Genomic DNA, 144,179 nt, shown 5'->3' with positions numbered 1-144,179 from the left:
GCAAATGGTGCAAAAGGAGCTGTTGTACAGGATGGATTAAGCCTCTTGGGCACTGCCTACCTTCTCCCATTATATACAACAGCTGGACTAGTTCAGGGGCCCCCATCTGTCCCACGTACGGATGGATTGAGTCATAGAGGTGCTGTAAGAACTGGGGGACCTGTCTCCCGATACAGCGCCACAAATCAGCAGCTAACAGCAACTGGTGCAAAGTCATCTGGTTGGCCCGGCGGCTCAGCTCGGTCTCGTACAGCCCGAGCACCGTGTGGTCAGAGGGCATATCCAGCCACACAAACGACTGCAGCACTTCCAGCAGCTGCAGGTCAGTGAAGAGACGCAGGTTTTCGACAGAGTATCGCAGGAGCATGACAAAGCGCTGGTTACTCCTCATCAACGACGTCTTCTCCGGGTCCACGCGGCTGAGCTCCACGAGAAACTGAGACACATCGGATGGCTTCATGCTGCCTTTTAAAAAAGCCACTTTTTGGAGCAGCGGGGACAAATCGTCCCATTCTACTGGGTGAGGCCGCTGGGTGAGGTCAAGGGTCATGGAGGCGTACTCAGGCCGGCATTTGTTGAAAACACGTGGATCCACTTTAACGTCCGGAGTTATGGGTTGTCCATGGTACGGTGACACTGTTGGCGGCCTCTCGGGTTCAGAGCTCTTGTTGAAAGCTAAGTCCAGAAGTGTGTTTTTTGCGCTGGAGAGATGCCGCGAGGAACTGACGCTGTAGCGGTTGCTCTGTTGCCAGAAGGAAGGTGCGAGAAAGGAGAGACACCTTTCGTCCTCATCATTATCTGCCTGGCTCCCGGAGGTTGCAGCGTTCCTCTCAGAGCGATGATATGACGACGGGTTGTAATACAGCCTGTAACCTCCATGGAGAGAGGCCTCCTGGTGTTGAAATGCCCCTTTCTTCCCCTCCTGCTCGTCTGCCTCATCCTCTGTTTTGCCATAGAGGGGTTGAGCCTGGGTAAAATTATTTCTCAAGCCTCTGAGGCAGCGCAGCCTGGGCCCACGTTGACACAGCACACAGGCAGCCATCAATATGCAACACTAAAAAGAGAAAACATACACGTTAAGTCAACCAAACATCTGATTTCTAATTTGCAAATAATTTAAGCAAATAATACACAAGATGTTTATTGCCCCTGGCATCCCTAATTTTTTTCAGGGATGCCAGGGGCCAAAATAATGGTGCTCCTAAATCATGAATGGAGGACAAAGAAATGTTGTGACCCAGTTTTAAGCATAGACTGTATAAGATGGATGACATGAGTGTTCCACGAAAGTGAAGCCAAAGTGTCTTGATTGCACACCTCCTCCATGTTAATGGATGGGACATGGACCCAATCTAAAAAGTAGTTTGAGATAGTTTCTGTCATTTGAGGCAGTTCTAGTCACACTGCTGTTTGTTCAAACGCTAATCTTTCCGGTAAATTTGGTTTTAATTTGCTATTTGATGCTATAAAAATGGGGTGAAACGTCACGATTGACAGCTGAGACTGACTCACGATTGGTCAACGTGTGTATCGACGGGACCTCAATAACGTCTCCATCCCCTGATCGCTACTGCGCAGACTCTGGATTCAAATACGCAAGATGGCCGCTTTCATATGAGGGATATTTTACCTTCATGTATGGATAATGGGAGGAAGAAGAGACACGTCATCCATCTTTATAAACAGTCTATGATTATAAGACATTCATATAATGAATATATAATTTTCCACATAGGTGTCCTCCTTATACTTATGTACAGTTTCTTACTTGCTCGTGCAATCAACCTGTAACACAGCACTTTAATCAATAACATTTCTATACAAACCAATTCAACAGTGAAATGTATATTATGTACAAACTCTGCTTTTTCTTTTTCTTCTATTGCCTTTTCATATTTTCATTCTCTTATCTACCTCAGTCTGACTTACCTGCTGCTGTACAAACTGAATTCCCCCTGGTGTGTGGATCAATAAAGTTCTATGAAGTATTTTATTCCTGTAATGAAAACCATGGACACAGGAAACTAAATAATCTGTCTACTTAGATTTCTTGCAATGAACAACTCTGACTATTTTGTACCTGAAACTCACAAACCCAGTTGTGTGTCTAAAAGCATCCATGTGTCAATACACAGTAATAGATGAACTGAATGATGCCACACAGAGCTCAACTAACCTGGCGTCTCTTTGCCTCTTCAGTCTAAACCCTGGTTATAGATTATTCCTGCTGAGACAAATCCCTCTGTGCAGTTAATACATTTACTGTGTCTGTCACTTCCTGGGCTGAAAGTGACATGGTCTGCTCATGCAACTTCACACGTTCCGTCTAAACACTGATTGTTTCCCTGCACGAGAGCGACCGGTAACACTTCCTGCAGATGTAAACTAAACTGCGTGAATGTGATCATGATGATAATACAACGTTGAGCTCACCTATTAACGCGCAATGCATGAATCAGTCCATGATGCAGCAGGAACATATAAATTTAACCTCATGTGGCTGAGAGAGGAGGAAACAGACATTACACCGGAAAACCAGTAAGTCCACCTTCAAAACAAAAGAAGCCAGACATTGTTTGCTAGATGCTGAAACCATCGATGTAGTAAAATCCAGATAAGACTTCGTGTTGTGTTGTAAATAATGTTTATTATATATCTAAAGGTGCAGTAATACCATTGGCTTCTAGGATTAATTGTTATAAAGTGTCGTTTCGGACCTTGCTGTATTTTATTGTGGCAGGCTGATGTAGTTTCCGTGGAGAGCCGCCATGACTGAACAGAATATGACCTACGGTAGCTGGGTGGGATCAAACATCCTGAGGGAGGGAAAAGAAAAACAGAGAAGAAAAGAAGAGAAGAGAAAAGTAAAGAAGAGAAGAGAAGAGAAGAGAAGAGAAGAGAAGAGAAGAGAAGAGAAGAGAAAGGAAGAGAAAACAAAAGATAATTATTCATCCTACAATATATGCAAAACAAATATTTGATAAGATATTACCCAAGACAATCTGATGTTTTATATAATTCAAACTTTAACTATTATTATCTATTATCTTTCTAAAACAAATCTGTATCTGAAAAATATATATATATATATAAATATATATTAAATTTTGTATTACTATATAACACTTATTATTGATTTTGGCCAAGATTTGAGAGAGGTTATTATACTACTTCTTTACAAAGCTGAGTTACTGATAAAGGTAGATTTAGCTTAAAAGCATGTCTTAAAATCATCAACAATTAAGTCAAAAAATGATTTATTAACTTTAACTGGGTCAAATGGGACACAATAAACAGAACCTCTGCTGATGTGATGAGTCAGAATATTTGCTGTTAAAAGGCACACATTTTATAACAACAAGATCCTGTGGTTTAGAAGCCATGGAGGGAGCAAATTATGATTTATACCGAATATAATAATTATCTTTTTATATGCTGAATATATATCAGGAGCTATGCTTCGGGTCATTGTAGTTTTGTTGTGAGGTTATTATTGAGCAAAGAGATATCAATGTTGATTTACAGCTAATCAGAAAAGGTTTAGACTGTTACTGCATATTCGATAACAAAATATTAAAAGTAACTACACTTGTTTTCATTAGTCTTTTCCATAAAAAACATAATCCTGCTTTATTTTGTGTGCGTGGTGTTAACTGTTTCCAACAGAACTTGGAAGCAACAGTGGCCTGTAACACTATATGTTTATTTGTTTTCTGTATGAATCAGAAGTAGAAAGGTTACACATCAAGAGTGGTTTAGTCTATAATTATCTGTTTTTATTTCTTAATTTATTTGCATATGAATCAGAGGAATTTACTCTTTAGAATGGAGCTTTTATTTTTGAAACATGTGGAAGGGAAATTAAGTCTTATGCAAACATGTAAAAATTTTTAAATGTCACATACTTTATGAACCATATTTTTTAGAGTAAACTAAGTTATTTAAAATATATCAAAAGTATGTTTTCAACTGTATTTTCCCTTCCAGTGGACCAATGGATGATCTGTGGCAAACTTGTTTAAAAGAGATGTCTTAAAAGTTTACGTATCAAATCCACATAATTGATGAATTTAGATTTTAGATCCATAACAATGTATGATTCTCAACTGATCCATTTTAAGTTCTGTGCTTAAAGAAGTAGATAAACAAACCTTTGACGGCCTTAGAAAAAACGATTTATTAGCCAACCTCCTCAGTACACCACTGTTTTGTATGGTACAGAAATGCATCAGTTTATTTTGAAAATGTGTTCTCTTTCAACGGGACGAGCATGAAGGGAACATATACTTAATCATCTATTATATTAAAGAATTGTTTTCCTTCTGTACTCATCAACATTTTGATTGAACATAAGTTGAATACTGCATACTTAATGTTTTTATACTACAAAGAGCTGCATTGTTTCCATCAAAAAAGAAATGTGCAGCCTTGAGTTGTAGGGAGTAGTTTGTTTGTTCAAGATAACACAACAGCTGTTCATAATAAACCACCACAGCCTTTTTAATTTTGTTTTACCTCAATATGTTTGTTTTTTTGTGATCCAAAAAAATGATCCAAACTCACACAATGGGATCATATAGTGTTCCGTTGTTATTAATGTTGTATGTGTTATGTCACAATATTCGTATGATAGTTTTGTTATTGAAATGGATGGCTGTCTGTCCCCACAAATATTCATAAGTTAATGGTTTGTATTTTACAGTTAACTGTAACTTAATATACCAAATAAAAGGGGAAACAATTGTTTCAGCAGCGAAAACCCTAATACATCAGTTTAAGGTCTTGCTAAATATTCACAAAATGAACCACAAAAGGTTTGGGGAAGCAGCTGTCTGTTGCTATGCATCAAAGTTTGTGAACAAACTTCCCCCACACATCAGACAGGCTACTTCTGTTGATAGTTTTAAGAAACAACTCAGGACATATTTCTATGATCTTGCTTTTAATTAATTGTCTCGTTTTTAACACCATTGTCTTTTTTATAAATTTGTACTTCTTTTTATACCTTTTGCTAGTTTTATGCTTTCATCCTAAGTCTATGTTTTATTGCTAAAGTGTTCTTATTGATTTATCTTATTTCATGTCTTTGATTTTATTGTAAAGCACTTTGAGGTGCATTTTTTCTGTATGAAAGGTGCTGGATAAATAAAATGTATTATTATTATCATCATTATTTGTTTATAGTTCGATCTATCTAAATATTACAATTATACTGCACTTATTAATTTATGAGGCAAATGTTCTTGTAAAATTATTGCAACTTTTTATGATTAAGGCTTGAATTTAGTTTAGTATCTCAGTCTGACTTTTACAAACAGTACAGCTACTAACTGAAAAACACCAATCATTACTGGGAGTCCTAAAAGTTAAAGTTAAAAGTAACTAAAACATAATGTACATGTTTGATTGAATAAACCAAAAATAATTACAAATATGAAACTTCACTTAACAAACCAAACAGAGAAAATAATTCTTCCTTAGAATAACGGGAGGTTTTCAATATCCAGTGTTTAAATACATTGAAGATATTTCTTTGTAAGCATTATGCAGATTTTTAAACTTTAAGACTAACACTTGTTTTTATGTTTCCTCTGATCGCATCCTCTCTGTTTTCTTCATTTTTATGACAATTATATTTTCCTTTTTTTTATTTATTTTATTTATTGAAGTATAAATGGATTCCCGAACGCATCCCACCACCGTCCCCGCGTGTTTATCAACAGCCTGGTGAAACTTGAGCGCGGCTCTTGGAGAGGAAGTAGTTGATTTATGCTAATGAAGGAGTTGGGGTTTAGCTACGCTGGCTGGGAGCCGCCCTTCATTCACCACATGGTTAAAGCCAGACTCTACTCGCGCCACTTTCGCAATCTTACTACGATTCCCCCAAACTCCTGGCAAACCATAATAGCAGCACATGGATCCCTCGACCTGGCTGCTGTTCAACCAGCCGAGTCCCTTTTTTTTGTGTGCCTCCTTCCACCATCTCTTCTTCTCCCCCCACCAGTTTTCCAGGAATCCACCGAAACAGCGTGAGTGAACGGTAAGTGTGAACAAGTGAGTGAAGATGGTGGATTTCTTTATTATGAAATTTTTTTTTTAAGTGTCTTATTACGCGCACGTTATCGGCGAGAAACCTGTTGTTGGCGATGTCGCGGGTGAAACGTCCGGAAAAGTGGAAGGCTCCAGCACCGCGAGCCGCACCGGAGCCCCGCACTTTGACGCCTCGCGCTCGGTGGAGAACAAACCCCCGTTTTTTAATCGCCAGTTTCCGCATTTTGAAAAGCGGCGTTGTAGAAGAGGGGGAGCGCACGGAAGCCTCCTCTCCTCCACGGTTTGGAGAATGAGGGAGATTTGAAAAAGCTGCTGCTGCTGCTGCTGCTGCACCTCATCCTGCTCCGTCCCTCGCTGCCTCGGGGTTAGCGAGGCGCGTTTAGTTGGGGGAGCGAATTTGTGCCATGCCGCGCTTCGGTGGTGGCCCGCGAGTTTGTCGAGTCGTGGGGCCGCTCGCCGTCGCCCCTCGCGTCGGCCGGATTTTGCGAAGTTTTCCGCGGCGTGTGTGCGCGCTGCTGGAAGTGGCTCCAGAACAAAGCACGGCAGCACATGGGGCTCCAAGCAGGCCGCGCGCCCTCGCTATCCCGCGAGCCACCGAGCTAGCGGCTAATGCTAACACGGCGACGAGGAAGATGGCGTTAAGTTGCTTTATTGACATTAGCTTGACTCGCCATGCTGTGTGCGGATAGGAGGGAACTGTTTGAGTCTACAAGCACCCGGGAACACGCTGATGCTTAATGTTGGCGTGTGTGAGTAAGCTACACTGACGGGGAGCTAACGTGGCTAAGGGAGAGCGTTGCTTTGAAGTGGACGCAGAGTTAACGCTATTCCGCTAACTCCTTATTGCTTTTAAAGCCATTTCCCCCCCGAACCATATCTCCCATCATAACTAATATATGTGTAGTATTACATCGGGATCGGGTAATAAGATTTAGCGGAAGATGACCACGATCGCGGGCTGCACGCGTTAGCCGCTAGCTAACACATGCTTGCATCGTTGTTTTGATGGAGCCCTGGGGTGCTGCTAGCTTGTTGTGTGCTGGATTCTGCCTCAAGTTTTTTTTTTTTGGTTGCAGTAGCTCGTATCGCACGCCTCGTGCGCGAACTCCACACGGGCGCACACTTTCACCTGCACCTGCTTTTAGCGTAAAGCGCGCGGACACGCAGCCGATGCAGCTGCACTGGTGTGCTGTCGCCCAGGACATAGATTAAATGTTCAAAACGCAGACTCCTGGGCGCCATGTTAGTGCGTGGGGGAGGGGTACGGCAATGTGACCGACCGGAGCACAAGTGTTTCTATCCACACTCACGTTTCTCCCCCCCCCCCCATTCAACTTAGTTATATACACACACTTCTACACGTGGTCGTATGCGATAAATCCACGCGCCAGCTTTAACACAACGTTTTCTTTCTGGATTGTGATCTGGATCCATATCTGTGTCGAGTTGCATGGCAATGGCCAATGAGGCGCGTTATTGGGCAATACCGCCATGCTCCCTGTGTCAGGGCTTTATGCAAGGATGAATGTGCAAAACGCAAAGTGAATCAGTCTCTTGCTCACCAAGGTCCAATTGTTATATATTGTTTTTTCCTCAGTCTTTCTGAAGTGCCCCATCCAGATTTTTCTAATGTAACACGAATGACATGTGTTGCAGGAAAATCAAGTTTTATAAAATGGACAGAGAGATGAGTTCAGTATATACGAGCAAAAGGTTATGAGTTCTCAGTTATCATCACCCATGTAAGCTGTTTATATTTTTCTCTTTTAAAAACTAGTGCAAACACAACATCTTGGGTTGAGGTCACAATCACAACATGGATCATTTTAGTTTTTACTCCCATTTTGAAGCAGTATTTAAGTTATCAGATTAACATAAGTATTCTAACACATTTTACTCATTTTAGTCTTTAATAACGTCAAAAACATCCAACACACTGGATTCCGTTTGTCAAATGTAAGGATGTGCTGCGTGCACCTGTTTTGTAACCTCGGAAAACAAACATCTGAGTTTTGGACTGTTGGTCCAAGGGAACGAGCACATGTAAGACAAACTTTGCAAACGTACAACTGGTATTTTTCAAAATGTCATGACTTTACAGACTATATATGTTATTAATGTACTTTAGTTGATGTTAAGGCCTGAATTGAAGTTGCTGACACACTCTTGATGCCATCTTTCATTTTTGCTTGCAGACCCCCTGTGCACATCTCCATCCCCCCCTGGAAAGCCCCCCATTGTGGATCTAAAGGCACCGTAATCCGTTCTGTGAATGAAAACTCCTCAAGTCACTGTAGTGTCAAAGTGCTTACAGTGCAGGTAGTTTTAAAGAGTCTACTGCAGTGAAGGCACTTTCAGCACTATTCTGATCATGTTAACTAAAGGAGGCGGCTTATTCACAAAGACGTGCCTGGTTTATGCCACTTCTGCATAGACTCAATCCAAATACACATCTGGCAGGACTTCATCTCCATCCCGCTGTGAGGTTGGGCGCCCCGCTAGTCCTGAGCGAAGCAACTGTCTGGAGCGAGTCCCCTTTTATAAAACATGCTTTATGTATGAGGCATTATGCATCCTGTCACTGTGCATAGTGACACTTCAGCATTTACCGGTGCATGAAATCTGAGGCTGCTGAGACTTAACTGTTTTCTTTTAATTAACTAACAACCTTTTTAATTGTTTTTTTGTGTGCATACGGTGACAATTTTTTTTTTTTGTATGCGTGTTTGGCGTAGCTCCACCTTTCGCTTCTCCCTCTAGTACCTGTGCTAAGGTGCATCTAGTGCAGATAGTGAAGTAGACTAGCACCTACTGCCCTAAGTGCTCCTTCTGGCATAAGGTGCTGGGACCCTCATCTGCTCTGTCTTTTTGTGTGTGCGTGTGTGACTACACATTTTTAATTGTGGCAGTTCTCTGTTAGTTTTGCATAGTTGCGCTGCAAGAAAAATAAGTTGTGCAAATCTATGCAAAACTGATGGTGACCTGTGTTTCCATCCGAAACCCTTAAGCGAACGTCCCGCCCTCTCTCCTTAATGATGTTTCCAATGCAGCTCTCTTGATAAGGAAAAAGACAGGTTTCAGTAGTATTAAAGTGCTTATAGTGCAGGTAGTTGTATCAAATTCTACTGCAGTGTGAGCACTTAAAGTACTTCTAGACACGTGTCTCTTCTCTGGAAAACTGCAGACGTAGATTGTGCACAATGGGTCTCTGGTTAGTTTTGCTGGTTTGCTTTCAGCTTTTTACTGTACTGCTGTGCAAATCCATGCAAAACTGACCATAGAACTGAAATGAATCAATCAGACGTGATCCCTTTCTGTGCAGGTTGGGAGAGGTAGCAATGCTCTATACTTGTGTGGTATTGCACTTGTCCCGGCCTGTTTAGGACATGGGGAATTGCTCTTCACCAGCGTCTTCTCTGAAATGGCCTTAATCAATCAAGAATGTCTTTTTGAGTATCAGCCTTGTATTACTATCACTATTTTGTCTGTTGTGCTGTTATCTAACACAATCAAACTAACAACTAAATGTATGTCACTTTGTTTGCGTCATAGTTATACTCAGCCACTTATTTCTTTACATATCCTTATATAAACATCTACAGAACTGTTTACTTTCACAAAAATGTGTCCTACTGCAATGATCCTCTGATGTGTTTTGAAAATAAAATTTGTATTAACTCACTAAGGTATCGTTTGCTTTTTCAATAGGTATGTGTGAGGTTTGAAGAGCTGACTTTTAACAAAAGTGATCTGGGTTCCTGACTGCTGTAAATCTCTAATGATCACCTGGTTGAAAAGCTGAGCAGCTTCATTAAAACAATGTTGCTTTAAATTGTTATAAATATACTCACCCTTTTAAATACTATTTCTGTTTCATTTCAAGTCAGTCAAGTGTTGCTAAAATACTGTTGCATAACATTTTTTAAAGGTTTACCCATATTTTTGGTTCATTTTTCCTTTAAAACATCCGATGTAGGCACCCTCAAATTATTTAGAATATTAAAATAGTTTAGATATTTTTTGTAACGTCATGTTCATAACAACACCCCATTGTGGGGTTTCTATTTTAGGAGTTTAATCTAAAATCTTCGTGTCTTATTGTTTTATAGAGACCATGGCTGGTTGAGCAGTGTTGAAATACATGATTAGCAGAAATCAGAAAATACCTGTCTAAGTGTGTGTATATACGTGTGTTGCATAATTTACATGTGCACTGCAGGAGGTATGTTACTCAACAACTTTAGAAGAGAACAGGAGGCAAATGTTATAGGTTTGTATCCATTTTATATAAGGCACATCAGTCAATGTGGGAGTGGTGACAAACTTCAATCCTGTGTTTAGAAATTTAATAGTGAGGTTTTGTTTTCCTGTTTGTGTGGAAGGTTCCTTTTAAACCTGCAGGGAGTGCAGTCAGGCCTTTCCCCAGCAGAGGGAGGCATCTCTTTACTTAAAAGTTTCCGTTTAGTTCAGACTGGCCAATGTGTGTTGAGTGTATTGTTTGAGTACTATGTTGGGAATAAAGTTTTAATACAAACTAAATAAACATTTTAAGTTAACATGAATATTTCAGCATAAGATGGTTTTTTTTGAGTAAAATTGCAGCTTAAGTTTAGTGTTTTGATCAAGTTGATTTAAATTTACTTAGGCTAAATGTCACAAGCAGGTTAGAGATATTAACCTGTTCCACACATTGCATGCACGCACACACATCCAGACCCAGCCAACCTCTGGCCAACGAGCAGAGTTTTCATTATTCTGCATCGGATGGTCGGCCGGCAGAGAGAGAGCTCGCAGGAGTGCTCACCTTTCATTATCGTGTCCTCTTTACTTGACAGGCAAGATAAATGGGAAGCATCCAGAAAGGACATGGACTCAAAGATGCATCTCTGCTTGTCAGCCCATGCTGATTGCTCTGGCAACCTCCATTTACTCTGATGCCTCGGAAATCGTATGCCTTTATTAGACAGAGAATTCTGCATGATTGTGGGTTGTCAGGTAGATGCCAACTGGTGTTTTCGAGTTGGTTTGCTAATGTAGCCCAACGCTGTCAGGAATAAACCAATGGTGCATGCCACTTATTTCAAATTCAGAATATTTTAATGAGACACTGCCCGCCCACAGGCCCATCTTATAAGTACACACGAGATATTACATACGTTTTAGACACGTTAGCTAGCTCTATAGCTTGTCAGGTCGTCCGTGCCTTTAAATTGAACTATACAAAGTTGGATTACCATCAAATTTCCCAGAGACAATAATAGTTCTCAGAAGATGAATCTTAAATGACTTGATCTCCAGACGTTTCCTCTATTTAAACCATGACATTAATATTTGTGGGTTTATCGCATCAGAATTGTTTGTCTCGTACTGCGCTTCATAACCATCAGCCTCAGTTATACTACAGTATATGTATGGTGCTAGTTAGCAAATGTTTTCATGCTAACACGCTAAACTAAGATATGAACATTGTGAAAATTGTATTTGCTCAAAATCAGCATGTTGGTTTTTTCTGAGTTAGCGTGACTCCATGATGATGTTAGGATTTAACTCAAGCACTTCCAAATCCTATCTTCCAAATGGTGTCATGCTAATGACAGAGCTAACATGTTGAAGTACCATCTCTACAATGTTTATCAGCTTAGATTAGCTTGTAAGCATGCTAATATTTGCTTATTAGCACTTAGCACTGAGGCGAATGTACCAGTGCCATTATTTTACAAAGAAAAGCGAAAAAACAATTCATTCATTTGAATAATTGTGTATTAACTGTTGGCATAATCTCATTTTATTAGAAATAGGCTTAACTTGGTTTAGAGTGGAAATCAAGAGGGAGCACTTCACAGAATGTAAATTGTACTGATGAGAACAACACACTCACTGCAGTTATTAAATATTTGAACATGTTTTTTGGTGGGAAATGCCACAGTTTTATATTTGCAGTGAGATGGTAGTGAGAGAATAAATGTCCAGAAGCTATTAGCTGGAGCCGTGGAATATAAGCGGCTGTGTCTTTACGGCTGTGTCTTTACAGATGCCAGTTGTCTCAAGTCGTTGAAAGGACTCTTATGAAGACCCAATCCTCTCAGTACAAAAGAGCTCTTTGCAAGATGCGTTGGGCTTTCTGCCTTCTTATGTTGTTCATCATGGACCCGTTCCTCCCTAATCTGTATTCAGAGTTCATTCTGTCCCTCTCTCTTCTCATCTGTGTATAGAAATAATAGAAACGTTATGAGCATTTTAACCCATGACAGAAATGTTTCAGTTAAACCTCATGGAAAGTGACTTTTTTGTGACCGAGTATTGCCCCCACTGCTGTCCTTTGGCGTTGAGGAGATCATATGGATCATATACACATCTCCAAGCAAAAGGCTGCTAATTCATTATTCGGATGCAATGTGACCTCTATAGCAAACTCAGAACAAACAGGAAACAAACAAAAAATCTGTGTGTCGGGATTCCTTGAGGATGTGCCTGATGGGAATCTTTTTGTCCGTGCTATAATTATTTGGGATCCGCGGTGCAATTATAGTTGTGAATTTGTCAAGGATTAAAGAGAAGGCGGCTGCATGTGTCTGGGTATGAGTCATTCTTCGTGGATGTTTGCTGCTGTTGGTTTCATCAACATTTAATAGCTCCCCCACAATTCTCTGCAGATGGCCCCAATTATTAATCAACATAAGTCCTGAACACAGACTCCTGTCATGATTGTAACTATACCCAACCCCAACTGTGTCCATCGATAACTAGCGAGTAATGTGAGCCACTCATGATGGTCACAGTTCAGCAGATATTGATTTGTTTTTAGCTGTAAAAGACTTAAACCTGGAGAGTACTTTATGTGAGTAGTACTTGCAGCAGGAACCTGGTGAGCTCCTCCCTACTTGTTGGGTTTAATTGAATATTCAGGAGGGACCTTGTGTGTGTTGATGTTATGTCTCAGGGGATTGTTTAATTCTGCTAACAGACACAAAAAGGCTGTGTCAGCCACGCTGCTGAGGCTGCACTTCACCGCTGGCATTCACTCTGATGGGGGGTCTGCTCCTTCAGCTGACCTCTGAGAATTAACCTTGGCTGTATCTCCGGGATCGTGCCCGACCGGAGAATGAACTCTGCATTTGTGTATGCACACGGCACGCCGCAGCTGTCAGTTTATGCTGATGCACTGTTGAATTAGCCATGAAAAACAATTAATTTTCTGAGCAGGTTGATCATGGGTTTTCACAAGGAGCTTAATCACAATGTTTTGTGGAGGAGCACTTGCTGACTGTGTGCCTTGTGAAGTGAGACATGCACAGAATTTAAAGAATGTTCATTCAAGATTAAGAAACAGTCTTTTGCCTGTTTATTATACCGTACACACACTTGATCTGTTGCGATGTCAAGACAACCCCTTGTGATTTATTGCAGTTAGAATTAGCGATACAGTTATTACTAAGTTCCTAATTCTTGCTTACGCATCTTCCAAAATAAAGGGTTTGCCATGCACACCTTACAAGTTGGAGAAGTGACACGAAGAAATTCAAACTGCTTTTACACTTTGAATGAGTTTCTTTAATAAGAATGGCATAATATTCAGGAAACCAGAACAATGTTGTCAGGTGATTCCAACCAGGGGTGGATATAGGGTTGGGACCAGGGGGGCACAGCCTCAGCTGAAATCTGATTGGCCCCTGTCCCGTCAGTAGTCTTAAACAACTTGTCTTGTCACAATACTAACAATAGATATGACAATTTGTTAAGAAATATTTTCACATTTATTTTGAAATACAAAATATATTGAATGATGTGTGGCTGTGCTCAGAGCTATAGTGCTAACAGTAAACACGGAATTATTTATGGAATCAGGAATTGGGCATGAATGTTAGACATATAATTGGCCCCTCTGAGTATGTGGCCACTTTATGGCCCCCGGTTTTAGAAAAATCCTAGATGTGGCACATATTTCAGCAATATTATGTTTTATGAAACACTATTACAATTTAAGTACTCTTACAACATAAACTTGTGATTTGGGCTGTGAAAAATTGTTTTGCGAGTTACATGTGGATGTATGAATCTCTTAAAAAAACGTCCTTGTAAAATATAGGCCAGTTTGGGGATAAGTGTGGGAAGCTGCAGTTTCAAGTATAGGGATCCAAAGGCAGTGTGTGCAAGACAGAACACTGCTGTGGTTATACACAGGGCTGCAAAATCACATGTTTAACCATGCTACTTCACAGCCACCAATCTGTGTCCTATTTTTCACTCAACCTTTCTGTCACCTGTCTCTCATTTCCTGTCCTTAGGGAGTCAAAGTTCCCTTTGGCTTGAAAAACCTCTCCGAGCTGTTTTCATCTGCTCAACTCATTTCCAGTGGGTCAGCCAGTGAGACGCACTGGCAGAGAATCCGGCACTGCAGAAGCTGAAGCACCAACTGTTCCATATTTTTCTGCTCCTGCAGCCTGAGAGATGATTTCAGTTTTTTTTAACTGTGGGGTAAGTGGTATATGTGTTTGTGATTGTGTGCCTCTCAAGCAGCCAGTTGTCGGCCACTTCGATTAATCCTGTTCAAGATATATCTGTCGTAAAGAAGCTTTATCTTCTGAGGGGTTTCTGTCCAAATTGCAGTATGGCCGAATATAATGAGCCAGTTTAATTGGCTGCTATTTCCTGGGTTTAGATTTCAGACAGACCACACAGGGGTAATGGTAATGAAACATATATGAGTATTCCATCAGTATTATATGGAGTGAACAATCCAAAATGAACCATCTGGGCTCATGGTCCCATTCACAGAGAATAAAGCAGTCGAACACTATCTTGTGTTGGTCCCATGTTTGTGTTTTTCCAATGTGATATTATCTTCGGTAGAATATCTCGAGTTCATGTGTGTTATCCTAGCAGAAATAACCCACAAGCATATACTGGCTGTACCTCACTGAAGTGAAGTGGGTTTTATTAGGCTTTTTCCGTGAAAACAGTTGCCGGCTGCTGATGGAAACAGGTTCATGAGAGCAAAGTTGTGATCCTGAAATCCCAAAACACTTAACTGAAAGTCACTCAGAACTGAAAGACTCTGCACTTCCACACAGAGCTGAAGGGAACAGCAGGGTTGGGGGGAAATATCTGAGCCGAAAATCCAACCTCATTGTTTTTTTAAACCAGAAATATGATATTTTCCTGTCAGTATTTGTTGGTAAGAGTATGGCTAAACCACAGATTGTATTTAAAGATGGATGACATGCCAGCGTCTCAAAAAGTGAACCCAAAGTGTCTCGATCACCCCCTGCTGGCTGGCTGCAGTATAGGTCATAAATCCTGAAAAAGTGGACAAGACAAGGACCAAAGTACGTGCAAAATTAAAACTTCTCAAAATATTTTAATATCATTTGAGATATTTCTTATTATACGGTGGGCGATCATAAGAATTTCATATGAATCATTTTAAAGCCCCTACAAGGATTTTTTTAACTTCTCATTAAACGGTCTTATTTTAATATTGCTGCCTCTTTATGACCTACAACAGTGCCTAATGAGACAGTCATTGGCTTTGTGGTCGGGACGGATTAGCTGCGAGGTCAGAGCAACGATTCACACTCAGGCTGGACATTTTTATGTTTAGGTGGAGGGAGAGGAAACAGAAGCGGGGGAAGCGAGCCGGGCTACACGCTAGGCTAAAGGCTAACCAGTACAGACCAGTGGTCCCGGGTCTGTTCATCGCCTCCTCCACGTCTCTTACAAACAAAGATGGATGAGATCAGAATGAGAACTACGATACATTACCTCAGCGCTATGAGTGTAATGGTGTGATTTGATATTCCAGCCAACTTTAAGCCCCTATACATTGAGTGTCTTGGTATTGTCTCAGGTGGGATGTTACATTTGCCCACAAGAGGAGGGGGGAGCATGGATTTCTTTCACCTGCATAAACTTATTTAATACTCAATGGTAATGTTAAATCAGTTCTAATATTGTTAGAAGATTGTCTTTACTGACCAATGGGTTCATATTTCATTGATCTTTATTTTTATATGAATATGTGGACTATTTTGATCTTTGGAAGCCAATTATAATAATATTATAGCCTAGTTTTTCATTTCCAGTAGTATGAAAAATGTTATATAACCTATGTAAATATGTTAGTTGAAGTCACCATATATATTGATCTCTCACATCAAGAGAGCAACAAAGGGCAGCACAGCTGGAGGTTCAACAGTCACATATCACGGCCGACATTGTGAAATCCAGCTACTCAAACAGCTTGTTACCTCACTATAGTGTGGTACACATGCAAAGCATTGAATTTTAACTGCAAGAAAATGGCCATGCACAGCGTTTTTTTTTAATGGTATTTTGCCACCAGACTGGGTTTTGTGGGAGAAATCTGCCGGATTACTGTGTAATACAAAACAGGAAGTGGGCTATTCCCAGAGCAAATACAGCAAATGTTTTCAGAAGGTTTCTGAACAGCAGATGGTGGATGAAGAGGAAGCCAACACAGAAATCATTTCAATGTATTTCCTCCTTAGAAAAGAGAAATAGTACTTTGAAGTGAAGATCCTAATTAAAAAAATGAACGGTTTCTCGCTGTAATAAACGTTCATTTGATTACACATTGCAATGACGAGAAAAGGTAACATGTATCTCAAATGCTGTCTCTTCTTTATACAGCTTTATTAACACAAGATCACTGCAGTATATTACATTCTCTGTTTACTGAATGAGCTGAAAGCATATTCACACTTGGCAACAATAGCGCCTAACAACTCCTCACAAGCGGTGTCACGCAATTGTCACCTCGCTCTTTATCCTCAGACACTAGTCATGGCCGCCGACAACATTATAATGTGAGATGAATGACAGGAGACTGTGCTTCGCCGTGGCGCCGTGTCTGCAACACATTTTTTAGAGGAATGTGCAATTTATTTACAGACACGCAGAAGAAAAGATGGCAGTTAAATCTTTTCCGCTCAATCTCGTGTGTTATAATGGCAACATGAAACATTGGCTTAGCCTTATCTCACTTAAGGCATTTCTCTAAGAGAGTTAGGCAGGGCTTTCTTTTCACTTCTGAGAAAAACTCATATCCCCTCAAAGGACATATTCTCCCTCTGAGTGTCTTCCGCTTGAAGAAAATCTCCCTTTGGTGTCAAATCTTTCACGTTGTGCATCCATTGACGATAGTCTAAATTTCAGGATGTCACGGTGACAGCAGATCAACTCCAGGGATGCTCCATCGATTGTGTTGACTGTTGTGATATAGTTGAATTGGCAGAACTCTACCCGCTCATGGAGGTTACTTTATTCCAGTCTCTCCATGGCTCACCAGCGCTGAGCACCGCCTGACAAGGCTTTGGAGGAGAGCTGTGGAGTCGTCTGTCATCTGAGGTAACACATATTGATGGTTGGTTTTTGTTGCCGCATCGTCAATTAGGGGTAGTGGTGATTGGCCGCCTTAGTAAGCGTTGACAGATTTCACACCATGCACAATGAATCTGGCTTAAAAAAAAAGGAGAGCAGAGAGCAATGACTATGGAAGCTGTGAAGTTTGGAAAAAAAAAAAATGGTGGCCGGCAAACGAAGAGAATTTTTTTTCTAAATACGTCTGTTTGGAAGATGCTGGTTGTAGCTTTGTCTCTGGAACTGTAAAATGTACCTAAAGCAAGTGAGCCGCAGTCAGTCCGCAGATCCCTGAAGCTACTGCTGCACACAGAGCTGCTCACCTGTTCATTCAAAGCTCAGTTAAGTTTGACTCAGAACGCCGTACCTCGAACTAGAGGATCAGTTGTAGGCGCCCTTGTAGGTGCCGGTCGCGTGTTTAATAAAATATCAAGTATCACGTATCCAAATGGCACAAATTCAACACTGCTCTTCCTTGGGCCCTTGACAATACGCAGATACTGAATCCTGTCTTCAGACAATCATTGCAGAATTTCAACTTTGACCCGATTCCGTTTAGCCGTTGCGTGGTAGAACTGTTACTTGTTCCGTTTGGGGCTAAGGTTTGAAAAATGCATTATTATTCTATAAACAAGCATAAGAAGAGCTTGAGAGCCTTTTGAAACAAGCCCTGATCTCAGACAATCTGTGGGGATGTATTATCTCACCGCCTGACATTTCCCTTTGCCTCGCTGCACACTATATATGAAACCTCTCATTCACAAGTCTCTGGGAAAAGAAAACCCGGTGACGGGAGAGTTTTATTAACAGCTCGGATGACACATTGATTTTTCTCTCGAGGAGGCCAACTGAGAAGAGAGGAGGACGCGAGCAGTGTCTCATTAATTAATGAATTGTCTCAAAGGGGGAAGGAAGAGGTCTTGTAACACTTCATCCGATGTTCGGTTGTGGGCAGTGTGGGTGAGAAGCAGAACACATCTATAAAACCGCTGCCTGTTTGTCAGATGCAATCAAGTTACATTTTGATTATGTGCAACACTCAAGCCCTTTGACTCTTTGGATCAAATATGTCAAACTATACATATATCTGGTGGTGGGATGTAACAAAGTACATTTACTTGGTGACTGTATTTAAGCACATTTTTCATGTATCTGTACTTTTTGCTTAAGTAGATTTATTTTTAGGTACATTTCAATGTTACTCCACATATATCATCAAATATCTGTACTTTCTACTCCAATACATTTGTACAATGCATCGCGTTACCCCTGAAATGGATTCAATGAATGACAATGTAAATGTTTTCTGTAGCATCATCTGCAGCATTCTTTACTTGTATGACGGAATCTGTATGAGTCTGAACCACACAACCAAGTTGCTGGAGTTCCTACAACTTGGAATAAGCTGACGGGACAATATCACAAACAGTAACATAGAAGTGCCGAGTGTTTAAAGTGCATGCACATCGTGATTGTTGCAGAGAGGCAAAAGTCTACGGTTGTGGGGGGAAAAGCTGTGTTTGAAACCGAATGATTTGGTGGATAAGGATCTGTAGCGCCCCTTAGAGGATGACAGGTGATGAGCAGTATGGGAGGGGTCAGAGTGTACTATTTTGTGCCCTTGTGATTGTGCGTTTGTAGCATAGTGATTCACAGATGGAGGCGGCTGCCAAGGATCTATGGTAATTTGTTGACTTTGCGTTGTAGTTTTTTTCAGGTGATTGACTGCTGAGGCTGCTGCACCAAACTCGCGAGGAAGAGGTTGTGTCTTACTTTGAATCTTTAAGTTGTTTCGGGAAAAACAGTCTTTGATAGACTTTTTGGATAATGTTGTCTGTGTTGATGTTCCCTTCTTCCTTACTGTTCATTGATGGGTGTGCCTAACGTTATGGTTATGGATATTATTCTTGTATTACACAGAATATACAGTAGACACAGTTAATCGTGTAGTTGACCGTTGCATTTGGAATAGGCTACAATCTGCAGGCACTTTTACTTTTAATTCATATTAATTTAAAGTATATTAAAAAAAAATCCTACTTTTACTCAAGTACAAAAGTAATTGTGGTTCTTTTGGTTTTACCTGAAAAAAGTTTGACCTACATGTATCTCATCCTCTCTGCCTCCAAATGTAAACTGGTTCATCCCATGTTGTAAAATGCAAAAACAATTATTTTCATGTATCAATCCTCGTAAATGAATATTACTGCTGAAGATATTTATACAGGAGCATTTGTGAGAATCCCCCTTCATCATTTGCAGTGGGAAGATGCATTTACAGTCCCTCTGTGGACAATGAATCACATAATTTGTCATCACAGAGTGATTCCCCACTGAGACGAGATTACTACGTCTCCTAATTACTCGGGACGAATTAGCATAATATTCCGGCTCCATCCAAGTTTACAACGTGAGGCTGCGAGCAATTATCTGTCACCAACTTCAGTCGGGGGAATTGATGGTTTGACCTCGCTCGTCTGAAAATCACACTTGACACTCGTACTCCTGCAGGCAATGTCAAATGAGACAGCTGGGGCTAACTCTGGATGACGCACGTCACCGACCGCTGCTAAAGATGTACCATTTGTCAGAAATAAACTAATATTTCCTCCCAGCAGCAGAAGCAGCAGCCCTCTGTTCCGCTACATTTCATAATGACTGCGAGGCACTTCTGAACATATGCTCGACTGGAGAGGTGTCCTGTGGTACGCGCACACACAGCCGTGGCTCTGACGTGCCCTTTGTCCTAGATGTGCAAAAAAAAAAAAACAGTCTGTGTGCTAATGTGATCCAAGCACTTCTCATAAAGTCTCCTCAAGATTTACTTTATGTGGACAGTTTTGACATGAAACTTGGCAGAGCTGCCAGAGTGACTTGCGATAGGACTTATGTGACTTGCCCCCCCGCCGGAGACGCAGCCGTCGTAGTGAACGGGGCCTGTAAAGTTTACCCGCCTCACCGGCTCAATCCTGCCCATTTTGTTTTATAACATAATGGAAAATATATTGCACTCTTTACACAATGGACATCACCGCTTAATTGCACGTCAGTGTTGAGTTGAATTGCTTTATTGCTGTATGCACGAATTCCGTTGTAAGAGAGCAGAGGAAATCAAAGAAGTCCAACTATAGAAATGCGTGGGATTACAGCAGGCTCCAGGACCTTATTGATTAATTAGTGGGTGGTTTGAACTCATGGAATAAACCTGCATTAGTGCATCTATAGCGCTGTGTTCCAGGGTGACTATTCTTCATTAGAAAACAAATAGATTTTATTACATTAAAGGGAGATTTAATAATTTGGTAAAAGCTGCCCGTTCAACAGATATGTATATTTAGCCCTGTGTAAGAACAGTACACAATAATTTAGCCAATCTGAAAGTTATAACATCTCTTAGCAGTCCTGTCTGTTCTTCGGCAAACCAAGACCTTAACCTCCGTCATGCCAGTATGAAAACACACGCTTTGAATTAATGAGCTGTATCCTCAGTGGCAGGGTCATCATGGTGTTGAAGCAAGTTCACATCATCTCCCTGTAACTGAGCAAAAGGCTCCGTCAAGGCTGCTGGAGGCAGCAGCACAGGCAGGCGGGGGGGGGAACTTTATCGGGCAAAAGAGAGAGGAGAATTCTTACAAACACACTGATGGATAAGCAGTGTAAGGGATATGTAACCTTTTGATCATACACAATGTATTCATGGCCATTTCCCCTATGATTGATCATGATTGAATCTTATACAATGTAACCTTGATCATGCACACTGTTATCATGTTCATTTCCCCTTTGTATTGATCATGTTGGACCCTGTAGAATGTCAATGAATCTTGGCCTGATTGCCTAAAGTAAGGCACTGTTGCCCACCTAGATCCTGACATTTGGCTCAAGACACAACCTCAACCAGAGGGGGGGGGGGCGAGCCAAAGGTATAAAGAGAAAGAACAGCTTCCCATCGGTGTGCATATCACAAACCAACCTTTGTCTTGCGCACCATGCTCTGAGCATTAAAGTGTGACAAGAGATTTGTGTCTCGTTCCTCGTTGTCAGAGTTGGATTGCAGAAATTGCCACGACAGCAGACAAACGACACATGCAGGTAGCAGGCACACAGAGACACAATCCGATGATCTGACACTGACAGGAGCAAGTGGATGGTGTAAGAACCAGGAGGCAGATGACGGACACGAGGAACATGTTGTGACAGGCTCTGAGACACCAGGTGGGTCTGAAAATGTGGAGAGAAATGTGATTTTAGCTCAGAACGGCAAATATATTGATAATCCAGGCTATATAACAACGGCCTTATAACAAATAATACAATAACAAGGATGGCAGATTATAGAAAAGCCCCCACTAGGTCCCATCCAGCCAAACAACACATATTCTCCTCTAATCTAGAAACAGTCATCAACACTCTGTAACAGTCATTCAACCACTCAACTTCCCTCAAAGTAAGGATATTATGGGTAAGGTTATTTCTGCCTTGTGGCACAAAATGACCTTAATAGATGCTGATCCCCAAAGCTTCAATCTCACTTTCCATAACGGCCAAGCATGATAATGGTAGAATTTTTCATTACGACGTGGGCCACATGGCTTTCTCATTAGATCTCTGCTCCGCTGCATTGATTCTCTTCTTTAATTAGCTGGTTTACCGGCCCGACTTATTTATTTCAATTACAGGCCACTGTAAACTGCCAGAAGTCTGTCGATTGCTGATGCGATGCCTTGGCTACATACAGAGGTCGATTAATGCACCATTTATTTTTTTAATTCCATTATCTTCTTGCCCTTTTGTCTTTGATTGCAGCAGAATTGATTTTACCTGCAGTATGAAATGATCCAACTCTTTCCCCTGCCGGTTGCGTCCAGGAACAAGTCATTGTTATTTCACAGCTATTCCAATCAGTGTTTTAAGCCATTTTCAGACTCAATTCATATGCACGCAAAATTGGATTTAAACATTTTCTCGAGTTTGTCTTTCACATATGAAGAATGCAGCATGGGATTGCCGGGTTAGACGCATTCTTAACAATAGGAACGTTTCTGTAACATCCATGTGTGAGCCGGGTGCCGTGTAGTGCTGCGGGAGGCAGGACATGATGTGTATCATTATAGTTGTAATTCCAAGTTGACATCTTTGTCGGCGTCTTCTACTTGTGTAGCACTTAGTTTTCATCCTGAGATATTTGTTTTGCATTTGTAAGAAATGTAATCGACACGGCCACTAACTCTGAATTTTTTTTTTTCAAAAAGGTGTCCTGCTGTATTCTCTAATGGAGTCCCACAGACATTTCACTAGGGGGCTGGTAGAAAAAGGTAACGGAAAATGTCTGGAGAAACTGACTCGGACATTTGCGTTCTCACATACAGCCCCTCTGGAAAATTTCATAAGAATGCCCCGAGTTCAGTGCATGTCTGAAAGCAGCTTTGTAGAGAAACAGATGAGCAGGAGGAATAGATGTTGGCGCTCAGACTCCGGACAGGAAGTAGATCATTCTGGTTGGAGGGTTTGATGGGAGATGATCATGCATCTGGAGTTGAGGGGGTGCAGCGGCAGAGAGAGAGAGAGAGAGAGAGAGAGAGAGAGAGAGAGAGAGAGAGAGAGAGAGAGAGAGAGCATTTAAAACTTTGACAGATTACAGGTTAGGGTGGGAAAGCGTCGTGTCAGGTTGTGGTGGGATGGAAATAAGAATGAGCTGGTGAAGCTTAGAGATCATAAGAAATGTGCATGTGATTTGCCTCAGCTTGTGACTACGATGATTTGATCGTAGTCGTGGGCCGGAGTTGCCATTAATATCTCCTTTGCGTTGAAACTGTAACACTGTGGCAATCGCTTTCAAGGACTTTGCTGTTGCCACTTTCCAATCACTGCTGACCTCAGCTCGGTGAATGGATATGGGGAGCGATGAGGTCAGAGTCGATACAATCACTCACTCTGCACATAAATAAACTTGTTGCTTGTAATTTCACTCACTGAAATACTTAAATATATGCTTGCCAGGAGCTCAAGCTGTAGATGCAGATTTAAATATTTTAGCAAGAATTTATCACCATCGAACAAGTTTGTGATTCAAAAGTGAAACATCAGCCGAGTAAATTCATTTTCTGTGAAGACAGATAAATATTCCCTTCATTTTCTACGTAATTAACGTTTCGGACCATGCAGGAGCTCAGAGCGCTGAGGCCGACACTGTTTCAAACTTGTCAAGTGTATCAAGAATTCCTCAAGGTTCCTCCTCCCCCCCCACATCCAACTTTCAGTCATTCAAAGAGGGGTTTTTTTCATTTTTGTTGCGAGCAGTTTGATGTTTGAAATTGAATGTATTCTTGATGAGGGAATCTGGGAATTGGCCGCCTGTCAGATCAGCACTATTATCTGCCTTTTAGGTCTGAAGCAAATTAGACTCGGGGTCCCCAAGGTGCCTGGACCCTTGCATGCTGGCGTTTGGATTCTCAGAGCATGTCATTTCCTTGATGGAAATTCACTTTAATCAGAAGGAGATTCACAGCCCCTTTGGACTCGTTCGCAGCTTTTTGATTTGTTTTCGGGGTGTGTCAGATAACACATTTTGCACCTGTAACCAAGAGATGTTCAAGTGTATCAGTTAAATACTCTACGACGTGTTATTAAATCAGTTATTAATCTGGTGCAGGCACACACAAAATCAGATGATTACTTCGTTGTTGCACTCAACCTTGATACACTTCAAGCCCGGGGGTGATGCAGACACACTTTGATGTTGCAACATGAAGAGATTATGACAGAAACATGAAACTAAGATCAAATATATGTGTAAAATATTAGTTACTTGATAACTGCATTTGAAAAATAGATGTGCACGATTTAACAAGGCAACATTTTCTTCCATGAACTGGGAACACCAGACAAAGTGAATAAAATCCAACTTGGATGCATACTTGGATAAACACAGGTCATTGAAACAGGTTTGTGTTGACAGCGTTTATCTTGAGCAATGTACCAGAACAGTTTGGTGCAGTTCCCAGGTTAGATGCAATGTATGCAAAATTATTTTTGATGGTGCATCTGTGAAATATGAGTAACTACCAATATTAAAATTTTCTGCGGAGGCCGTTGTTGAGCCACAAAAAGGAAGGTAATGATCTTTTTTTTACATTTATAGCAGAGGAATTGGAATAAGTTCTGCTGAGGATTTTCAAATCTTAACAGATTTAAAAAATCCTGGGAAACCACAAACACAATGATTGGTGTAACTCATTTTTTTTGGTTTTAATCGTGAAAACACACGAGAAGCAGGACAGCACACTTGGCATTTAAACGAGAATGGACTCTTGAAGAAATCTGTGTGATCAAACACGACTTCTGAATAAAAACAAACATGGAAGTGAGTTGTGCTTGTTTGTGTAACGTTTTTCACTGAAAAGTGTGATAAAAGAGAAAACCAGTTCTCATACAGTTTCCTAATTCTACAAGTTGTCCATCTGATATGGGAGACAAATGTTTTATATCCGTTGGCAGTTTCGGCTCCAAACACAAGTACACAATATCCGGTTGGTGACACTTTCCAGTCAGCTCGCTCTCACACTGGCTAACCCTCACTCAGCCAATGGTTCATTTCATATCACACGAGCCTCCCTGTTTTCAAATCGAATTGTTAACATCAAACATGTTTGATATATCGATTCAGTCTGTGACATTAAGATTTTGTCTGTGAACTCCTCATGCTACAGGATTATTTGGACAGATAATCTGTTAAAATCAGTTCCAAATTGGCGGCACCCCCATGATTGTTAGTAAAGGTGAATCAGACCCAAAATCAGCCTGATTATTCCCGAGTGGGCAGACGGCATGAATAAGGATACGTCAGATGAGAAAACCTTTTTTTTAATTTGACGTAAACACAAAAAAGAGGGTCTTATCCTACTAGAATGTATAAAATAAAAAACTAGGTTTGATCAAAAGACAAAAAAAAGGTTCTAATTTGTTTGTTTACATCATTTAGTTTAATTATTAGAAGTCGTGGGAGTTTAATCGGTCATCAACAGTATCAAGTGCCCAAAATGTCAAAGTTTAACCTTGATTGTTGGTCTCGGTCGGAAATATGTGATTTTTAAGTGATATTTTTGTTTTGAAAACTATCTCTTGGACCCTAGAGACCAAAATAACCTCAATCCCCTTCACGCACTCACACATGCGCTCGCATAACCACACAACACACTTTGTCCTGTCTCTTTTTTCAAAAACATATCTGTGCACAGACTAGCACCAACGAGACGCTCAGACATTTCCATACAGCACAGTTTGCATCGTGGTGCTCCTCCTCTGTTCCCATCCATCTCGTCTTGTAAGACGTCAGGTGTGTTGTGTCGTGCTGATTCCCACAGGAAATTTGACTTGCAATATATTTTCACAACATCTTGCCGCCGCCTGAATAGTCCAAATCATTATGGTTTCTGGCAGATGTGGAGCTTGGGGGGGGGGGGGGATTTAGCCGTAGAGGAGGCGAGCGGTGTCAGGATTTGGTTTGTTTGTCCCAGCTGTGTTGTTTACAACCCCCTGTGCTGTGGTCCGCTCAGCCCAGCACAGCAGACCTCGGACAGCATGAGAGGCGTCGGACGTCGGGAGCTTTATCTCCTCTCACGCTCATCTGCAGGCTCCGTGTGTCCACCACTGGAGAGTGATTGACCACTAGCCTTAGATTGAAATTGATTGCTATAACAATGAGAGGGCTGTTGGTATTCTGGCAGGGGCGTTGGAACAGTGTCAAAGGAGGGGATGCTGCTGTCACTGGAACAACTGGGTTCTATATGAACGTATTGTCTCGTAGTCAGATTCCTAAGATCGGAGAAGGCCTTTGATCCGAGAGATACTGTGTGTCTAATTGGGTTGTATTGATCCACGCTGCTCCGGCTCATGACAGCTCAGCCATGATGAATATCAGTCCGCTGCACTGAATCAAAAACCCTGGAGCAACCAACTAAATGTTGCTTGGAGTTAAGTTGAGTTGACTGTTCTGAGCCAACGTGGACACATCGAGAAAATTGATGATACTTAAGGGGAAGAAATGAAATGATTAACAGGCTGTTTTGTTTCACAGTTGTTAGAAGATTTTCAACCAGTTCAGTTTGTTATTTCAGCTAAATCCCAAATGAGGGGGAAAAATCAATTCAATATCTTTGAAAAAAATTATTTAAAGAAAAGAAATTGAAACTCCTTGAAATGTCTTTTTCCTATCATTAAAATACTTTTATATAAATAAATACATTTTTGCAATGTCTTTTTTATTTTATGAAAATAATTTAAGAAAGATTAAATTAAAAACAATATTTTTTCATGAAAAGGAATGATGAATGCAACAATGAGTGTATTTTCATGAAAAAGTAACTTTACATTATCTTTGCTCACTAACTCATCAAACTAAATTCATAAACATTAATAATGCTAATGGTAAGTTTATGTACCAACTGTACCCGAACTATATGTTACTGATCTGCATCTTCAAATCAACATTATCAGTGATCAAATTGTGTTATTGCATCAATCAGTTCATTTGGGGTATTTCAAGAAAAAAGGAGGTGGTCTTTTAAAATTTAACAGAGAGGTTTTTTTTCATTTAAAATATAATATGATATTTTGGGGAAATGCCATAATGCATAATAAAATGTTGATTTGTTCTATTGCTGTAAACAATGTCATAACCAAACCTTTAACTTTATGTTTAGTTTTTTAACTATGTTCCCTTTAATTAACATGTATATTCTGTTCATAAGAATTTAAATCACTTGTTGTATAACTCAAGGAAATATTGCAGGTGAAGGAGTATGAATGAAAAAAGATTAACAATCCTGATCCTGCCCTGAATCCTTAGTTTTTAGTTTCCAGCCATCACTTTACTTTATGTGGCTTTAATTGCTGCTGCTCTGAGTCTCTGACATTAACCAGCACAGAGCCCAGTGCACGTCTCGGAATATTCATCTGACATTTAGAACAAAGCGCCCAAGCGGTATACAAATGCATGACATGTTTTGGATCATTTATGAAAGTTTCATGGATCCATAGCATTGACGCTGACACAGGCTTTATCTAAGAGTATCTGCCACTGATTCATTAGATGCCCTGGGAGGAGGGAAGGGGCAGAGCTTGAAGGACTGTGCTGCATATTAAACCGGCCTCGCTGAACATCAGTAGAATGGAGAAATCCCATGAAGATTCAAATGCAGATACAAAATAAAAAAAAAGAAAAGTCACTGGTTGAAAAGGACTGATTTTGAACTCGCTGCAATCACAGGGAATGGAGGGGAGCATGAAAAGCAGGCAGCGATATATATAAGGTACAATAAACTGTATGTATGGGGGATTTCATTCATGGATTTTTGTTGCTTTGTCACCTGTTCATGTCCTTCTGCCATCCCTGCATGATTCAGTTAGTGTCTGACTTAGTATCGTCCATGTAAAAACGATTATGGACTAATTACGGAGAATTAAGTTACAGTATTTACTCAGCGTTGAATTTAATTATTGACGCGTTTTAGTCGTCAGTCGTCTTAAAATCTACAGCAACATACCTGACAGCTCTTGATTACAGCCGGCTAAGTATTTGCACTTGAATTAAACACTATAAAAAAGTCCAGACTAGACTTTGGGCAGCCAAGGCCTTCAGACTACAGATAAATCATTGAAACGGTCCGGTTTAATGACACCACACTTATCTTTATGTGCTAATCTACCCGGGCTTTATTGCTTTACCAGGCCTGTTTGCTGGTGTTTGCAGGTTCCCTCAGGTGGAATCTCTCCCCTCGCCGTGGTCCAGAGTCAGATTAGACTGCAAGTCCAGTGTTACCGTAGTTTTCCTAATTAATTTTCAGTGGGCCCGGGGGAGGCAGGCGCTCGGGGTTTGCTTTTGTGCAAGGTCAGAAATGATAATGATTATAAGCTGTGAATTTTTAACTCGGCCAGCGAGGTTGTGTTTTCGCCCCCGTATGTTTGTTTGTCAGCAGGATTCCGCGAAAACTACCAGATGTATATCAGCAAACTTAGTGGGAGGATGCAATATGGACAGAGAAAGAACACATTCAATTTGGCATGAATACAGACAAAGGGGGGGGGGGATGCAAGATTTTGTCATACTTTTCTTGACATTGCAAGATGGAGCACTTTTGGACATTTTCAAAGATCTCTAAGATGGATCTTGATGAAGAAACTCACATTTAGGAGACTGATATCTACGACTGTGTCCAATGTGGCGCAGCTTGATTGAATTTAAGGGAACTGTTGGCCCTTGATGAAGGCATTCGCTCAACTGACTTAACCTTTGAACTTTTAAGTTTAGTCCAGACTAAAATAACAGGTGTGAAACATGTCACATACCATGGTCCAGACCAACGGACCAAAAGAGGTGGTCCTGGTCTGGATCCAACTGAACCATGGTTTGGATCGGTTGCAGACTTTCGGGCCAATTGCAGGAAGTTGGGACAGCATTAATCGAGAGAAGAAGAAAAACAACTGGAGGTGGCTCGCAGGATTTGTTGCAGTCTTCGCCTCTGACGATGTAATGTTTGAGCGACTAGGATGTTTATTTGTCAAATTCAAACTAGTGTCTTGAGTACCGTGCCTGGAGTTGTTAATGCTTGTAGTGATCACATAAAGATATTACAGCGGGATACAGCAAATGGATCGGTTCATATCATCCATTTAGATTGAAAGACTACTACCTGCCATATTCACAACACTTTGATGTTAGACGCCCACCTGTCTTCAAACCCATCAATGTCAAATACAAATAGATGATGACGAGACATATTTATGTCAAACAAAGTCGTAAATTATAATGTGAAGCCCAAATAATCAATTTCAAATGACATGAACCCTGGTTCAGACTTTCAGGTGTGAAAAGGCCCCCGGGTGCCTTTCTAGTTGTAACTGTGTTCCTTTCAATCGTTTCTGAGAAACCAGCAAACATTTTGGTTCGGCTGACACAGGGCTATACGCACTTCAGTCGACTGTGGCGCAGACAGGATTTATCATGCGGGAAATTTGTTTTGTTGTTTGCTGTATTTGCATACTGTAACTGTTGATCATTCTTCATTATATAATGGATTCATTTCTCATAGTCAGCCCAAGACGTGCCCCAAAGACGTGTTTGTTTCTAATGCAGTGAACAATTGCTGAGATGATGATGAATGAGAAATGAAAATATATTCAGTCTTCCCTTGCCTCGGGCCTTGTGGAGCACGTGTGGGAGCTCAGTGGCCGTACTTTACTGAGTCCTCATTGGTGAAGCACAGCAAGAAAGGAGCGCTACTACTTCACACAGTATTTTTATTCTGTACCTGCAGGTTATTGTTGTTACAAATTTAATGTTTAATTAGTGTCATGAGGAGTTTAAAGTATATAATTAGAAATCTCTTTACACTGCAAAATTATTATACATGTACCAATTTGTTCATGTAGTTATATAAGAAATATGCGATGCACTTAAAGTATTGTGTGTATCAGAATGGTGCCACAGGGGAAGTTCTTTCTAATTCCGGTCATGAAGTCAATGAAAGGTTTTGAGAAATGAATGAATCTGCACGACTGAAATACTTTAAACCTCTTATCGATGAAAACATATACGCTAATACCAATGTCCATATAACCCACACATGAGCTGTGTAGGTTACGGGCCTTTTTAGCAAGATACTTGATTTCCAATGTAGTTTCCTCATAATGATAACAAGATTAAAGGTTCACATTACAACAAAGCCCAGAAGGAATGAAGAATATACATAATCAGGGTTCATGTTACTTCAGATTTCCTCCACGTAATTAGGGTTTTCACATTTTTAATGAATGTATACGATAACAAGCGTTTATAAAATAATCTGAACATTCTGGGCGTGAGCTCATAAACATCTCAGTGTTGATGGATGACGATGGCAGATTATTACTGTGCGCAGTAAAATCTGCAATAAGGAAACCCTCAGTTCATTATGCTGATTTAATTAGAATCTCTTGATCTGATTTCAGGTGACAGCAATAATGTCTGTTGCTTAATGTCATTTGTTTAATGTAACACAATTACAGCGTAAACTAATATAATATAATATAATATACTGTAATATAAAATAATCTAATATATAATTATAATTATATTTAATTTTATAATTGGCAAAGCACAATCATTTAGCATTAAGATTGACAAGATACACATTCATTTGCATCTGCTTTTTGTTTGTGGTCATTTGGTCCTGCAATTAAATCTCCTGTGACAGTAGTAATAAGAACTCAGATCCCAAATACCGCAATGTAGAAATACTACATTTTAACTGTTTATTCTGTATTTAAAATCCTCCAATCAGAAAATATATCAAAAGGTAAAGTAATTCTCAAAATAATAAGAAAAATGTTCCCAGTGACTCCTTAATGATTGTCCATGTTATCACATTGTTAATCCTAATAACCCATACCAGTTACTGTCTAATTATCGTAGACTTTCTAAAATGTCTTGCCCTTTCGTCATTTACACTCTCTCTGAAACTTTCACCTCTTACATGTCAGTTAACACTTGAGTTCATTTTCATTCTTGAGCTGAAATCTCAGCGACTTTTACCAGCGACGCATGAACTGAAACGCAGCCGCTTTCATCTTTCACTCCTCAGATGACAATTCAGCTGCTGTCGTCCACCCCCCCCCCTTCCTCAAACGACACTTCCACTGCTTTCAGCCGTTCCACATCGACTACAGACATTTCCACTGTTTTCATTTCTCGCTCTTCAAGTGTTCAAACGTGTCCACAACTTCTCACAGCGCTTACACATAAATCAACACATTTATACTGAAACGTATTCATTTTTATTTTCATGCTGTTTGAGCTTTAAGCTTTTTTAGCATTTTGATCGAACCCCTCTGATTGTTTCATTATTTGATCATTTTCAAATCTTTACACAGCAAAGTTGCAATATATTTTTGAATTGCATGTGTGAAATAGAATGTCACTTCTTAGAGTACCTGCCTCCACCAAGGCCCAACAGTCCCCTTATGAAACCAGACTTTTCTTCTTATCTGGATTCTTGGATCTGCCCCTTTATCTGGGATGCACCAAAATCTGTTCAGTTGTTTTTGTGTATAATTTATTACAAAGACACAAACCAATCAACAAACAAACAGACACGGATGAATTATTTTCAGAAAAATCTTCCTTTCTAGCTCAAGCTCCTCTTCCACTGGACAAAAAAACACCAATACCCACAATCATCTGGCTTTTGTCTGCAATAGCATTCACTCATGGGTCAAATGACTCTGACCTACAATCAGCAGCAATGGAAATATGACAACCAGGTGAATGTGATAATTTATTATATTTTTAGTCTAGACGCTGACACTGCACCTTTCCAGACGCAATGTTGTGACGCGAGTTGAACTTCCAGGCGTTGGCCGCTATTTATGAACGTTTGTGTTACATCTTTACTGCATAAGACAAATTGTTTTTTTTTATTCGTATAGTGCAAGATGACAGACTCGCAAGACATGAGGTGAAAAAGCTTCTCAGTTTCCAGTGCGATCTTGACATTTAACATGACTCAAAATGGGAAAAAAAGAGAATAGAACAGAAAAACGCATATACCAACTTATTTGGGTTTAAAAGAGTGTTTTTTATCTTCTTAAAATGGGCTTTGTGTTATTGATGTTGACATGCTTCATTTTCTTCTATTTGGGACATGTGGGACGGTGAGAATAAGACGGGGTTGAACAGATTCTTTTGTCATTCTCCTCCCGAAATTGCAGCCTTATTATGGTGAAAGGGTTTGTGAGACTCATGGCTCTGTAACCCAAGTCAAAGTGGTCTCAGGTTGAGGTCCACACAGAAAGCAATTCAAGAAGCCCCTCTCCAGGACTAAAAGACCCTGGTGTCCACTTCCAGTGCAGGCTCGGGCGCGGAGCACACAGTCAAGGGTTTGGTAACCCCTTTAGTTCAAGACCTGTCTAATTATTTTTGATTGATTATTTACCGCTGGAGTGTCTGTCTTTTCCTTTTCTCCCTCGCAGCTCTGCTGAGTCACGGCGGCTCGTTTCACTGAGAGTGGATTAAGAGTCGCTGTCCTCTGAGCAGCTGTTCGGTGCAGCAGGAGCTGTTATGTCTCCCCACAGCTCCAGACTGCTCAGGGAAATTTGAACGAGGGCACATCTGCCGAAGCCACAGACTGATAGAGACTATGTGTCTCTCAGGAAGGATTTCAATTTTTCAACGAACGACATCACCAACAACACAACTATAAATATACACACATCAAATAGGCTGGAGGAATTTTCCAGAGAAAGAAAATGCAAACACAGGAAACGTTTTTTTGTTTTGTGTGTGTGTGTGTGCTTGATTCCCAGTTTACACAGTTCTGATTCCCTCAGTGAGGGTGGGAGTGAGTTTTGAAGTTCACTACAAAAAATAGTTGAAAGAAAATGATTTTCTCACCGACTGTTCTGAAGAACGCGGTTTGAAGTTGGTTTGCGATGAGTTTTTTTCCACTTGTGGTTCAGAGTCAAACGGAAAAAAGTAGATTTTTACTTCTAAAATACTTCGTTGAAATTTGCTCTTTAATATACCGTGGATGTTGATTTAAGAGGTTGGTGCATTTCATTACAATATACTAAAACCTTTTTCTTGGAGATAATTAATGTTTTAACTTGTGATAACGAGTTTAATGTCAAGGTTTATTGCTCAGCTCTCTCCTCTCTCTCATCACTCATGAATCATCTCCGTGACACCAAAATACCTCCTGAAGAACATTTCTATCAAGAGAGACCTGAACTTTGTTTTAAACTTCAACATTTTCATTAATCATTTTTTAAAAGAAGGGCAAGTGTGAATTACAGCAGTTTGAAAAGATGATTCTTTTGTAAATTGACCCAAGGCCAGGGAGCCTTGTTTGCAAATGGTGCTTCACCTGTGATAAGGACTGACTCTCTGGACGCTGCAGTTTATCAATGCAGATGATCCGATAAGAAAATGAGACGAGCAATTTAACAAGATAATGACAGTGAAGGTAAAGGTATATGAGTCATACATTGCTTCCAGTGACTTCATTCCATATAAGATTTTTGAGCTGCAGTAAAACATGATTTAACATTCAAAATATAATCTAGAATGTCAATATAACTGTATACAGGACCATAGCACAATAGTCAGTGTTATTCATACATTTTATCAGCAAAAGCTAAATTGAACTTTTGAAGGAATTTATACAATCCACTTGACAGGAATCCAGGATTACTGATAAGTAACCATGTAAACATCTTAACTGGACTAATGCAGTGATTTCATTACTTTAACTGATAGTTGTATCTGATCATTATCTTGAGGTAAATAACTAAGAGTGGGGGGTTAAGAGTTTGGCTGTTTACTTTGTTTATTAAATGGCTGAACTGTGGCGAGGATTAGAACAAAGATTATAAAGAAAAGGACCTTAGAATTGAATAATACTGAAGGCAATGAGTGACTTATAGAGTAGTAAAAATGTTCAACGGCTCCTTTGGCCATAGATACAGTACACCAAAGCCTCCAGCGCTCAGTTGGACTTTATAGTCAGTGAGCGAAGCGAGCCAGCTTTTGACCGCTGTGCCGAGTCGAGCACACGCAGAGCGAATCTTGTAACTTTTGTGTTCTGAGGAAACACTTTGAATTGAGTCACCCCCTCTGAAGATTCATTTTGTGTCAGGCTTATTGCCAATACACAGACTGTAACAGCGGCGGGGATGGGGATTACTGGACAGAGAGAAGATCGCAGCATCAGGAAGCTTTAATATTGAAGTATCCTATGCATATTATTGGCTTGAACCATCCGGGGACACAAACACTGGGATTGGCAGTCGTTATATTAAGAGTAGAAAACAGAGACAGTATAGATCGTGTCCTTGGTGCACACCATAGACTGTATGTAAGGATAGAGAAAGTGACTGCTTCCCAAAATTGAAGCCAAAGCATTTCGGTCACCCCCTGGTGGCTGGCTGCAGTATAACTCATAATCCCTGCCTCCTCCATGTTTGTGGATGGCAGATGGGCAAAACTAAAAATTCATAGTATAGTTCATAGTTCATCATATACCTTTTTCTCAAAGATGGTTGATAACATCCGTCCCCGCGATCGATACATAGACTCTGGCTACAAAGTCCCAAGATGACAGCGTTTGTATCCAGGATATTTTGGTTTCATTTCTGCATACTGGGAAAAGCGTTATAGTTAGCGTAAAGTTATATAATCAGCAATCACACCCAATGAACATTTCCCTAAATCTTTGTTAATATTACATAAATATAACACAGATATAAGTTTACTTAATGTGGTGCAGAAAACAACAACAAAAGACCCCTGCATTAGAGGCAAAACACACACATGTTTAAACTATCCTCATGGTGAATGCTATAATTACCTGTATTTTGTTTCATTTAATCAGATCTGAGAGCATATCTATATCCTGTAAATGAACTATCAGCTGATCTGATGTTAAGATTGAGGCTGTCTTCAAAGACAAACCTGCAACATTGGACATTTTTCTTCACAAGGCTTTGACCAACTGGTTTATAGCATGACATTCGTATGTGACACACTGATTCAAATAATATATATATATTTAAATTTAGAGTTGAACCTGCCTCCTCTGTGGAGCAACACAGGCCGAGCTGCACAGATACTACACAGCCAATATGAAAAACCCTCTATGCCAGACATGCATGACAGGAGATCCGTGCTGCTGCTTGAACCTTTGAGTGAAGAGTAATATCACACTGCAGAACAACAAACAGTGTTTTCACTCCAGCAAAGACAATAATGGAGTCGCAGGGATTATGTCTGATTATGTCCACACGTATTGAGGATTTGTTGAATTTATACTGCACATGTATATTGTGTCAGGTACCATGAGTAAAGTTGTCCCCATACAATGAGAGAGATAGCCCTGTTCAGATTCTTGGCATTAAGTCAAGCATGCTCTGTGCTTGCCACATATATATATAACATGAGATCCATAAAAGCATGTGCTTTACACTGCTTCACTGTTTATCATATCCATGGACACTGTGGAACAACAACGGGAGTTTTGAGTCACTGTTATTTGCAGATGATTCTGGTTTCATTAGATCATGGCATCAGCTCAGCGTGTCTCCACGCCTCCAATTCTAACACCTTGGTTGCTGCCTAGAATAAACATGGATTTTCTCAGCCATATGAGAAGTGAGCGGGAGCAGCTGCCCCAACTATAGACCCACTGTAGGTATAGTATATAGGAGTGAAATCAAAGCCCATGAGTATGCCAGCCTGGGAGAACACATTTACTCATGTTCAAATATTCAGCAATTGTCTTGTTTCTGTTGTCATGACTCCAGGGAAATTAGGTTTGAAAGTTTGTGAAAAGTTGTGAAAACTTTCTCTGTATCAATTTTTACCACCAATCCTACACTCGATTTAATCTTTTTTCTTTTCCTCCACTTCAAACCTTTTCCCTTCCACTCTTGACTTAGAGATGATCATCCTCTTAACTAATTGATTGTGGTTTGTTTTATTATTCTTCTCCAGCCACCTGGATATGAGTAGTGAATTTAAATAAAATATGTTCAATTCTATAATAATTGCAATTATAGTTCGGTTGACAAAACTGCACAATGCTATTAAGCATGAGGTAAAAGGGCAGCTTTAACTTTATTGACTTGCCCTATCTCCCTTAAATTATAGAAAGTGGGGGGGAAATCCTGGATCAAGTTATTCATCCATTTCGTGGAAATCCCTCCAGTATTTTTGTGTAATGTTGCTAAATAACAGACAAATAATCGGACAAATAAATGCTCCACATGGGGGTAATTCAGCCTTTCATGAAAGTGTGTAGGTCAAATGCCAAAAATCCCTATAAACTCACATAAAACAATGTACATCAACATAACCTATAACCTGGTGCATCTCCAGCCCTCATCAGCCCAAGATTTGGCCGATAACCAATAGAACGAGATTGTACCTGAAGAGGAGGAAGTCTTGCAGGTGGTTGGTCTCATTCTTTGCTGTTGCTGAAAATGTCTGTTGCCTTTAGAGGATCTCGATGCAGCGGTCACATTTTCCATATCAGAAGAAACCAGGTGAGGCGGCTCAGGTGCTCCGCTCAGGACGCGGCGCTCTCCAGGGTGCTGATCACATCGCTGTCAGTTGCCAGTGAGCTGTTCCAGGTGCTCAGTGTGGTTCCTGTGTCACAATGTCTGAGAAGAAGTCACAAGATAATGACTCAGCCCCTGAATTTGCCTGTTAATGTGGTTCTGGTATATGTATGTTCTGTGTTATATCTCCTGGTTGCTGAGGAGCTTGCGTTCCTTCAACTGATAATTTCTTCATTGTAAGTACTGCAAGTGAGGCAGCTCAGATCAGCTCTATCCAAGTTCTGCTGGTTGTATTCAAAATATTTAATTTATTTACCTTGATGGCTGTAGCGTTCAACTGTTATTCCAAGGAGCGTGTCGCTGCATCCTCATTCTCTGACCTTTTATCTGCATTTGTGTTTGTGACTATTTGGTGTAAACAAACACAAATGCAGCAAACCCCGAGCAAAGCTCACAACACATAGGACGGACTACATCTCTGGGAGCGCCTGGGAATCCCAGGAAGAGCTGGAGGAAGCTGCTGAAGGAAAAAAATAACAAAATATATCACAAATGGGATGCACACATAGCACTGAAGGCAACGCATATACATACACACACACACAGACACAGAAACCATTCATGGAGTCCTTCACAGTCTCGTTAGTCAACTTGACAGCGATCTTGGCAGCAGAATTTCCCCATTAAATGAATTTTTCATTGTATTAAAATTGTTCATTGGCTGAAACTGTCCCTTGAGTTTCAGAGTTGGATATGCGTTAATTAACTTTGACATGTCCAGGTCAAGAAGTCTCCCCATAGAAGTGGAGCTGAGGGATCCCTCAGACTAACCACTGCTTCTGTCATCCTTTAATTAGATGTCCTATTTTAGACACTACATTTGTTCTTCAGATTATGTTAACTATAGAGTTTGAGCAGGTTTTTGTAATGTCTGTAAGTGCATCATGGACAAGAGCATATAGCAGCAAGACATGACATCTGAGACATGAAGACACGTGTATATTTAGTGTAAGATTTGTTCTCCATAGACTGCAGGCTATAAGAAGATGGTCGACATGAGAGCGCCCCAAAAGTGAAGCCAAAGTCTCTCATTTGCCCCCTGGTGGCAGACTGCAATATAGGCCACAAACCCTACCTCCTCCATGTTAGTGGGAAGACACTGCCTAAAACATGTCTTATAAATTTTTTTCAAGGATAGTTTCTGTCATTTAAGTTGGTTCTTATCACACACTATGTCCAAATGCAAATTTTTCATTTATATGTACAGACAATAGTTTTCACAGACAAAGTCTAGTTCTGATCTAAAATAATAAAGACCAACAAGTTGTTTTCTAAATTTGTCATTACCACCCAAGGGAGATAAAATCAGGGACATATTGAGCATTAAATCAATGTATTTTATATAATTTATCTCCTGAAATTATACATGTGACCCCATGAACGGGAAGTTGAGACTCTTTCACCACAGAAAATGAGAATCTATCTCTTCTAAACCTGATCCTGAGGATTTACACATCTAATCCAAAATCGTGCAGGGCAGCATCCTGCACTGAAGGAAGCTGTCACTTTAAAGTACCTTTCAAAATGTGGCATCATACCAATAGGAATTCATTGCAGCCCATGTTAATCCACTGTTGATCTACCCGAGGATCAGGCTGTTCCAAAATCAATAAAGCCATGAATGCTTGCCTTCTGGTCCTCGTCGAATCCTTGAGATCCTCAAGTTAATACGGTTTGATTCTGTGCTTCTGGTGTTTTGCTTTGGTGTCGCACGAATGTGAAAGAAAACTGCTAATAGTTACATTTTCTGAAAAATCCACACCAATGGAACATTATCATAGTAAAGGACAAATAATGGTTGAAGAAGTTGATTCACAAATTAGAATGACACTCACTAGAATATATACCTCCACCAAGGCCCAGCAGTCCCCTCATGTAACTACAAATAAATTCACTAGACCTAGATTTTTATTTGTTTCTGCACCAAATTGCACAGACCAATAGATCTGTCCCATAAACATGACTTTTTTCATCAAGATCCATGAATTATGGCACCTGATTCAGAAAAATGTTAGATCCGCCACTGCCATGAAATCAATAAAATAAAATACTAAATACAAAAGAAAATTTAAAACAAAATCCTGGAGCCACGTGATTAATCTACAATTTGTGTAAGCCTGATATAGCAAACAAACAAACGAATGCAGATGGAAACGTAACCTCTTAAGTAGCAATAAAACTGGCACTTTAAAAAAAATATTTTAAAGAAAGTAAAATACACCCATAGCGGTTTATAGTGATGTAGTATTTTTGCTATATAACTGTTATATATCCCCAAACACTCCAGCTGTGTCTCAAAGATTTACCAGGGAGTCTAAAGCAAAACTGTTCTGATGCTGTTTATACCTTAACTGGTAAAACCTCACAAAAATCAGGTACATCTTCTCTCCTCTCTGATATTTTTATTACACCCCATGGTCCACGCTCCCCTGGACCCCTATATGATTTTCTGGTTTACTTCCCAACACATCCCCGGTGGTAGGTGCCGACTGGCAGCCCCCCACCCACTGGAATGGATGAGGCTGGATTCCACTCCATATTTTGTATTCCGCCAGTGCATCTGATCCGAACACACACTGACTCCACACAGCACTTCCACTCCAGCGCAGCAGCGACCAGGAGGCTCCGTGCGCTCCGCGAAGTTGGAGTCAACGCGCCCTGAGGGAGAATTGCGCACCGCCTGGATTCATGTGGCTCCTCGACCCTCTCGGTTCTCACGTCTGCGGCGCCGGGGGGACTTTGACTCACCACTCTCGGCTGCAGCACAGCCCCGTTTAGCTTCTTTTTTTTCTTTCTTGAGGAGAGGTGGGACATGTTTTCACTCGCAGTTTAGTTGGGAAAGGCTTCATCAAGTGTATACCTGCGGATCTGCTGCTGCTGCTGCATTTGGAGTTTCACCAGCAAGCGGGACCCCGCTGCAGAGAACCGGACACATTAAGGGATCTGTTGCCGAAGTGAACCATGCTCAGACTAGAGACCATCCTGTGCACTTTGTCTGTGCTCTATGTTGCGGCGAGGGCAGATTTTAAAGCCCGGAATTGCAGCGAGGTGAGGGAGGCGTGCGTCGGGAAAGGCTTCAGCTTCGCACATGTTCCTCTCCAGGAGATCCCAGGTAAGGCTGCCCGGGTCAACACCTTCCAAATGCAGCATTTCTGCTTTTTTATTTGAAGTGTGCGTGGAGGAGAGCTTCTGTGCGATGCTTTTTGATGTTGAACTAATGATCCCGCTGCAACTCATTGAAGATGCAAAAAAAACAGACACGCTTTTATGGTGCAGGAGCGTCCTGCTGACTGCATCCACCACCTGTCACTCTCTGAAGTAGCTGCGAGTCACCGAGAGAAGTTTTTAAACCGCACACAAGGGATGAGCTCAGATGCCAAATTGTCCTAATTGACCTGACAGGGTGGTGACCAACATCTGGAGCGGGCTCCTGCGTCCTGCACTGACAGGACAGGGCACACAGCACTATGGTTAAAGGGATAGTTCACCTGAAAATTAAAATTCACTCATTATCTACTCAGCACTATGCCGATAGAGGGGTGGGTTGAAGTGTTTGAATCCACAAAGCACTTTTGGAGTTTCAGGGGTAAACAGCGTTGAAGCCAAATCCAATATAAGTGAAATAACTGGTGATCAATTCTTTAAAAAAACAACAGAAAAAAACTGAAAATGTGTCCATATTGCTCCGGTGGTGTCATCAAGTGCCCGTAAGCCCGATATTCAAATCCGACTCATTTACATTTTTTTCCCTTTTGTTTTTTTTTTATGTTTGAAGTGGTCACCATTTACTTCAATTGTATTGGATTTACCTGCAACGCTGTTTACCCCTGTAACACCAAAAGTATTTTGTGGACTCAAACACTTTACCCACCCCTTCATCGGCATAGTGGTGAGTAGATAAGGTGTGTATTTTCATTTTTTGGGTGAACTATTACTTTAATGTGCAGCTTGGTGATTGCAGCCTATAATGATGTCTGAACCGGCCGAGGCACATTGAGTCTGGTTCCTCTAGCGGTTTTGTCCCTTTCTCTCCACAATCAATGTTTGCTCATTGTGGGAACTTTTGGATTTCTCTATATTATTGTAAATTACTGTGTAAAGTGCCTTGTTGTAATGTATGTTGCTATTTGGTGTCATACTAAATAAAATAGAACTGGATTAATATCAGCCGGCATCGACACTCCATGTGAAACCTGCTGTGCTGGGACGAGTGTGTCCAGCAGAGGTCCCTGACAGCACTAACCAAGCAGAGATAATGAAACGGTCAACTCTGCAGATTAACTCTGATTCCTGCGAGAATGAGGTGATAAGGTGAAGTGGAACTGCTGGCTCTGGCAACGCTCCAGTCCATAACCATGAATCACCCGTTGTACTTAATTCCAGCCGCCGCCCCATACTGAGCGGTTATCTAATTTAATTCCTAATTGACTAAATGACACATTCAAGCCTGTATGGACAGTCCAAGGTATGAAACAGACAGAGATCGGAAGAGGTTATAATTCAGATTGAATGATTTTAAATTGGATTCTCTGTTGACTGTAAGAACCTGGGAAATTAAGCAGCAGTCTTTGAAACACTATGTTCAAAAATATACTTGATAATTCATCTTTTATCCCTTGTAACTATATTAATAAAAATGACTCCTGTGCACTGTGTACACCATATATCTATCCCCGAATAAATTCTAAAGGTACATGATATTAATTTGTACATTTCTGTGATTTACAGGATGTCCTTTAGGGCCACTCTTAGCACAGTTGTTATTTATGTGACTATATGTCTTCACCCAAAGGACAGTGAAAGGTGTTTGTTTCCTATTAACCCAGACGGGGTTTCTCTCCAGGTCATCATTGTTATGCTTCAGGGCCAATGACCCTTTGTGTAGAAGCAGCAAATCTGGCACAAGTGGAATAAGGCTGCGTATGTGACAATGGGCACACCTGCTCAGAGATGGGTTGAATAACAACCTGATTAAATCCTTTGGATCCGGGTCCCTGACATCGCAACTAATCTCCCAAACGAGTGAAACACGCAATCTCTCTCATCTCCAGATGATGTCACCCTGAATAAACGTCTTTTGATCAGCTCTTTGAATGGGTCCTATAACCTTATTCACGTCTGCCTGGAGAGACAACACATTATCAGCACCTCAGCAAAATTCAAATGGTGATGGGCATGTCCTTCAGGCCTCCGACAGACTGCCTTTCACTCGTGCAAACAACATCAGGGTTAAGCCAATGCTTGACTGAAGTAAAGGTGGAAATGCTTCATTTTCTAATCAAAAATCTGACAATACGTGTTTCAAGTATCAGCGGGAAGAATGCACGACATGTTCTCTGTGGAGATCTTCATCCTTCACTGTGTTAAACTGTGGAAACTCATAACATGTATCTCACTGGTGGTACTTTGCTCTGGTATATTGACAATTTGGTAGTTTCTTGGTATTAATAGTTAGTTTTAGTGGAAAATCCAGCAAGTGTACTCAGTATTAAAGGTTTTAAAGTATTATTTTAATATTATTCTATGTAATCAATGTGTTGTTAAAGGCTCTATGAACTACATTGAAGATTTGGGGGTTTTACTGACAGATTACCCAATATCATAACAAAACTGCACGCGTTTTCGTGATCTTCATTGTAATTTCATTTCATATCACTGGTGTGTAATATGAACTACTAGGAGGTGGCACTGAATGGGTTAAGAGCCCCCCCTGTGGCAGATGGGGAGCATGTTCATTCTTGACATTAGTTTGGAGATAATATTCCAGTACTTGTAGATTAGTGGGTCCTCGTGGGACTCGGTGGAGAGCGGCTCTTAAAGCTTCCCGTATACCCTATTGTTCCTGTCAGCCTTACAGCTGCCATCACACTCTATTAACTCACTAATGATTTGAGAAAAATGTCAGCCTTGATGTAAGTGCTACACCTGCTGTATATAAATGATGCCTTCACTGCCCCAGCATGACGTACTGTACATTCATGTTAAATGACAGCTCTTTGCTGTTTGGTTTCGTGAAATCAGCATTAGCTGATATAGGCAGAGCCTTCAACGTGACAGATGTGTGAGCTCTGGCTTCTTTTGATGTGAGATTCAACATAGAGACCATGCTTTATGTATGAAGTTTGAATCTTTATCACATTTATGTTAATAAATACTTTCATTCAGCCTTTTTTCAATATGAGAACCTCATCTTGCCAAAAATCAATTGTGTTTGTGACGGTTCAATTATAGCGAATATAATGGTAGAGTAACAGCAGGATATAGTTTTCACAGCACCAGTTAAAATGCTCAGCCACAGCTACCGTGTGTATTTTGTGTGCGGATACGAGCAAAAAGCTTCAAATTGCCAGTTTTTTGCTGCCGTTGGTGTTTGGTCAAACAGAAGGAACCAGGTCAGGTGGAATGACAGCAGTGGAGTCAGTGATATTGACTGAAATGTTGCTATTATCTGAAGTCTAAAGGCTCAGATGATACAGTGATTCCACCAGACTCGGCCGATGCCTCTGCCTGCTGACCGGGGCAGACTGGAGGCTGTCAGCAGCAACACGGTAAAGGCATTTCTGAAACATGGGAGCATGAGCATCAGATTTCTCTAAAAGTCTTTGGAGTGATCACACATCTTAAAATGTCCAGAGTCTCTCCCTCTCCACAGCACACTGTACTTTATGTTGATCTAGTTTGATCACTACCAAAGTCACACATTTTTAGCATTTTAAATCCTTAACATTTAGCCTTTAAAAACCAATTTAAAAACCAGTACTTCTTCGCTCTGGTTAAAAACGAGACCTGCTCCTAGTCTTGCCCTCACCGTCTCAATATCCAGTGGAATACCCAACGTCTGAGACAAGATGGGAAGATGTGGAAAGTGAGTCACCCGGCTGACTGCAGGTTTCAGTGGAACTTCTTAACATGTCGTATTCTGTCGACTACTCATCTGACGTCCGGCGCTGGTTACTCCCAGCCTGGAGATGGAGAGACGGGGGGGAAAGAAATAACGTTGCTGATATTTTATGTGATCCTTGGCTGCCTGAACAATGAGGCAAAACGATCTCCGCCGAAGCGTGTAATGTGCACGGGTTCTCCGCTGTCGTGTAATGGGATGTAGGGGATTAAAAAGGGCTAAATGGGAGTGCCTGTGTGAGGGAACGGCCAGGTGACTTTGTTAGCCCCTGCAGCATACGTCAGGATTGCTTGTGATGTATTGTCAGATTATTGTGACCTTCCTGTCAGTCACACATGGAGCTACAGCAGATCTGCACAGGACTAGAGTCCTGCAGGATCACAGCTGTTGCTTGTGGGTTTATGCTTTTACATTTCCCCCTGCGAACTTCATACTATTCGTGATAAAACAGCAGATAATTGATTTTTTGGGATTGGCAGTGGTTGATTGAGTTTGTGTGAAGCGCCAGTGTTTGAGGCCGCATTCTGCCACATACGGTCACACAATGGGAATGTGTCCTACGGAGAAGCAGAGGGGGATACCATCAGCAAAGAAAGAAGCCAAACAATCATGTCTTGTCCCGCAGCAGAGGGGGATTTCTCAAACGCTGCCTCCATCGCCGTGTCATCAATCATGCTCATGAATGCCAAAATGGCCACATGATGGGCCGTCTCTGCGGGTGTTCCCTCTGAGAGCTGTAGGAAACATTTTGTCCTGCTTGTGTTTCCGCGTCGCAGCGTTGGAAGCAGAGCGACACGGCTCTCACAGCATATCAAGAAGCTCATGTAGAGGAACGTTTGATTAATCTCATTTCGTTCGTTCACTGTTGTCTTTCGGCGTAAGTTGATGAGATTCAAATTTCCCCGTTGTGGGACTTCTAAGGATTATGTCATCTTACAATTTGCTTTAGCACTGATTGAATTTGTGATATTGTGGGGAAGGCAGAGATGCATTAATCACAGTGCACCTGTACAATTTAATAGTACATCCAACACATTAGTCTAACATTAAAGAACTTTTTTTCTCAGTTAGTTGAATTATATATTAAGGTTTTGCTTTACTTTTCTTTCTTATTGGAATTAGACAGATCGTAGCTGGATAAAGGCATGAACTTGTAATTAGAGCAACATTGGAATCCAAATCTTAAAGAGGGTTTATTCAGTTTCTAGCCAATGGTCCATGAACTCAAACTACTGACAAAGACTGGATGAAGCAGAATTTGTTGAGTGTAAAATTAAGAATACTTCTTTCATTTTTTTACTGGCGACCAGTCCAGGGTGCACCTTTTTGCCAAATGTCAACTGTGACACTCCAACTTCTCCACAACTAGGATAAGAGTTAGAGATGGACAGATGTTTTTCTCTGTTACCTCCATCGAGGTGGTTATGTTTTCATCATTTGTTTCTTTATTAGTTAGCAAGCTTACGTAAAACCTACAAAGCAGATTTCCATGAAGTTTAGCGGAGGGGTGGGACATGGCCGAGGGAAGAACCCATTATATTTCCGAACTGGTCCGAATAAAAGGGGCGGATCCATGAGTTTTCAGAACAGAAAAGGTTCTAGTGTGTGAGAGAGAACTGCATTGCATTGCGGCTATGCGCACAGCTGGAGCTGAAACAATGAGGTCTGACTGTCTGCGTGGATGGTAAAAACTTTATGGGCAATAGCGCTGTACACTGCTAGACAATGCATCAACAAAGCAAAACACCAAGTTTGATATCTGTAATTTTATTATGAAAAGTGTTAATATTTAGTTCTGTTCATTATGAAACAGTGGCACAACAAATTAGAACATGGTGGGCCGGCAGTCTTTATAATTGAAGGACTGCTTTGACATGGCCAGATACGGCATTAGCCTTGGTGGAGGTCTGTGCTCTCAGAGCGTCCTTCCAGTTGCTTATTTACTCAGAAATATTTCATGTAATTGACAAATTTGAAACCAGGTTGTCAGGGGGCGTTTAATTAAAACTAAAACCATTGCTTGATTAATCAATTAGCCAACTATTCTGCCACATATCGTGTTGTTCCAGCTTCTCAAAAGGCTTCTCTCCTCGTGCAAGACATTGAAGAAGTCACCTTGGAGTGTTGAGGAAGTTGTAATTGCGTATTTTCCGCTATATTTTGACATTTAATTGATAAATGTTTATCTAAAATTAATCTGCTTATTAATCCGTAATAAAGAAACATAATCAATTGCATCCCTAATAAACTAAATCCATTCATCGTAAAACTTTGGATGTGCACACTTTGTTACACATATTTCATTTTAAGGCTGAATTTTATTAAAGGATTTTTTAATACACAGTGGGGAAAGATGTCCCAAATATACTGATTCAAAGTGTTCTTATGTTTGATGTACATGCAGTGTCTGTTCCTTACTCAGATGTTGCATCATTAGCTGATAATCACAGTATCTTCATCACTGTCAGGGACGCCACGATACATTTCCTAATATAAGCATTTTAATTTGAATACAATACTGACATGCACCGCCCATGCAAAGTTTTTCACACTAAATTATTTTACTCTAGAACTCTGGAACCTCCAGTAAATGGAATGTTGCTCTTTTTTTGCGGCTCCCAAGAGGAAGATATCCTCAGGTCTGTGAATTTTGAGTTTAGGAAGGAGGAAAAAGACTTAAAGGTTACTGTCTTTTTCCAAAGACCTAAATAACTTTCTGGATAATATTTCTAAATCCTAATCCTGTCTGTGACCTAAGTCTTCTGTTTATTTTGGTTGTGGCCTTCAGCGGGGTCCGTGTCCAGCTTTCTGTTGCTCATAACCCTGGTCGCTGAAATTTTAATGCAGCCCACACATTTTAAAGCTTGAAGGGATTTTAGTTGTTAGCTGGGCAGTTGTTAACACTGCCACTAAAAAGTGTGTGTGATCTAAAATCATTATTCAGATATCTTCACATGAATTTCACCTGTATAATAAGAAAGCTTACTTCTTCACTTGCAACATGTATTGTTTGAATATATTAAAATGTAAAAACATGAAAGAGACTCTGGGCTATTAAATATACTATAAGCCTAATGTGCCATGTTTATACTGTTGATAATCAGCAGTTGTCATATAGATTACTGATGGAAAGATGGTGCGAACACAGCCACGGAGAATTAATATGTGTCAAACCCATTTGAGATAAATCTACTGTGAAACACAAGGAAATAGATTGAAGGTGTTCTCCCGAGACGCTGTGGCGGGAGCTGTTTAATGGTTTAGGAATCATTTGAAATGTGAAGGAATGAGCGCTCGTGCTGTCAACAAGAGCTTGAATGGATGTTATTCTGATCTTGTCAACAACTGCCCAATTAAACTTTCACCTGGAGCCACTGAGAATTTATAAACACATTTCCACTATTCATTCATCCTATTGTTATGCCTCCGCGCCGGAGACAGCCGTGGCCGGAGGCATCGTGTTTTCAGGTTTTTCCGTCCGCACGTCCTGTTCTCGTTAACACAATATCTCAGGGAACGCCTTGAGAGAATTTCCTCATTTATGGCGAACGTGTTCAACGGAACTGAAGAATAAACTGATAGGATTTTATCGGTTAAAGGTCAATGTCGAGGCAATCTCCAATTTTTTTCGTTGCAATAACATAACAATGTGCTTAATATGTTACACGCAATTGTTTAATGGGTTAAAATTATGAAGTGATATCATTTTGTATCCAAAAAGGTCAAAGGTCAACTTCACTATGACGTCGTGACAACACTTTTCTTGTTTGACGTTATAACTCAGGAACAGAAGGAGAGATTTTGACCCTATTCTTATCATTTGGACAGATACTTAAATCGAGACACTAATCTTTGGTGCTTACCATGTAAATTTTGTATATAATAATAATAATGATGATAATAATAATAATAATAATAATAATAATAATAATAAACTCTATATATATAGCACCTTCAAGAAATGCAGCTCAAAGTGCTTTACATACAATGTAGATGCAAATAAAGACATATTAATAAAATATATATATATATATATAATGTGCAACCCAGTAGAAATTGTTGAGAATCATCCATGATTTCAATACCTTCAATACAATTCGGATACAGCCACAGTTTTGCTTCCTATTCCCTATCAGTGTAGACTAAAGACTGATTTAGCTTCAGCTCCCCCTCATAGGTTACCTCTTACAGTAAAATAATCTATTCTAATCAAATGCCACTGATACAGTCGACATCAATATGCTCCCATACTCTCAGGCTCAAAATGTAATTTTCTCATATTGAAGTGGAAGATAGTTGAGACGTGTTACCTCAGAATCCCAGGTCATAAAATGCCACCAGGTATGTGAGTGTGTGACTGTCAGACGACTGCAGTCATTGTTCAGCCATTTGTGGCACATGTCTCTAACTTGTTATCTGCCTACAAATAATTATTCTATCTATTATGTATTTGTTAGAATTGTCTACACTGCTTCCAGTAGTTGACAACATCTTTTCCATCCATGAATCATCACTGACATTTCAGAAAACAATCCCCAGGTTCCTATGTGTGTTCCGTCATTGACGTGAGAATCACATTTTAGGCTTCTGGCTGTGACATATAGCTGGTACTTTTCCCCAACACCTCATCTGCCTGTCAAAAACCTAGCCATCATGAAATAAAGCCCCCTCGAATGCCTTGTTGCCATCGTTGGATCTATCTTTAGCCACACGTCTGCCACTCCCTGTCTTGTTGACAACGTCTGACTAGACCTGATGTGCAACTGGAGAGGATGTCTGCCTTCACACTGCTCCTGAGGATGATTCAGTGCGCTGCGTTGCAGCAAGCCGCCGTGGGGAGCTCTGCGTCGTGCAGTGGAGTCGAGTCCTCCTCCTCGCGCTGAAACCGAGTAGAGGGCACTTGCGCGGTAACAAGGTATCAGAACTAATAAAGGCCGGTGTTGGTAAACTAAGCTGTAAATGCTGAGTGAAAAGTAACGATCAGTGGGGGTTTGAGGCTGCTCCCTCCAGGTCTCCAAACAGCCGCCAGCTGCTACCTGTAGCGTGGACCTCTGCCATGCTCTACTTAGCAAGGTGACGCAGGAGAGAGTGGCTTGCCTGCTCGGGTCCAATTCTCCGGGGGGGTCTAGGCATGCTGCCCGCACGGATCGAATATCCACACTGATCTTCTCATGCGTTCACAAGGCTTTTTATTACATACTTCTGAATAAATATCAAAGCCACATAATGCTGATTATGCTGTGCCTGTCATTTGTAAATGTGCTGCACATGGTGTTAAGGAAATCCATACATTAATCTTTGCTGTAATGATTTTAGTGCGGGAGGGTATGACACATGAATATTCCATAGTTATTAGCTCCATACTCACCACAAGGTCAAACATATTGTACATTTCGGTTGTTTATTTGTGGTCTCTGTAAATAATTATGCAAGGTTAAATCTTTAAAATGAGTGTATTGTTTTAAGAGAAGTTCCAAATCATTACTAAATCATGTCATGCGAGAGAGCCAATAAAACCCAAGGGAATAGCCAACGTTGTCCTATTGACATTATTGACATAATGACAAGTATATTAACGTCAACTCATGCGTCAAGAGACACACGCTGAAAAACATTCCACCTTAACAGTCCAAACTTTCAAAATAATCCGTTTATGATGATATATAACAAAGAAAATGAGCAAATCCTCGTATTCCACAAACTGGAGGCAGAAAATCTTTTTTCGCTCTTGCTATTTGATTGAAATTGGCTGAAACTGTTAATCAGTCATCAGAGTTGTTGATTTTTTTGTAGATCGAGGGGAATGATTAATTTAAGCTCCAGTGAATTGCCAACACCTTTAACTTGTACGGTCACCTCCTCTGTACTCCATTACCCAGCGTTTCCGTCTTCGACCCCGGAGGAGTCAGTATCAGTTGCAGGAACGTTTTTTTTATGTGAAGCTGAGTTTTGTGAACGACAACAATTTCTTCAAAAGCCGCTTTAAAATTCTTCCTCCGTATAGTGACAGAGGGCAGTTATGCATTTATATTCCTTCCTTCAAACAGTTTTTTTTTTTTATGGTACTCTTAGAAATATTCCACTATGAAGCTCCATACCGTTGAGTCAACACTCGGCTGTTTTATCATGCACACAGCCCTGCATATGGCATGTTGCAGCGGAATATCTTGACATATCTACAAAAAAATACTGACACATTTGCAGGGAGTATGAAACTGTTCCAACATCTTTATTCCTGTCCTTTTTTCCTTCACGCCGACTCTCCTGAGGATGAAACCATCATACCATTGTACTGTGCTGCTTTTATTGTCGACTGTTTTATGTCGGTGAGATTTCATTTCCTCTTGAACCTGTCCTCGTTCACCCAAGGACATACACTCCTCTGTATGTGCATCCTCCAGTTATTTAAAAACAGGAGCACGGCTTTCATTAGGACTTCTGACATGACCCAAAATGTGATAGGAATACTGTCATTCATTCGTGATTGATGCAGGTTCCAACCTGAGAGAGAAACCTGGCTATTCTGTACACAAAGGCCTCCAGAGACATTATTAAAAAGTGGAGGGGCTGTGCAGACTATGCAGATTTATAGAATCATGCTAATGCTCACATGCAATGCATTGTGTTCTTGTGTGGTTCCTGAGGATATGATCAGCCTTTTGCAGGGAGCTTTCACGTGAAAGTCTGATCATCCATCAGTCAGGGGGCGGAGTGTCACACACACTGAGCGGTGAAACAGAAATAGTGAATGTTCCCTATATAATCTCTGTACATTAGCTGTGTTGCATGTCTGAAAGCATATGGCATTAACTGAATGGAATAAGTGTGCGTGAGCGGCACATGACGGCTGCGCCGATGATCTGCTGCGTGCCGTGGGCGTCTGTTGTTCACACAGGAAGTGTGTCTGCACCTGAGCTGCTTCCTGGGGCTTCTGGTGTGACTACTGTATTTCCTCAAATATAAGTATTTGGCTATATACGCAACTAAATTCCAGGACCCTACAGTATGAAGCCGTGCATCTTCCAACCCTGTAATAATAATAAACACCTTGTCAAAACAGATGAATGGATTCAGTCCTTTAGGTCCTTTTACCTTGAAGCGGGTACTGGTGTTGCAAATATTAATGATGTTACATATTGGACAGATAAACATTGAGAATGGTTAAAATTGTGTAGAAGATGTGTCACAGTTTTACATGCATATGGGTGAATAAATAAGGACATTTCCAAACTTGGCATAAATAAATAATGATAAATGAAATTGATAATAGAAACGAGAGCATTTGGTGGGAAAGAAGTGGGCAGATACTTGAACCCACAAAGAGGGCTGTGATGTAACACACGTTGATTAACCCAAGACAAACACTTTCTTCTGACTTTGTTATTGATGACTACGATACTATGTCCAGAGTTTTGGATCATTAAAATTGTCCCAAAATACAAAGGAATTGATACATTCTTACTAAAAACACGTTCCCATCGAGACTGTCCTGTAAATACAAACCAGCAGGGTGCAGGAGCTATAATAAAATGTTACCATCAAACGATCTCTTGTGGTCATAGTAACAGTAGCAAAGGAGGAAGTCAGGTGATGTGGTATAAAGAGTGACATAGACTACATTATAGGATGATGTTCACACAGGAGAATGCTGTTTGTTTCCAGTGTGAAACCAATAGCTTCTTTTATCCACCCAACCATAATCCTGTTTTTATTATTGGGACCGTGACAATGAAAGTCCCCTAATCATAAGGAAGTATTTATTTTGATCCATACCACGGTCTTTTCCTAAACCATGACCGTTCCATCATTCCATACGCTTGACTGCATGTGTATCATTGTAACCGTGATGACCAGGGTTCAGTACGGCTGCCGCCTTGTATAAGAGGGTTTAGGTCGTTCAGACTGGAGGACTTGTTGGGCCGTAAGATCAGAACTGAGAGCTGCTATCAAGCCCCTGATATTCAGAGCACTTTGCAGCTGTCTCATGCTGATGAAGTGACGAGACAAGGAAGATGAAACTCCACTGACATTAGCAATGCTGATCTCATTAGGACCGAATATGGCTTCAGGTCTGAATGCATAAAAAGTTCGTCAGGGGGAAGCACGGGGACACGGCAGATGGCAGAGCACATATGCTGCAGGTCTCTTCGACCAGGTACACTGATGAATACTTCTGAGAGTTGGTCTACCTTCGCTGGTAACCACAGGTACTCGGACACTTTCTTCTCAAAACTGACGTGTATGTCACAATGATTGCATAAATACTGTATCTTCATATGAGAACATATTAAAGATACATTGAACATTTCATTAGTTGTGTTATAATTTATTTAAAGGGATATGAAAGGGAAAATTGCTTTACCCGTGCACCGCTGCAAGAATGAACCGAACGACATTGATGCTCCGACATTTTGACTCTTAGGCAAGGAGAAGGCTGTGCAAATGGAACTTCGCTAAAAATGTAAATATTTTTACACTGGTAATTTGCTATGAGACCTATTATGGATGGGTCGGCAGGGTGGTGCAGTTGTTAGCACTGTCGCCTCGCAGCAGTTAGATTCTGGGTTATGGGTCCTGTGGGTCATTTCACGCCGTGTAACTCCTCTAATGATTAACATTAGCCCCTGACTCAAAGTAAAACTGCATTAAATCACACGTGGGAGCAAATGACAAATGAAAGCTTATAATGCATAGTCATGTCCAATAAAACGCCCTGTAAAGTTGCATGCTATACACATGCCCTATACTGTATATCATGTAGGAACATCAAGAAACCTCACTTTGGAAACGATTTTTTTCATTTTCTCATTGCAGACCATGATAAATAATACGAAATATTAAGCATTAAAAACCACTGAAAAATCTCATCTCAGCAGGTAGGAAGAAGAATAGAGCTTCTAATAAGAGCGCTTCATTTGCAAGGATAATGATTTGACTGACACTCCATTTGATTACAGACATGGGACTGACGTGAAGTGATTGCAATCTATAGTTATTATATATATTTATAGGCATTATGCAGCGCGTTTGGATACATCTCTTTCATTAAAACTCATCTTTACAGTGTTACATTTGTATGTTCTGCTTGCAAGTGTTGCTTGTTCCGTTGTTTGTGTATTAATATGAGTAGCATCTGCTGTTGTGAATCCATGCTTAACACGATCTGAGGCCATGGCTTGACGTGAAGCGAAGTTACGCATCATCATGTTAGTGCTGCACCAATGGAGGGACTGGGATTGTTCGGCGGGGTGAGACTGGGACGAGTCTCCTTGTGTCACCTTCAGTGTGCTGTGGTTACTGAATAACTCACCGTTTTTTTTATTAGTGGGGGGAAAAATTCCCTCTCAGCCCCTTGAAGTGCAGCTTGCTCGGGATCACAGACAGCTCGAGGTGGAAATTATATTTGGTAACCAAAAAGCAAACAAAAACTCCATCTGCACAAGACTTGGCTTGGTGCAGACCAAACAAGTTAGGAAAGATCCCAAAGCTGCGCTGAGACATTTACTTGAAGGATACTTTTGTTTTCACAAGTGCTTCCCCAAAAAAAAGAGAAAACATCGCAACTCTCAGGGGTCTCCACTCACATCGACCTATTTTTCTGTTTGAAAGATGGGACATGTGGTGATAGACAAGCTGATAAAAGCTTCAAGCTATGGGAAACTTCATCGTAGGGTACATATCTAAATCTGAAGTGCTGTCATGTTGCAATAAAATAAGTGTATAATGATTTCATGATAAAGAAGAGAGAAGCACTATTTAGAAATGTCAACAAGGCTGTTTAATGGTTCACCTTTACAGCTATGACGTAGAAAACTGTATTTGTAACAAAGTACGGTGGGCTGCTGTATCTGTGCCAGTTCGCAGCTTGTTTGTAGAAAGAGGCTGAGTTCCACAGAAATTATAATAATGGAATTGTATTCAGCCAATAATGTCTGGCAGCGGACTTGAGTTCACCACCATCTCCTGCTCCTCATAGCACAGCAGACATTTTTTTTTTTCCTATCTTTTCCCCAGGGCTGTGAAACCAGCAATACAAATGCTCATTGTCTCCATTCTAGAAGTGTGACTTATGACTTAAAGCTATGTTTTTATTGCTGGAAACATTCTGTATGAACCAATGGCAGAGAACTGGATTGTGCTGCAGGACTGCTCTGAGAACTTCCCTGATCTATATTCTCTATAAATAACTGCAGTGGGAAAGAAATCAAATCTCTAACTCCAGGAATGTTGCACCAAAATATCATGTTAATAGATTAATTAAAAGTCGACCAGATCCATCTTATTTATTTTGTTGACTTGTGTCAAACCCAGAGAAATCCTCTGTTTAATTCAAGGGAGCAGGAAGTTTAATTTAGTTTTTTTTTTTTCGTGACTTTGTCCGCCTCTGCTGTAACTTCCAGGGCAAACGACGTAAGACGACGGAAAACACACTGCTAGTTAGTTAGGTGTGTTTTCCTTCCTTGTTTGTATTTCTCCCTAATAAAGGGATCGCTATTATTCTTTGCCGTTTGCTGCGTAGCATGAATACAGCTTTAATATGTTACTTCCTCTGTGGAGGTGAATTGCACCTTGGTCGCGTCAGGTCAACTTTCATCTGCAACTCCCATGATCCCACGTTGCTTCACGATGACATCATACTTTTTCCTGAGTTATTGTTTTGATTGAGACAAATTCTTAAGTCCTATATGTTGCTTCACCCCCAATCTCCTCCAAGCAGGGATTTTTGTTGCTCTATATATTGCATCACCCACTTCCCTGCTAGCACATCGCATGTTAGAGGTTGCATAACAACAAAATGTAACAATGGGTTGTAAAAGCTGGGCTTGTAACATGGCATGTATACGTATTATAGGAAGATAAGAGAAGACTCAGTGGAAGTGTGTGTACTCAGAGGAACTGACGTGTAGGTGGAAGTATAATTAGTGAAAAGAGTTGACAGGTAAATTGTGTGTTGTGTTTCGTGATCCGCAGTCTAATGAGAGGAGTCTGCATCCATCGCATCGTATTAACCAAGAAGAGGTGAGGTCACATGGGAAGCGTATATTTGGTATAGTGGCTGAAGCAGGTTACTACAACATCTGTGTTCATCCCACTGGCCCCGAAAGCGTTTTTGTTTAGAAAAGGAGCAGCGGTAAAATGCTGCCAAGTTTGATCCAATCTCTCCAATCACATTTGGAAAGTCTAGAAAAGTGGTTAGACTGTTCCATCAATGTGTGTGGGCAGGCAGCAGTGTGCCACAACACAGGCTTTGCTCTGCAGGCAGTACTTACCGGTTGAATGAAGTCATTGTTGGTTTCAGTTTTGATGTTGTTGACAATGGATTTATCTGAAATATCACCAAAATGATTTTTATTAGGTAAAAAAATAACAATGTAAAAATGAAGAAAGACCTTGATGTCACAGTAACATGAGTGTTTCTGTTGAAAAAACAGAGTCTGTTCCTGTCTGCTGCTAATGGTCTGTAGTTCTCTGTGCTGGTTTGACCTTGGCTCGGAAGGTCGTGGCTCTTTGCTTGGTGAAGTCCCTTGATATCCATTTCCTCAATGTTGATGTACGACATTCTTATTTGTGAGTGATTTTTTTTGCTCTGTTGAGACGACTGGAGCCAGAGTAGGCTTGTTGTGTCAAGATGGATTATTTGTCTGTTCTTGATATATCTGATGAAAAGGCTGCACTCAACGTTTGGAGCCCCAGGGACTTCCCAGTAACATCTGCCTCTGAAGACAGCTTGTGATGTTACGAAGTGCCCACATCCATATTTTTTACAATTTTGTAACTTTTTGTGCCTCCGTGCCAGCGACCGCAACTGGACAGGAGCATTTTGTTCCTGGGATGTCCGTCAGTCCCTATGTACGTACATTGGTACGCATGTCTGTCACATTCTTGTGAACGTGATACCTGAAGAACACCTTCAGAGAATTTCTTCAAATTTGCTCCAAACATTCAGTTGCACTCCAAACAGGATGAACTCTGTTTTTTCTCTGAGCTCACAAAACACATGTTTACCTTGTGAACGTGATAGCTCAGGAACACCTCTGGGGAATCCTTTCAAATTTGATACAATTGTTTATTCAGACTTACAGATGAACGATTACAATTTGGCAAAAGGTCAAGGTCACTGTGACCTTTCCAAAAATGTTTTTGGTTTTGTGAATGTAACCTCTCAGGAACACCGAGAGAGAATCTCTTCAAATATGGTCCAAACCTTCGACTCAAAAATATCATCTTATAAGATTTTGGTGGTCGAAGGTCAAAGGTCATGGTCATAGGGACCTTAACACCCTGAGAGAATTCTTTCAAATGTTTCCTTGGACTCACAAATAAACTGAATGATCAAAGATATAGATCGTGGGGACCTCATATTGGTCTGGAAAACAATGGATTTAGACTGAAACTGCACTGGTTGGAGGAGGCTCCCATCTGCAGGGCTGTATTTGTTTAAATATGTGGTAAATGTATCAAATATATCACCTGCTTTTCAGATTGTGCAGGCCTGATGAGTTGTGCTGGAATTGTGAGTCTCATATGTCTTATTCAACAAAACATCTGCAATGGGAGGGATCCACCTGAACGCTCCAGTGACATATTAACACAGAATTCCCTCCTCCCTCCTCAAAGATCAGAGCCTTTTTATTGGTGCGTACCCCAGATTATACTTTGTGTTAATGTTTCTATATTTTGACAGCAGCTGTTCTGTTTTCTCTCTGTCTTCACACAATGTTCCTGTTCACCAGAACCATGAAAATGCACATTTTCACAGAAATTAACCATAAACCCTAATAAATTAATTGAATTTACTTATAACATGGTAATAGAACCTTGTCTAAGGATTTGCAATCCGTTTGCTGTTTATTTGATTGATTAATAGGTTTTTAATGGAAATAAAGACCCATGGTAAAAATACTGATACATTTCAAAAGTCAAATTTCATACTTTAAAGATGGGTGTTTGAAATAGATGCGTTCTCTTTACCACCCTCACACACAAAGATGTTCCCTCGCAAAACGCTATTTTTACAGAGTTAATCTGCTGCTGAAAAATAAGATTAATGTTCAGTTCATGGAGGGAAAGAAAACATTCGCTGCAGTGCTTTTTATTTTACAGCCCCTGTTGTTCTATAGCCACCAAAAGCATTTATAATATCAATTACTATACTTTGTGAACATAATTTAAATGAAATTATCATCACTACACACTGGGTTTCTGTTCTGTTTCAATAATCAATATTAAGCATGATAAAGGGCAAACATAAATCACCTGATTCTCTTTTATATTAAGATCATTTCCTGCTAAACAAAATATGTTACTATAGTACTATACCTCTAATTTAATTAAATTCATTTTTACTGGGATTAATATGCGTAACAAAATAATCTCATCTCAAGGCTTTCAACCACATCTCCCAGTCTTCATCAGGGAATGGAACACATTTTATCTATAGGTCATGTGATGATGTAACGAGGCCTTTTCATTCACTGACGATGACTCTGGGATGCACTGGAGAGTTGACATTTAGTTGATAATACTTTGTCGCACGCTGTCGTCGCCATCCTGTGTGTGTTTCTTGATCTGCTTTGATCTGCAGACTCCAGGCGGCACATGATCCTTCGTTCACTAAAGTCACCAGAAGTGCAACAGACTGCGACTGTTAATCATGAATTTGTAAAGAGTTGGCAGCTTAGTCATACCCAAAGAAGTAGGCTAATAATTCATGTTTGCCTTTTTGAGTATGCGTACTTATCTCGAACTCCTTTCACATGTTCGTCTGTGATTGAATTGACCCTTTAACATGTCACCAAGGCAACAATAGCAGCATTCGACTTTGACTACAGTCAAATTTCTGTCTTTTTATAACCCAAACCCAATCTGCATGTCTTTGGACTGTGGGCGGAAACCTTAGTACCTGGAGAAAACCCACACAGACACGTGGAGAACATGCAACTCCACACACAGAGACAAAGGAAGTGGTTGTGACGTGCTTGTTCCCCGGAAAGCTGTTGAATCCTGTTTATTGAAAATTCCCTCTGCAGGCTACATCCAATTCTAAAATTGTTTGAAAATGGCTTATTCAAACTAAAATTATTCTGTCCACACGAGCGTTTTTTGGCTTTGTTTCCATTGTAATCCTGATCCATACACACGTGCACATGCCGGTGGAAACAGGAAGCGTTTAGTTGTTAGTTGCAAAATTGGCGCAGATTGCTTGAATAATAGCTCATCTCCCATGTAGGCAGCTGAATCATTGTAAAATGCAGAATTGAACTGCACAGCAGCTGTTAACTGTCAACAGGGTCAACTAGGCTTGTAATTGATTGTCCATGTTCTTCACTGGTTGCTGAGGCTGATGCCGGTTGTTTTCTTACGGAAGGGTGTGTGACAGGAGCCTGATGAATCTGCGGAAGCTTCATTATGACTGAAAGGACTCAATAAGCAAGCGGTTGTCAGTGTCTACGTCCAGATTAAAACACTGCAGAGTTGTACTGGCTCTAACACTCAGGAGTAGCGTGGACGTCAGACAAATCCAAAGCAGAGTTGATGTATTTTTAAATGAAAAGGTCGTATGGATGTAACCTCAGACTTTTTAGTATTTTTTTAGTAGAGAGGTTAATATTCATTTATATTTATACTTATATTTATACTTATTTGTGTGTTGGTCTAATTTCTTCAACATTTCCTTATTTTTTTCAAATTAATCTGCAAACCTGATCCTGTGCTATTGTTCCCTCCCTCAGGGAACTAGGTTGTTCTTGTTTACTGCTGGTGTCTGTCTGCTGCTGCATGTGGTGAGGATTTTACAGCTGCCACCTGCATGCAGCTGTTTTCCTGATTGGAAACTCATGCTCATCGCTGATGATGTACATCAAATTTGCATTTGGGAAACTGAAATCTGATTTGAGAGTACAATGGGCGTGTGGGGGACACAACTGAAAAATCTACGAAATGCACTGACACAGTTTAAATTCATGTTATGTGCTAAAGACAGTTGCAAAGGTGATTTTGGAAAAATCCGTCAATTCATGCTGAATACCGTTTGATGTCTCCACTGGCATTACGACGTGATAATCATTACTACGCCGCGATTGTATTTCCATTTCATTTCTTGTTGCGCTCACCCTCCCACAGTGATGCTGGGTTTAAGACATAAATCCTGCCGCAGAATGAGTCTGCATCATCCGACTCTTTTAAAAAAAAAGACTGCTCGGCAAAATGGAACGATGTAGATCATTAAGTTTTGATTCACTGAAATATTTCCCCAGTGTCATCAATTATGTAATGTGCAAGAGAATTTGTTAGAAGAATATGCTGTCTGTTTTCTTTATCGATTTGAAAACACCCATAAAAAATGAGGCTGATTGTTGTCAGGCCAAATAAGAAACACAACCATTGTTCCTCTTCTTATAATGTTAAAGGCAGAAGCTGCTTCTGGAATTAGAAACTCTTTTTCTGTATTTTTCAGTTAATTACATACACTATAAATCTCATTTCATGTGAGGATAACTGTCGCTGCAGTTCTGACAAACTAAGTGTTACTATATTTCATTGGCATGTTGTTTATTCACACTGACTCACCCTCGTCACCTTAGTGTTGAAATCGTTTAAAGGAGACTCTTCTTAACCAAAGTGGCTCAAAGTCACATTTTTGTTTACCAAGTAGTTCATCACCATCTTCACACAGTCAGCAGCTCTCTTTTTTTTTTTTGGTGGCATATCTCAAAAAAATTTCCAGCAGCTTTTGAATGTAACACATGTTTTGGATGTTGCCGTTTTTAAGGAGTCTGTTGTCTATGATAAGACAATGAAAAAGCACAAACACATGAAGGGTGTTTATCTGTCTTGAAGAAGAGTTTGAATTCTAGCTTTCCTAACCCACTATCTCGAGCGAGACACATCTCATGAAAAATACCTAGTTACATACACACGTACACTGTCCTGCAGCGCACACATTCAATACACAGAGTTGGCCCATGTGCTCACTCATGTCTACCATTCAAACACACACACTATACTACCCCAGCTACTACTATGTCAAAATGTCAAAAAGTTAAACATAAAATACATCTTAACAGGATATATGTCACTGCAACAAACCTCCGTCTCCCCTCTTTGAGTTTATCGAATAGTTTGATGCATGATCTGATGAAAACTGTGTCAGATGTGATACCCTCATCAAGTCCCCTCGATATTATCCCTCAAAACACAGAGATACAGATACACCGTCTGTTTTCTCATCATTAATAGTTATTTGTCTTCAAATATGATCTTTTTTAAGGCTGCACCTGTTCCACTACTGCAGAAGAGACCTGATCTAGAGCTCGCGGACTTAAAACAGTCAATTTCTAAATTAAAAAAAATCCTTTAAAAAAAAGGTAGTGCTAGACCAACTTCTACAAAAGCAGCAATATTTATTTGGGGTTTGTAAACTTCATGGCATTGATGCACCTCAGTGGAGCCTTCAAGGCGATCGACTGCCTCATTGAACGATTTTGGCTAAAAGATGCATTTTTTCGCACATCACACCACTGTTAGCTTCCTGACTCCGACTGCAAGTCTCCTCAGAGTTCAATTAAAAACACTAAGGCTTTGTTTGAACCAAGCATCTGCTTGTTTGAGTCTAACTGTTCCACACTGGAGGTTAAAATACAGGAACTTTTGTTGTGTTATATTTGTTTTGTTTCTGAGGAGCCTTCCACTTAGCTCAGGTCTGCTGACAACTTTAAATCGTACTTTCATACTCATCTTTACAGCAGTTTTGTCATCTATACTTTTAAAATTTATGTATTTTAACATGGATCATGGGAAAACAGATACATAATGATCAATCAACTTAGATGATCATGTTCTCATTGAATCAGTAGTTTTAAGCATCTAACCTGCTGTAAGTGAGAGGTTTTTGATTTGAGTGCAACTTTGAATTTTTGAACATTTAATATTGATGGAAGTAACTTAATTCAACTTTAACTATTGATTTAGTGAAGTGGTGTACTAATTTGGGAAATGTTCTGAATTTATATAAATAGGTAAATATGTTAATATGTTAGAAAGAGTACGTTTAAACAGTCATAAACTCTTTTTTTCCCCTTTGCAGGTGAACATCTTCGTGTATGTCCCCAAGGAAACACGTGTTGCACCCAGGAAATGGAGGACACATTCGGCCAACAGAGTAAACAGGACTTTGAAAATCTGGTCGATGAAATGAGTCATGAATTGAGGAGCACCTTTGTTTCCAGACACAAGAGATTTGACGGTAAGTCTCAAGTCTATTTATTTTACTTCGTTCTTTATGCTTATAAATGTTCCCATTTGTATGTAATTTATGCTATAGTGGTCATTCACGGTAGAATACATATCCACAAAACAGGTAAATGAAGGGATTGAGACTGTATGTGTTAATTTGAAAGGCTTCTCCGTTTGGGCGTTCGTAGCTGTCCTCCCTCCAGAGGAGATGAGATGGGAAAATCTCATTAACATGCCTTGGAGTGGAGAGCCCTCTTGTTGGATTAGACAAACATGGTTTCTTGCACAGCAGACTGACAGCCTGAACAGCGGCACACTGTCAAACTCTGCATTATTAAGGTTGTTTGGGGTTTTTTTGTGCAGTGTGTGATCTTGTCTCAGCCCCACGGTGACTGCCTTGACCACCGCACATCCACTGAGCCTCAGCCATGGGAGCGGCCGAGTGTGCCCATTACTGAACCAAGCTCATTCTACCTCTGCACCTCTCCCGGTTCGGTATCCCTCCCCATAGAGTGCAGCTCCTTGTAGATACAGTTTAATGAGAAATAATAATCCCTCCTGCCCAAGCCCTCAACATTAGACCGTGTGGAGGAGAGGCAGCTTATCACTGTGGACGACGGTGAAGGGTGGTGGAGGTGAAAATTGTCAACCACGGCCACTTGCCGGCATTGTCAAAAAATGTATTAGGGATCTAGCGTGAAACCTTTTAATGAGATACCACTGAAAAAGCTTTTTTAAGATTACTGAGTATGAAATGTATTTTTCTCCAAATGAGTGGCAGAACAGAACTCATCTATTCTTCAAAATACCACCTAATGTTCGGATAGTAATGTGATTATATTCAGGTCACACACAGACTACAAGTAAAATGCAATGGATTATTATTATTATTATTATTTAATCCATGGCCTGTATATAAGACAAACCATTTTATTTAAAACTACGGCTTGAAATTTTCCACCTGTAGGTGATAAATGTTTATTTTAGTGTAATTTCTCACTGTAATTGTGAAGAATCAGGAAAGCTGCCTGTAACCGTGAAACTTTGGCAACCTTTACCAAACTAATGGTCAAAACATCAGTTTCAGAGTGAGCAAAACTTTATTTATTAATGCGCTCGCCAACCCAAAGTTTCTCGCAGGAGAAAGAACCGAGAAATTCTGAAACAACACAATATAAAGTTATAAAATCTGGAATAGCCAAAGGGCAGAGGGAGTAGAAAGTTTAAAGAGCTTTGCACAAGTGAGCTGAGACAAGTCCACAGTTTATGAGCAGCAACAGAAAAAACGCAGAATCACCTTAATAAAAGGATATTGTATAAGATAAGATAAAATAAACCTTTATAAGTCCCACTACAGGGGAATGTGCACAGCAACAAGAGGGACAGTAAAGTGTATGAACACAAAGAAACATAAAGGTACTAAAAAATACATTTGCAAACAGAATATTTACAATGTACACGGCACGTATAAGATATTGAAGTTGCATTGACATAAAATGAGTATTGCACAGTTAATTTAATGCCAACGTGTTGCCATCTGCACGTATAACCTATAAAGAAGAGGCTAATTCACTCCTCATTCCTGTATACAGGTCTCATCTATATACAGGAGTTATACATAGTGTTGTCTGTTGTCTGTTGCCTGAGACATGCATGTGTTGCATATACAGCAGCAGAAAAACAAGCTTTCTCCTGTCATCTAGTAACACATGCACATAAACAACGGGGCTCCGAGTGAATTTTTTGAGCGTTATTAGCAAATCTATCATCTGGAAGCTGAACTTTCGCTGACATTTTTCCTGCTCTTTTGTCACAGATCTATTTTCCCGCTCGTCATCCATAGGATTTAAATTGCAAAACAGCAATCTCTTAAAAAATGGAGAAGTCTATGGGCGATGAATCTTGAACCGTCTCTGAATTCAAAACTGGTACCGAGTCGTGTAGTCGCACGTAGATGAGACGAGATGACTGAGCTGATGGTGCTTTACAGCTGCTTCTATTCAGGGTTTTCACAGGTGCACAAGCAACAGGAGCCAGTCAGACTAAGAGACACACAAGTGACAATATGGTCTTTATACAACACAACTAACACATTATAATACATGTCTAGCTAAAATAAAAGATCACACAGTTTTTGGATATTCTTAGTATCAGTGAACATCGGCATCTTTGATTTTAGGGATTAAGCCCGTTAATCATATCCTGACAGATGTTATCTTAGATCCACATAATGATACATGTGTTTACTCCTGACTCCAACTTTGTCTCGACTGTGTAAATTGGGGCCGTGTCTCTGCAGATGTTAAGTTGCAGTGGCAGCTGTTCTCTCCTTCCACCTTTGTGATTCTTTACCGTATGTTGTGCTGCAGGCGAAAGCCTCTTGTAACGTCTGTGGTTTGTTTTGAGCACTTGACTGTACTTTTGAAGCTCTCATCCGTGGACTCTCTCCGTAACCGTTTGATATGGTCGTGGCGTGGGTGATTAAAAAGGTTAGTGTGTTTGCAGTGGTCCTTTTCAGACTTCTGATGCCAAAACTACGTCCACGCAACAAAAGTTGTCGGGAGTCCTTCCCCTGTTTGGAATTACCCCGTGAAGTCTCAGGTTCACGCTCCTCTTTGTTTGTTTGTGTTTCGTTATTGCTGATTTCATCCCTGTATCCACTTGGATGAACGCAAAGCATTGACCAAATGAAGGAAAACAGTGTTGCTAGAGCAGCACATCAAGATAAATGAATAACAATAAACGATATAGATATTGTCATATTGCATAGGCCTGATTTTAATTCAGGTTTATATGGACATATTGTGACATCTTTTTTGAGTCTAGCCCATTTTAATATATTATTTATATAAATAGTAAATGGTCTGTATTTATAAAGCGCTTTTCTAGTCTTGAGGACCACTCAAAGCGCTTTACAGTACAGTTTTTTTGCCCTTCACCCATTCACACACACATTCATACACTGCATCTATGTGCAGCACTTTTTTTTTTTTTGTCTATGAGGGGCCATTCGGTGTTCAGTATCTTGCCCAAGGACACTTCGGCATTCAGATGGGGAACTGCCGACCTTCTGGTTGGAGGACGACCGCTCTACCATGGTGTTCTGTTATAAATAACAGAACACCTCTCCCCTAGATCTACATCTTAGGGTTGAACAGCAACACCCCCAAAGATTCAGCTGATCCAAAAGTAACTCTAATCTTTGCCCTAAACCAGAGAGCATAGATTTGCATGTTGGGCGATCTAAATATATCCAGTGCCACTATGAAATAATGTTTGAGTGATTAATAGAGCAATTTAATACTCAACAGTCAATGTCTAGTCTTTCTATGGCCATTCCTTTCAAACTGTGTAAACATATTGTATGAAACAAATACTATTGAGTTACAGTATGCGACTCTCAGATGATTGCACTTTGCCCAGAAGCTCAATGTCACAACGACTGGGAGATGTCTGTCTGGTTTTTTTTATTTGTTTTTTTTTCCAGGAACATAGACTTCTATAGCCAGCATGTGATTCCTGGAAGCATGCATAAATAAACAAGTGATATTTTGATCAGCTGCTGTCAGGATGGTGAATGTCATGAGGAGGACTCCAGTGAGGGAGGAAATGGGGTTTGTCCAGCAGCACTTAGACGCATGACTCCAGGCACCCTTCCTCCTCTCGGGGCTTGCTGCCACTCTCCATAATTTCATCCGCGTCAGAGCAGATGCCGCGTGCAGGTTTCAGCTCCGCGGCTCCTCTGCTGTCTGGAGACTCTGTGTCTGCTCAGGGGTCCTGACTGACCACCCGCTATATGGAAATATGCTTTTGATTTGAAATTAGATTTTCACCTTAGTATTTATTCGTCATGAATTGAATCTGAGTGTTCGTTGTGAATAGTTTTGAGCAGGAGACATTACCTAAGATTCGATGCACCGCTGCTGTTAGAAAAATGAAATACACAGCTTTGTATTTCAGGTATTATTTCAAATGCAAAATAATGGTTTGGGCCTTGAGAGTGAGCCAGAAAAGTGAAGATTCAAACAATACAGCGTTGTTGATTCAGTGAGACGCTCTTTACTATCTATTTAGCACCTGGCTGTGTAGTTCCGCCCACACAGAGTCAGTGTATGTGTATATTTCCTTCTCTTTATGCAGAGTTTGTGATGAGTGTTACTGTAGCTGACAGAAGCTGGCCAGCCCACGCATACCTGACACCGCAGCCTATGTGTCACAGTGGTCTTTGCACAGTCTCGACTATGCCGAGACCATTTGAGCAGCGATACAGGAATATCCACAACAACCCCGACACACAGCTGTATGAGTCTTGCAGAGAAACGGCATCGTCGGAAAAATCAATGTCAAACACGCCGCAATCTATCATTTAATGTGCTAATTTATGTATCGAGCAGCACGTCTGAATATTGTTATCGTGGTTATACACAGCCTAAAACCACAGGAAACTCCAGAGTTATTTTTCTGCTTTGCTTATTAAAGACTAAATCATTCGTCTTAATTGCAAATCAATTGTTGGCCCTCACCACGAACACCATGGTGCTGGGCGGCCAAACTGAATATTAATGCGGTCCACCCTCCACGATTGATCTTTTGTGAAGTTACCAACTCACACACAAGGATGTTGGAGTTTGTATACTTATACAAGAATATACAAAAGTGAATTCCCCTCTCCCCTCAGCAGCCGCATATAGTCCATGTGCCCTTGAGCAAAGAACCTAACTCAGAGTGACTCCAAAGAGGCTGCCGAGCAGAGAGGAGCAGACACAGCGCTGGCCGCTGCCGCGTGTGGATGTGTGTGTGACTAGATGAATGTGGAGCCGGACGATTCTGAAAAGGGCATGCTTGCTCAGCGAAGCCATTCTTTATCTAAGAAATCCTATTGGACCATCCAGTAAGAGTGTGTAGGATCCAGGTAGGAATTCCACAGTGCACGTCTCTCCACAGGGTTTTTAGGAGGATTTTTACACGGACATGTCTGCGACTGAATCAACCCTCAGTGGGGTCTCTGACTGACAGGCCTATCTGTTGTAGGAGTTTTCACAGGATTCCGTGTGGTAGAGGGCAGAATGTCAAATTCCAAACAAAACCCTTTTCTCTATTTCTGAATAGGGTAACTTTCAAATTCGATGAGACGACATTAGATTAGTTGACTTTACAATGCATTAGACCTTTTTGTTGAATATCTTTGACATGCCAGCATATCATGTACTTCTTTTTTTGTCAGCAACTGGGATTTTATTGGAAGCCTTTGCTTTTAACTGTCACAGTGCGGCGGTGTGCCGGCTCTCAAAGCAGCCCTCCGTAGACCAGTTATTCCTGACAGACCAATCAATGACCCAGCTCCTGACTGACATGTGACGTTCAAAGTGCTCCTTTTGGCAGCCAAATTGCCAGCTCAACCTCCAGCTCCAAGGGGCTGGAAACCTATAGCTGCATACTTTCTATAATGCGGATTTAAAAATCAGAAAGTCGGCTCCCTTTTTGATGAGCTGTGGTCCTGTAGGAAAAGAGACTGAGAGGCTCCGGTTGAGATAACAAGCTGTTTACTCGGGTGCATGAGGGCCAACAAACCTTTTCAGATTAGCAGTTTGCTCCGGGTAGACTTATAAATTACACATAGTTCTGACAATGTGTTTACAAGAATTTGTTTTGCAAAGCAGACCTCTGACAAATTACCAGAAGAGAATTGTGTATTTGTCTCTTTTGGTACCTTTCATTGGTGTTTGGCCTTGAAATTAAAAAATTGTGTTGACGTTTTACAACAAACTCCATCCTGGACCTCAACAGACCAAAAAATTGACCCCGCAAATCTGTTAAGACCTTGCCCCCAAAATGTTTTATTGAATCACCATTATCCTACAACCTCACGAATTTTTAACATCCTCCATTTAACAAATTTGATACATCACTGAGGCCCTAGTTTTGTCAAATGAAGATGAACAAATGATCTTGTGACTCAGTGTATCGATTCTTAATTTGCACTTTGCTCTAAGGCGCGGTTCACATCTATGGAAGCTCGCATCCTTGCATGCATTCTATTTATCTGCAATTTGTCTGGGTTAAGTTGACACAGACCTGGATTTACTGCATGTTTTTGATTACTCTGTTTGTGCACAAATATAAATCCAAACCCAACCAAGCCTTTGAGATAATCAGCTGAGCCAGACCCGAAGTAGTGAGACCCAAGTCTAGTTTTCCCTGATTACAAGCTCGTGCGGAAAAATAATATCAAGTAGATAAACCAGCCAACTTGACCAAACTTAATTTCAATATTTTTGTTGGAAATTCAGCCCGACGGCTCCAGGCGGGTCCCGAGGGTTCCAGACGGGTCCCGAGGGGTCCCGGGGGGTCCTGGTGGATCCCGAGGGGCTCGGATCAGGTGTCCACTCTCTATCAGAATATAGTCCAGAAGGCAAATGCCACAGTTTCCTGACCCCCTGAGTGCATTTTGCTGTTTAACCAACCATTTGCATCCTCCTCTATGGTCATGGCTGGTCACAGTGCAGGAGACTTGGCTATTATTACTGCTGGCAACTTTCCCTTGAGTGTCTTTTCAGCTGTATTCCGTCCACAGAGGCCTCCACTGGTTTTGTTCCTCAAACCAAATCATGTTTCACGCCAAAGCATCTATTGTGTCCAAAAGTTGTGGTTTATTTCTGAGGGAAAAGAACGCAGCTTGTCTTTTTTCATCAGCTCCCTCTGAGATTGGTCTGTCTGAAGACACATGTCTGCCATGAAGCTGATCATCCGTCAGCAGACACACAGATTCCCTCTTCACCACAGAGAAAGGCTGTGTGAAACCTCCTGCACAGCTCTGAGTGCACATTGAGGAACTGGAGCCAAACTGGACTAAATCAGCAAAATGTTTCTGCAAGTTGGGTGCATTAGAATCACCTCTGTTACAGCATTTCAGCATTGTTATCCCATTGTTGCAGCTTTTCCAGCTTTTCATTTAAACAGACGTCTTAATTACTACATCGTTTTAATGATTTATGTCAACTCTCCTGCTCATTTCTAGTCTCATAGATTTCCCTAAATTTGCAATTATAGAATATGATCCCTCTCATGAATTTCCACTAATTAGATTCAAATGTCTATTTTAACTTAACAGCGTTGTCACTGACTCATACCGAGTTCATCCATAATGTTATTATTAATAGTAATCACTCCAAAACAAAGCGTAGAATTATATCAAATATACTTTCTGCATTACCCAGACATTTCGTCTTAATCACATTAGATGTTTATCTCAGCTGACACTTTTGACTGATGTATCTAAAATAAAGTTTTTTTTAAAATTTAAATGAAATTAGTTTTGAAAGTGCCATTAATCAGTGTACACATCGCTCAGCGCCACTGACAGTTTTCATTACCAAAAACCAGTCACTGAGGCACAAATCATGTTTGGAGATTTGCATATTTAACAAACTGCTCACTGTCGTCTGTCAATCCCAATGGAGTCCAGAGAATACTCACAGTAACCGTATTGGCCAACACCACAAGTCCTGGATACTGTGGAGGTCAGATCCCGTCAGAAGAATGAAGAAACACACGTGTGAATGTAGCATATCCACTGAATGTGTTAATCACGTTGCTGGTGTGTCGCAGCATTTTCTCTCCCCGATTGTGTGATCTGTCATTTCACCTGAATCGCTGCGCACTGATGACCACTTGAGAACCATTACAGCTTTGTCAGGTCCATTCTGATAAGTGACTGTAATGTGCGCAGGGAGGGAGGAGGCACATGGATCTGTTCTGAGTATTACATGTGACCTAGCTACCATCCACTGCTCCACAGATGTGTTACAGCTGCTAATACAGGAAACGACTGACCTGTAACAGCTGGAGACATGGCGGTGGCAAAAGGTGGAAGTTGGGTAACGTAGTGGATGGATGGATGGATGAACTTTCACACATGATAGCGCCATTCGTGTACCATATGTAACCATTAGTCATTAGTGTTACCTTTATCCTCAGTCGTTATTGTTACCATGACGACAAAGGTCTGGTATCGGAAATCTGAGGGTTGGAATAAATTACCTCTATCGTCATTGAGGTTGAAGGACTAGTTTGTTGAGATGGACAAAGCTACTGTTAAATGCTCCAACCATACTAAAACATCAGTATCGTCCACATCTCTGATGATGACAGTAGTAGGAACAGGGTTAACGGTATTAATAACCGACGTGCTTTTACAGGGACAACCCACGCAGCTCATTATTTTTAATTGTCCCAGCATTTGAATGTTTTACAGCTGGCTGCGTCCACACATTTACTGCTCTTACCACATCCCCATACCAGTGAGAAGCTGGAGGCTTTAAAGCTTCACCAATCAATATGTTTTATTAATGAATAATTAATGATTATGAGTAAGCAAGGCCGTATTGAAGTACCATGGGTAACTTTTTTTTTTTACGAATGTGCCCATGTAACTTCCACAGGCCAGAAATGGGAACACATCAAGTTATTCATTGGGCAATGTATGATTGATATATAACAAGTAGTATGTCGCTTATAGTGACTAATCCACAAAGAGCTGTCGAGAGAGCCAGGATGAATAATAAGAAATAATAGAGATTATATATTGCACTTAAATTTATATTGTGTCCAGAAGTATGGCTCCAATTAACGGCTAATCCGTCTGCTGGCTGGGTGAATTATATGGATGAGATATTAACACGTGAATATTGTGTTTACAGCTCTTTCCACCACCATCAAGTGGCCCAAAAAATCAATTAATGCCGCCATAATGCTTTGGGTTCAGCATATTGCCCTATAAAGAACAGAAATTTAGGAATATAAAAGCTTTTTTGTAATCACCACTCTCCTTTATAGGATTGGAGTCTCTCATACTAGACTTGAACTCATTTTGCAGTTAAATGTTTAGAGTTTCAGAGACTATTTAAATATTAATCTTGGTCCTTGAAAGGCAGCACTTTCATTACAGAAATGTAATCATCTCATCTCGATCTGTTTCTGGTGAATCACATGAAATCATAAGAAAAACAACAAGGCTGCAAACCCTATAGACAGACTATCATATAGGAGGATCAATTATTTCACATCATCTGAACGCCTTATGCTTCCAGTATATTATGATATACTCCAGTCAGAATCTGTATTTAGGATTTATCCACCCGAACGTGTGCTGTCTATCAGGGTACATTAATATATTGGGGGTTTAAAGGTGCAATATGGACAAGTCGGACTTCATGCACTGCAAACACAGAACTTATTGCTTTGCAGAAATATATGAGGAAGTCTCCTATTGCAAAGTCAAAAGGAGTTTACTGGAGATAAAAAATCAACAAAGCTGTGAGGTCTCTTCAAAATATAATCAACATCATAACGCCCTCACTGATATGATGGTTTTTGAATTTTTTGGGTTGTCTCTACATTTGCTGTTGGAATTGCAATTGAGCAAGTTTCCTCTTTAGGCAACATTCTATCTTAAATGAAAAGAGGCATGTATATACTGTGATTTAGCTGGAATTCCAATAACTAACCAACTAAGCAGTAGTTGGGCTTTACTTGCTAAATTACTGCAGGTCACTTTTACAGTTTCAGAAAGAAAGGTGCAACCAGCATCACCACAGGCCAAGCAAACAGGCACTGCACTAGTAATCACATGGTAGGGAGGTACCCGAGGCATATCTACTTTATTTGTGCCAGGTACAGAATCATTTACACCAACACATCCACTTTTGAAAGAAGATCAGACAATAACTTAACACTTTTTTTTCCTTTCTTCCCAACTCAGAATTCTTCCTGGAGCTCCTGGAGAACACGGAGAGGTCCCTGAACGAGATGTTCGTGAGGACTTACGGCAAACCGTACATGCAGAACTCGGAGGTCTTTGAGAACCTGTTTGCTGAGCTGAAGCGCTATTACACCGGGGGGAACGTTAACCTGGAGGAAATGCTTAATGACTTTTGGTCGCGGCTACTGGAGCGTATGTTCACGCTGCTCAACTCCCAGTATGTCATCACAGAGGACTATCTGGAGTGTATCAGTAAGTACACCGACCAGCTCAAGCCCTTTGGAGACGTGCCCAGGAAGCTCAAGGCTCAGGTTACGCGGGCATTCATCGCCGCTCGCACATTCGTCCAGGGGCTCTCTGTCGGCCGGGAGGTGGCACAGAGAGTGTCAAAGGTAAATGGTGTCACTCTTTTAGGTAACGGATGGTAAAACACCCTATCACCTGCTAAATAATCAGCATTTGACCTCAGATGGAATTAAGACTTAAAATAAATTTGAACAGGCTCAAGGTTTTGTTTTGTGTTTATGCGCCGTGCACACATTTCCCCTCGGTTTAACGCATGAACACAGCTCCTGCCAGATACTTCTCTGACTAATGTGGGCTCTCCTGGTGCATGTCCTCAGGAAGTTTGGGGCTCACGGCGGCTTGTTCAGGTGCAGTCTAGAAAACAATGCCGAGGAGAAATACCCCTAGACGCTGAAAACAGAGAAACAAAGAAAAACCTTGCCCATCACTGTTTATCGCTGTCTTGCCTAATATTTGTTTCGCCCACTACGCAGCAGCCATTAATCGTGCTGTAGGCTCAGTATTCTGTTTGATGCGATGTATTCTTAATGTTGCTTCTGCAGTATATCCTGCTACCCTGGGAGTGTGTGTGGTTTTGATCGTGTACAAAGAAAGATTAAAAGGGAGAGCAGGAAGGCTAAGGCTTGGATTTATTCACCCTCGACAACAACAGGACTGCGAGCCTCATTCTGGGCAAAGGGAAGCGCTGATAAGCACTACACTGTAACTCCCCTGCCACCCTGCTTTCTCTTCGCTACTGTATTAATATGAGTCGGATTGGATAATCAACACGATGATAAATATTTATAGGTTCTGCTGTAAAGTACAGACACGGACACCAATGAAACCAACCCTCAATCATCGGAGAGGGAGAGAAAGACACCGATCCTCTTCCAGCGTTCTTTTCCTGCCGGTCCCACCACAGTGCACTTGTTGAACTTTGAACGCGTTCCCCTCGCCGTCTGTAGCACAAGCCCCCCCCCCCCCCCCCCCCCCCCCTCTTACCAGTAGTAGTGAGAGAGGCTCATTTAGACACGTCCACAAAGGATGTGTTCTTAGTATGCGTTTACTGAGTTACACCCCGCGTTTCGTACATTCCAGCATGTCCCAGCGTCACCTTTTGACATTTCAGTGGGACCTGAGATCCAGGTCATGTGTCTGGGACCACAACCCTTTGATCCCCAGGGTATAAACTCATCATGAGGGATTGGGTGTAAGCCTAATGGAATAAGACACCCTGCTAGAGGGGGTCTGTTGCTCGCTGTCACTAAGATGTGGCATCCATACTTATTGCTGCTGGGATATACGAGTGTATATTGAATACAAGCAGATGATGTATTATTTAATTTCTCTTTGCAGCTTAAGAGACAAAACACAAAAACCCGGGCAGAGTTTTGTGTGAGCAGATTTTAGTTTCAGGAGTTTGTGTCTCACAAACAAAGCTCAAAGTTATTCTGGATCATTTCCCAAACAGTGCATCTGCCTCTGTTTATCCAAAGTGATTAAAATCTTATCATTATTTGTCTAGTTTTTGAATTGTAGAATTGTAATCTCTTATTGGTTACTAAATAGACTACATTTATTATCTGAATACACTCACTGTGGGAAGATAGCAAGGTATCCAACGGATGCATAGACGGTCGCAGTGTTTTATAGAAAAAAAAAAAATGAAATTGTTAATTAGTTCCTTCCCCTCTTTGCTGCTGTTGTTAATCATTATTTATAGTACATGATAATTTAATTCTTATAATGGCTTATGCTTTATTGTTTAAAGTGTCATTGCATTCTTATTTCATTTTAACCTTTGGTTATTTATACTTTGTGTTTTATAAATAAGTATAATCTTACTTAGCCAATTTACTTTCCATAATTTTGTGTTGAACAAATGGCTTTACAGTAATGTTACTATTTTCTTCAACGACTAGAAATATGACAAGAGAGATGAAGCCATATGATTATGCTTTGATTAGCTTTTTCTATTAGTTCACAGGAGTTACCTGACTGTTGGGACTGTACTTACATTACAATACAGACCAATCATAATTATTAAACCAATATCCAATAATGGTGTTTTTAAATCACTTGTTTGTATGTAAGACCAGCAAATTGTTGTAAAACACACTAAAGCCTTTGAGATATAAACCCAGGTCGGCCAAGCTGCATAAATATATACAGCTACGACAAGAAATTATTCATTTAGTCCAAAAAGTCACATGTTGCAGGATGATTTCCAAGAAACATGTTTGGCAGCAGGATACGCAAGTTTAAAAAGTATGTTACAGCTGGAAAACCATCCTCAGCTCGTAAGAAAGAGCAAAACTTCTCCGGGGAGAATCAGACTTTTGAAAGCAGCATCTGATAAAAACCTCCAATTACTGCCAAAGAAGGCAGTAGAGACTATCATTTCAACAAGAACTTACTTTGTGTTATATAAAAACTTAGCTGGAATATGCAAGGAAAAGTTGCATCGTTCTTGGAGTGGCAACCGTTTGGATCAGCAGTTTGTTTGGATAAAGACCATTCGGCAAAACAAGACCTGAAGAACATCCCAACAGTCCAGCATGAACACACAAGGTCCATCCTGTTATGGGGGTGTTTTCTGTTTCGCTCCAGGAAGTGGTTAAACTTTGACCGTGTCACTGGCATCATGGATTCTTCGAAATAGAAAGACATTTTGAAGAAGATTATGGTGCTCTTAGTTTGAAATAGAAGCTTTGTAATCACTGGACATGTAAGACAGTAAGTTCCTAGAATTGTTTCTGGAATGTCCTTGATTTGCCGCCTCAGTCCCTGAATTTATACCCACGGAAAAAAACCTTGGTCGTAAAGGTCGATGGATGCATAACAAAATATTATGAGAAGAATCATTTTGCATTTGGGTCTTTTTGGAGAATATTGAAACTGCCTTCTAAAAAAACAACCTCACAGGTCGTCTGCAGCTTGTTACAACCATACGTTTTATTGTTAGTCAACCTCTAGGTATAGTATAGTGTATGTAGCACATAGAGCAATAAAGTTCTAATTTAATAAAACTATGACAGCAACCTTAACTGCCTGTGAATGTGACCATGATGACAAAGGTCTGGAACCCCTGCTGCTCAGACTGTATGTGGCAATGCAAATGTCTGAGTCAGTTCCTCTGGACTTTCTCTGGAGTTTTTCCTGCCAGTTCCCTAGTAAAATGTCTGGAAAAAGTCAGAGTGAGCCAGTGTGAAAATGTCCAGATCCGATTTTCCGGACTTTTACCAAAGTTCTTCTACATATCTGTGGTTATAGGGCCAAACTACCTATGATCATTAAGGTGGAAGGACTTGTACTTCTTCTTTTCCAAACTGACCCATGCAAACGCTCCTCCCAAGACCGACTGACTCAAACCTGGAAAACCAGTCTTGTTAAAGAGGATAAGAGGAAAAAGCTTCTCCATCCTTGATGCAACACGTTTTTTTTAATGACATTCACAAATTGCTATAATTCTCTTAAGTAAGATGTCACCAAAAATTTATGCAGCATTTTTTTTCCTCAACACCACAGTGTTATTGCACCGGATTTAGATTTTATTTTCTTAAGGAAATGAGACATTAATAAGTGTCAGGGAGACGCTTTTAAAGGCAGATTCGCAGCCTGTAAGATGTTTAATAAAATACCTGTTGGTGCTTCATGGAACACAGAAAAGAAAAAAAAGTCCATTAGCTGTGACCCAGGAGCTTTGATTCCGAACCTCTTGACAGGTCTTCAAGAGTGCAAGTATTCAAGTGTTTACAATGGGACTGTTGAGTGCTGCTCTTTAGAAATCATGTAATAAAGTCTGTTTTAGTGGGTCACGCAGTCAAGTTTGTGTTCGCTGTCTAAAAATACCACTGTACTGGCTCACACAACACTAATACGATTTTGCACCTTGCACAGCTAATCCAGCCAATGGCCGTCGTAGTCCTCTGGTCTAGTCTGTGGGCATTTCTTCGATCTCACGGTGTTTCCTGAATGAAGCTTCAATCAAACATTGATCTAACAGGATTTTAACAATATCTACAACATTCTTCAACCCTCGATCCTTCCACTCTCGTAGCAAGTAGAGAACCTGAATCAGGGGACAAGTCATTCCTCTGCACGTTTATGGCTTCCCCTGTGTCGTTTCACGCTATTTAGTCTCTACTGACTGACTCTTCAGTCTCCAGCAGTCACACAATAGCGTCATGTAGTTTGTTGTTTGTGAAATTAGGGTGAATGAAAAATTAAATATAGAAAGATGAATATTTGAAGAGCAAAATGTTTGACAGCTAATTCTGGCAGAAAAGGGAGCGAATAAATATTTAATTTTAATTCAGGGCAAATTCTCTGACAATCATCTCACAGGCTGTGATTGACAGTGACTGCATGCAACGTGTTTTGGACGGAGGGAACTCACTCTTTTTTTTCTGAATATGTAGAAAAATCTTTGTCAAAACATTTATTTCAAAATAATAAACCAACAGCAGTTTTCTGACAAAATAAGAGATGTTCCAATTCCATTTTCCACTTCCTGTTACCGATTCCGTTTCCTGGACTTTACGTATAAAGGCCGATACTGAGTACCGATCTGATACCACTATATTTTCAAAAGTAACAAGATTCATGACTTACTTTAGCAGCTCTTCAGAAGCTGTACGAGTATACATAGGCAATTGGACTTGCTTGTGTTTCTTGAAGACGTTTCTTCCCTCATCCGAGAGGCTTCTTCAGTTCTGGAGGTTTCAGGTATTGCGCCTCTGTGGGTCTGTACCTGAAACCTCCCACAGGTCAGTTAGAACTGATGACTCACGCCTGATGCCAATTTCCAGTGCTGGTGTTGGAACATCTCCAGATAAAACTTTAAAAAAGTTTACATACTGTATTTGACTTCTCTGAACAATTCTGGCAATGTGAAATGGCAAACATTCAAATTCCGTGTAACGAAAAATATGGTTAAAATGATGATGTGTTTCGTTGGAGCTGCCCAGATGCTAATGACCGCTGTCCCACTCTGTGTCCTTGCAGGTCAGCAGCACTCCAGCTTGTATGCGAGCGCTGACAAAGATGCTTTACTGCCCTTTTTGTCAGGGCATGCCAGCAGTTAAACCCTGTAAGAACTACTGCCTGAATGTCATGAAGGGCTGCCTGGCCAATCAGGCGGACCTGGATCCAGAGTGGAACCAGTACATTGGTAAGTCTTATAGATGTTTCTTGTTCTGTGTGTTTATCTCGGGTTGTGTGGCTTAATAATGCATGTGTTTGACAGGGGGAAGAAGCGCAGAGTATCACATTGTATTAGCGCTCACAATAATGAGGCATATTCATAGATTAAGTTATTTCACCTTCACTGTCCGAGCATTTGCTGCTTTACAGTGTTGCATTTTAATTGCTGGGCCGAGTCCAGAAAATAACATGAATTACTTTAAAAACTGTACCAATAAAAGCATGAGTTGAATAAGCTGCATGTTTTGAACCGACACAGTACAACAGTGAAGGCAGTTCAAAGCACGAGCTGGAAGCTGAAGACCGGGTGGTCGATTTTGGGAGATTGGCAATAGCTGCAAGTCTTTTACAACACATGGAGTAACTGGATTCAATTTAAATCTTTCATAAAGACTGTAATAATTTGAAATGGAATTCAACATTTGTATTTTAATACCATAGATTATATAGCATTTAAGTACTTTTTACTTCATAAATAATGTTTTTATGTGGTTTCAGTTTAACTCACTGAATTTTCGAATAATTCACGTTTCCCAATTTGGTATGAACGTTACAAATTATTGTCTTTGATAAGCCCCACTGATTTATCAGTTGGTCAGTAGCAATCTTATTTTGAAGAATAAACGATGCAGAAATACTTAATTTAAGTTTATATATATTTGGGTCAATTTGTGTTTTCTTTTTATTTATGTCGATCTTTTGTAAATAATTATTGATATGATAAATAAAATGTAAAAAGTGGTTTAAATCCATTCTTAAACCTTATAAGTCGTCAGGACTATAATATTCTATATTATGTTAGAGTGTGACTATCTATGTTTAGTTTAATATTCGTCGTTATAATATTTTAACAGTTTCATTGACACACGGGCCCTCGGCGAAGCTTCTTTATTTTTGTTCTTGTATCAACATTTTCCTGCATGAAATGATTCCATTCATGTGATCTTCTCTCCTGCTGGGCCAAACGGGGACATGTAATAGGGCAGAAGAGCACCACAGGGAGTGTCTAGTTCTGTAAAGAGACGTTCATCGGGAACTTGTTCGGCTCAGAGACAAAGACTACAAACATGAATGGAATATTTATATATTTGTTTAATATTTAATAAAAGTGTGTCACACAGATGTTTTCGGCTGTCAGCTGAATAAGCTCATCCTCCAGGATTGAACGGGAGCAGTGACAGAGAGAAAGTGATTATAGGCTGATGTGGGGAATGGAAGAGTGAGCTGTGGCTGCTGCTTAAAAAATCGGTGGGAAAGAATACACTGAAATTTCGTATGGACTGTTGATGAGGAAATTATGATTTAATTCAGTTCATCAATCATAATATACATTATCTCAAGGCACTTTAGAAAACTCCCTCATTAACTGGAAGAAACCTCCAGTAGAACCAGACTCAGTGTGGGCGGCCATCCTCGACCGGTGGGGGTGAGCAGAGAATAATGGGCCGGAGAGGAGAGATTTAGTGGTTTTAGTATTGGCGTTTTAAAGTACAATTAAAGAAACAAAGTCAAATTAAAAAAAAGCTGCAAAGAGCCTCGGGTTGGATTTGCAGCACCAACTTTTTTTATGTTGTAAGGAGTCATTTGATTTGTTGTTATTATAAGAAATGTATCTTAATGACACTTAAAAGATAAAAAAGTATTTAATTAATGTAGACATGTAGACTTTGAAGAAGACAGTAAGAGTAGAATCAGCAACGGCCTCTACAGGGAAGCTCTAAAAATGAGCAATTACAAGAAGGAGAATATAAGGGAAGTTCTTCAGTATAAGAAAGGCCCTTTATTGATTGATTGTGCATTGAATCTCAGTATAAGAAATTCCTTCATACTTCTTTCTTTTATATATTTTGTTCATGTTTATAAGAGCAGATCACTTTATATCACACTATGTATTTGTAGTAATTTATTAGGTCAGTGGTAGGTTTGCAAAACAAACGAAAACGCCCAGCCTTAACAGATTACTATGATTATATAATACAATACTGTTTATACTATGCATTATATCTGACAGTTCATTTCTGGGATCGGTCAGGCAGCAAAGAAAACAACATTAGCAGGCCTGTCCACGCTGTGCAGATCTGTTTTACGTATTTTCCACGGTGGCCTGAACGGTTCGGCGTGATCAGCGAGCGCAGGGCAGAGCAGAGCAGCTGCAGTGCGGCAGGAGAAACGTCAAGACTGACAGATGCCGGCTTGGGTTGTGTTGGGGAAGCCACATTAATCAACTTAACTGACCCGTCAATACCTGAAGGGGCCTCACAGCGTATGTAAATCCCACCGTGCTCTCTCAGACTTTTTCTTTTTCGCACTCAGTCTTCCAGTGGCTCATTGTATTCTCACAAGTGGAAACAAAAGTGAACACTTATCGGAGGTAAGCGCAGCAGAATTGGCCGGTGCAGATTGTCAGGGCTGGACATATGTTATTTGAAAGATGCAGAGGTAGTTTGTTCAATAAAAATAAAATCCCAAAGAGGCTTCCAGTATTTTTGTTCCCCAAAAGTGATGTTGTCAAACATTTTAAACCAAACTGACGAATGTGAAAGAACAGCTTGATGCATGTTTGTCTTTAAAACCGACACTTTATCCCACGATGTTTTGTGAAATGATCATTTTGATTTGTGAGGATTTGTTGTTTTTGTTCATCCAGGCAAACACATGACAAGCTGCCTCAACAGAGCTTTCCAGATTTGAGTTTTTCCTGAATTTATTGTGTTATTTGTGGCATCGTATCACAACACAGATTCGCTTTATCTATATTATCTAACAGTCACAACACATCCGTCGGAAAATGATCAAACTGTATGTTAACCATCCAACCCTTCCATTTTTTTTCTACATTATTCCATATATTATACTCATAAATAGAAAATATTTAAGAGATTTTAGATTAAGTTCAAACTATTAAAATTACTTGAATTTAAGTTTATTGTAATCCGAAGCTCATTACAACCATGAGAATAAGACTGTACCTATATAAAACGCTGCATGTTGACAATTGCCTCTTAAAGACCCACTAATGTACAACATTGGTTGCTAAGAAACACCTGTCAGAGCTTACAGTACATTCAACAATCCACAAAGTAAACATGGCTCCATCACAAGCCGCAACAGCACGTCCGTTAACTACAGTTTCAACAGGCAAAGCAGCGTCCGTCTGTTTTCGTGTTTGTATAAATATTACAAAAATAATCTCTTTCCAATTTCAAAGCCAGTTATCGTGTGACAGTCATTTCACCTTGAATACATTTCTTTGGACTGCATGAGACAACTGTGTCTCTACTACAATATCTTTCAGTTCATTTTACAATCCCTCTTTCTGGCTGAATAAATCTAAATTGTTGGACAAATGAATTAAGGTGGTTCAAATCAAAGTTACCAAGTTATAAAAACACACTTTAATTTGACATTTTTTTATATATGTGGTACAAATTGAAGTATTTGTTTTAAGTTGGTCCAACTATATGTCTAAATTGACCAATTCAATAATTTAAATGTGGACACAGCTCCTCTTCAGTGTGACATCTTCTCATGTCTGCCATCCATCCCTGGGCAACGTTCGTTCTGTCTTTATCAGAGCTCTTGTCAATTGGATTATTGTTCCTCTGTGATAAATGCCAGCTCTATATCTTTTGGCGCTGACATTTCATGCTCATTATGGGATGAAAGATTTTCCAACTAGCTTAAGGTCTAACCACAAAAGCGGTATTGACTCGGCCATGGGAGTTAAATTGTCAGGAACGCTCCTTCCCGTTCCGCACAGACAGTCAGATCAGTGTAATGTGTAATATGCCATGTACATGAGGAGTATGAAGTAGTATGTTAGTATGAATCCTGATTTACAAATTAAATGTTATATCTCAGACGTGGCTTTTATTCATCTTGACCTCGTTTATGTGTAGCGGTCAAATAAAGCGGGTTATATTACATTATTAGCCCACCTCCACCAAGGAGGTTATGTTTTCACCCCTGTCCATTGGTTCGTTGATTTGTTTGTTTGCTGGTAAGCAAGATTACGTAAAAACTATTGGACAGATTACTACGGAACCTGGTGGAAGGATGTGGTATATGTCAGGGAAGAACCCATTAAATGTAGGGTCAGATCTGCAGCAGGGGTCAGAATAATTACATTACATTTCATTAAGCTGGCGCTTTTATCCAAAGCGACTTACAATATGTCAATCAATCATCAATCAAATTGTATCTGTATAGCCCATATTCACAAATCACAATTTGTCTCATAGGTGTGACATTCTCTGCCCTTAACCCTCAACAAGAGTAAGGAAAATATTTTACAGGGGGAAAATAACGTAGAAAGCTCAGAGAGCCACATGTGAGGGCTCCCTCTCCCAGGAGGGACAGAAGTGGAATAGAGCTCCTTCACAATAAGTGCATTCAATCATGAGGGAACAAACCCAGAACAGCAAGAATCAAATAAGTACATTACCTTCAAAAAAGCCAAACTACAAGTTCTACATATAAGTGCAATATAAGTGCAACTAAACAGAATTTTTATTTATTTGTATCTCTTAAATATAAACACCAGAGTTGACGATGGTTATTAGACATTATCTTTATAAATTTTATAAATTTTTACTGATTTCCCAAACAAGGATTCATGGATCTTGATGAAATAAACTAGGCATATTTAGGGGACTGATTTCTTAGGGTCTGTGCAATTTGATGTTTGAATTTAAGGGGACTATGGGGCCATAGTGTAGGTAAGTACCATAGTTACTGAAAGAGAGTAAGTATTTGGCTTGAGGAAGATCCGGGGAAACTGCTGAGGGTCCCGCATTGCTGAAACAGACTTGTAGCGAAGATATTCCTCTTAAATTCTGTGGCATCCATTAACACCGACATCATATACTTGCTCCACTGACCAGAGATGACCAGATATTGGGGAGGTGGAGATTTATCCAGCCAAAGACGAAGAAATCCTTTAAATCTGGAGGCTGTGCCCCTGATAGCAATGATTTTTTCCCCCCATTACTTCTCACTGCATGACTTCCACTCGAAACAACACCCTATGATTAAATAGAGTCAAACCTGCGACTGAACTTGAACAAAAAGTGACTGACACCACTTCACAATAACTAAGTTCTCACACTCGTGTGTCCGTTATATGAGTGTGAAATGAACCCGGACTGTTGTGGCACTGCCAGAGAAACTTAACTAGACGTGTGTATTAAGAACAGCTGCACGGCTAACAGATGTGGGGAAGTGAAATGTCTCAAAAATGTATTCTTCTGAATTAATTTTTTTCTTTCTTTTTGTTTTGCCTGTAGAAGAAAAGCAGTAATGGTTCAAGAGTCTGCTGTAATGTTCCAGTTTTCTCAGAAATTAATTATTTGTTGTTGAGACCAGTCAAGCATAAATGATGGAGAAATTGCCACCCTAAATCACATCATCCCTACTGCATTTGTATGCATGTGATACATACAGTGCATCTTTTTGTTCCTGCAGCAGCTAAAACGGGAATAATATAACGTAAACATAAGCTAAATGGAGCCATAGAGTAGATTAAATGTGCTCTGCTGAGTAGCCACTCTCTAATCCATTCGTTCCCACTGGAGAACAAATCCTCGCTGACCTCTCTCCCCATTCTGCTCCTAATCACGAGACTGGCTCGGCGCATTCATTATGAAAACAGATGTTCATAAAAAAATCATTTTTAAGCTGTGTATTTTATTAATTATTGCAATAAAATGATTGCAAATACCATAATTTGATTTAGAAGTGAATTTGTATTATTCTTCTGATGCACTCCGTACCCTTTCCGAAACGTTGCATTTCAAAATGTGCAATTTGATGAGATGAAGAGTGTGCTTCGATTTTAACTACGAGAATTATCTTTAGCACGGAGCTGCTGATGAACAGCTGTCAGTCTGTTCCCGGCACCTGAGAAATCGGCACTAAACATAATTAGGCCCCGCACAGCAAACCCTGGGAGATAAACGGAGCATCACTCTCTCTGCATAAATCACTGCGTGTCTGCTTGGAGATGATCGCTTTGACGGTTTGTTTGATTTGTGTCGTTGCTGAAAAGAAAGCAGCTCCTGGTCGTGTGTTCTTTTCGTCGACTAATGTTCTGACGCAGACTGTTTTCTAATCGTTTTCGATGTTATTTATCAAGCTGTCGGCACAAATCGATTTCCTCTTCCTCTCTGGTCATTTGAATATCAGTCACACGTCGCGGTGATAAATATTGTCCTCTGCAGTTTACACCCCACATGTATTTTCTTATTTTCTTTGTTCTGAAACATACTTGACATCAGTGGATTTTTTCCATCACAATTCTCAGACCTGCTGTTGGCTTAAAGTCATTTTTTAAGTAAACTGGTCTGAGTGTGGCGCAGCGTTATTTGCACTCTTGTCGGATTGGTGTTTACAGGCTGTTACCGCTCTCTCCGGAGAGACGTGTCACCACATCGCAAGTGATCTGCATCGATTCTATCCGCTCATTCCTTTTTAATTAGGTGATTTGTTTCACTCGGTAACCGGAGCCAGCAACAACCTCACTGTTTATGAAAATTGAAGCCAGCGAAACATATTCTTCCCTGTGTGAAAAATTCCTCATGAATAAAATATTGACTGGAAAATAACCTTCCCTAACACACAGGGAGTGGACAGTCGGACCGCACACAGACCAAAGTATTTGCCTGCTCGCGAGGGTGAGGAAGAGTTTAGAATTTTGTGCTTATACCAGCATCAATCACACACTAATATTCTGTGTCTCACACATTTGAACTTCACTATGATTAAGGGAATCTAGTGACTTGATATTTGAAACATTCGCTTAATGTTGAATGTTGTTCTGACAACACATAGCCTTTGTCAACAGGCATTTCTGCAACCAGAATAGAATAGAGCAGGAATTGAATTGAGTTTTATTAATGATTAAAATATATTTAATCCACTCTGCAACTGATCTGACAAAGAGAGAGAGAGAGCAAGTCCATTGAATCAATTGGTACTTAAGTGATGTAACTGTGAAAGGAGACTTGAGTCACTGTGAATGGTGAGAGCCACGATTAACCTGCGAAATGAAATAATCACTGATTAATTAATTAAGTATTCAGATCCTTTACTTAACCCTCGAGATGTTCCGTTATCATTTCTCACTTCTTGATACCGACTTTGCATATTTTCTATTATTAGTAACACTATTGCCACCCCTTGAAACCCTTGACTTCCCACTGAGAAATATTACTAAATTGAATTGCAGCTAGCACTTGGTTTTCAAGTGATTATCGGGGAAAAGAAAATCACAGTTTGATGTGGGTGAAACTTATATACTTTAAAGACGTGGTAGCTGATTGGTGCATATAGATTTGTGAACTTGCCAAAGCCATTTCCGGCACAATCATAGTTATTTCTAATGCTGGTATTGGAACCTCGGTTGAGTAAAAAGTTGTTTTCCTTTCAAATATTGTTGAATATAGTAAAACTATGAAGAAGCATAAAAAGAAAACATTCAAGTACTTTCATCTCAACTTTGTCATTAAGTACAGCACATTGTGTTACTTAACAACAGTAGCTAGGTAAAAGTAGATGTCCTAAACTACATTCCAGCACAGGAAATAAAATAATACATTTTAGTGATAATACAACGGGCAAAGACAGAGAAGCAAGTGATGAGAGTTTTCTCTCCTTAAGATCATGAATCAGCTCTGAGCTTCTTTAAAATCATGACCCTGAAGCCACTTTTAATCAGCATTATATTCCAGTGCAGTTTTTAACCCCTAACACATTGTCATGACATTTCTATGATTGTCGACAGATCTCTTGATGAGCCTCCAAGCTTTGCTTCTTCTGTATAATTGTCTCTAAGGAAAGAATAAACAGATCTGATATTTGTGTAATAAATCATCATATGGCCATCAGAGCTACAGTGGATTTAAAACTTTAGAGCTTCAACTCTCGTACGAAGCCATGGGCGATTATATTTAGTTTGCATGTCAGGCTGCTAAACTTGAAACACCCACATGTAAAATCATTTTACTGAATATCTCAGATCACCGTCTTCACCTTCCATCCGATATAAATCGAAATTAGCATCAAGTATGTCTGCAAAATAGTTTGTGGATTTCTGAATTTCCATCTGTCCAGAGGATATATGTTTTTGAACATGAATGATTTAGAACAGCGGTGCCTAAAAGCCATTTCACCCACACCTCAAGTTAAATGGATTTTTAATAGTTGTTTGCACTGTCTAATCTTTGCAGCTTGTTTCACCACCCATGGGCAATAGGTTAAGTAAATACAAAGCACCACAGTAAAAGAAAATATCCCTTCTGCCAGCACTCAAAATATCCTGTAAGATACAAAGAGGTGCTTGTTTAAGACATACAATCTGATAACAGAGCAACTACAAATGACCTGATAACTTATTGGAATTAGCAGAAAAACTTTACATTTAGTTTTTAAAAAACAGACTTCAATATACTGAGACTGAAGCTGCTAAAATTTTGATGATTTTTCTTTCACTGAGAATCCAGGCGCTCTTAAAATGAGGCTCACTCGTTTAACAGTATTCCATGAGTACGTTGACGTTTTTTTAATACGAGTGCAGCAGTCTGCCTATGATTTTTATGAGAAGGCAGTTTTTATATGCTCCTGATGTACTGACCATGAAACGATACCGTATACACTGTAAAAGATTGGGTCAAAGTTTCCTGGCAACCCGCACTCCAGCTTATAGATACCTGCAAAACATGTATTGCCATTTATACACTTTCTTTTTATATGGATTAAAGTAATAATATATGATGTGTGGGTTAGTGAACTTGTTGAACAGGGCTGTTCTTTCAGGTCCCAGTCTTTATGCTAAGCTAACTATCTGTGAATAAGGGTATTTCTCAAAATCATTAATTATTCCTTAAAGTTCAGTTAAAGCAAACGTCAGGCTTCAGCCGTCTGAATTATTCAGATCAATATAGGAACTTTATTCTGGCAGTCGCATTTAAGTTTTTTATTGTCAGTCTTATTCTAAAACTGGACCTTTGGGAGCTTTTAACGTAATGAAGTAATTTAAGTCTGATGAATAATTAAGATGACTTGAAAAAACTGATCTCTTCATTTATATTTTTTAAAGTACCCTGCTCATTTTGTAATAAATTTCAGCCAGTGAAGAAAGCAGTTTGAAACATTTTTGTCCAATAGACGTTCTGACTCTTGAAATAAGTGGAGCCGTCCACTTTTCTAAATGGGGTTCCATCCATCCATCCATCAAATATCCGTCCACCCATTATCTATACTGCTCATCCTCTGAGGGTCATGTGGGAGGGGGCTACAATCCCTCCTGGCATTGGGCGAGAGGCGGGCTACACCCTGGACAGGCCGAGCTTCAGGATGTATGTGAAAATCATGCAAAACACACTTTTCTGCTCATGCTGAAAAATAGTAAATGAAAAAAGTTTGAGAAAGTGCCTGACAAGCTAAACGCTCTTGAATAGGAATATGATTATATCTAATAAATCTAATACATAAAATAATATACATTGTATTTTTCATTGGTCTTTTTGCGATGAATTTAAATTGTAGATTAATGGTCCCAGCTGCAGGTAAACCGTAAACTTGAAAACTGAGAGCTGAGGAAATGGCATTAGATTATAAACTGTACAGTATATTCCCTTCACAGTGAAGTTATCCCTGGCACATTATAGACCCAGTCGATATCGCCCAATTACAGACAGACAAATATAGAACAGTCTGTGCTCCTTGACACGACCGCACCAGGTGAGCGTTGTTCCCTCGCTCTGTTTCACACGCAAACGCACCTGTATCTACAACGCTCAATTCCATTTTGTCTCGTAGTTCTTCGCTCCGTCTAATCGCTCTCAGTTAGTTGAGCGGATCTAATTACAGATTCTCTTCCCACCTGTGCAGTTATGAATCTGCAGAAAGAGGGAAACTTGGCGAAGGGAGAGGAACGATTCTCTCTCCGGTGTCTTTACGAGCAGCGAGGCCCCTCGTTGGTTTTGCCCCGAGCTGCAGCTGGTACGGATCACGGTGAAGTGCTCCGCTAACACTTGGGTTTTCGCAAAGTGCAAGCGAGGAAGGCGACTGGAGGGGTGGGGGTCGATTTCTTTAAATTACATGACACCTCAAACTCCATTAATAATACCCTGTGATGACGGTGTGCTTGTGAACGGCTCATTATTGGATTTTGCTGCTGGGTTTCATTAGCAGTGCAGTGCAGCATCAGTGTTGCTCTAGCATGGGTTTAGCATTAATTGCCACGCTTACTGTGCAGCTGTCTGTCAGCGTGTGTGTTATCATCACGTCTCTGTTCAGGAGTAATGGAAAAAGAACGGTGATGCATGAGTCATGTTTTATTTTTAAACAAGACAGAGAGTCTCCGGCCATGTGTCCAGTTAAATGCCAACATGGGCATAAATTACCTGCAAAAGAGGCTGATGTTTAGCAGGTAATATTTCCTATTTTCTTTATTTTAGCTTCCACAGTTAGCATTCTAATCCAATCAGGGATCACCAAAGTTACTTAAGTTAAACGTAAAATATGGCACTTCGGATGCTAGGGGTCTCTTACGCAAAACAATGGCAAATAAACAAGTTTGATGAAGAAGCGAGGGATCATGGGAGTTGTTGTTTTCACCTCTATTGTTAATGAAAATACTCGACTCATGTGCAAATCATGTTCACTTTACATGGCAAACGGGATTGAATGATCGTGACAGGCAAAGTATATATGACGCAATTAAAAAGCCATCAAAATGAAACTGAGGATACATTGTTTGGAAAGCAGAGAAGCTGTAAGAAAACAGTAGTAAACCTTTTAAAGTCAATGGTGTAGATGTGGAGATATTTAATTTGATAAGTAAAGGAGATAAAATGCCTCTAAAAGGTTTGAGAAATGAATAAATAGAGTCCTCCTCTGAGACTAAAAACTAAAAACACTCAAAATGTTCACATCCATTTATTTAACATTTGTCAAGAAATTGCTTCTGAAACAAACATCTCTAACTCATAGAAGAGTCAATGGATGATTAAAAACATTGAGATTCATCTTCTGGGGATAATGAATCCAATCGATTTTGAGATATTTCACTTTGGTCACAAAGTAATTCACAGACCTGTTTACAATCCAAAGATCTGTACCGCCAATGTGGCTACAATCCTTTTAAAAGCAGTTTGTTGCAAGAGCCAAATACATCTTCTAAAAAATGTTATTGTGTATGTATTTTATTTATTTATATTTATGTGTAGTCACAACATTCCCTTTGTAATACATGTGTCTTTGTATCAGTGGCGGAAACTCTTGATATAAAATATTTATAGAAAATAGTTTTTCTATGACTGGCCTTACAATTCGCTGAAGGTCGACAAAGATAATCAACATGATCACCAGCTCTTCTCTAGCAGCCTTGCAGGAATTTAACTTCTATTATATGAGGTGGTTTCTTTTCATGAGAAAACTATTTTCAAAATGCTTTTAAAGTCTGACGAGAAAATGTTGTTCTTTGTCGTCTAAGTGTCTCGTCTGTTTTATTGTCGTTAATACTTTAAAGGTTCAATCTTTTTCAACGCGTGTGTGTGTGTGTCTCTTTGTGTGCCTGTGCACATATACAGCACATACGTATTATGTACAAAGTGCGGCCAAATGACAACATGCCTTTTTTCCCCGTTCCATTTTCACACCATTTCACGCGGCACCATTAGCTGGTTGACTGAGCCACAGATGAGCTGTGCTTTACAGAATCCAAATTACACCAGAGCCATTTTTCATCCTGCGCAGCTCTTCACAGGCAAAGAGTCATAGATGGGCTTTTTCACTTTCCTTATTTGTCCTTGTCTGCTGGAGGCCTGCCGCTGGCCGACATAGCCTGAATTTAAGTGGACATCAATCTCGATAAAGAGGCAGAGCCCAGAGTAATATTACCTCTGCAGATTTCTTTTTTTCCTTTTTTTTTTTGTTCGCCGTTTAGCAAGACAGCACAAATAAGCATGTTTCACATCACAAAGTGAGACATTGACCTCCAGTATGAAACACAATATGTGAATAACACACATAGTATGGGGGGGGGGGGGGGGGGGGGGGGGTTAGCCTCTACATGTCTGTATCCACTGAGACGCAATCTCAGTTGTGTTTAATTTTTTAAAACCTCGGCTCAGAACGGGACGAGATGCGTCTATTTGCATGGCTGTGACATGGTGATAACAAGATTTCCTCCGGCTGGCCAGTGGCCTATCTCCGTGCTGCAAAAGTGACGCGGGGAACATTTGGCTCCGAGTAGCAGCGAGGCCACTGCGGACTGGACTTCATGCACTTTTGGTAAATGAGAGTCATTAATTCTGCATGTAGGTAGAATTTCTTCACACGTGGTGCAGGAGCCCCTCTTCCTCTTGGGGGGGGGGGGAGTCCGTACCCTGGCCCTACTCAACCCAGTCAGGACCACTTCTCTCTCTCTCGTCTGTCTTCATTCTCTCTCCTCCTGTCTCTCCCTTGTCTGTCTCTGTTAGGTATAAAGCTCCCTCTGTTTGTCGAGCCCATCTGATAAGTTGCAGATAAGTCACCATTGTTTGGGAAAGATTTCCATCGCCTCTGATGCTGCAGGCGCTCTCTTCTTTTCTCTTATTATGAAATATGAGCTGTTCCCACTTGGCTCCCTTGACCTAAATTTTCAGTATTTGCACTTGACAGTTTTTTGAGCTTTTTTTTCTCATGTGTTTGTGTTTGTTATAAAGTAAGCAGACGTACCTGAGGCAGCTGAATGCATTTACATCATAATGAGATTGAAGAGCAGCCTGCGTGGCTATAGCACATTCAAATTTATGTTTTTCAGGAGCTACAAAAGGCAAAAGGGAAAGGTTCAGCCTTAATTGCAGTTCAGAGTCAAGAGGAACATTATGACAACTGATATGCATCAATGATAATAGACAAGAAGCAACTGTTTCCTCTGCTGGGGCATCTACACTTCACCGCACGGTCGCACAGTGCTGCGATGGAACGGCGACAGTAGAAAACCATTTGGCACTGACATACTGTAGTCCGTCACCTATATTCAAATCTAAGTGAGCATCACAGGCCATTTGCAATCCACAGTGTAAACAAACAGAAGAGCTCTTCAAAGGCTCAGACTTCAACATAATTGGAAAGGAAATGGAGCCAGAGCTGAGCTAATGTTTTTCGGCTCTTTTCCTCTGCCATTAGTGAGCGCAGGTCCCAGAAGAATAAAAATCCGGACAGGTCTGCTGTCAAAGAACAGCAGAGTAATTAGGATTTTCTTTTCTTCTAGAGTATTTATCTCCCATTTCTTCTTTAACTCTTTCACTGCCTTACACGCCATATACAAGTATATGTTTTAGATTAGGGTCCCTTGTCTTTTTATATAGTTATGTAACTGGTCTTTGGTCTGTTCTCTGAAATATCACCATGTGTCATTCTCTCTTGTGATGAAAGCAGCAAGCAACATTATATAAACTAGTGGGGTGCCTGTTCTAAACCTGCCTGTGTGGAATGGGCTGTTTGCTTGTTCTGTGGTGATGCTGGTTGCAGCTGTCTTTCTGAAAGTGTAAAAGTGACCTGCTGTAATTGAGCTGCAGCGAGTGAAGACTGAGTCCGCAGACCCTTGAAGCTGCACCACCGCTGCTGCACAAAGATCTGTTCAGCTGGTTTTTCAAATTTCAGTGAAACTCGACTCAGTACGTAAAACCCTGAACTGGAGATTCAGTTGTTGTCGCCGCTGTCGTGAACTTGCCTGTTGTCGTGAACGTGCTGTCGTCTTGATCGACAATGTCACTTTCGTTGATGAGTTCCAACCAGAGACCGTTTATTGATTTTGTATGTATCGCGTGTCCAAATCGCACCAAAGTCCACCCTGCACTTCCTTGGACACCTAACAATACACGTGGCAAGTTTAAGGCCGATGCGATGAAAGGTTCTCGATATTTGCGAGCGACAAGCAGACTGAGATTTCTGGAATTAGATGATATTAGATGTTGCTCAAAAGACAACAAGCTGTTTATTGTGTTTTAGTGCCGATCAAACGAGCAGTCACTCGTGGGCACGCCATTGTTTCTGTGTAGTCTCCCAACGACAGGATGACCTAATTTACTGAGGAGGCAATTGTAGAGTCATTATGACAGCCTGCTGGTGAGGTCTGATGCTGGGAGGTCTGTGGATGGAGAGACCTCTCCTGACAGACTGTCTACAGGCTGTCTCCAGGTCTGAAACTCACACAGTTATCAGCTGGTGGTTTGGTGATGTCCAACTCCCCGTGGCATCCCCATTAAAATGCAGAACTGCCATTACAAAGACTTTGGCATATTAACAAAGAACCTGTGGGGTTTAGAGCACAGGAGCACTGTTGCGTGGCGATATCAATCAACACACACGACCGGTAAATGTTTGCCTAGCCGGTTTTAGCTGCTGTGCCAGTCCATCACAGTTATAAATATTAGATATTTAGAAGATTTCTGAAGCGATCACAGGTGCTAATTGAGAGTGTTCAAAACAAATGGACTCAGTGGAGATGATAATGGAATGTGCATTATGTTCAACAAGGCCTTCTGGCTTGTGTTCACACACAGGGATAATAATGAGCCGTTGACCTTTTAGTTTCCGTTGCCCACAGCAGATTTAAGTAAGCGCTCGGCTTTCGGAAGTTCTATTAAATCTGTGACTCATCAGCACCACTCGCTACATGCAGCCTCACAACATTCTGTTGACTTTGTTAAATTGATCTACATAAAAATTGAATTTGCCCCAAGAAGGACTGGAGCCTCGTAAGTGTGTGCTGGTGGACTGTGATGTGAAGGCAGAGGTAATTGAATTTACTGTGTAGTCATCAGAAGCCAAGACACAACGGTTGAGTGTTAGAAAACGTGACGTCCAGTGAAAGGTTGCATTGAATTATTCTTACTATTTACATTATTGTTTGCATTAACTGATCATTTGTTTCGCTCAGAACCCAAAATTAGGTTGTTCAGATTTCGTTTTTTTACCCAATGAAAAGGTCCGGAACACTTTCATATTTAATTGCAATTATGTAAAACAGATAAAACCAGAAAAAAACATACTTAAACATTTATGGGCATTTTAGCAGCTGGGAAATCTCTTTTCAATCAATGTATTTTTGTAGATAAAGCATTTAAACATTAAACCACAGTCAAATAGATGGAGGGCTAGCGTTAAGGTTAGGGTTATGTCAATCCAGTGCAGAAATTAAGAAAAAAAAGGGAATAGAATCAAAGAATCACAATAGAAACCTATTATCTGTGGGCATGAGTGGAACAATTCTTGTTTTTCTTGAATCATTTTCCACATTTTCAGTTGATTTCTAAACGTAAAATCCTAAACGAGTGAATGTGGTTTTACCTTTTAATCGTATGTTCATAAGTTGCAGTGCACTGTGTTCTCTCCAGTGGAACAAATTTTGGACTCTGCCACATCAGGAATGCATCGCTTTTGAATGGGATCAGACATCTTACCACAAATATTGACAGAATTGTATTGATAAAAATCCAGTCGTTTCGCAAGTAGATTAAAATCAATGCACCGGCTGTTAGAAAACAAGAAACGACATATTACAGGTTATTTTGTATGTAAGTGCCTGTTTCCTAACTGAATACATGTCCTCCTCCACTTTTCAACACCCCACCTCTTTTTTACCACTGTTATGACAGATGCCATGCTGCTGGTGGCGCAGAGGCTGGAGGGACCTTTCAACATTGAATCCGTCATGGAGCCCATTGATGTCAAGATTTCCGAGGCCATCATGAATATGCAAGAAAACAGTGCCCAGGTCTCCTACAGGGTATGTCACTTAGGTTTATTCCCCCCGGAGAACAAAAGTAACACCTCCGACAGATTGTGGAAGTCCAACTCCTGACATGCTGAAGAGTGAGGAAGTGGGCCGTAAGCCACGCTGAGCTGTGTCTTAGGTGTGCAGTCCAACACGTTCTAATTATGTCCAAGTTTAGGTCTTGTATTTGAATTATACGTTTCAGTTTGGTCAGAAAATCCGAGTTCAACTAACAGTACTTAATGTGTTTCCTGTGTTTTACTGCATTTTTCTGTGCCCACAAAATGGGAGTCAGGAAGAAAAAAAAAATGTAGGTGGTCGTGAAGACATTTTTTTTCTTCTGCCCACACACTTTTGGATGCCAGTTTTCATTCAAAGTTAAATGCTCTGTTGGCTTTCCCATGCAACAGATGCAGTTTATGTTTATGGTTTAAGTATATGTGGTGTTTTCCCCAAAGGCCTGTAAAAACTAAACTCTGTCATCTTAAATAGCACTGGTCACAGCTCCTAGTCGAGTCACCTATCAACGTGGTTACCTCAACTTGACGTAGAGCCCTGTCAGGCTGGTAACGCGGGGGCGAGTGCTTCACAGGACCTCAACAAAACAGCATGTTTCCCCCCCTATTTTTCCGCATCCAAAGCACTTTAGGCCTCTGACAATTGGGTGCCCGTGTTTTTGTAATTGCAGGTTTTTCAAGGTTGTGGCCAGCCGAAGCCCGCAGGAATGACTAGGTCTACCCGTGGTGTTTCGGATGTGTTCAACGCCCGCTTCAGGCCGTACAGCCCAGAGGAGCGGCCTACCACTGCAGCTGGCACAAGCCTAGACAGACTGGTAAGGAGACAGAGCCCATGCTGCTATTTTCAGGCAAGACACCGCTTCAGTGTAAACATCATTTGTCTTTCTGACTTGACACTGTTGATTAAAGCTGGTGATTTTCCGTCGTAAGCCCCTGGAGCCGGAAATTAATTCTTTGTACCTGTCCTCCATTCAGGCCCCTCTATTGATTTGTGTTTGTTAACGAATCAACAGCCTTACCCCAAGAGGGCAGTGGAAGGGTGCGGTGCGCTGCATTCAGTGCCCGTCTCATCTCTGTGTACTCGGACAACAGAAGAGAAGGGGATGAAAGCGGATAGATGGATAGATGGATAGATTTTGCGTGGCTGACCATATCAATTGTTTGCTGTAAAGCGCGCCTTTATTTTCTATCAGATTAGTTGTATGTTTGCTGGATTGGATCTTGATACATGGATTTTCATCTCAAACAACCTTGAAGCCTGAAATGCTGCCTCAGGGGTAAAGGTTAACGTGGAGCTGACAGCCCAATTCAGGTGAGAGACAGTTCTCATCATGGATTACCTCTGCAGCCACGGTGCCCTTCCTTTCTCCCCCATAGCCCCTTTCAAAAGGAATCCCTTCAAGCCACGTCTCAGTTATGTTGGTAGTTAGAGCTACTTTTATCAGGAACCCTCGTAAAATATTTTCCATTATTGACCCTTGAAAAGTACCAGATGTATTAAATCAGTGTAGCGGAATGGCCCTCTCTCCCACAGTGCTTCAAACACGCTTAATCAAATGACGCCGCACCATCTTGCAGGTTAATAACATGTTATCTATTTAATGAATACATAATTAGCAAACCAGCCGCTTTGTTTCCATCTGGCTCCTGGAGTTATTTGTGTTTTTTTTTTCAATACTAATTATGTTTTTACACAACCTAATTCATTCTCCACATATTTTTGATGTTTTATATAGAGCCCTTGCCTTTGTAGCTCTGTATGTCCATCAACGATTTCTTCCACCTACACTGAATTAATTAAGGCTTTCTGTTTCCCTGCCTCTATGCTGCAAACCAGAGGATTGTTTGGAATGCGATGCAACACAGTGTAAGGTTCATAATTTTATACTCATTTCAGTGGGTTTTTTTGTCTCGTGCTGTTTTATGTATCATGACTGGAAGTTAAAAAATGGAAAAAAAACAAGCCTCATGACCTGTTACTCCCAGCGGTAAGTGTCAGTTATAGTCAAATTATCATCTCTCACGGGATTCAGTGTCACACACTGTCTTTGGATTTGCCATGAAGGAGCATTTTCCATTAATTTATCCGGGGCTCTCAAGCGGGAACTGTCCAGAGGTTGATAATGGCCACTGTGGTGTATTATGGCATCAGAGTATCAGCTGTTAAACACCGTAAGTCAAGCTGCAAACTCCGGGAGGGATAATTGAACAGGTGCCACGGTGTCCTTGGCTAGTGAGAATTTCTCTCTGGAGATCGAGCGTGAACCTTGGTCGACCACTATATCTATTCCATTCGCATTCCAGTCTCAGACCCTCATTGCCATATAGCTAATAGAGTCAGCTCCTCGAGGAAGCCAACCAATCGACATGTGACCTGCGCCGTCAGAGCAGGCAGAGGGGAGAGCCGTGAAGAGCCGGTGTGGGAGTGATGCAAACAGCATCTGCGCTAATACAGCGATGTGGGGGCTCCAGACTACTCAGGAATAACTGGGCAATTAGCCTGCTCGGAGAGTCCTGCAAAATGGAGGTCGGTGACAGGGGCTTATTTTCGACTTTCCATAACTGCACTACTCTGTGTACCGGAGTAGGATATACCATTATAAACATGTCCCAGAGGAATCCAAGCTGGTGTTGCCACAGGAAGCTGCAAATTGTGACATGTCTGTTTATGTGTTTAGAATTATTTTTTTTTAAATGAAGAGGAATAACTTTTAAATTTTCAGAGTTTAAATGTTTCAAGATAGTAGCAAGAAAATGCATATTAAGCTTCACTAACATTAAAGCATCAAACACTAACTTTTTTTGGTCACTTGAAACCATCCGTAAATCTTCACTGACATTTAAAGTAGTATAACCTATAATACTTTACTTAACCTCGTTTCACTTTTTTGTTAGCAACAAAATGCTTCACAGTGTCCACCAGCTCTTTGTCTTCCATATCAGGAAGTGTTCGCTGGCGTTATCAGAGCTTTTTACTGAGAAGAGCTGTCTACTGCAGCCAAGAAAAAAATGACACTATGAAGTTGGTGAGAGTGAACAGAAAAGAGTTAGATGAAAGATGCTCTGAGGGGAACTGCAGAGGCAGGTGATTAATCCCTTGTGGTTCATCACTCTGAGAACACCTTGCGCATTGTTAACACTTCATATTGTTAATATGAAAGTGTTGATTACAGTTGTAATAGATATACTGATATATTAAATTAATGTGTGTGTGTATATATAAACGACAGCGATGTTTCCTTGTTTGCTGTACCTCTGGATGTTATTTCTGATAATGAGCTGTCAAAAGATGTGTTGGATACTGAAAATATTACAGCTAAAGCAGCACAACACCTGTAAATCTGAGACAGTTAACATTACAGAGTTTGGACTTCATGATGAAATAATAAGCACAGGAGTGTACTGGTGGTTGTGCGGTTAACTGCGTTATTAATGACAATGTTAGTTAGATTTCAGCTGTGAACTTTTTTACAATATCATCGTCTCCTCTTCTTACGTCTCTGTTCCAACCAAAGAAGGTAATAATACAGTCATATAACACAAAGTAATTTTTTTTATCAATTCACTTAAAGACTTGCTGAGAGGTCATGATAACTGGAGAAGCTCATCATTCACAGTAGAAGATAAAGTGTGGGGCAATATATTCTTAATTTTTCAAGATAACATGAGAAAACAGGCTTTCGCCCTTTTTCATTATCTCCTAAGGCCTTTAGGGTCCCATCTAGGTTTTATTTTAACAATTATCCTGCATTCTTCACTTTAACTTGTACCTTGGCTTCTGGTAAGTCTCAGGAAAGGAAGGAGAGGAAAGCAGGGCTTGGTGCAGACTGTGTTCAGTCCGGGAAAAGAGCTGCTGACCGAGATTGCAGGGATTCTCGGTTGTCTGGGTTATTGAAGGGCCCTTTGAGCAGCTCCTGAACACGTCTTCTGTGGCAGAGGTCACATGTCAAGTCAAGAAGCTCTTTTGTGGCAAGGTGCCTGGTGTGGATGAGCTTCCCCCTTGAGATGCTGAAAAATCTGGACATTGTTGGGCATTAATGGCTGATATGCCTCTTCATTGGTTGGAGACAGTAGCTGTAGAATAACAGACAGGTTTTTTCTTTTTAGATCCAATGTGAAATCACACAACCCATCCCTTATGGAACGTCTACTCTAGGCTACTGAAAAGGATCAATTGTTGAACCCCAGATTCAAAGGGAGCAATATACGGATTCTCTCCTGATTGTGTAACAGTTCTTTTCCCTCAATGGGGTGTTAGAGGATCATGGGAGTCTCATCATCCAGTCTACAAGTGTTTTGTAGAGTTGGAGAAGGTGTAAACCATGTCCCCCTGGGGGCCCTGTGGTGGGTAGTGTAGGAGTACAGGGTCCCAGGTGGTAGTGGAGAGGGAAGAAGGCACTGATCCATTCAGTTTACTAGTCAATCCACATTCAGACCCTCACCTTTGGTCATGAGCTCTGGGCGACCAAGAGAATGAGATCGTTGGCTGTCAAAGTGAGCTTTCTCTCCAGGCTGGATAGGGTGAGCAGTTCGGACATTCTTTTGCGTCAAATGTTGATGTGGTTGGGCCATCTGGTGAGAATGTGCCCTGGACTACTTTCATTGGAGATTTCCCGGGCACTGGAGTAGACCCAGGATTCCCCGGAGGGACCCGGTCTGGCCTGTGAATTCTTCATCATCCTCCAGGAGGAGCGATAAAGTGTAGCTGGGGAGAGCGATATCTGAAACACCTCATTTAACCTGCTGTTACCATGACCCAACTTTGGACAAGTGGAATAAATCAATGGTGTGATACGATTATGTGTTTAATAAGTCTTTCCTCTCATAATTAAAAAACTGATTGAGTGCTTATGTAGTTTGTGATTATACACTAAATTAAACAGTGGCACAGTTATTAGTCAGCATGTATTATTTTCGAATTATAACATTGAACTATGTTGGTTGAGGTCATGCGTTTTAGATGTCACACGTGTTTGCTTTGTCCTGCTGCAGCCTACCTCAAGCTGTCAAACCTCTAACAGTATAACGTTGGCAGTTAACACACATAAGCATGCAAAGGCGTGGTAAGGACATACATCAAACTGCCATGAAAATGCATAGCTGCCCTAGTTATAACCTTCAATTTCAAACTTGTGAAAAATTAAATGAATTTCCATTGAGGGGTTGCAGCAGCCGCCACACTGGCAGGGAGTGCAATTCTCGATCTTGCAGAATATAGATGTGTCAGAACCCACTGCTGAGGCTGCTCGATCACATGAGATGAACTAGTCAAAGGAAATTTCCACAATGTCACGCATGTGGAGAAAAACATTGCAAAAAGACGGAGTACCTATAAAGTAATCATCTAAAAAAAGAATCATTTATTTTAGGTCTTTACTTTTGCTGGACCCAGTGAAGGAGGGACAAGCAGTAAATGGTCCGGCCCGCCAGGAGTCTAATGCATTCATTGTCTCTGTAAGTTATGTCGAACTCAGAGGTCATTCAGACTGCAGGCCCACCCACTTGTGTTTCTGAAGCAGTTTTACTTTGGGGCACCTCGGGTGTTTAATCGATAAGAGCAATTTAAAGTGTTTCAGCAAATGCACTTAAATAGCCTAAGGTGATAATGCATAAAATATAAGCGTATTTGATCTAACATTCCGTATGCATTTAAAGTGGCGGAAAATACATGAAGTTTAATATGATTCAAAGAGTAGCAATGTGGTTCTGACAATATCTTACCAAAGTTTAGTGTCTCGTAATAATATTATTATACAAAATGTGAAACTACTGAGCACTGGTGTTGGTGCAGCTCTGTGGTATTAGCCCGGTTCTCCCTGTGCCGATGTGGGTTTTCTCTGGGTACTCCGGCTTCCTCCCACAGTCCAAAGACATGCAGCTTATATTCATTACAGACTCTCAACTGCTCGAGGTGTGAATATGAGCGTGAATGGTAATTTGTCAGCCTGGTGATGGACTGGAGACCTGCCCATGATGCACCCCGCCTCTCGCCTAATGTCTGCTGCGATTGGCTCCAGCCTCCCCATGACCCCTACAGTATGATAGCATAGTTAATGAATGGATAGATGGATGCACACTCGGCCTGTCTTCTTGTAGCCATCACTGATGTGTGGCACTCAGCTGCTTTTAGGTATTCAAGTATATTCAATAAGAAAGCACAACTAATAACGTCAAGATTAATACAACAGGCAGGAACATGCTTATCTTATGTCCCAATATGTTTGAGTCCTGCACAGAAGTATCTCTTTAAGCTGCTCAATGAAAACATCGACATATACTGTATACTGTATACTGTACTATATGTTATTCTGAGTATAAGGGATATTCAAAATTCAATACTAGTTAGACATTTTTTTCACCACTCAAAATTAAATTACATATCTTAGAATAAAAGAAATCAGGAAACCAAGATGAAGAAGGCCTTTGAGAAGAAGATGGTAAAAATATGAGGGGGCTGGCAAGCAAATGTCGAAGCAGCGGGTGGAGGATCCGATGCAGAGGCTTTGCAGGCCATTTGCTCCACAGGGCACAGAGGACCCTGGCAATCAAGGGACTGCACAACAGGAGAGCCTTTAAGAAAATCACTGGTGCTGCAGAGAAGGCATCAAGATGGCTGTGTATCAAGCAGGGCGATCCCTGAGCGACACGAGTGACACAAGCGGCGGGCTGATCGCCACCGGCTGGGTCGCCTGGGCGAGGGCGTCTCACCCAGAACACCTGAAGACCCGGGGTTACATCATCCATATTTCACCAGGCCCTTTCACCTTTCAGGATCCACCATTAGGGCCGAGTTTAGATAAGGATACTTGCTGTTATTTGTTTGACACATGAGCAGCTGAGTCGTGGCAGTAGCCATCGCGTATATTTCCGCAAACTTCCCCTTGCTGTGGTTCCTCAGAGCGGAGATGAGACAGGTGTTCTGGGGGAGGAAACCACTCGATTGTGGTAACTGATTTATGAACAGCAATTAATTAGCCACCGTTATTCATGAATCTGCCTCTCCCCTTCAATATGGCAACACTGCAGCGCCTCAATAGTTTGCTGGTAATGTTTTTTCCGAAAAAGGTTCTCGGATGTCGAACAGATACTTTGTTCAATATTTTGCAGATAGAGATGCGTGTCTGCAGCCGTTGTGACCGGGAAGGATTAATCAGAGGTTTTCATTTTTCCTTTCTTTGTCCAGCACGAACAAAAACGCAGGTTCTGACCAGTCACAGCTCACTGGAGGCTTAGGGAGAAATATATAAAAAATATAGTAACAGAGTGAGTTTAGTTTGACCTGAAACTCAGTTTGTCTTAATTGAAACGGCTCCTTGTTATTTAGGTTTCATACCTGTGTTCTGTACATTAGGAGTATTTGTAAAGGTGCCTGTCGTATCTTGCCGCTGCCTCATTTTCACCACTAATGTGACATTATTTATGCGTTAATCCTTTAGTAGGGACATGACTGGGTCCCCCCCCCCGTGAGAGCACATCTTTGTTGTCCCACACACTGTCCTCGTTTCCATTCTGACACGGCATAATTACCCATGACAGTGACACTGCTCCGCCTTGTGAAAGTTGACAATAGTTAAAAGTGTCCTTTGATAAGAACTCCTTGCCTGTGCGAAAGGGAAAGGTAAGGGAGTGCATTCATTTCTTCTGTTGCCTATAGAGGAGCCTGGAGGAGCGGGCCCACCTCCAGCTCAATGAGCCATGACTGTTTAATTGCCTGACATTCTGTCAGAGCGCACACACCCTCAAAGCTCCGAGAGAAATGGAGATTTCAAAGTCCAAAGCGGGGATAAAGGCACAACAGACTGTCAGGCTTAGAGGCACATTAAAGATAAGAGGTGCTGCTTTTAATTTGACACTTGTAACAAGTTTTCTGTGGTTCAATTTAGAGCAGTTTTATTGGTCCTCTTTGTCGCCCCTGTGTAATACACGGTTCATATTTTATCGGTATGGCACTAGAAACAATGAGAGCCAAACACAAACAAGATCAGACTGTAGAAGGCGACTGTAGGGAGCAATATTTGACAGATTGCAATCCTCTGATCCGTGGCTTTGTGTTTTCGTAAATAGTATTGGACCTTCCTCCGTAGCTTTTAGAAGATACAGAATTGAAATTCAATGAGATGTGTCCGATCAGGTATTTGTAGTTAAATCTTTAAGACATCATTATAGACTTCAAACATGCACACAAACCGAATAGATGAGACTAGAGGCAGAATTTGTCCGTTCATATTTGATCGATATGGAAAGCTCTCTTATATGTTTATGCTTACTTATTTCTATTTAATTATTTTGCTGAGAAATATCTTTATTTTCTTTATTTTTCAATAATGATTCTCACTGGTTTTGACCACTTTCAAATTTCACTAAGTCTTCTCGCAACAAGTTCCAAAGAAATGCCCCCACTAATTGAAGCGAAATGATAATACAGTTGAGGTTGTAATTATAAATTGATGGATTGTATTTTGTCGAATTAAATTCTCAGCTCTTTTGTAATATTGATATTTTTGTTTGTCTGTGCACGCAAAACTGATAGAAGATTTAATATTGTGACAAAGAGCATCAAATGGAAAAGCTATAATTATGAAGAAATTACAGCCGCTGTTAATCTGTGCAGACATAATTTACTCCTGACCTTCTCCGTCTCTCCCGCTCTGCCTCGCTCTGCCCGTCTCACCCTGTCAAACTTTACTTTTCTACAGTTGGATAACATTTTTTTTCTAAAACCCAATGTCAATCAATAGTGGCTATACCCAGCAGGCATTTAGGCATACATCCCAAGGTTATAGTCATAAACTTGCCACATTAATTCCTGACTTGTGCTCAGAACAGAAAAAAACACTTGTGCAAAACATTGTGGAAAATGTTAATAAAGCAAACTGCTGGACAAACACTCACAGTGGTTTCTAACCTCGGGTCACAAGATAAATATGAGGGATTTACAGGAGGATTAACGAGGTAAACAAAATAGATGTGTTTATTTTGGTGCCTCTTCGGGGCCTCTCATATGTATTTATTCAAATGAAATCATCTGAAAATTTGTTTTAGGACAGCTTGGAATAATGTTTTGTTTTCTACAAAAAATTCAATTAAATTGGCTCAAATCTTAAAATTGCATCAACTCGTCCCTCAGTAGAATTCTATACATAAAGTACTCTATATCTGTCTATGTGTCTGTCTGTGTGTCTGTGTCTGTGTGTCTGTCTGTCTGTCTGTCTGTCTGTCTGTCTGTCTGTCTGTGTGTCTGTCTGTCTGTGTGTATGTAGCTCGCATCTTGTATCTCAAGAACCGTTCATCTTTTTGGCTTCACACGTGGCATGTGAGTTGTTAAGGTCCCAATGAAGTGCAGCGTCCAATTTGTTGTGATGTGGACGTGTGATACGTAAATGACATTGACGATGCCGAGAACACGTTCACGACAACAATGGCCACGACAACTGATTCCCCAGTTACTGAGTCGAGTTTCACTGACTTTTGAATTATCAGGTGAACAGCTCTTTGTGCAGCAGCAGTGGTTAAGCTTCAGGGTTCTGTGGACTGCGATCGGTCTTAACTTTCGGCAGCTCAATTACTGCAGGTCTCTTTTACAGTTTTCAGAAAGAAAGCAGCAACCAGCATCACCCCAGTAAACAAACAGCCTATTAGATTCGGTTAGTGACCGGCACTGCACCAGTTTCTTTAACTCCGATTAAAGGTGAGCACAGACAAACTTCCATCCATCAGCAGATGGAGGTAAAAACAACCTTCTAGTGTCAAACTCTGAAGGTTCCATACATGTACATCATTCTGCACAGTGAAGGTCAAACTTCCAAGATCAGGAACACTAAGCAAAATACATTATTTTTAGTCGAAGTGGACTTTATAAAGAAAAACCAAACACCCTCACTCTCACCGTGACATTAGATCAAGTACAATTCATTGTGCGCTGTGTCCTCAGGTCTGATTCATTCTTCATCTTGCTCGTGTCCATCTCAGCAGCTGGAACAGAGTCAAGTTAAAAACAGGCAGTCGCTGTTTTTCTCTTGACTTGCCCTCTTGATAAGAAAAGGTGGCAGCCCAGTGGATCAATGCTTAGAATTGCTGCCTCGCAGCAAGAAAGTTTTTTGCGCGAGAGTGTTGGTTTTCCTTGTGTTTGTGATTTCTCTTTTTCTCTAGTTCCTCCAGTCTCCAACCACCGTGGCACGCCAGGTCAATACATTTCTATTAGGTGCGACTGTGTGATTGTCTGTGTTTGTTAACTTTGTAACAGACCAGTGATCCGTCAGGCGGGTTTTCTTTGTTTTCAGGAAATACTTGAGCTTCAGGCTTTCATGAGATAGGAGTGAATGTGTGAGGAGAACATACTGTATGTTTGGTATGTGGTGTAAACTGGGATATCACTCGAATTCTCTGCTCACCTTCATGTTAGGGGGAATTATTTATCCAAACTGTTAGAACACGGACGGCGTGTAACATTAAGTAAAAATAAATACGCCTGCACACAATCTTTTTTGCTCTCATTCTTTGCCGCGCTCGGTCGGAAACACTGGGTAAAACATCCGCGTGTGGTTTGTAAAGTCGGTTGTCAGAGGAGGGAAAAAAAAAGGCACAACCACTCCTTTCCCCAAATTCTGACCCTGGCATTATGTCTGTGCAGTCCAGGAACATGTCAAGCCACTGAAACATTCTTGTTTTGGATACAGCTTAATGGAAGTAAAGTGGGCCTATCCACAGCACCGTCCTCTGGGCTGTTGCAATGTATGCGCCGACTCTTACCCGAGGTATGCAATTATGGAGATTCCACGGATTCTAACATAACTCATACTTCTTCTAAGACCACACAAAAATAAATAGTGTAGAAGTGCACATGTGGCATGAGGCTTCAGGGCATCGTTTGAGGGTAAGTTTAACAATACCCCGGGCTTGAGGTGGATTCATGTTTGACCATTCAAATTAAAGCCTGACAAACTCTAAATATACCTTTTAAATCACACTTTTTCTGCTGCACTTAATGGGTTTAAAGATTTAATATGTAACCCTTCTTCATTTTATATGTCTGAAATGACCATGTTGTGTATTTTTGCTGACTTGCGCTTTTAGACGATAAAAAACGATTCCAAAATCCTAGATTTTCTTCAAGCTAACAGGACATTGTATTTCGGGTTGTCTTTTAATTGCCTCATATCTGCCTTACCTGTGGTTTAGTCCATCTTTGCTGTAACTTCTGGGGGAAAATGACATGTTTTTCCCTGTTTGTATTGGTCATTTGAAATGGATCATGATTATTTTCTGCGTTTACCTGAATAGAAATTTGATAAATCACCTCATCTATGAAAATGTTTCGTGCCTGAGTCACATCAGGTAGATTTTCTTTTGATTCAGAGACCCCTATCGGCATCGCATACGTTTAACTGAGTAGTTTTGTGTGCAACCCAAAAACGTTATGGATTTACTTGGAAAACAAAAAACGCAGAATCAGAGACGTCTTTTAAAGGTTGAAATCACGATCACTTCCCTTTTCAAATGAACCACCTTTCTAAAAAAAAGGAAGTAACATCCATTTTAAGTATGATATTCTGGTGTGCTAACAAAGCCGTGGCAGGACAACACATGCAGATGTCCTCCATTTAACAAAGGACTGAAGACACTCGTATATGTGCAGCTGCACTGTTCCTTCCCTCACAGCAGTGGTAGCACTGTATGTTCTGCTTTTTTTTCCCCCAAGCATTGAACATTGTGTCTCAAAAAAACAACATGCTGAGGGTTTGTTGCCTGTGGGAGAAATGAGGGAGCTTGGGTGGAGCTGATACGGGACAGAGACGGATGCCAGGAATTGAGATCCTGTGACTTCCTGTGATTTCTCTCTCTCAAATCTGCGACAGCTTTCTGGAAAAAGAAACCTGCAGTAACAAGGGATTTTATTAGTTTTAACGCACGTGGCACAGGGATTAATGTTCTATGATTTCCCGTTAAATTTGTTTTTAGCATTGCATCAATTCTCAGAAAGAGTCCTGAGCTCAATCAACGTTTTATTTCCCAGCGGAAGATCAGTGTTCAGGTCCAGTGAAAAGCAGTTAGGCTCTTTCAAGCTTTCCATCACACTTGGTCTCTGTCACGATTCGGTGCGTCTACACTAGATAAAGCATTTTCTTGGTAGAACTCTGAAGCCCTCGCTTGCTACTACAATAGATGGCGTCAGGTTAGTTTCATGTTGCCAAAAGGAGCAGGAATAGGATATAAACTACTTTCTGCAGTGTCGTTTGGTCACGTTGCAGTTTTTCCAATGTGGCCTTTTCCTTTGTCGTGTCATGGTAGCGGTGGGGATGACTTCTTGTTCATGTTGGTTGTGTTTTCTGTTGTGTCAGGCATTGTTGTCTACCACAACCTTACAGATAGTCTTTGTCTTCTCAGCAACTCTTTCATTGAAATGCTGCCACACCCATGAGTCCAGGTTTTTTCTATCTCTGTAGCGTCGCCTCCCGCTGGTACCATTTTTAACAAGTGTATGTCTCAGGAGACTATTTTGTATAATGAAGTGGTGGCTGCACATTCTGAAGTACAAATTATTAAATAGGTGAAAAAGAGAGACAATGGAAGGTTGTTTTATTTTTTTACTGTTATCATAACGGCAAAAATATAAGTTATCTGATATAACGACACCACATACTGATGATTTTATGATAATTTTACAATGTAATATATTAAATTCCAATACAGTTATCATCCTTACTTAAGAGGAGCTGCTGCATACAGCACTTCTACACTTGTTTATCTAAACAGAACAGTTACAGAGAGATTATACTCTCTGAATACTAATTATAACACGAGACGGCAGCGATCAGTAGTATACCTTCAAGTCCCCAGCCAGAGGAAGCTCCTGCATTATTTATGCTGTTAATAAATGATCAGAATTTAGATTAGTGTTTGGTCTGTCTTCCTCACGTCAGTGCAATTAGTGTATCTTTAAAAGAAATGTATAAATAGTATTTATATCAAATCAAAACGTATCATAGCAGACCTGCACAATAGCATTAATCTGTAGCTTTTTATATTATATTATGACTGTTAATGGAGTAGTTAGTGTAACTGACATGCAGACATGTGTTGTGTTTGTGCTGCACAGGAATGTTGAGGGAATGATGAAAGCATGCACTATGTCATGTGCACATCTGCATTTATGATTCAGATGTGGATAAATGCAGGATTTGATTTGCCTGCAGTTGGCTTGTTGAGGCAAAAAAACCAAGTAGCGGTATTAGATTTTGAAAATGACAATAAGCTTCAGGGTCTTTCAAGTGTCTTTTCACGTTTGTTTTAAACTGAAACAACTCGCTCTCTCTCATTCATCTGTTAGATTCCCGGACAGATGTGTGTTGCTGTGGATGGTGAAGGGCGAGAGGTGACATACTCCTGCGGTTAAATCAGGAGACTGTCATCTGTATAAGCACGTTACTACGATCCATAGTTTTATTGTGAGATGACTTTGAAAGGTTTGAGGACTTATGATGAGAGCAAAGTAGGAAGTCATGTGACGTGGTGTATCCGTGCTGGGAGGAGATAGGAGGGTGGATGCACTGGTCAACAAAAAGGAGACCGCCGCTTGTTTCCCATGTGAAACTGATAAGTCATCATTGTCCCTCTTTCTCCACGACCATCCCGCAAACCTTGACCACATGTTTATTATTGTAACCATGACGACAGATGTCCTCTCAACTTAAGGAGGCGCTTTTTTCGACCCCGAACCGCAAACGTTTCCTAGACCTTACCAAGTAGTTTTGGTGCCTAATCATTACGAAACCGTAAACTTTCCACAACCTCAACCACATGTTTATTATTGTTACCGTGGTCAGGAACTCCCTGGATACACCTGATGTTGGTACTCTCCCAGAGATCATATTATTTGCACCATAACAACAAAGGTCTGATATGCCTGCTGCTATAGTACAGAGACAAGCACCCTACGGTTAGAAGATGGAGGAGTCAAGGCTAGTTTCCTTGAACATGGCAGATACTAATGGTACACAGTTAATTCCCCATTGTAAAATATGCAGTGTCAAAGTTTTTGGACTCTTACAGAGATAATACAACAACAGCAAGAGTAAGATGCCCCCTTAGCCCCCAAGAAAATATAACATTATATATTTTTTAAATCGTCTACAAAATTACTCTCTTGGTGTAAACTATGTAGTGAAAAAGACAGAGGTATTTGGGCTTTTTCCTAATTGGGATGGGACATAATTATTAAGCACCAGTGACTATCTCTGGTGTAACTGGTTCTTAAAATCAGCACTTTATTGTGTTTCACTATCTGGTGTTGAAGAATTGATAGAGTTTCTTAATGTGCATTTGTAATTTGTGATCACACACTGACACACACAGGCTACAACCACCAAGGCAAAGCGGCTCTCAGTCACTCGCTGTCCACATCTTACAAAGCCTCGCTGCATCACAGGACAGGGACAAGTCCAACGTGCGCTGTAAAGCAATGTGATGCTGGAGAGCGGGGGAGATGAAACCTGTATTTTACCTCACCTGAGATGGGACACACAGTGATAGAGCATGAATACTGAACACGATGTGAACGGCACCGGGGCAATAATGTCTGTACGGCGTCTGGCACAGAATTGACAGGTTACATTTATGTCAGACAGGCAGTTTATGAAGAGTATCAGGGATTTTTTTAATATTTCAACAAAAATCTGTTGGGTGTAAACCTTCTTTGTTGTTCAATAGGAATGGTTTTAGGGTAACGGAGAGTTTTCAGCTGTCAGAGTCTCTGGTTATAAGAGTGAAAAGTCTCATCTATTGAGAGACAGAAACAAACTGTGCGTGTAAAATAATGGGTGAGAGAGCCCCCTCTTCATCACACACCCATCAGGGGGTGTGTCAGGAGGCATAATTCAATAATGCATCTGACGAACGTGAAGAGAGACGTAGCTCAGAGAGACACATCTCAATCTAGTATGTTGGCTAAGATAACTCGATATAAATAATATATTTTGTATTACAGCTATAAAGTGCAGCAAAGCTCCATCACCTCCATCACCTTGATCCTATAGTGAAATGAAGACGTCAAGCTAAAAGGTGCAAAACACAGAATACTCCGAATACTTTATCCGCTGTTCACTGTTGTCATTCTCAAGTCAACACTATAATAATGTTATCAAGAAGACGGCCAGAGCAGGAACACTTCTGCTGAAGGCTAATTTATGCTGTCTTTACACACAAAAAGAGATTTATCCCTTTCAAATGATGTAGCCTTCCCTGACATCATGTAATTCTGTGCGTCCTTTACGTTTCTGTGCATGTACACGTATCTAACATTGAGCTGAACTTGAGCCTTAACACGGTCAAAGGAAGAGAAGTAAATGTAATGCAATTCACTAGTATTAAAAATGTATCAGAGTCATTGATTCTCTGAGACAAATATTTAATGCACGTGTGTGTAAAACACTTTCAAAACCATTCGCACATTCGGCATCTTTCAACATTGCCAGAGTCTGCACTCCAACATGGTTCAAAGTAAAGTGGAGTCCACTTCACAAAGTGAGTTCTGGGTCATATTTGTCCAATGGGTCTAATAAGTACATTTAAGAAAGCTCTCAGGGGTCGGGTTAGGAAAAAACTGTTCTAAAGCAAAAACAAGACGAAGCTATAAATCTACTCAAGTTTCGCTTAAAGCAAAGAGTCATCTCTAAAAGTCGCTCTTTTGACGGTCAGGCGCAAGGATTTACCACAAACTGTCCATTATTTAAAAAATCATTACATGTAATCAGTATATTTTATTCTTTGATGCCGCCAACTGTGGATGAAGTTAAATCAAAAGCAATGAAATTATACACAACTGTGGAATATAGACGCGTAAATCTGTGCTGCAGCATCAGAGAAAGCGTATGGTGAGTACAGTAACACATTGATAATTACAAAGAAAAAGATGTAAGGAATATATAGACAAAATTAGTGCCTGATGATAAATCGTTTTTAAATAATATTTTTTTCCGTGAGTATCTCAAAGCTGCATTCAAGCCTCTTTCATTGTTCTACTGTTTGATAAATATAGGACCTGGGTCTCTGTGGGTTTTGCTCAGTTGTCAGTTCATAAAGTCATAACATGTTTCATCTCCAGTGAAAATAATGTTAAAGCTGCAAATGCTATTCATACTCGACATATGATTTACTATGTACGCTCAACTATGATCCTGCTGTTTGTTGGATGTCCTTTGTTTTGATGATGAATGATGAGAAACAATGATTTTTTACATCCTGTTTCATAAAGTTTTCAACATCAACTTCAACCTTCAACATCAACTCAACATCTTTTATTCAAACCCATGCTTCTTTATTGGGTCATATGTTTTTATTGAATATATGCAAGTAGAACGCAGTAAGCTTTAATTTGTGTTCTGTTATTTTTGTTATTCTTAAAATCTCTTTTGAATTAACATTAATATGGATACAGACACTCTAGGTAATCAATATTAGATACAGCAGTTTCTCAAAACCTTTTAAATTATTTCCGTGAGATTTTTTTAGGCTCACCCACACAGGCTGCTGAATTTATTCTAACACATTGATCAATATTACAGCAGAAAATTGGAAAAGTCAGCAATGCACTATTAAAGGATTACGTTTTATTTGAAGCTAAGTTTGTTGAATTTACACAACAATATTGAAGCTGCTTCTAATAGCCATTACAGTTGTGAGAAAATGACTCTACTTAATTTGCAACGTCAGTAAACCTCTTCATTCAGAGTTTATGGTACATTCTATAAGTGATGGTCCCATTTAAAGTCGAATAGACGATAAAGCATGGTGTGCATTGGGGCCTTGATAAAGTCTGATTGACAGTTAGTACCGTCCAATGGGTGCAGGTCACAGGTGTAGGTGGGCATGCAGTGTCCTCGAGCTCAGTCTGCCCCCCCCCCCCCGCTCCTCTAAATATGGTTACTTCATTAAAAACCAAGATGGCGCTGACTGGTCCAAAGGCTAAACTCAAGACTTCAAAACGTCTGTTCACAAACCAGTGGGTTGACTGGAAGCACACATACAGGCCTCCAAGGTATAAAAAGCTGCTGATTGGGATTAATCAGGCTCATATTGTGGTCAGATCTCGTTAAAAGGTTAACGCACTGTCTAAAGAAAACCTGGCAAAAAGCCACAGACAACCCACTCTCTGGAATGTAGTAAAGCTTACCTTCATTTACGTCTACTCCAAGAAATGCACAAATACAGCTTTCTCATCTACCCTACAAGTATGTATATGTTATACAGTATGTGGCCAAGATAAAATGACAAGTGTTAACAGGGTTTCAGGAGTTGTAGAAAAAACGAATGATGTGGTTGTATTGTAGCTGCTCTGTGTGTTTTTACGGTGGCCCTGAAGTGCAAAACACAACGACATATCGGAAAACCCAACAACAAATCACAACCACAACTTATTTGCAGTTGTGTTTCGAATTTTTTGATTAATTATAATTTTATGTCATTTATTGTTAGGCTTTGTGCTTCTGGGCCACCGTAGTTTTTGTAGTGATACACGTTAATGAAATATAAAGGTTTGTTAAAACTGAGGCAAATAAAGATGGAGGAGAGAGAATTTGAACGTGGTGTATTTAAAAATGTATTTTGTAATAGCTCAGGTAAAATGTTTCAGGTTTTCATCCACGATCATCGTGACAATAACCTCAACTAGTTCATTTCATTTCTCGAAGGCGAACAGCAGCCACATCGCTAACACCTCGGCCCTTCCACACGTCGTCCCTTCTTCCTCAGCGACTCACGCCGGTGCCATAAAGGCACTGCTACTTTTCATATCTGTCAATGCATTAATGAGGCACATTGGCCCCATTACACTCTAGGCTGCCTGCCTCTCGGGGGAACGAGGGCAGCAGGGAGAGCCTGGGCCTGCCAATGATTGCTCTGTTCTCCACAGAGCATAGCTTCCCTTTAATCATCTCCCCTTTTCAAACTTCTGCTGTTGTAGCCTCGGGCAAATCACAAGCGCACACTCACCACTGTTTCATCAATATTCTGTCACTTTTTCCTCACAGTGGGATCATTGTGTGATAAATTTTACTCACCATTATAAACCACAGCACCTAAACTTGTAGTTACCATGGGACTGAGGGAAATGGTTTGTGGCCCACTAGGGTCCACTGGATATGACCTACAGTGCTGTACACCGATGGTCTATGTAAATTCAACATCAGCTACACAACATACAGGGATTTATTAAAAGACCTGATCATGTTGCGTGAAATATAGATAGAAACTTTAGTTGTTAGAGGTGTATGAAGAATAATTTTTTTATAGTTAAGATATGTATTTTTTGAGTTTTTCAGTTAGATTTTTCTATTTATTCATTCTTAACAACACCATATCTTTTGGGTTTGTAATCTCTTCTATCGACGCCATTTCTGCTATTTTTGGAATCAGTGTTTTCTTTTCTTTCTTTTTTTTTATTTTTTCAAGATACATAGAGATTCACCGTCACAGTAAATTAACGATTATGAAGACTGTTGAGAAGTTGACAGTAAAGTTACGTCTCCAGGGTGTCACAGAAGTGAACGATTCAACTCAGTATTCAACTTTCTCTCACTGAAGTACGGAATCAAAGATGAATTTGACAACATAGTCCGACAGTTTGGCAGCAAATCAAATATAATGTGCTGTGCAATTACATCAACGCACTGTACAGTGTTTTTTACAGGAGCAGTTGAATCTTAAAGTATGTGTAGCATTAATAAGTGATAAATATGTATTCGTTTTTTTTTTTTTATTGTTTCTCAGTTTCTGTTCTGCTTTTGAACCCCAAGCTGCAAAATCTAAATCAAAAAAGTAAAATAACCGCAATAAAACTTAACTCGATGTCAAGTATCTATTCCCAGAAAGCAGCGTAATAACAATCTCACAGTGTTGTCACTGACTGCGCTGTCACCGGGAGATGTTAGAAAGATTTATGCGCCGCTCCGGCTGAGGTCTTTGTCGAGATGTCCACAGTAAATCACGCTGTAATATTCTGCAGTGGCAGATTTATGCTGCGACATAATCAGTCGTAATCAAGGGAAACAAGGAGGGTGGCTTCAGCCGAGAGTGTACGAGAGTTCAATGGCCCACAAAGCGATGCCAAAAATGGCTTTATAATGAACGCATGGCGTGTGGCCCGGCAGCGGAGGACAAAAAAACAGCACTGCAACTGTCCCATCAAACCATGTGCAGTTTGCAAGTGGTTTGTGTGCTGTTTTCTGACCATGATTTGCTTTGGTGTGTCCCCTTCCCGTCTGTGTGTGAGAGCTGCAGCACAAACAGCTGACTGTCTTCCCAGTCTCGTCTATTGTGAAGGCGCAGAGGGGAAACATTTGCTCTCGCCCTTTGTTGATGGATATTGATTGGATGAGAACAGCCCACATCTATATGCACTCTGCTAGTCACCTGGTCTGAGCAACAACTGACAGTCACCTTTTCAGACAAGGTCAGAGGAGACGTGACAAATTGGAGACAAGTGTCATTCAAAACATTAGCACTGAGGTGATTCACTGGGTTTGCTTAGGGCTGGCCAATATAATTTCTAATTTCTTTTATATGCCAGACGGCAGGTCTTGGCTGAGAGAATCTGCTGTTTATGAACAGACCTGAACCAATGAGGAGTGCTTTATGACGTGTTAGACACCGGATTAAGTAGCTGTGTCCGAGGGATCTACACCCACGGGGCCTCTGCCCCCTGATACTCGACACTGCGGCAGTCGAGCTTTTGGCTACGTTACCGCTCCCACACTTGGACAGGGGAGCGCATTAGTTTTTTAGGACTGGCTCGCTCAACAATATAACTCGGAACGAGAATGTGATGAAGAGGCAGAGTTATTCTTACTGCGGCCTTCCTGCTTGTGAGAAAGTATTTGGTCTGTCCCCAAAGTGGTCACTGGTCAGGGGAGAGACTCACGGCACGGCCAAGGCCTCGGTATGAGCAGGGCTGACTCCCTGACCTCTGTAATTGAGATGCAGGAAGAATACTGCATTCGTATCAAATGAAAAACTATTTTAACGCAGACTGGGGCAGCAGTTGCCAGGGAAAATAAGTTGATCGAGGAGTTGTCTGCTCCTTGTGGTTTGGTGGTAAGACCTGCTGCCGAGTCTATGATTAGCCCCAACATGCACTAATTTAGCAGAGACTTCCACCAGAGGGATAAGAGCAGCGATTACAGGCCCCAGATAGGAGCTTGAAATATGATAATTGTTGTTTTACAGGATCGAGGTGTTTTAACTATCAGAGACAGAATCCCCAATATTTTCTTTTCTGGTTTTTGAGAGAGAAAGGGAGATTCAGCAGCTGACAGAGGAGCCAGGGGGGGGGGAGAGACTGAGCGCTGTAGCTCAGCTCTGGCAGCGCTGCAAGCATGATTTGTGTGTTTTTCTCACAGTAAAACTTAGATAGAAAGTCTGGCCACACACACACACGATTTCAGTTTGGGGGTTTTTTACTGAAAAGGCAGATAGAACGCGGGGGCATCATCCCACAGGGGGATAAGAGCTCAGGCCCCTCACATCACGCTGTTGCCAGGAGAGCGACTGCAGCTTCAAAGCCAGCGACACGTCAGCTTTTGATCTGAGGAATAGGCGTGGGCATCTGCGAACCACTGGTCAAAGTACAGCTTGCTCGCAAAATATTCAGAGCGGAAAGGTGGCACGAACGCAGCTGCCACCCCTGTTAACATGCATGAAGAAGAAAAGAAAAAAATGTCATGACCTGGAGCCGCCTGTGTTTGCCCTCTGCTACGCACGCACACAGAGACATGACGGAGGGTAAACATTGTAAGAAATACTTTGAGTGTCTGCAAACACGCAGGTTTTAAGCCTGCGAGCACCGTCGTAGTCTGGTTAGTTTTTTTGGAGGCATAATTATTCCATGTAAACATACATGTTTGTTCATTCAAATAAGCCTTTTAACAGTGGGTAAACACTGTATTTTTATAGGTGGATTTCATTTGCGGTGAAAACGAGAACAAAGACAAGATTATAACTAAGCCATGTGAGCTGTAATACATCAGAGGCTACTTCACCGTGCTGAATTAATCTTCTGTATTGTGTTTTACCGCCTGCTTCCCCCGTTCCCGACGAGAGATGTGTGGAGGAATTAGGAGCAACTGTCCCCTACAATTCATTTAGATCATGATTCTCAGGATGTTTAAAGTGAAGACGTGGCGAAAGGGTGGAGGAGTCCGGAGATGACTAAGCGTATATATATCACAGAGCACCGAGAGAGACCAGAGGCTTTATTCACAGAGCTCATCCGAGTCCAGTCTGAGATCGCGGGGGTCGGCTGTGGCCATGAAACCTTCACTTTCACTTAGGACTGAGGTAAGGGAGGGAAAGGACAAAGAGGGAGGAGAGGAGAGGAGAGGAAGGGAGAGAAAGAAACACAATGAAGTAAAATACGGCTCGTGAGGAGAAGCAGGGAGACGAAGGGCAAAAGAGAAGAGAACATGGCTCAAGGGGAAAAGAGAGAGAAGGCCCAACTTCACCTCATGCTGCAGGTTTCTCTCGCCAAGGCTTCGATTAATAATCTATCTGCCTAAACCCGAGCATCTTTAAAGCCTGTCTGGTGAAACTTCCTGATCGATATTGTCATGCAATCCCATGTAAAATCCAGCAATGTATTGATTCTATACTAACAACTGTTGATCATGCAGCTAAAGCCTGACACAGCTCATTACCTCCGCCATGCAAGGAGGATACGTTTTCCTCTGCGTTTGTTTGTTTGCCGGATTACGCAAAAAACCACCGAGCGGATCAGCACAAGACTTGGTAGACGGGTGTGGTGGGATCAGGAGAGAAGCCATACATTTTGATGCAGCACCTTTTTTTTTTTTTTTTTACTTTGACAGGGCATTTTTCAACATTTTCCTTGATTTCGCAGAGAATAATTCATGGATCTTGAATGAAAAGAAATCAGACTTGTTTAGGGGACCGATATCTTCGACTTGTGTGCAATTCAAAAACAAAGATCCAAATGAAATATGGATCTATGGTGAATTAAAATGTGCTTTGATATGGGGACTGTTGTGTCTTGGCAGATGTATGCTGGTGCCCTTCTAGTTTTCAAATGCAGCTCCACAAACCCACTGTACATTTCCTGCCCAGCACCAGACATAGTTAGCAGCTAGGTGGAAAACATAGTGGGAAATACAGACAGATACTTTTCTCAAGAGTTGGTGGTGACACAAAATGGAGCTAAAAGTATAGTGTCTAAATTAAGTAGATACATATATATTAGTGTTGACGTACAAGGTGCTTGCTACTGAGTTCAGTTTTAGTTCTTATATGCCGCCGATCAGTATTGAACCTCACTGTTGCCATGTTCTCCTTCACTACTATAAACCTGGCCAACTCATAATAGATTTTTTTGAATGAAGCCCACATACACCACCCTGCTGCTTCAAATACCCATTAGAGCGTTAAATGTGGAATAATTCCCTCGTGAAAAATAGTACCCGACAATTACACAGTTTACTTCTGTTTGTGTCCAGCTGATTCAGGAAACTGTTGAGAACATTTTTACTATATACTTTGAAGCCATTTGTTAAGATCAACATGTGTTCAGTGTATTTCGGCAACGTTTGAGACAAATATATGAAAACAGACCCCAGTAGGATGAGCCCCCATCATCACACATGATAGCCTACACAACAATAAACCCTGATGTGACAGAAAATTTATAATACAATTACAATATAATACATATCATCAATTACAGAGTAATTTCAGTGCAATTAGATGGAAAGAAAGAAAAAGGGAAATCATGTTTTATAAAAGACACATTAAGAAGTGTGAAAAGTTGCATTGAGGGTAATGATCTAATTATATCCAGTGTGAAAACTGTGTGTGTGTGTGTGTGTGTGTGTGTGTGTGTGTGTGTGTGTGTGTGTGTGTGTGTGTGTGTGTGTGTGTGTGTGTGTGTGTGTGTGTGTGCATGAGAGGGAGAAAGGCTAAGAAAGTGAACAAAGTCTTAATTTATCTGTCAAATTTAAAACATCAGTCCTCGTCAGTGACAGTGTGCAGTGAGAACAAATGCATGTCTGTCTTTTTGAAACCTTGTTTTGTATTGTTTTATATTTTGTTTGTTGGAGTTATTGAATTCCTTTGAATGAAAAAATAATCAGATATTAATGATCATGGTTTCAACATCCAGTGAGTAAATGCTTCTGTCAGCGGCCGTGCATCACAAACTAATAACTCATATGTCATTGGGAATCAGACCGACGACAGAATGACATCATGATGTGAGGTGACGGGGGGGGGCTGGGGGTGCCTCTGATCTTCCTCTTGATTTCTAATGAGAATATCTACATTGTTGTTGATGAAGATCTTTGCTCCGCTCACGTGCCTCTCTGCTTTATTGCTCTTATTCTTGCGTCTTTCATTCGTCTGTTTCCATGGCAAGTCCTCCCTCTCTGTGAGACCACATGAAGACGCCATGATGTGAAAGAAGCATTAATAGCAAAACATAATTGCTTTATATTTGACAAGTTGGTTCTCTCTTTTATTTGCTTTGTGCATTTTCTCTCCAGTTGCTGTCAGCGGCTCTATTTCTCAAAGACGTAGTGCCATCTAGTGTGCGTTGTGGCAGGTTGCATGCTGGGGTGGCTTGTTGCGGTCCTATTATTTATTCATGGGCAATGCAACGAAGTGAGAGGCCGAGTGTGAAAGGGTTTATCCTTTTTCTTTTTTTTTACTCTTGTAAGCATCGGACATTTGAGGTATTAGATTCACAATGTACTTTTATTGTGTTTATTGAGTTTTATGCATCTGACAATACTTGTTTGTTGAGGCTTTTTGGGGTCAATACTGCACATTGAGAAAATAATCTGAGAATGTGATGAAACTGTTTACATATTTTCAACTACATGAAACTGCGCGGTGGCAGCATGTTTAATATAGGTTACAGTATGAAAATGTGAGTTTGTCATTCCAGGTGTAATTCACTCATTCTCACAGGCCCCGTTTTTTTTTTTTTTGCTGGCAGACCCCACGAAAAACTGAATCCCTCACTTGATAAACTAAACTTAATGTGTGAGCTTTAGTCAAACATTGCCAGTCAATCTCTCGCATTGAGCGCAGCCCTGACCCTCTGGGCAGTATCAGAGCTGCTGAAGTGCTTTGGCATCAGTGTGACAGGATTAACACATCAAAAGCACTGTCGGGGCCTACAGCAGCGTCACACACTCAGTACAGCACCTTTCATGTTCTGCTCAGGTTCACCACAATTTCACGTAAGCCAACAGCAAGTCAGACGGAAAAAGATAATGGGTCAACCCCGCCGCTATCAGGCTTCCCCCTCAGCTCCAGTGAAATATGTCAAATTCTGTGTGTTTGATGAAAGATTGGAGTTCAACAGGCTCAAGTCGGGAAGCGATATCTGCCTGTGTCACATGGCCGGGATGCAAAGGATCGTTTAGGTCTGACATTCAGGCTGAGAAATCGCTGCTGCTGTACTTTGGTCCCGTACTTTTCTCAATGCAAAGCTTCACAGTCATCACGGAGGGGGGGAATTAAATCCAGTGAAAGTCAGGGGTTAAGATTTCTCAGGGTTAGCGCCCATGATTTAAAAACCTCTTTGATAATATTAGGTAATAAGTGAGAGTGGGGAAATGTTGTAATGAATTTACACATAATTAATTTTACGAGTAAAGAAAATGAAATCTGGTCAATTCAAACCTTTCATATACTTTCTTTCATTGCCTGTAATTTCTTTCATATGCTTTTACAAGGATAAATGGTAATGAGGAACAGTTGTAAGGGCATCGAGGTTTCAAGCGTAAATAAAGTAAAGTGCGTGTGGGAGGTTTTTATCTAATTTTAAAAGAAAATGCATTGATCGAAAATGTGTGTTATATGTTTTGTAATTTATTGTATCACTCAATAGGAATAACATCTAATTAAATGTGCATCCAATTCATATTTCACTTTTAGACAATATTACAAATATGATTTTAAATCTTAAAATAGTTTCTCTCTGTGCCTGTAGACTTCTTTATACAGTTAGTTTTCTCTTCCTTTTCCCATGTAATGACCCCTGTCTTTGCCTAGGTGGTCGACATAAAAGAGAAGCTGAAGCTGTCCAAGAAATTTTGGTCCAACCTTCCCGAGGCGATGTGCGTGGAGGACAGAGTGACCGCCGGAAATGCCAGCGACGAGGAGTGCTGGAATGGACACGCCAAGGGCAGGTGAGGGCACCGGGGCTCCGGGGCTGACGCAGGCTTGAACAAAAGGTTTTTTAAGAAGCCCAAAGTCTGTTCAGCCCGCCCGTTGTTAATCAGTCTAATCCTAGAATTAGGGAAACCAGATTATTTACTTTCTCTGTCTTAAACTCAGCCCAGCAAGTGCTTTGCATAACTGTGACTCCTGAACTAAAGAAATGTGATTTGTTCTCTTAAAAAATAGAGCGTTGATCATTTCAGTCCTATTTTGCTTTTAACGCTATTTTGATTTTTTTTGCTGGTGTCATTCTATCGAACTGTTTTTTTCATTCTTCCTTAAAATGTGCTACCAGCGTGGTGTTTCTTCAATTAATCTGATTAAATTTTCAAGGCAAATATTTGCCCAAGCAAACGCCTAAAGCCATTAAGTGATGTGAGCTACTTGTATGTGTTTTGTCAACCGTGTGATTCCAAGCCGTTCAGCATTCAAATTCTTAAAATAACCCCTATTACTAATACTTTACCGCTGTTTATTGGTGTTCTATCTGTCAGCTGCTTTAATTTGCTGCGATCAAAAAGACAAATCCCTCGTGGAAATGAAACAGGACCTCTTCAAAGATTTCAGAGGTCTATATTATCCGGAGTGGCTTGGGCTTAGGGAAAACAAATGTTGTTGTGTCAGACGGTTTGTGGAATGCCCTCACGTGACGACGTGCTGCTTATATATCAAACAAGAATGCAGGCAGCTGACATGTTTTCCCTGGAGAAACAGCTCCCAACCATGTCGGAACGTTACCCAAGATGATTAGGTCAAATGTTCATCAGGCCCGAACTGCTTCTCCTCAAAGAGCACTTGTCAAGCAAATGTTTGTGTGTTATCCTCTCTGTCATTGTTCTTCGTAGACGTGAGACTGTCCGATTCAGAGGACTCGTATGATGAGGTTGTGTGGCGTCAGACATTTTTACTCACAAACAACTTCTCTCTTTTCCCTTTCCCAAGCACCTTGTCAAAAAAAAAGTGATGTCACTCTATTTATTGAATTCACTGTCTTTACAAACTATCAGGTATTTCCCTGAAGTCCAAAAGGACGGACTGACCAACCAGGTGAATAACCCCGAGGTGGCCGTGGACATCACCCGCCCAGACACCTTCATCCGCCAGCAGATCATGGCTCTGAGGGTGATGACCAACAAACTGAAAAACGCCTACAACGGCAATGATATCTACTTTCAAGACTCGAGTAAGTTATTGCCATGCAGACACATGTGACAACGTGCACATTTTTTCTTTCTCTCTTTAGGCAGGAAATGTATTTTTAGTCTCGCCATCCCTGCCCTGCTTGGTCAAGTTAATGCAACAGCTTGTCACTCATGTTGATAAGCTGTCCCTCTGAAACAACACCTAACCTTGACACAGCGGTAATTAGCACAAAAGTCACGAGAAAAACAAGGCCATCTGCAAGTCAAAAAAAAAACACAATGGAAATAGCCCCACTCATGCTTTAATATGCTGTATTCTCTTTAAATACACTTTAAAAGAACCAACCACATTAACCCACGTTAAAAAAGATTCGGTTCAAATGTCAAATTGGGATTCACAGAAATTAGTGTCACATGGAGACGGGGGCTGGTATTGTGAGTTGTACATTTTTTATTAAACACTGGTTGTTGGCATAACACTGATTTGATATCACCACATACAGCCCCATTATGAAACCACATTTAAATTCACCATGTGTGTTAGGTCTAGATCTACACCAAATTGCACACAGTCATTAATATCTGTCCCGTAAACATGTCAGATTCTTTTCAACTCTAGATCCATGAATTATTCTCTGAGAAATCCAGGAAAATGTTACAAAACACCCAATTTCGCAATGTTAGAGATGGTGAATCTTGGATCTGCCCCCTGATCTGGATTCACACAACCTTTAAATGGGTTCTTCCCTGATCCATATCACATCATTTAAATTCGTAGTAATTCGTATAGTAGTAGACAATAAAAACGCAGACAAAAACATAAGGGTGGAGGGAACAATGCTGATGACAGAAGTGAGAATGTGCCAAAGAGATTGATACTAAATAACTAACTCAATAGATTTATTGACATAAAAGATATAATCATTTGAGCCACTGTTAATATTAATATGAAACACATAATTGTAGCTTTGCTCCTACTCTGAGATACATGAGTGCTGTAGCTTTGAAGTGACCGTTTAGTATTGTTGAGATCTGGTTGAATTATTGACTAATGTTACTTTGCTGTTTCATTGAGGCGTGTCTGGCCTGTGTTTTGTCATGGTGCTGCAGGTGATGAGGGCAGTGGCTCAGGCAGTGGCAGCGGCTGCACAGACGTCTGCCCCACAGACATGGACGGCGCTGCCACCGAAGCCCCAGTGGTGAAAGCCGACCGGAGCGGGCCCGTGGGTGACTCTGCCCCGCCTCACGCACCCTCTGTAGCCCTGCCAACCATGCTGGCCTTGTCAGCCCTGGCACTCCACCGACAATGGAGATAATGCTGGAGGAATGGGCCAAACATGAACAGCAGGGTCTTCTTTCCTTTTTTTTTTTTTTTTTGCATTTTTTTTTTGTATTCAGGCAGATTGGAGCTACGGTCAAGCAGACAGTATTCAGGCTGCCAGCCTCGAGGCTAGAGGAGTCACGCATCATGATTTCCCTCTTTCCCAAAGATCATGCAGTGCCATCCTTGGACTTGATTTCATGGCATCACTTCACCATCTAACACCGATGCTGCCCCCCCCCGCCAACTCAACAAACTCTGCTACAGAGATTGTAAAAAAAAAAAAGGTGTTTCTTGCACATATGGCAGGTTTTTAGTAGGTAATGTGGAAAAATGTAACACGCACTTTTGATTGTTTTGATTCTTTTAAATGCAAAACCTGTTTGTGTGTTGAAATGTGTTGAGAATGTGGTTGTTTGCTGCACCTAAAAGAGGCACAATAGGTTTCATACATGTTTAATAAACAACAAAAACAAAGGGTTTATCCAAATGACGTCAAATTCAGGAACATTTGGTTTTCCACCTAAATTTTGAACTGATTATTTGTTCCACTGTCATTAACTCACGTGCCAATTATGTTTTGTTTGAGAGGAGTCGTGTTTTCATGTTGCTTCCTCCTGTGTTTTGCATTAACCTTGTGACATTTGGCAAGATGTGTAGGTTCAGTTAGTCATGGGTTGATCATGTGCCTGCTCTGATCCATGACACTGTTCAACAGCCGCCTTGTGCTACATCTCACGTTATGTTAAAAGGGAAACAACTACTCATTAGCCTTGTAACAGATTTATCATCTGCAAAATATTCTCATGTTATGCTGGTTTGTCAGGCTCGGCTTCAGGGGTAAGTTATTGTCGCACAGAGAAGGTGCCACCAGTGTGATAGTGATGCATGACACAAGTGGGCAAAACCAATTCTGACCCTTACTAATGTACTTCTTATGATTTGAATGTATTTTTTTTATTAGTAGGGGTTTATGTCGTCTTTAAGTCACTGTTTACACAGTGTGCGTCCACCTAACCACTGTAAAGAATGAGTGACCTGCATGCACAGCCACTTACACATATCGTTTGTTTTTAAAAGATCTTTAAATAGTGCTTAAAATAATATCATAATGCCTTATAAAGGAAGTCCCACAAAGTAAAAGGAAAGCCATGAAAATCTGATAAATTCAATACAATCTCTGTAATCATTCACAGTAATTTAGGCCTGAACGTTTTGATTTTTGAAATATTTGATAAATACTAGAATTACAAGTATTTGATAAATACTATTGCCAAACCTTATTCTGTTACTGTTGTAACAGTTTGGATAAAGTTATCATTAAACTGTGCATCGTGGCAACAAAACCTTGTCATACAGTTTTAAAAGTCAAGTTGTGAAATCAAACTATTTTCAAAAAAATAGATTATTTTCCACAGTTATGCAAAGGAAGAGGGAATTATTAGGAGAGGAAGTAGCAAACAGCACACAGTGGGCACTAGAAATGCAAAGAAAGGGTCCCTAAATTTATCTGCAAAGCTTGAATGGTTATGTCTGCAGCACAGACAGGCTTGAAGCCGACCACAGTCACCTGTGAAATGAGAATATGTGGAGACCGGACAGGGCTGAATGCTCCGCTGATGCTCCTCAGTAGAGCGTACTTACAGAGAATGTGAGAGGCCTGGCACTGCTGAGGGGGGCGGACAAAACCAGCCTGTATGTACGTCCACTGTTCTCTGAGAGCCCGTCAGCTCCATCACCGGCGGGCCAGCTAAGCTTACATATCCTGCCTACATAGCCCTTGTTATAGCCTCCGCAGTATAGCCATGAATATTTGTCAAGCTTTTATTTTTGTTGCATTTACGTCAGCATTTGCATCCACATTGCAGGAAACAAAAAATACGGAGAAAATGTGTGAAATATGTCATTTGAAGGGACTCTTTGGTATGAACTTTGACCGTACAGGAGGCCCTTTTTATGTTTTGTATCATTGAACTTTTAATGGTAATATTTTTGCAATAAAAACGTTGAAAATGGTTGTCTGGTCAGACAAATTATCTGAAAAATAGAATTAGCAGGAAAACGCTACGAGTCAGCATTTTTTTTACCAATGATGCGTTGCAGGATGAATTCAAGTCATGACGACGTTAAAGTTTGTTTGGAGTTTGAACATAATTTCAAACTGAGGGGACGAGGAGCTAGATGAACAAATATGCCTTACTGTTTTTCAGTGCAATTAAGATGAATGCATTTGTGTTTTGTTACTGTTCTTGAGAATAAATATTTATTAAAAACATTCCAATAGATTTTTATTCGTGGCGAGGGTTTAAAAAAAGCACATATACAAATTCTTTACATTTTGCTACGTCGGCTGAAAAGATTGTACTCAATTACCAGTTCAGGTACATGTTTATTTTTGATTGGTTTCATTTGAAATGTGCAGTAAGTCAATACTAATTTTTCAGTGGATCGTACAATTCACATTATTATTGTTTGAAATTAGCCTTAATATCTACAAAGTACAAGAAGCACTCATTTAAAAATGATTAATATTTATGTCTTGCTTCAGTGCTGGGGTTGAGCAGAACATTGTAGAGTGGCTGCTCCATCTCTCCGGCAGCAGGTGAAATCTAGGCTTCGTCTGTGTACTTCCTATTCGTGAAGTCTGCTTTTATTAAAGGTTCAAAGCCTCTGTTTCTCCGCTGACGCAGGTAGAGCACGAAGATAAGGAGAAGCGCCAGGAGACCGATGAAGACTCCCCCAAGAGTGGAGCCCAGCACGAACGCAGTCGCTCCGCTGTCTGCGTCTGTGAACATGAAGCACGTGGAGATTAACATGGAAACCTCGTTTTTTTACTGCAGGAAATAAAACATCTAAATATCATTTGCGTTATTAAAGCTGGATGTTTAAAAGTGTAGCGCCACATAACAGAGAGAGATGGGATTGATTTAATGTCTATGAACCAGTATCTATGATTTAAAAACTAAATTGAAGCAGAATTCTGTGGTTTGCAACAAAAATATCCAATTAGTCCATTTAAAGACTGAACTGCACAACAACAGAGGGGTAGTGACATAAGCATGTGTTTGCTCTTAAGGAAAACCAGGATGATTACAGTATTTATCAGTGCTCTACTCTGTTGGACAACTACAGGCTGGCAGCAATACGTCTGAATATTAGGGGGGGGGGGGGGATTTGAGAGTTAGGTCATAATATTACAAAAATGTAGTCGTAATATAAGAAGAATAAAGTCTTAATATTATGAGAATGAAGTCACGTAGTAATTTTAGGCTGCCGCTCGTGATAGAGGAGTTTCAGAGTTTTTAATTATCTCAAAGCATTTTGACTCTTTTCTGCTTAAATTACGACTTAATTATTGTAATGTTATGACTTTATCCTCATTAAATTATGACTTAATTCTAGTAACATTGTGTCAAAAATGTTGTTTCTCTTCATAATGGCCCAAAAACTTGAATAGAAAGAGAGATGCTTTAATCTGAGGTCAGAAGGAAGTTAAATAGTGGACAGAGCCAGATTAGCTGATACCTCCTCTTTCCTGTCTTTATGCTAAGCTAAGATAACTGACAAGCTGTAGCATGAGAGTGGTATCAATTTTCTCATCTAACTCTCAACAATAATATAAAAATGTTCAGAATTCCCCAAAATGTCAAGCTGTTCCTTCAAACCCGTCCTTTTAACTCTTGCTCACCAAGGGCGATGGCGTAGGAATATCCCAGCTGTTCAGATGTGACGTAGATCTCCTCGTTGGTGATCGGAGGGAAGAAGGGAACCATGTTGTAGTCTCGGTTGTGACCGATGGGCGCCATCTCGTCCGGGTAGGTGGAGTTAGTTGGCGCAATACTTCGCATCCACTCGTCGAAAATGGCATCGGTGAAAGTGTGGAGCACCTGCGAGGTCAAACAAACATCACAGGGTTATTTTTAATAGTAACAACAACTCCACTGTGGCATGTCACCATAAAACCATTAAATGTCCAGTGTGTAAGATTTAGGTGAAAGGGATCTATTGGCAAAAATTGAATATAAAATATTCCTAGTGATATTTTCACTCGTTTGTGATCATTTAAATTGTATGAATTTTGCTTTATTTACCCTAGAATGAGCTCTTTATATTTAAATACTCTATATTTACATCAGGAGCGGGTCCTCTCTACAGAGGCCGCCATGTTTTTTACAGTAGCCCAGACTGGACGGAAGGGGAGGGGTTTTCAGCTGCAACATGTAACTTCATCACTAAATTCTACACACTGAACCTTTAAGGCAGAGTCTGACCAGAAAGATGGGGTCGTTGGCTGCGGAGTGGGACAGAGAGCTGGTTCCATTGAGCAGGGAGTGGACGAGGTTGTGAAGGTTGTTGACCGAGTCGTCCAGTTCTCCGTCGGGTTTTTCGTACCCTTCAAGTGCATTTCTGTGGGTTGCAAGGCGCAGTGTGTCGTCAGGGCGAAGTAGCAGGTATGAATTTTAAAACGATCATTGATGCCCAACAGCGGAATTATACCTGAAACTAAAGGAGGAGTTGGTGAAATACGGAGGGCTGTCGAAGTCTCTGATTCCAAGGCAGCTTCTGACGTCATTCATCGTGGGCAGAGACATGTTGCTTTGCTCCATGATGCCTCTCTGAATGAAGCCCTCGCTGGTGCCGTTACACAGAGTCACCAGGCGATTGTAGTCATCCAGACTTCAACGGGAAAACAATTGAAACATTAAAATGCTTGACGATATAAAAACATACTTATTAACATTTATTTCACTATAATCTTATCAACAGTTCTGGTGTTCTTTCTTTTGTGACTGTGGTATTTTGTGCTGACCTGTCGCACACCACCCCCCATTTAGAGAATCTGGACTGGTTGCTGATGAGAGAGGGGTTGTCTGGGTGTCGGCCGCCGAGCAGCGAGTCGGTGCACACGTCACAGTCATTCTGCCCTGTGGCAAAGTTCCAGTAAGGGATCGCAAAGTTCTCATTGCCCGTCAGCCCCTGCAAGGAACAGACACATGATCATTTACATTATCAGATGATCCTTGTGCGAACTCTCCTGTTTTTTCTATTTCCTGTGTATGCGGTCTGTCATCTATCATTCTCTCTTTTTCAAAGATTTTTAGATATAGATAAATAATCATCAAATAGTAAGCATTTAAAAAACGTTTCATCCTCATTTCTTTTTTCTTGAAAAGGAAATAGAATTTCTTTAGGCAGGCATCTGTTGCTTAAGGCAGTAATTCACTTAATAAGTTAAGTGAGGGAGTCTCTGTGATGTATTTGTGTCTTTGACACATTAATAATAATAGATATGCTGCACAGTAAAGTCATTTTTTTAGAGCTTTAACGTATTTTTACATGCTTTTTATGTAACTACCAGCATCATACCTCTTATACATCAGACACTGATTAAACAATACAAAATACAGTGTTTAACAAAAGCCCAATTTAGGATTTAAACTGAAGTGCAAAGTCAAATATTATAATGCAAATAAATAACACAATAAAAATGGGATAAACCCAAAGTGGGGGATTTTATATAAATCTTAAATATACATTTTATACAAAGATCAAAGATGTACTTTACATTCCAAACCAACTGTTTCAATAATCTTTGTCAACCCAAACATATTTGAGTAAAATAAAACAAATAAAACCGTGTAATAGCCTGTTTTTCTCTGAAGATTTGTCGTACCTGCAGCTCTCTCTCCAAGCTCAGAAGGTGATACCTGTGCCAGGTGATAAACGCTGGACCTTTGTGGGAGAAGTCAATGGCTTTGAATGGGCGACCAGGACCTGCAGGAAGATGAAGTGTTTGATGAGCTCGTCTTTGTGGGATTCAGAGGAAACGAATGACTTATTTAGCCTCGTGTTAAAAAGATAATATTAGAGAAACAGTTCTTTCTTAAATAAATGATGAGACAACAACAAATTTTCTCTTTTTTCAGTTGTTTGTTAACCACACAACAACGTTCATAAATACAAAGTAATAGAATCCATATTTCATTTAGAAGAAGAAATGGGACAATATGTAAAGATTCAACTGTTCAATAAAACATTTCAATGAAATGGTTTTAAATTGTAAGAAAAAATATCAGTTTCCCTACTCGCATCTTTACCTAATTTATATTGCTAATATTCCTGATATTATCATGTTGTTATTTAAAAAATCGAAACGTTTTTTAATCAAGAAATGTGAGCGCGATCATTTACCAAGAAGAGTGTCTCGCACTGAGTAGTAGTGTTGCCACACAAAGAAGTCGTAGATGGAGATGTTGGCAATCTGTGGCTCGGTTCCGTTTGGTCCCAGGAGTCCCAGCCAGTGTTGGGTGGCAATAACATAGTCTGGCTGGATGGTGGTCTTGGCCAGTTCCAGGGCGTTGAGGAACTCCTCCACCTCCTCGGGGGTCAGGTCATGGAGGTTCTTGCGCACCACTGGAGCTTTCCTCTGGTCACAGTTTGGACCAGTCCAGCCAAACTTACACTGGCCACAGTCATGACCTGCAAAGTTACCTGCAAAACAGAAAGGAGTTTCATGTTTTAGATGATCTAGTTCAATCTACTTTTACTCACTGTTTTAGAATCTGGATGAAACTGAAGAGCAACCCACCGGTACATCTGCAGGTCTGGTTGAAGAATTTGGTGGGCCACCTCTCTCTGTCGTCCACATTTCTCAGTCGGTACGGTCCTCCCCAGGGTTTGCTGTCGACTCGGACCGCAGAGCAGCCCCCTCTCCCCGACAGAGAGCCGCACACGTTGGCAGGATCAGAGCCCAGAGCAGGGCAGCACTGCTTGGACTGGATCCCCTCCACCGTGCAGCATACTCGTGGAAACTGGGCCTCTGCCGGCTCAGGCCAGAGGAGTAAACAAAGAAAACCAAGACCCAGGACGTTCTTCATATTGCACCTGCTTGTTTCCTCCAGTCGACGGTGACGGATCGGTTTGTAGATCAACTTTGCAGAGAATTCGTTTCCCCAGATGAGCATAGAATCGCACTCGGCTACGGAGTGTGTCTTCGAATTAGACTCAGTGGTACATCGGTGGAAAAACAGCACTTAGACCCAGATCATGTTGTGTTCCAGTTGGTTACATGCACATTAAGAAAGCCTGTAATTTTTGCTCTTGCTTTTGTAGGGCTGGGGGGGATTAAGTCATTAGTCTTGTGATGATCACCTGACAGCCGAGCTGTGAGCTGGACTAAAGAGCTGGCTGCCTGCCTGCGCGCCCTGGAGGGACCACTGGCTTGTTGCATGGCTACTTTGTAGCAAAAGACTAAATTGTGTCACGTCGTAAATTAGAAGCTCCGCAAGCTTCCATTGACCCAAACGTTTCATCCGCTCCTCAGCTGACACCCTCTGCTGCAGAGCGTGTCAGGTGAGGAAAGGACAAAGTAGGACTTGTGGGACTTGACGTCCTAGTTTAAAACATCAACAACTTATCTCTCACACACCGTGATATATTTCAGTGTAAAAAACTAAATGTACATTAAATAACCTCATATACAAAGTGTTCAAACATTAGTTTTAAGAAACTAATTAAAAGATGCTGCTTTGTCTGATATATGAAACACATATGACATAGTGTAGAAATACTCTGCAACACGTTACAATTCTTCATACAAGAGTTTCCATGTACTTAAAAGTAGTAGTAGTAAAGTATTTGCATCAATTTTAATTAATTTAATGCCGTGTGGTGTGTAGCTGTTCCCTATACCCTAGTAATATTAACTTCTTAACCTATAATACTACATCATAATTAATACTGTGATGATATTTTGTAATGTTAATCTCATTTTGAAATATAACTATAGTAATTCAAATTGTCAAATACATACAGCAAAGTACAATGTTTATCTCTATCTATCATTTAAGTGGAGTAAAGGAGTAGTAAACTGAAATACCACTAGAATTACAAGTATCTCTGTATTTAACTACACAGTGGTACTTTGTTCAATTCTGTCACTACTCTTGATCCAAACTCCTTGATCCAAACTAAAAAGAAACTAAAAATATGAAACTTCCCTTTAAAAGCAGTGAGTTTGAAGAGTCAGAATTCTAGTAACTCCCCGAAGGCAGAAGAACTGATTAACTGATAGTGATGTTACATAACTGATCATATTGTGGCAGAATGACTCTTTCATCACAGACAGTAATAGAGGTTTTCAGGGATTTAGACATGAAGGACACACACGGATTTCGTAGATGGCCTCTGTTGTGTGACTATCTGTGTGCATTTCCTATCAATAATACATGAAGTTCTGTTGATAAAAATGTTTTTAAATTGGAATAAACCCAGAGGAGGCATTGTGTATAAAGGAGAAGTGGGACATGGAAAGTAATAGGGTTCAAATGCACAGATTTTGTAGTGTATGGTCGAGGTGGATTGACTTCATCCGGCCTATTGGACAAGATTTTACATATGAGATGTGCATAACTCAAATTCTACTATTCCTCCTGTTTTATTTTGTTTTGTTCATAGTTAAGGTTGGTACCAGAAACTGACGCCTATGAAATATGCAAATATGAATGTGTCAGCGTCGCGATCCACAGGCGAACTTAGATAACTACTAAAACTACCAATATATAAATGCAACGTTTTTTTTTGTTGTGAATAATTATATAAAGTAAAACATTTGTAATTGTCTTTGTAAAAACCATTGGGTGCCAATAAAAAGCAAATGAATAAACCAGCTGATTTCTTTCTGTGTCCCTGTCTTTCTGTGTCCCTGTTTTATTTTTTGACACTCACACCATATAGAGAAATAAAGGACTGCCCACGCATTCACACTCGAGCATCCATGAGGTTTGCACTTGTGACGTAAAAACCCAGATGATCACTTGCTCTTTTGTTTTCCCTCCTCACTTCCCTGTAGAAAGGATACAGTCAGATGCAGACTTTTTCTCAGAAGCAGAAAACTTCAAACCCCATTTTATATCATGATGATGCCTGGGCTGGTCTGTTCAACCCGCACTCCTGATACATTCCAGAGGCTCGGCATGTGACCACTGACGGTTTAACTATATGAAGTTTTTAAGATTAAAGGGGGTGGGGGGGGTGCACTCTTTACTCTTTACTTTACCTTTTAATGCTTTACAAGTACAGCATTAGATTACTGAGACAAAATCCAGAGTAAATGAAGAGGAATGTTTTCTGTATGGTTCAAAACATCACCTATCAAATGCTACAACACATTTCTGCTTGGTTAATATTGTCTATAAGGGCCAAACTAAACATCATGTTCAATATCAAGAAATACTTATTTCTGAGGTGATTACGTTTGGAGAAAATTCACAGATTCAAGTCCAATGTATCTTTAAAGAGGTAAAGTACCAGACAAACCTAAGTATGTATCTGGAGCAGACGTAAACACGGCCCTGTGAGAAAATTCACGTGTGACCACCGAGTCTTTTACACAACGGGTCCTGTGTGGTTCACTGCACTCAACAGGATTAGTGAGCAGAATTCCTGGAAGTCAACTGGAATGTCTCTGTAAAAACAATTTCACATTTTATTTCATAAAATGAGTCTGCGGGCGTGTCAAGAGATAAAAGCGAACCTTCTAATTTCATTGTTGCTCATCGCGGTCATGGCTCGTCATCCGGAAGGAAAATGCGATGTTCTGCGTTGGAAAAGTAACGTAATCCATTTCGAGGCAGTACGGGAACTTAAAACAAATCCGAGACGAGATAAAAATCAAAAAGCACCAAGAGAAAAAAACAAACTCACTTAAAGACAGATTTAGATGAAAAAGCACACCTTCAAACAGAGTACATGTCTTATTGCGTTACACATATCACTGACTTTTGTCCTTTAACAGTCATGTCTTTGGAGATGTGCTCGATAAGTTCAGTTTTAACTTATTTGCAGCAAATAGTCTTTATTCCAAAGTTTTCTTATTCCAAACAAAACAGAATTAGTAGATAAGTAGATTACTTAACTGTGGATTATGGTGGCAGTTTTAGATTTCGTAATGTACTGAAAATGATGACAGAAGAAAAATCTCAATATCACAGAGCTTGCAGCAAACATAGGTGACTCATCCAACCTAGTTCAGCATCTTTTCACACCGCTGCCAAGTGAACTGAACCAAGTGCAATACCATTCTAACTGTGGACTATCATCATGTGCAATACCTGACAATTCAGTCTATTCATTTGTTTTTTATATGTATTTATTAGACTGAAATGTGTCCACTTTGTCTGTATGTTATTATCTGCACCACTGAGACACTTCATTTGATTTTACACTGTGTATTGCCAATGAAGGCATTGATATTTTTGATTTCTGTTATTTGAACGACCCAGAACTGACGTCTACAACATGTGCAGATGAACAGAATCCATCTTTCCTAAAGAAACACAGGATGGTGCCAGAGAGCCATGCAGAAATAAGCTATTCTGTTTAATGGTATGCAAGACGCTGTCTGTGTGAGCGAAAAATATGTCTTATAATAAGATATTAGAGGTGTTAATAAAAAAAACGAACTGGAAGCTTCTTGTGACCTGTTTCAGAAAATCTGACTCAGAACCAGCTTACTGCCGATATCATTTATTTTATATTTCTACTGTCATTACAAAGACGATCATGGAAAGAGACCATGGGAAACTCATATATTGCAGGAGTGAATTTGATTTGCATATCACTTACTCATTATAGAGCTTTCACTATTATTTATTTTCACAATGAGTTTCTGTTCTCAGCTTCAACCTAAGGATGAGCATAATGGTCCCTAATGCATCTTTGAAGTGGGACCGATAGAAATGCTCTTTCAACGCAGATGGAGGCGTAATCTACTTGTTACCATGTACCTGGAGAAATGAATCAATTTCCTTGACAACTTTGCAAATATTGCACTCAACCCCTTTCCCACTTTGCATAAGTTTTATAGGAGTATGTGTTGGCTAAATAATAGGAGGCCTTTTAAAATTTTCAATTCAGACCACTTCAGCTGCATCTGCAGAGAGCACAGCTCTGTGTCCTAGAAACTGGTGAAAACCGACCACTTTAAATGTTTTTCCTTGTTTTGTATTTTACGTTTTTATCAATGGCATGTAATGTGAGGAGCCACTTAACAAATCCTCCAGGGCTTCGGGGCTTTTCTCTTCATATTCATCTATCAGCCCATATACCAATTCTTAAGTATGCACATATTCTTCAAGACTGAAAGAAAAATGGAGAACAGGTAATGTATTCCTGGTTGTAGATCAGTCAAATACAAATTAAATCATAATTATAATAATGTTTTATGATTATCATTGTTTTAGATACAAATTAAAAGATCCTATAGTCTAAAAATGTAGCACAGGTCAAATGACCACCTGTACATCATATGTGTGTGACGATTTCATGACATATATTTAACAAATTCATTTACAAAATACACAATAATTGTAATCATTCCAACATTGAGAAATTTTTTGAAATATTTTAAGATGTCCTTTCTTACAGTTGTCAAGAACATGTCCAAATCCACAGCCTTCTCACCACTGAGTATTATTCTATTAGCCAAATGTATTCGCTTATTTATTTTTGTTTATTTGCATTATATCTATTTAAAAATAACGTTTTTGCCTGAATAACCTTGTTATGTAACAGACTTTCTCTGTTCACATTCCCAAACATCACAGTGTAAATCTCCAACAATAGCCACAGATGTGTTTCCAGTGTCTTATTTATATTTTCTCCTGTTTTTCCTGATTAAAATGTAGATGTCATGTAATAATGTTTCTAGCTCTGGAAGTTTCAAATCATCACGTTTTATCCATTTCGTGCCCATGAAAAACGTGAACAGTGTGCACAAAGGCAAACATGAGCAATGGTTGCAGTTGTGTTTCTCCTTTTTGTTCAGTTTGACAGTATTGAACACGTCTAAGAGAAAGTGCCACCGTGTGAGGGAGCTGCAGTATCCGCAGACAGTAGCAGGGGGCAGTCTTGCTGTTCCTGGTTGGCCGTGGTTCAGCGGGATGACTGGCCTGAACCGTTTGCATTTCCTTCAGGATGCTCCACCAAATATGCCATGAAATAGTGTCGGATTGGACATCTTTGTACTTTAACTGTCACCATTTCGAATCTCAACCATGCCGAGCGGTGACTGACAGTATATGCCGTGGACTGGGTGGTATGTGGTCTTGTGAAATGAGCAGCCTGTATGGAGTTTTAATCCTCTTTAAGACTCCTATCCATCTCCAAATTAATATCTAGGGGCCACGTATCCCGCTGCACCAGTTTGTGCTTGTGTAACCCACTTCTCCAGCAAACTGATCAAATTATTCACTGGAAAATAAGATTAATAGGCCTAGTTCTGCTGTAAAACACGCTTCAGGTCAATTATTTGGGAGATTCCGAGGATAAACTCATTACGCTATTTAAAGCCAATTCAAGGACATGCAGCATGAAGAGCTGTGTTGTAGATTAATCGCCACTAAAGGTCAACATGCGTTCAAATTGACGGAGATGCTATCCGTTATCCATCGGTATGAAGTGCAAAGTATATGTCGAACCTATAATGCTCATTACATGCAATTAAATGGGTCGGTCCTAATTACTAATCAGTCTCTTGTACCATTAGAGATGGAAATTAGAAAATACAAAACAGACCCCTGGGCGTCATTTACTCGGAATATATCGCACTCTCCTGTTATACTAGTGTTGGCATTTTGAAAGTGACGACCCACAACTCTGGAGACTTTTAATACTTTAATATTCCGACGGCAGGAGTCTGACTTTTTATCGCTCGAGCTCAAATCTCAGGACACTAAAAGAACAATTGTTCGCGAATATAACAGACCAGTGTGATACATTTTTGTTCAGCTGGCTCCCAAAAACAACAAACAAACAACAACAAAAAAACTATACTGTTTATATTGCTATGCCCCAATCAGAATATTGGCTAGACCCTTCAGTGATTCTTTCTTCAGTGATTCCCGCCCACCTCTCTGGCAGCTTACCGATTTACATTTGAGCATAATGCAAGCATTAGAGGAGGCACAAGGCAGCCCTGATAAGTTACAAAGTGCTCCAGGGGTAAACCTCGTAAGAGAGGGTTTGGAGTTATTTACAGCGTTCAAATCCTTCAAAAATTCATGTCTGGAGGATGAGATTGGTTTTGCAGTTGATGCTTTGCACACAAAGCAAACACAATACGCACGGAGGGTGTTTAGCCGTAAATGACCAGATGACATTAATTCTAATTGACTGATCTCATCCCATGCTCAGGACCAGTGTGTGTGATGCTGCTCAGGACACAAGGGTCCTGTCAAGGCACAATGTTTGCTTGTATACACAAAGCCACAAAACAGAAACACACGAGACTGGCTTAGGAAATGAGGCACACAGGCGACTAAAAATGATTTTTAAATGCAATTTAATTTTCAATGAAGCAATACTTAAGTTGTATGGCATTTTGTATTCACAGATATGTTTTGATTGTGCAATGCCCATAATGAGAGTGCTCCAAAATTGCAAAGCCATTACAAAGGAGGTTAAAGGCAATGGAATTCCTCCTTATCACAAATGCTTTCTGTACAGTTGTTCCATTTGAAATGCATTTAATTGCAAATAGAAAAGAAGAGAGAGAAAGCCAACAATGCGAGGGGCTGAAGCATTTTCCTCGTCTGCTTTGAGTGAGCGTATTCAAATCTAAGCGGGCAGACAATGAGGGAAAGGAATCGTGCTCTGAATAGCCTCTCTCTCTCCTTTTCATTCCCAGGCCAATCCACAGCCTTCCTCTTCTCTGCTGTTAGGGGCGGGCTCTCCACTCGCAGCTCAAACTTCCTCGCCACTGTAGAACACAACACATCCACCTGATCGCACAGTGGCGGCACACATGTAGGCACCATTCATCATGTACCTGTGAGAGACCTGTGTGGGAGGCCAGGGTCTGTAAATATGACGATCATCAAACACATACTCAAAGTCAGTGTTGTGCTCTCACACAGCTTTTCACCCACTTGTTTGACAAGGATGCAGCTCCTCACTTGAATCGGGCCCTTCCTCGAAAAGCCATGGCCAAGCCTTGACCCGGGGATCCCGCTCCCCAGTCGTTCCACCGAGGGGAGGAGTATCTGGGCATCGTGGGGTACAAAGTGCTTGAAGCCTGCGCCTTTGTTGGGGGCAAGCTGGGGGAGAACACCCCCAACAGATATGCTGACAGTCTCATGGGAGCGCGAGACGAAGTTGAAGCAAGAAAAGTGCACCCTTCAAACTTTCCAGTGCAGTGCTAGGAATTCTATTTCTTCTCAACAAAGATTTATACATATTTATACAAGCCCAAATACTGATAGGAAGGTGGCAGGGGGAAAAAAATCTTGGAATTGCAGAGGTAAACTATATGTAAATGCCATAAAGTAATAGACTTGTAGTGCAAATCACACCATTTTATCTTTAATTTTGCTTTCGTACCCTCCCCACTCCCCCCCATCCTCTTTCCTCTGGCTTAAAGGTGCATCAGAGATATGCATTTAAGCATATTCAGAACACGGGGCGTGAAATTAAATGTGTGGCAGAGTGAGAAAAATATACAGACGCTGGAGATGCCTTAAAAATAGTCATTTATGCAGATGGAGAGGAGTGAAATCATTTGCAATGGGATGACCCTCTCTCCAAGCATTTCTCCCCTCACTGTTCTTCCCTAATCTTGCACTGTATCTTCATTTTTCATTGAACTCGCCAGTTTGCTGCTAAGCAGCCTTGTAGATAAGGCAAAGTGCTAAAAGGAGACGACAGAAGGAGCTCAGTGGGCCCGTTTCTATTGCACTTTCACCCAAGGCAATGGGCAGAATTTAACGGATTCCTTCCAACATATGTTTTTGCCAGATAAGTAAACAGTGTGTGTCGGAAATGAAAAAAAAAAGCATTTGCAATTTAATGACATTACAGCTCCCAGCTTAGCCCGCCGTGCTGCGAGGCGAGGAGCAGAGAAAGGGGAGAGCGGAAGAATGGAACCGGGTGTCATCAATGTTTTTTTTTTCTTTTGCCTTGCAAGAAGCAGCACTGAATTCTTCTTATTCTTTTCAAACCCCTTCCCTTCTCCATCCCTTCCTGCTATTTTGTTCTCTTGCCCATAGTTTCCTCGCCTTTGTCAAAATGAAATTATCTATTATTTTATTCTGAAAAATTGCTATCCCCGTCATTCTACCCTCTCCAACATCTGATTCTCCCAGATTTTCTGGGCTAAAACACATCCACCCCGGCCACGGTGCCCTCACTCTCTCTCTCTCTTTCTCTTATATTCTCTGCCTCTCTCTCTCCCTCGCCCTCCTCCCTTTCCCTCCTTTGTCTGGCTTCATCAAAGTGCAATAGATGCTTGGCACAATAAAGAGGAGCAAGTCTCCATGTTGTCATAACATTCAGGACCTAATATGAGGACCAGTAGAAGGTGATGAGTTGGAGAGAGAATCACCTCCGAGTCTATAATTCGGCGGCAGCGAGCGATCCATCCATCTTATGTGAAACCCAGTGGTTTTCCTCTTTTCTCCCTGGCGGCTCTCAGGCAGCTGCCTTATTATAGGAGGCTAATTGTGCAGGAAAGCAGATTATGAGAGTGGTAGGATGTACTCCTTGACCATGTACTAATGTGATGACAAGTTTGGGGACCCTCTAAGCAAAAGGCGTCGCACGCCAGGGCACTTTTGGCACTGGCTATAATCTGCCTTTGGTATTAACCCAGCAAACCGGCTTGTTTGAGTATGGATCAATCGCTCGCTCATTATTTTTACAAGAAAGCTTTATATTCAAGGCGCTTTGCTGGTGTTGATCTCTCATTAACCATGCTATGTAAATGCACTGGCAATCCCTGTGTAAGGGATACGTCACCCCAGGGCCCGGGCTTGCAGAAGCATGTTAAGGAAAAGAAGGGGCAGGAAATTTGGGTCAGTCGCCGTCGCCAAAAGTTGAATTTCAGGTTTCGCTCAAAGCCCCCTGCTCAGCTTTTCTCTTTTAATGTGTTTTTGTTTGGTGATGTTGTGTTTTAAATGTCAGCCCCGGAGCTGTCCAGCAATTTAGGAGGCACAAAAAGCCCCGTCTCAGTGTTGCTTCCAAGTGTTCATGTTACCTCTGTTATCGCTGCTGGCTGCAACATTACACACACACACTTCATTCTCCCGTGGTCTTTTATCACCTCTGAGTGTATTGACTGTACAGGTAAAAGGTTAGATAGGGTCAAAACCCAGTGATAATATTACAGGACAAATAGAAGACGCCTGATCCCCCCGCGTCGAGTGGCGATGTTGCGTTATTAGCCCGGCTGCCGCTGAGCTAACGTACTTATCTGAGCAGAAAGGACCTGACATGTGACACCGGCGCTTGAATCTGCATGAATTGAATTAGCTGTCAAGATGCATTGTGCGTCAAATTAAGGGGGGAATATTTCAACTTGTTTACTCATTTCTCACATACATATACAAACATCCGACAATTCATGGCGCTCAGACGTCTCTTTGCCTGACAAGAGCTCACGAGCCACGTGGTACGAGAAAAACAGAGGATGCTGCCATATTTGGCTCCGTCGTGCACGGGCACGGTGAATGACGCAACAGGAAAGTGAGCCTGACAGCAGCAGGCATCGCTTGGCGTTTCTTTTTTTTTTGCGCCCCACATACATAAATCTCTTATTATTGCTCTGTGTTAGCGATGTATATTTTTACACCTGTCTGAACTAATATCAAAGTGCAGGGGGTTTCTTTTAGAGATTCAAGTTCATTTGTGTCTCCTGGAAGAGTTTGTATGGGTTCCATCTCTTTGAGGGGGGGGGGGGGGGGAGAAAAAAACATGGTGCCATTCCCAGGTTTCATTCCATTTTGAAAAGGACTGTCAAAGGGCACTGTTCCACTTGACCCATTTTAGTTCTCAGACAAACAACTCCAGTGAGCTTGAATTTACATATTGAAAGTTCCAGACTTTGCTGCCATGGATGTGTCATACGTGGCAGCAGCAGTAGCAGCAGCAGTAGCACCAGCAGCAGCAGCAGCAGCAGCAGTAGCACCAGCAGCAGCAGCAGCAGCAGAAGAAGCAGCAGCAGCAGCAGACGACAATGTGATGTGCTTCTATTCTTCGTTTGCGCCGCACTTTTAATTGCTAGTGGTAACTAAGACAGCCTGAATAAAAACCATGTCTCTTACATGTGGAATAATTAAGGAAAACATTTAGAGATGAGAAGCTCTCAGTGGCTCAGAGGGAGCACACACAGAGAGAGAGAGAGAGAGAGAGAGAGAGAGAGAGAGAGAGAGAGAGAGTAAAGGGACAGAGATGTCTCTGTGTCTGCAGGTACTTCAGCGGCTCCTAGCCTTGTAACATTTTTGTTTGCAGCACAGTGAGAGTGAAGGCCAGACTTTTGATTGCTTTCCCCGTCTCACATCTTTTCATAGATCCCCTTTCTTCCTGCACAGAGGCAAACAAAGCGAGAATAAATGCTCTGTTCAAAAGCCATTACCTTCAGTGTAGCCCACATTTGTGGTAACAAAGAAGATGGAAAATTTCCCTCGACACAATATGACTATAGGCAAAGTGCGATGGTGTGGCTAAAGAGTATGGCATGTCTGAAGGACCCCTGCATGTGATATCTCGTGGGACCATTCATAATAGATTTGTTCTGAAGACCTTCACATTGCCTCCCAATTAAGGTATGAAGTCATGCTCCTTCATCAGTATAACTAATGGCACGATTCACGAGGCGGCCATGTTTTCAGATTAAAGACGTGTTGTGCAAGTGTTGGATTTGCTGCTGAATATGATAAGGCGGTCATACGAATTATTGCTTTGCTGTCATCCAGCTACATGCATTCGTGGTTCTTTATGTGTTGTTATTATTAAGGCATCTATATGGTTGTTCCAGTGCATTACACCGTGGCTAGAAAAAAGTGTGTGGGGAAGAAAAAAATAATCTGACAGACATGAGATCAGTGTCAGCTCTACTAGAACAAGCACCTTACACTTTAAAACTCAATAACAGCCATGAGGAAATCACCCCTGTGCCGTTTGGACCGGCGTCCCTTTAGCAGGAAAGTGCGGCGAGCAGAGCGACAAGCAGTCCACCAAATCCCAGTTTCCATCCACCGAACGCATTCTCCAGCACTCCAGCATTTCGGTACACAAAGATTAGTTATGGAGCGACATATCATTTGGCAATGATCTATTTTGCCACTGTTAATTACAACAAGTCTGCAGAAATTTGACTGCTAAAACCCCCGATATCACAATGCGGGGTGTGAATCCCAAATCAAGCTTTGCACGCCATAATCCTGTTAAAATGTAATAAATAATCCCTGTGAGTTAATGTTGGCAATATTTCATTTTAATAAGTTCTTGTAAAATGGAGGGGAGAGGGGGGGGGGGGGGGGGGGGAATTGATGGCATTATAGCTCACTCATTTCAAGTGGGGTTGTGAGTGTGCATGAGGAAATCATTCCTTCTCATTAAAGGTGCAATCTCCGAGCCCCCCAGATCTTTGTTGTAATAACTGGGGAAAATAATCTCTTTTATTGATAGGCACATGTAGCAGAGAGTATGCCAACTGACAGGTACTTATCTTTTTGCCTGTGTCCTGTGTTATAGAAAGATATAATTCTTTGTGACTTCTCCCCGGGGCATCAGCTCTTCAACTTCATTATTTCTACTTATGATAGATATATATATATATATATATTTTTTCTCCTTGAAAACCTGAGAATTAATACGAGAGCCAGCAATCTCTGCCAGCGGTCATTTGGAAATGGAACAAAAAATGTCATGTCAGTTTAAAGAACATATTTTAAGGCTGCTCACTGGCATTATTCTAATTTATTGATGGATTCATAGAATAATCCGGTGCCTCATGTTTCGGGTTATTAACTTAATGATTTGCAGCTAACAGCTAAAGGATATTTTTTTTTAAGCAGATCTAAAACATTGCCAAACATTTGATTGTGTCACTGCACAACATATTGACTCAAAAGTTTCCGTATTTATGTTTGTACATAGTGTTCTCATTTTGTATATTTTCCAAACCAGCCTTTGTAACGTCTGAACGTGGCTTGTAAAATAATAATCCCATTGAATAACACTGGATATGAATGTGGAGTTATTAGTGCAATGAGTTCCTTTAGACAGCAGTGGGAGCTTTAGAGTTCCACCGCCTCTCTCTTTGCAAATTCCCTCCTGCCTTTAAACTGACTTGGAACAGACATCCTCAGGTTGGTCTTGAGAACAACTCTCAACACTGTTTCCACTTAGGTGTTCAGAAAGACTTTTAAAAAAAAATTCAGAGGCGAAGGTTAAAATCTACAGAAATTCTTGAAATTTGGGAGGTCATGGATATTGGCTTTTTGTTTTCCTTTTTTTTCCCCCGCTTAGATGAGTCTGATGAGAAAATGTAACTTCTGTGTTTTGTTGACATTGGCTTTACTTCCTCTTTGTTTGCAGACCCATAAATCCCAATGTCATATGTGCAAGAAAAATAACACTAAAAAAAGCGCAAAAAATCAATTCCCCTTTTTTTCCCTTTAAATATTTTCTTTTCTTCTGACCTTGTGTGTGTGGAGAAGGACTGAAGCGGTAACCCTTCCCTTTAACTGGACTTTTAGAAACAAGGTAATAAACATAAAACACTCTTATTATAGACATATTTTCTGCTTTATATATTTTATGGGTTTATAGAAAGATATTTAATTTATTTGCCAAAAGTCATTATTTAGGGTTAAGACTTTTTTTTTTATGAACAAACCCTGAATCTCTCAAAGCAAAAATAAAACTGACTTTTTATTTTTGTGATGGATTTTTGTAGTACGTTGTGTCAAAAATCCATTCTCTGCAATTTTAAGGGTTTTAATTCATGAAGTATTAAACTGAATGTATTATTTTAACTACTCAAAAACAACACAATGTGGTTGACACGGAAAATCCTGTATTCTCCCATCAACGGTGACATCCCTAAGTGTTTCCACACACAGAGTACGATTTCATCATCTTCAGCCAGGGTGTCGAAATAAAATACGTTTGTTCCTCTAATATAAAAAGTGCTTTAACGTGTATATTAACACATAATAATAAACAATTGTATTGTTGCTGTAACAATGGATGTGTTAATGCCAGACATCCTGGCAGACACCCTGAGTGCAGTTCCCTCGTCTCACCTGCAAAACTCATGATTACCTCAACTCCCCCCTCGGCTCATCACCACCGCCCGGCTGCCCCCAACCTAATTCAAGCGTTCCCTCTCTGAACTCCAGCAGGGGTCCATCCACTTATTGCATTATGTACTATTAAACAAACTTGCACTTCTTAACAGCAGAGTCAGACTTCAGAGGCTGTGTGGCATGTTTATGGGGATGGACTTGTACAGTACACAGAGATTTCTCATTTCTTTTGGTGACCTTGGGCACAGTGACATGTACGGGTTTTTTTTCCAAGCTTTGATTTGCCACGTTCAGGTGTTGCGGAAAAGGTGCAATGCAAGATAATTTTGGCTTTTTTTTTTTTTCACCCCTCCTGGGAGCATAGAGGAGTAAGAAATACAGCAGCTCCCACTCTGGAGATTACAGGTAATATGGCACACAGCCTTCATAAACATTCTTGACCCAGCCTGATCATACAGATATTGCTCGGGGAGAGACTTTTCACACTTTGATTTGCCTAAAATGAGATGGAGAAGCCGGTGATCAGACTCTTTGAGGTTCCTCACTGAGGGGCCAGCGCTGGCTCTGTATCTCGCAGCGTTGGACACATGCACACACGTGCTATGACAACCGGGGCGAGCGAGAAACAGACTCCTGCAAACAAACTGCGGAAAATATCCTCAAAGAAGAGGTGATATTGATGTATAATTCATGTCAGAGAGAGAGAAAAAAATACTGAAATGATCCATCTCAAGCCATTGAAGCCAGGTGATAATCCACATGCTTGTGGGGCAGCCCTGGGCGAATTAGGGATGAGGAAACCATTGTACGTCCCTCTAAGGTCAACATGAGTTGAACCGGTGATACATATGTATGTTAATTTGCCTAATCTCACTTCTACAAATGTCTTACAGGCACATAAAGGGTTTAACACTAAGACATAATGATATCAGGGCATCAGACGGGGGGAGCTTATGAAAACATGAGGCAACCTGGGCTTTAAATGTGAAACCTTTGTATATGAACTGTCAATATAACTAAATAAAATGCACATTTAAAAAAAGGAAAATATTGCTATGGATTTATTTTCTTTAAAAAAAATAGACTTAATTCGTTCTTAACTCGTATTTCATCTGTAGTACAGTTAAAAGATGTATGCTTTCTGTTTTAATCACATCTATGAGTTTAAAATACTGCAACATTTTCTGTGCTTTTTTGCATATTGTGATATTTTCCCGAAATGAATAAAGCTTTTATTAAAACTTTCATTATCATTTCACAACTTCACTCCCTTTTTTTCGGAATTAAAGACACATACATGTAATATGTAGGTTAAATTATAAATACGCTGGTTTTGCAGGAGGAGACTTTATCGCTCATAATCACTCATTAAATCTATTTCTTCCATCCCTGATCATCCTGATGACAAGAGAAAGTGTAATTGATACAGGCGTGCTGCTATATAGGTTTTTTTATAAGTTATAAGTGTTTACAATTCGATTGAAATCTTTATTTAATTTAAACAACACATTTTTTGTGTTTTCCAAGAGTTGCTCAGCACCTTCACAACATTTATTTTTTACACCAGGGCCTGATGCTCATCACTATACAACCATTTACAGTCACTCATCATCTAGTCATTAATAACACTGATTCTCATGAGAGTAAATGTGTTGTTATGAGAATATTTTGATTCTGGACCAATGTGCAAGTGCATGTGAAAAAGTAAACCTGCAAAACGTATTTGTGAAATGAGATGAAGGAATTCAAGAAAAGCCAAAGTGAAGGCTGACAACCAAAAGACATGACTTCTGTTCAGGGTCTTTATTTGGTTTTGGTTTAAATAAACTTTTATACAAGAATTACAAAATGATTTCAACCTTCAGTCTTAACCTGCGATTCAGATTTTACACCCCCCCCCTCCCTGTTGTGTTGAGTATATAGGAATTAAAGGAGAGAAATATTTCATCAGAAAAAGTTTCCTCCCCACTCGTCTCCATAGTTGCATGTCCACCTTTCCCACTCAGCTCCCATCTTGGAAGAAAAAAAACAAAAAACATAGGCTATATCTATTCAAAAGGCATTTAGTCCATTTCTTTCTTGGCCGGTAAACCCATTCATCAATTGTTCTGGCTTGTAGATTGCATTCTAATGCTAATCTGGCGTGTTAAATATCTTTTTGTTCCCCTTTCACCGTTTTGTCATTCAGTTTATCCAGTTCTGGCCACCCATTTTATTTATTTATGCGCCTGCTTCCATTCATGCGCTCATGTATTTTTTATTATGTTGTTTCACTGTCATGCAGTGTCAACTCACTCTATTCACTGTGGGCTACTTGAAGGGCTCGCAGGGACAAAGCGTGTACACATTGCAGTGCTATTCACTCCGGCCAGCTGGATCGGCTGAGAAAAAAAAAAAAAACCTTGTGAAAAGAAATCCTCCACAATGGACACAGAAGAAGTGCACAATGCTAACAGTTTTCCAAATACCACTGATTGCTTTCATCACAATGAGGGAAAGCAGCCGCTTTTGCTGAGCTCCACTTCAACAAACAACACTCTCACAAAACCTCCCAACCCACGTTTTGTTCCCAGACAAAAACTCCTCGACCGTCTAAACGCTCCCAGAGTTGAAAAAAAGTTCTTTCAGCTTCCCCCCCCCCTCAACCAACCCACCCACCCCACCTCCTTTCTCTTCTTTTTCCTTTCTCCTCAAGGAAAAAGAAAATATAATAAAAAAAAAGGGCCAAAAGAAAGAGAAAGAAATGGCCACTGAACTCATAATGCAAGTTCTTTTATGCAGAGCTCTGTGTTTTAATCAGACACAGGCTGGATTCACCCCCTTTCATGACACCTAGAATTCATTTCAACAACCTGGATTTTTTGTTTTTTTGTTTTTTTAATTTAACACAAATCCATTTCATTTTCTGGCTCAACAAAACAAAAATACACCAACGATTTGAATTAACGTAAAAACAAAAATTACTGAAAGAAAAATAACCTTAACATTTTTTTGAATATTAGAAAATGAAGTGTAAATACCACCAGTTTTTTTAATTTTAATTTTTTTTTTTTACTTCCATGAGGCTGTAAATAAATCGCACTAAAGGTCACTTGCGCGTTATTTTCGGGGCCCAATAAGAAGGAAGTTCCGTGGAGAGAAGTGATCGGGGCGACACAATGGAGAACATAGCGGTGAAAGGGTGTAATTAACCGTGACGGAGATAATTATCCCTGGACTGTCCAAATTAGTTTTGCATAATCGCTCTGATCCTTATGAATTAATCTCTCAGTGTAATCTAGGAGGGAGGAGGGAGGAGAAGGGGGGGGGGGGGGGGAGCGTTTGCTTAAATAACGCGCATTACGCGAGAGATCTAATGGTGGTGAAAGTCAACGTGCACGCAGCAACACACACACACACACACCATGCACCTGTCGTGCACGTGAGGGCGTGCACCCCCTCAGGACAGGTGAGCATTTTTAATTATAGGCCTAGTAAATGCGCTTTTTTTTTGTGCCGACTTGGGAGCGCACAGGTTGTTTTTTAAAGCCCCAAAGACGTGTGTTCTGCAGCAAAAGCATCCCTCTCTCCATCCCTCTCTCCCTCTCTCTCTCTCTCTCTCTCGTACTCCCTCTTTCTTCCTCTCCTTTTTTTTCCTGGGAAGCGAAAGCTCAAGAGTTTTATCTTCCCCCATTCACGATTAAAATTGTGATAAATAAGGGGTTTTCTTTTTTTTTTTGGCTCTTGATTACAATGGGCTGATTTAGATTTCCTCCCCCCCACCACCACCCACCCACCACCACAAGTGATGCCATTCACAGCGCGGACAAAAGCGGCCTTTGGAGGATACCTTACACTTCACCTGGACCGAGGAGCAGAGAAAGAGAAAAGATAACAATCTTGTTCATCTCACCAAGAACTACAGCCTGCGATCCCCTTCCGTTTTTTGTTTTTTTATCAATCCGAAGACGCTTTATTGTGTAGTCCTTTTTTTGCTCAACAAGTGAACAGTAGCAATAGGTTTGAAGTACAGAACGGAGGTTAAAGAAAACACAAAAAAACATAGAAATTCCATAAGAGTTAGATAAAAATGTTTTTCTTCTTCTTCTTCTTCTTCTTCTTCTTCTTCTTCGTCTTCGTCTTCTTCTCCTCCTCCTGCACACGATACCAGGAGTTGTAGAGTGAGGGATCAAGAAAAAAATAAAATTGAGAAGGCTAAACTCCCATTTGCATTTTTAAAATGTTTGTACTTTTCTTTAAACCCGAAAGTTTGCAATGCACTGGAAATTGAATACCACCTTCAAAATAAATTACATCCGTCTCATGTGCAAATATTACAGAACTGGTATTGTCCTCTTTAGAAAAAAAAAGAAAAAAGAAAAGGTCTGGGTTCACCATAGATTCCACTAAACAATAAATATTACAGACATCTATAAAACGGTTTAAAAACTCAAAATATACACCGGATTTCTAGGTTTCCTGGCCCTATGTCTCAAACACTAAGCCTATAACGGCAAATAAACTAGAGTCATTTTTATCTGTACACATTTACAGTCACTCAAGAGAGAGGATGGAGCGGTGGTGTTGTGACAATCCTCCTTGATCCATGAATTAGACCCCTACAACATGACATCTGAGAGGAAACGCGGTGGTCCCGTGATTGACAGTGTCATTG

General features: G+C 40.6%; 4 protein-coding genes across 5 annotated transcripts in view; 1 reads left to right on the top strand and 3 right to left on the bottom strand.

Annotated features, from left to right (window-relative positions):
* LOC117755179 (FAST kinase domain-containing protein 5, mitochondrial) overlaps window positions 1-2,501 on the bottom strand; it is a 4,130-nt gene extending 1,629 nt beyond the window's left edge. Inside the window, exons 1-2 of the mRNA XM_034574743.1 lie at window positions 2,434-2,501; window positions 1-1,054 (exon numbers count right to left, since the gene is read on the bottom strand). The exon at window positions 1-1,054 is cut by the window's left edge and continues 1,629 nt beyond it. Coding sequence (XP_034430634.1) covers window positions 1-1,042 — 1,042 coding nt within the window. The 5' untranslated portion in view covers window positions 1,043-1,054; window positions 2,434-2,501. The remainder of the gene's footprint in view (window positions 1,055-2,433) is intronic.
* A 37,039-nt stretch (window positions 2,502-39,540) lies between these two features.
* gpc6b (glypican 6b) lies at window positions 39,541-119,711 on the top strand. 2 transcript variants are annotated; one of them, XM_034574607.1, is made up of 10 exons: window positions 39,541-39,691; window positions 60,567-60,725; window positions 70,476-70,867; window positions 75,771-75,936; window positions 91,616-91,746; window positions 92,423-92,566; window positions 93,589-93,618; window positions 116,808-116,944; window positions 117,983-118,158; window positions 119,228-119,711. In XM_034574607.1, the coding sequence occupies exons 1-10, from the start codon at window positions 39,541-39,543 to the stop codon at window positions 119,431-119,433; spliced, it is 1,692 nt and encodes a 563-aa protein (XP_034430498.1). In that variant the 3' UTR covers window positions 119,434-119,711. The 2 variants fall into 2 exon arrangements, with proteins under 2 accessions (XP_034430498.1, XP_034430499.1); XM_034574608.1 differs by lacking the exon at window positions 93,589-93,618 and having other exon boundaries at window positions 119,228-119,433.
* Window positions 119,712-121,808: 2,097 nt separating this feature from the next.
* Window positions 121,809-126,813, bottom strand: dct (dopachrome tautomerase). Its single transcript, XM_034574609.1, has 8 exons — window positions 126,028-126,813; window positions 125,631-125,930; window positions 125,113-125,213; window positions 124,249-124,415; window positions 123,936-124,115; window positions 123,710-123,845; window positions 123,127-123,325; window positions 121,809-122,223 (listed from the first exon to the last, which is right to left on the bottom strand). The coding sequence occupies exons 1-8, from the start codon at window positions 126,401-126,403 to the stop codon at window positions 122,048-122,050; spliced, it is 1,635 nt and encodes a 544-aa protein (XP_034430500.1). The 5' UTR covers window positions 126,404-126,813; the 3' UTR covers window positions 121,809-122,047.
* Window positions 126,814-142,405: 15,592 nt separating this feature from the next.
* Window positions 142,406-144,179, bottom strand: part of sox21b (SRY-box transcription factor 21b) — a 3,370-nt gene continuing 1,596 nt past the window's right edge. Inside the window, exon 2 of the mRNA XM_034574603.1 lies at window positions 142,406-144,179. This exon is cut by the window's right edge and continues 1,165 nt beyond it. The gene's annotated coding sequence lies outside the window, so the exon portion shown is untranslated.

Source organism: Hippoglossus hippoglossus, chromosome 21 (assembly GCF_009819705.1).
Source record: "Hippoglossus hippoglossus isolate fHipHip1 chromosome 21, fHipHip1.pri, whole genome shotgun sequence".
NCBI classification, from domain to species: Eukaryota; Metazoa; Chordata; class Actinopteri; order Pleuronectiformes; family Pleuronectidae; genus Hippoglossus; species Hippoglossus hippoglossus.
Note: the sequence above shows the minus strand (reverse complement) of the source record. Positions and strands in the feature narration are given on the sequence as shown.

Excerpts from the sequence above, each read along its gene's own strand:
- gpc6b (XM_034574607.1), top strand. The coding sequence starts at position 39,541 with ATGCTCAGACTAGAGACCATCCTGTGCACTTTGTCTGTGCTCTATGTT. Across the intron at positions 39,692-60,566 it reads TCCTCTCCAGGAGATCCCAG|GTGAACATCTTCGTGTATGT; the intron begins GTAAGGCTGCCC and ends TCCCCTTTGCAG. Across the intron at positions 60,726-70,475 it reads CAGACACAAGAGATTTGACG|AATTCTTCCTGGAGCTCCTG; the intron begins GTAAGTCTCAAG and ends TTCCCAACTCAG.
- dct (XM_034574609.1), bottom strand. The coding sequence starts at position 126,403 with ATGCTCATCTGGGGAAACGAATTCTCTGCAAAGTTGATCTACAAACCG. Across the intron at positions 125,214-125,630 it reads AGTGCGAGACACTCTTCTTG|GTCCTGGTCGCCCATTCAAA; the intron begins GTAAATGATCGC and ends ATCTTCCTGCAG. Across the intron at positions 124,416-125,112 it reads GCTTGGAGAGAGAGCTGCAG|GGGCTGACGGGCAATGAGAA; the intron begins GTACGACAAATC and ends TGTTCCTTGCAG.